General features: G+C 45.7%; 2 protein-coding genes across 4 annotated transcripts; one reads left to right on the top strand and one right to left on the bottom strand.

Moving 5' to 3' along the window:
* Positions 1-32,184: 32,184 nt before the first annotated feature.
* Positions 32,185-79,748, bottom strand: TTI1 (TELO2 interacting protein 1). Of its 2 annotated transcripts, XM_080925244.1 has the most exons (8): positions 79,711-79,748; positions 54,853-57,193; positions 49,378-49,563; positions 46,296-46,453; positions 44,723-44,863; positions 42,817-43,021; positions 42,482-42,569; positions 32,185-32,815 (listed from the first exon to the last, which is right to left on the bottom strand). In XM_080925244.1, the coding sequence occupies exons 2-8, from the start codon at positions 57,149-57,151 to the stop codon at positions 32,599-32,601; spliced, it is 3,294 nt and encodes a 1,097-aa protein (XP_080781370.1). In that variant the 5' UTR covers positions 57,152-57,193; positions 79,711-79,748; the 3' UTR covers positions 32,185-32,598. The 2 variants fall into 2 exon arrangements, 1 of the variants encoding a protein (XP_080781370.1); XR_013975242.1 differs by lacking the exons at positions 32,185-32,815; positions 42,482-42,569; positions 42,817-43,021 and having other exon boundaries at positions 44,725-44,863; positions 46,296-46,524.
* Positions 79,749-79,871: 123 nt separating this feature from the next.
* RPRD1B (regulation of nuclear pre-mRNA domain containing 1B) lies at positions 79,872-121,491 on the top strand. 2 transcript variants are annotated; one of them, XM_080925246.1, is made up of 7 exons: positions 79,872-80,387; positions 86,853-86,982; positions 93,029-93,162; positions 97,561-97,670; positions 99,294-99,420; positions 102,960-103,135; positions 119,313-121,491. In XM_080925246.1, the coding sequence occupies exons 1-7, from the start codon at positions 80,237-80,239 to the stop codon at positions 119,460-119,462; spliced, it is 978 nt and encodes a 325-aa protein (XP_080781372.1). In that variant the 5' UTR covers positions 79,872-80,236; the 3' UTR covers positions 119,463-121,491. The 2 variants fall into 2 exon arrangements, with proteins under 2 accessions (XP_080781372.1, XP_080781371.1); XM_080925245.1 differs by having other exon boundaries at positions 97,558-97,670.
* The last annotated feature ends 4,741 nt before the right edge of the window (positions 121,492-126,232 follow it).

The following is a 126,232-nucleotide window of genomic DNA, read 5'->3' as shown; positions in this document are numbered from 1 at the left end:
CCTAAGGATGTGTTGACATGGAGCTCTTAAGCCAGTATGGCCAGCAGGTCCCTTGTCCTCTGTCAAAAACCAATAGCACTACCCAGGGGCAGGGGTGTGTTGATACAGTAAAACTGGTCCCCAAGACTTTTCATCATCACAGTACCCCCAAGACCGGCCCATATCCTCAAATTTTGAAATTCGGACTCAAGTTCAGAGGAGGGCAGCTGAAGGCTAGTAGGCGGGCAGGCAGGATAGACGGGTAGATGGGCAGTAGGTGTGTGGATAGACAATAGACGGACTGGCAGGCGTATGGATGATGGATAGATGGGTGGTTGGTGGATGAATGGATGATGGATAAATGGATGGATGAATAGTAGGTGAATGCTGGAAGGGTGTGCTGATGGATGGGTCTGTGGTCTGATGTATGCATATACTGATGTGTGTCCCTGTGTATGGAAGGCCGGATGGCCGGATGATGGCTGGCTGGTGGGTGGACAGATGAATGGATGGATTGAGACGTGGCTAACCTGTTGAGGCAGCAGGGCCTGCACCTGGTGCAGAATCTGGGCATCTTGTCTGCCCTGTGACCATCTGCCACTGTCTAGCACTTACTCAATGAATATGACTCATCTCCGAAATGTCCAAAGGCAATGCTGGCCTTGGAAGACCCAGGGTCCAGGGGGAGAAAAGTGTCAGGCCTCCAGCAGGACCCCTCACCTTCCTGAGCCTCAGTTTCCCTTTCTGTATAATGGCAACGGGACTGGGAAGTGAAACTCAAACACAGTGAGCCGGCATCACACATCCGAAGGACGGGTGAGCAGTGCTGGGGAGATTGTTTTGCAGAACCCAGAACATTCTCACTGCTAAGGGGAGTGGGAAATGAGGCGGTCCCATCAGCGACAGCCTCCAGGTCTCCCAGCAGGCCCACTCCCGAGAGAACTGGAAACATGTACCCACATAAAAGCCTATGGATGACTATTTATGGGCGTGTTATTCATGGCAGGCACCAAACGGAAACAACCTAAGTGTCCACCAACCCACGAGAGGCTGATGAAGACAGTCTGGTCTATCCAGGCAGTGAAGTATTACTTGAGAATGAAAAAGGACATTTCCCTGCACACTACAGCACACAGGAACCTTGATAACACAATAAGAAAGGAGATAGAAATATCCTAAAATTGGTTGTCATGGTGGCCGTATGACCATGTGGATTTGGTGAATCACAGAACAGATCTTTTAAGTGGAGGAACAGATGATGTGTGGGTATCTCAATAAAGCTGTTAAAAGAAACGGAATGCTCCTAACTACAGCACTGTGCCCATCTGCCGAAACCGGGTGCTCCTCGGGCACTTGGGAAATTATGGCTTTGATTTACTTATAACTGTGATTCTTTAGGAGAAAGCTTGAGAGTTGGGCATGGCTGATGGTGACATCTGGGGGAAAATAGAGATAATGGGACTGGGAGACACATCCCTAAGGTGGTGCCCAGCCCTGTCCTGAAGGTTCAAAACAACCCCAACATTCCCTGCAGTAGTTGCATTTTCCCCTTTGCACCCAAAGGGCCGAGGAGACAGACGGTCCAGGTGGCAAAGCACTTGTATAAACCTGAGGGTCTGAGTTTGATCCCAGAACCAACATTTTTAAAACCGTAGTCATAATCACACCTAACGCTGGGGCTGGGGAGGTGGAGACAGAGTCCCAGAGCCTCTGACCAGTCCAGCCACAGACTCTGCAGCTGAGGAAGGACACTGAGATCCCGGGTTCCACATGTATGCACATGCTAGAGAGGAACCTGGACATTAAGTATGCTGGTATATACCTGGATCCCCAGCCAATCTAGTTGCTGAGGCAGGAGGATTGCTTGAACCCCAGGAATATTTTTAAGACAGGGTTTTTCTGTGTAGCTCTGGCTGTTCTGGAACTCATTCTGTAGACCAGGCTGGCTTTGAACTCAGATACTGACCTCCCTCTGCCTCCCAAGTGCTGTGTTTAAAGGCATATGTCACCACTGCCTAGCATCAGCTTGCTTTCTTATAGAACCCAGGACCACCATCCCTGGGATGGCACCCCCATCAATCACTAATTAAGAAAATGATTTACAGCCAGTAAATTTAAGGATAGAAACACACACACACACACACACCATAAAAGGAACCTAGTATGGGGTTTGTCCTAAATTCTTGGCCTTCAGCGCCCACAAGCACCGATAGCTACAAAGCAACCCTAGGCTAACCATACTCTGAACATCTCCCATGCAGTTTTGAGCGGCTGCAGGCTATTCCATTGTTGGAAAGAGAATGATTTATTCAGAGGGTTCCTCAAGGCTGGTTACTGGGGTCTCCTGCCTCCAGTAACAAGGCTGTGCGGAGTGTTCCACCTGGCAAGCCAGAGCACTTCTGTAAGATGTCACTATGCCTTGGAATTGCTGACTCTGGTTTCATTCTCCTTAATTACTTTCCATGGTGGTGGGAGCAATTCACACTGCTATAAATGGTGTGTGAGCATGTGCCCGGCCCATCCCTATTCCCACAACCTTAGAATCAAAGGCATTGATCTCTGTGGTCTGTGGGTAAGCCGGATCCTTGCCCTTCTTGCAGCCCCCTGCTCTCCCTCCCTGGGATCTGACAGCTCCGTCTGGGCTGTCTCATGATTGGCCGGGTCTCTGTCCAACATTCTGTTGACTTGTGGCCTCTCTGTGAAATGAATTTCAATTTGGTTTGGTTTGGTTTTTCCTTTTGACATTTTGTCTGACAAGTGTTTTTTATTGTTAAGTGGTTTCAGTCTCTGTTACGTTATAATTTCTGAGTTAGCTTTCATTATATAAACATGAATTGGAGGCTCTGGGAACTTAAATTGTCTTAAGTATGAGCTTACTTTTTAAACTTCCTAAACGTTAAAACTGTTGGCAGCACCTCCACTTCTCCCCTCCCCCATTGGTCTGAGAGGCCATCGGCTCTAAGCTTTGGTCCCACATCCATGGCTGGTTCTCTCACTTTCTTCCTCTCCTTCATCTCCACTATGATGGGTTAGTATCACACCATTTTAATTACTACAGTTTTGTGACACATTTCAATGTGTTTGTTCTGTGCTTTCTACTCCCCTCTCTGTATAGTGCTTTGTCTTGTTTTTTTGTTTATTTGTTTGTTTTGTTTTGTTTTGTTTTGCTTTGTTTTGAGACAGAATCTCTCTACATAGCCCTGGTTGGCCTGGAACTCACTATGTAGACCAGGTTAGCTACAAACTCATACTGATCTTCATGCCTCTGTTCCCAAGCTCTGGTATTAAAGGCCTGTGCCACTGTGTACCTGGCTCAAGTGTAATATTTTGTCTCCAGGACTTAGTGCTTTGCTGTTTTAGAACTGGAATCATCGAGTCAGAAAGTCTTCTTGCTACATGCCCAAGGCTCTGCATCCAATCTCCAACTCAGACACAATACAGTTGTTATTTTAGTTGGTGTTCTATTCTACTGCTGTGAAGAGACATCATAACCAAAGCTACCTATAGAAAAGCATTTACTTAGGAGCTTGCTTACAGTTCCAGATGGCAGGCCCATGACTGTCCTGTCAGGGAGCATGGCGACAGGCAGACATGTTAGAGCAGTAGCTTAGAGCTCACATCCTCTCCACAAGCAGGAGAAAGAGGGAGGGGAGAGAGCAGGCAGAGAGTGGTAGAGGGAGAAACTGAGAGAGAGAGAGAGAGGCTTTTGAATCCTCAAGGCCCACCCCTACTGACACACCTCCTCTCAAAAGGCCACGCCTACCAATCCTTCCCAAAACAGTCCTACTAACTAGGGGCCAAACATTCAAACACATGAGCCTACGGAAGTCATTCTCATTCAAACCACCACAGTTAGGACGATGTTAAATCCCAAATTATAATCACAAATAAGAGTAGCAAATGCTTACAAAGCCATGTCTGTATGCATCTCGATATTCCTTTCCTGTTCTAGGCCTCTTTTCTGTACCTCTCCAAAAAAGTGTTTTGGGAATATGATGATTAGAGAGTGAAAATATGTGTGCTACTCATGTGGATTGCTACAGATAGTATTGCGAAATATGGAAAAGTACCAACCTGAGAATCAAGGTGGCAGGTATATGGGTGTGTTCTGTACTATTAGATCCACCTTCATGCTTATTAAGACCTTATTATTATCATTATGTGGTGCTGAGGGCATTAGGGATCAAATCTAGGGCTCCGACATTCCAGCTACATCCTGAGCTTATATTCTCCATCCTATACCCTGAGCTATATCCTCAGTTCTGGACACTGAATAAGAAGATGTTGAGGGAGGAGCTGGAGAGTAGCTAAGAGCATGTACTGCTCTTTCAGAGGTCCTGAGCTCCGTTCCCAAAACCCACACAGGGCAATTTGTAATCTTCTTTAACATCAAGTCTATGTGATCAAACAGCCTCTTCTGGTCTCCCAGGTTCCGAACTCATGTGCATACACATATAATTTATGAGCATTTCTTTTTAAATTGATTTAATTTATTTTGAGTGTGAGAGTTTGGCCTGAATGAGCATATATGTACTATGTGTGCGTGTGGTGCCTTAGGTGTCAGAAGAGCATCAGATGTAACTAGAATAATGGGTTATGACCCACCATGTAGAGGCTGGGAAACAAACTCCAGTTCTTAAAAAAAAAAACAAAAAACAAGGAAAAAAAAAAAAAAAACAGCCAGTGCTTTTAACTGTTGAGCCGTCTCTCCAGATTCTACATATACATATAATTTAAAATAAAAACCCTCCTCCTCCTCTAAATAGTGGCATGCACCTTTAATCCCAGCAAGGACAGGCAGATCTCTTGATTTATTTATTTATTTTATATGAGCACATTATCGATGTCTTCAGACACACCAGAAGAGGGCATCAGATCCCATTACAGATGGATGTGAACCACCATGTGGTTGCTGGGAATTAAACTCAGGACCTCTGGAAGAGCAGTCAGTGCTCTTAACCGCTGAGTCACCTCTCCAGCCCCTGTGTGTAGTTTTTAATGAATTAGCTCCCCCTTTTCTTGCTGTTACCATTGCAGTCAAATCTCTTGCTATCTTCTAGTTGCAATCAAATCTATTGCTCTTCGTATACATATGAAGGCTACCAGCTTCTGCGGTTTGTATTTCTTTGGTGCTATAGGTCTTGAATCCAAGTGTTGTGTCTGCAAAACACTTGCTCCACCACTGAGCCACACCCTCAATCTGTTTTCTGTATTATTTTTCACTTTTGTATCTAGCCATTGTATTGAGTTTTTAATATTGGCAGAGTTTTCCCACCTGGTGTCCTCACCCTCCTCCCAACCATATAAATGACAGTTGAATTTCTTTCCAACCTATGATGCTTCTTAATCTTTTCTCTAATTGCATTGGCCAGAGGGGGAGGGGTGTGTTTGTGTGTGTGTGTGTGTGTGTGTGTGTGTGTGTGTGTGTGTGTGGTGGGAATAGCCCTGGCAAGTGTGCAACTCTTCCTCTTCCTCCCAAGTGCTGGGATTTAAGGTCTATACTGCCAGGCCTGGCTTTATTGTGCTTTTAACGTTAATGTGAATGCTTAATTCCACCCTGCCCCCCAGCACTGTCCAATGTCCTGTAACTGCTCTATTGTAAACAGACACCATAACCAAGGCAACTCTTATAAAATAAGGCATTTGCTAGTCCATTATCATCACGGCAGGAAGCATGGCTGTGCATAGGCACACATGATACTGGAGAAGTAACTGAGAGCTACATCCTGATCCACAGGCAGCAGAAAAAGAGAGCCTGGACTTGGTGTGGACTTTTAAAATTTCAAAGCCCACCACAGTGACATGCCTCCTCCAAAAAGACCACACTTCCTCCAACAAGGCCAGACCTAATCCTTCTAATTCTTTCAAACGGTTCCATTCCTGCAGAATGTGTTGGGGGCCTCAACCTTATTGGCAAAGCTTCTAAACACTTTAGTGCTAGTGCTGCCTCAGGCGGGTTCCAGGGACGTGTCCCACCCTATGCCCCAATATCCACAGGGAAAACAATTTCAGAGTTATGCTGAATAGCTTTCGCTAGTCATTGTAGAGGTAAATATTAGAAAAATAGCACCAACCCTCACTACGGCTGGCATCGTAGAACCACGTGGCATTTGCGGGCGTTTCCATCTCAATCGGCCGAACGTCTCCACCTGACGTGGTAAGTACTCAGCTTCCATCCGAGTCGCTGACCACTACTCTCTGGTCCCAGCGGAGGCTGTCCTCTCTGTTGCTGACTCTGCTCACATTTCCTTCAACTGCCCCCTGTGGCTACTGTCACAATGCCCACTAGCCTGACAAAATCGAAACTCTAGAGGCTTGTAATTTATCAATCAGATTCATATCAATAAATTCCCTCTCCACAAAATGTCCACACAATAAACTCAGAGACAGTTGATATGATATAAACTGACCACCTAGATAAGACAATTTGTCCTATAATAATCCACCCCTTATAAGGCATTTCTAACTACCTGTAGTCATTTAAAACCACACGGAGAGGATCATCTTCCTCCTCCATCTTGGCTTCTTCTCTCTCCTCCACTATCTCTCCTACCTCTCAAACACTCTGTCCCCACTTTACTTTTTAACTGCCCAATCACAGGCTTTGCCTTATCTTGTGCCTGCCCTCACCTTCGTAACAACCACAAGTCATCTCTAAGTACAACTCTGGAAGCCAACAGGTAGGCATGGGTTCAAATCCAAACTCTGTCACCTTTGAGGTATGGGATGTTAGGTCTACCTCCTCTCCCTGAAATTCCAAGTTTTCTTAGAGAATGTATGTAGGCACTGAAGTTGGCATCTGGTCCAGTGGGGCTGGTCTCATTGACAAGCATAGGGTGGTGACAGGGTAGGGCCTGGGAATCTGCATTGATACCCTGCCTCTCTGCCGGACTGGGTAGGTGCATGGCTGGGATATCCCTTGTGCAGAGTGAGCCGTTTGAGCAGACAGACAAATCGAGAGCCTTCGCTGTTTCTGATTAGCGGGAGAGAAAAGATGGGGCTCAGATGCTGGCGGATTGGAAAGGGTAAGTATTACATCTGCACCTGAAACATAGATCAATATTTGAAGAAAACCAATCAGGACGCAAGAGTAAATAAAGTGGGGGAGATGAAGGAATGCCGTGGTTGGCAAGGATCCTCGGCTGCGCACCATCTGGTGTCTGAGTCCCCTTGACAACATCTCTTCCCCGTGTTCTCAGCCGTGTTCTCTCCCCAGAGAGGCCCTGGCTGTCACCACTGAGGCAGACCCTGGAGCCATGTCGGCCCACGCCTCCTCCAGCTGCCTCTACCCTCTCCCTAATCTTACAGGTTTTTTTTCTTTTCTTTTCTTGATTTAGTTCTAATTTGGTTTCGTTTTCTGCACTCCTTTTAGACCATTTGTCTCAGAAAAAAAAGACCTGTCTAGTCTCAGCACGTAGGTCTTGATTAGACTGCGGGGCGTGGGGCCGGTGTCCCCCCCCAAGCAGGAGGGATTGGATTGCCTTACATAAGACAAGCACTTGACCTCTGAGCTGCAATGCCCAGCCTTTTTCCTATTTGAAACGTGGTCTTACTAAGTCGGCCCAGTTGGACTTCAGCTCCAGAGACCAGGCAAGTCTTGAACCCGTGGGCACTGACTCAGCTTGCCTTCTAGGTGGGACCACAGTCCTGTGCCCCATGGCCTGGCTCAGTCAGGAGTTCCGACTATGAAGTCTGAGTGCTCTGGGGCTAGAACACAAGGTTTGCACATGGGAGTGGGAAAGCCTTACACATCTGTTCTCACTAACCTTGTATAAGTCTCAGCATTTTCTTCTCCCCAGAACAAAAGGAACGCCTGTTAGCTGTCACTGGCAAGTCACCAGCTTGTGACTTTGTCACTATGGGAACTGCAGAGACCGTACCATCCTGAAGTGCTTTCTGCAGGTGGTCCAGAACATCCACTGCGGCTTTAGAACTGGTTGTTATCAGGCCAGCTGCTGGGTTCCATTATTTACTGTACTAGTAAAGAAGCAAGCCCCTGTGGGGCTGGAGGGATGGCTCAGTAGTTAGAGCACTGACTGCTCTTCCAGAGGTCCTGAGTTCAATTCCCAGCAACCACATGGTGGCTCACAACCATCTGTAATGGGATCTGATGCCCTCTTCTTCTGTCTGAAGATAGCTACACTGTACTCATATATAATAAATAAATCTTTTAAAAAAAGAAGCAGGCCTTGGATGGGAAATGTCCCTCATGGCTGTGTGAACCTTTAGGTAATAAAGATTTTCTGGATGTTCTGGACAGGCCTCCATCAGATTGGGCGGTAGGCAAGCCTGTAAGGCATTTTCTAAATTAGTGATTGATGTGGGAAGGAGGACTCAGCTCCTCATGGGTGGGGCCATCCCTGGGCTGGTAGACCTGGGTTCTATAAGAAAGGCTGAGCAAGCCAGGGGAAGCCACTAAGCAGCGCCCCTCCATGGCCTCTGCATCAGCTCCTGCCTCCAGGGACCTGCCAATTCGATTTCCTGTCCTGACTTCCTTCTATGGTGGACAGCTGTGGAAGTATGAGTTGAATAAACCCTTTAACCCTTTCCTTCCCAGTTTGCTTCAGCCATGGTTTCCACCATAGCAATCAAAACTCTTACCTAAGACTGAAGGAAGTATCACTAGGGGCAGGCCTTCAGGCTTCATCTGACCAATGCCACTTCCTGTCCCGTTTCTCTGCTTCCTGAATGTGGATCCCGTGTGCTCAGCCAGTCTCCTGCTCCTCCCGCAATGCCTTCCTGCTTCCTGCCATGTCTTCTATGCCAGGATAGGCTGTGTTCCTTGGAAACAAACCACTTTGCCCAAACACCCTTTCCAGGGTGTCTTATCACATAACAAGAAAGTAACTAAGGCACATATGTAGGGCCTGAAGGTGTGACTTGGTGGTAGTGTACTTACTTACCTAGTATGTGTGAGAGCCTGTGTTCCATCCCTTAATCCTTTGGCACACACACACACACACCCACAGAGAGAGAGAGAGAGAGGGAGAGAGAGGGAAAGAGGGAGAAATAAAGCATATTTATTCCTATAGCATGCTTTAAAAAGATATTTTTAGAAACTGCATTTCAGTGTAATGGGTTTTCCTTTGCCATTTTAAAAAATAATTAAAAAGAATTCTGATATATCTGTAGCCCCTTCACACTACCAGATGGTCTGCTGTGTGTGTGTGTGTGTGTGTGTGTGTGTGTGTGAGTAACAGAGAGAAAGGAGAGAGACAGAGAGAGAGAGAATCAGTATTCCTCATGGAAAAGTTGCATTTTTTGCTTGGTTTGGCTTTTTCCTTTTTAACTCTTCAAAGGAGGCAGAAGAGAGCATTCTTCCTTCCTCTGCTTGATCTCTAAGTACTGCAGGCTACAATTTCTCCCTGCACTGAGTATCCCCTAGGAGAGCAGCTGAGCCACTTGACAGGCAGAGATGATTGATGGGAAACCCCTGTGTCTGTAAGGATTGTGGAGCTGGTGGCTTAGCCAGACACAGAGGAAACTTATCTCTGGACTCCCGTTGTCATCAGCAAACCCCTTATAAACAAGGCCATTTAGATCAGCTGTCTGCTACATGTAGCCAAGAGAACCTTCTGGAGTCTACCCTAGGGTTTTGGCTTGACCTTCACCCTTTTCCTCTTCCTCCCCTCCCTTTCCTTCTCCTTTTTCTTATGTGTGTGTGTGTTTACTTATTTTATGTACTTCTGCGGTTTTTCCTGTGTATATGTATGTGTATAGCAGGCAACAGGCACTGTTGAGATCACAAAAAGTTTTCTAATCCTCGGGAACTGGCATGCATTTGTCATGATGGTCTAGATACTCTGGTTATAGAATGAATATATATTTATTAGAATGACTTACACACTGGTTCGGCTAATCCAACAATGGTTTCCTCAGTTGGTCTTCAGTAGATACCCAAAGAAGCTGGCTTTAATGCCAGTGAAGGCATAGACTTGCCAGCGAGGGCAAGAGCAAGCAGGCAAAGAGAGCTTCCTCCTTGTCCTTTACATATGCTACCACAGAAGGTGTGACCCAGGTTAAGTGGCCATTTTCACTTCATATGACTTAATTAAGAAAAACATCCCTCACAGCTGTACCCAGCCACTTGGGGTTTAATTACTTCCAGATGTAGTCACGTTGACCAAGAGTAGCCTTCACATGGTGTTATAGATGGTTGTGAGCCACGTGGGTGCTGAGAACCAAATCCGGATTCTCTGCAAGAGCAACAAGTGCTGTTAATCACGAACCACCATCTTGATGGTGACTGTCTCTTTGTCCAGTTGACCTTGGTGTATATTCCAAACAGGAAACAGGTTCATTAAGAAAGTCAGCTGAGGGTTTCAGCTTCCTAGTCCTAGATGAGTCCGAGACCCATTCCTAGCTGGTGTTTGGCATAATTATCGATTATAGGAAGCCCAGGGACATTCTGATTGGTCAGGGCTCATCCTTGTCTACCCGAGCATACAAACCCTGCCCTCCCACGGTAGGATGTGAGCTTGTCACCTGCAGTATTTCACTGACACCACCTAGATGTCCTGGATTGTCTCCCTCCCTTTGATCTCTCAGCGCTGCCTCAGCCATGCTGCTGTTTGTAAGACACCCACCACATTACTCTCCCCACATAGGATCCGAATTATCTGTGGTGAGAGAAGCCAGCCCTTCTGTCATTTAGATTAGTCTGATCCCTCCTCCAGCGAACTCAGTAGACCTGGTTTGAAACCTTGACCCCTCCCTACTGTGTGTCATGCTAGGTCACTGGTTCTCAAATTACAGCATGTGTCAGAACCGGGAGGAACACTGGTGAACAGTAGCTTGTTAAAATGCAAATTACAGGGCTCCATCCAGCAGGATTGGAGCAGGTCATAAAAATTTGCATTTCTTTAAAAAAAAAAAAACAAACCTGTTGCAGCTGCTGGCTGTGGACACTACCTTTTTAGAATCAGTGGTCTTGGGTCTAGGGTGGTCACACGTGTGTGGACACACTAAGCTTCTAAAACCCCAATCACAACTTGAGGTGAGCCGAGTAATGGCTGCCCTCAATGACATTTTGCTCCTATTACCACAGTCCCAAATCATACCCAGTTCTCATCCTGTGAACCGTATCTCAACCAGAACTCTAAGTCCCGCTTCTGCTCTGTGGCTCCTGAGCTCTCTTCCTGTTCTCCTGAGCTCTCTTCCTGTTCTCCTGAGCTCTCTTCCTGTCCTCCTGAGCTCTCTTCCTGTCCTCCTGAGCTCTCTTCCTGTTATGTGAGAGGGAAGCACAAGCAAACACAGCAGGACAAGGAAGGTCTGGGCAATGGTTCAGTGGTAAAGCACTTGCCATGAGAGCAGGGCCACCTGATTTTGGATTCCAGGACTGAGGGGAAGCTGTAGGTCTAGTATCTGTGCTTGTATGGTGAGATGGCCTGCCGGGACAGGAAGCTGGCATCCAGCTCGCCTGGTCACAGTCGGCAAACAAACAAAGAGGAAGGCAAGAACTCATAAGGTTGGCCTCCGATTTCCACACGGGTGCTGTAGTACATGCTTGCCCGAATTCACAGACTTGGGCATACACACACAGGCATACATACATAAATCACATGCACGTGCGCGCGCACACACACACACACGCAAACACACACACACACACACACACACACACACACACACACACATATATATATATAAAGACAAGGCTGTCCATGATAGCTCAGGGGGTAAGGGAACTTGCTGCCAAGCTTGATGATCTGAGTTTGCGTTCTCAAATGCACACAGTAGGAGAGAACTGATTCCTGCAAGTTGTCTGATGACTTCCACATGCATGCTGTGTCTGCGTGTGCAGTGTCTGATAGGAAAGACCTTTCAAGGTCATACAAGTTAGTAAATAGTTACAGAGCTAGGATTCGGGTCTGGTTCACAGCACCCTTAACAACATCTGCTAGGAGGCTAAAGACAGCCTGCAGACGCTTCTCTCTCTTGACTGCAAGGTCATTGCATGTGTTTTGCCCCACACCCTGGGGTTCTGAGCCCACTTTTCCTCTGCTCTTCACCCTGACTGTGCAGGAGGCTTTGCTTGTTCAGCTGCAGAGGTATCTGAAAGTGTTAACTTTAGGCAGGTTTTAATAAAGGCCTTTTTTCTAGGCCGTGTCTATATAAATGTTCCAATTTAATATGCAAATGCACTGCTGGTGGTTTTGGGTGCACTGGGCCTGTACTGTTCGAGTTGCAGTTATGTTGATTTAGTCCGTGGCTTGATGGTTAATAATTTAGTAAGCAACCTTATTTTTTAATCTCCTTGGTCCTCGAATCTCATCTTTCTCCACATTAAGGGATTCGGGCCTGTGTGAAGTTTTGTTTTAATGAACAAACAATTCTTGGATAAGAACTCCATCCAAATGCTGGGAAGCCATTGTGGGATTGTTGCTTTCAATGTGAATATATTGACTTACTTTAACCCAAGGTCTGCTTTCTGTTACATAATCTACTATCTACTTTGTCTGATATTATTAGCAGCAGATCAGGTTGTTTTTAACGTTACTATTTCTGTGTGTGTGTGTGTGTGTGTATGTGAGAGAGAGACAGGGTTCCTCTATGTATCCCTGGCTGGCTTGCAATTCCACACAAACCTTTGCCAGGATATTTTCTACGCCTGTTTTCAACTTTGGCTCTGTCAGTATGTTGGATATACTTTATAAGACATTTTAAGCAAGGTTCTGAGTTCTTTTTTTTTTTTTTAAACAGATCTTGTCTCAAGTTTATTTGCAAAAACAGTATAGGACACTGGTCACCAGCAATGGTGTGTAGTGGGTGTGTCACAGCAATCCATCTGTCTGTCTTCACTTTGGCAGGAGCTGAAAAACCTTACTCTCAGGACCCTTGCCCAAAGACCACCTAGGAGTTGAGGTTCATTGCAAAAGCAAGAGGATTATTATGCCGACATGCTGGGGTTCAGGAGCCTTTTGGAAGGAGTGAACCCCGAGTAGTAGCTACAGTGATTTCAAAGCTACAAACAGGGTCGGGGTATCTGGGGGAGCAGGGTACCAATGCCAGATGTTCTGTTTCTGCTGATTTTGCCCTTTGTCGAGTACTGGCTGAGAACTTGCTGTTGGCCTTCTCCTGGGACCTTGGGCTCTGGGGAGTGTTATCAGGAGCGCAGCTGCAGCCCCAGCTCATCCTGAGGAGGAATGTCATCAGGTTCCTCAAGGGGCACAGCTGCAGTTCGTTGTCAACTCCTCCTGAGGACACTGAGGGGGCAGTTTGTTCTTTTCCACTACTGGGGCCTTTCAGAGCCTTCTCTATGGAGTCTTCACAGGGGCCTGGGCACCTCTGGGAGCCTGAGCTGGAGCCGAAGCCTGGGCCTTAGCTGGAGCTGTGGCCTCTGCCTTGGTTTGAACCTTGGGCTTTGGCTGGCAGAGCCTACGACCCTTGGCCGTGTAGCTTCGAACCCTCTTCCCAAGTTTGGGGTGAGCGATGAAAGCCAGACGGCTGAGTTTGCGGCTGGGGCCCTTTGGCATCTTGGCTTTGATGGTCTCAGGCTTCACAAGGGCCTGGACGGCCTCTGCGCATGCTCACTGCCTTTGCACTGTTGGCCTGCATCGTCTTCAGGCCTTTCTGGTTGTGCTTCTTGGCAAAGTACATGTTCTTCAGGAACTTGGGGTCAACCCCTTTAAGAGACTCATCTTAGTGACCAGGGTTTCTTGATGCCATTTCTGTGCCATTTGCGGGACTGGTTGTGTGTCGTGTGGACTTGGCCATGTCTGCACGGTAAGCTGCGGCTCCCACAGCGCCTGGGACCAGAAGAGCAGGTTCTGAGTTCTTAAGAAAACTTGTACCAGGCAGTGGTAGCTTATGCCTTTAATCCCAGCACTTAGAAGGCAGAGGCAGGTTCAAGGCCAGCCTAATTTACAGAGCAAGTTCCAGGCTAGCCAGGGCTACACAGAGAAACCCCATCTCAAACCAAATAAGCAACCCCAAAAGAAAAGAAATCTTGCTGGATGTAGCAGCATACACCTCCAAACCTCTAATTTCTGTATTTGGGAGACAGAGGTAGGCTGATCTCTGTAAGTTCAAGGCCAGCCTGGTCTACACAGTAAGTTCTGGGACAGCCAGGCTACATAGACCCTGGCTGTTTGTTTTTTAAAAACAAAACCAAAAAGACTTCCTGTTTTTTGTGTGTGTGTGTGTGCTGGCATGTTAGCATGTGCATATGTAATTCATGTGCCTTTGGAGGCCATAAGGGGGCATTGGATCCTCTGGATCTGAAGTTACAGACAATTATGAGCCACCTAGTGTGGGTTCTAGGAACCAAATTCCAGGCCTGTGCAAGAATAGCAAAGACTCTTAAGCACTAAGCCATCTCTCTAGATACTCTGTTAAAGAAAAGTTATTATTATCAACATCGTTATTATTTTATGTGCACAGCTGTTTTGCCTCTGTGTCTATAGGACCACTTTTGTGCTCTCCCCATGGAGAGCAGAATAGGGTGTTGGGTCCCCAGAAACCAGAGTTACACATTGCTGTGAGCCATCACGTAGTTAGCCTCTGAAGAAACGGCCAGTGCTCTTCGCCCTGAGCCATCTGTCCAGCTTACTTACCTTAATTTTTAACTTAGTGGCTGTGGTGGTTTGTATGTGCTTGGCCCAGCAAGTAGCACTTTTAGAAGGTGTGGCCCTGTTGGAGTAGGTGTGTCACTGTGGGCGTGGGCTTTAAGACCCTCATCCCAGCTGCCTGGAAGCCAGTGTTCTCCTAGCAGTTGCTGAAGTAGAAATTTTTCTAACAGTGTATTATTCCTCCAGAAGAGACAGTCTCTTGAATAGGATGTAATTCACTGAATGTATCTCTCCTTCTTCATTACTGTCTAGAGCAGTACTTCTCAACCTTCCTAAGGCTTGGACTTCTTAATATAGTGCCTCATGTCCTGGTGACCCCAACCATAACATTATTTTCATTGCTACTTTATAACACTGTCTGCTACTGCTATGAATTATAATGTAAAGGTTCACATTTCCCAACCATCTTTAAAAGGGTCATTCAACTCCAAGGGGGTCGCGACCCAAAGGTTGAGAACCAGTGGTCTAGACTTTTAGTTTCAACATTTTTCATTAAAATATTTAATGTGTTGCCAGGCATGGTGGCACAGGACTTTGATGTGAGCACTTGGGAGGGAGAGGCAGGCAGATCTCTGGGTTCAAAGTTAGCCTGGTCTACAGAGCAAGTTCCAGGCCAGCTAGGGCTACAGAAAAATCCCGTCTTAAATTTATTTTTCTTTATGTGTATGACAGAGTCTCATGCAGCTCAGACCAGGTTCACTGTATAGCTGGGAATGACTTGAAACTCTTTGCTTTGTTTGTTTGTTTTTTTTCTTTTGAGATTCTAAGATAGGGTTTCTCTGTGTAGTCCTGGCTGTCTTGGATCTTACTTTGTAGACCAGGCTGGGCTGGAGCTCACAGAGATTTGCCCGCCTCAGCCTCTGGAGTACCAGGGTCAAAGGTGTGCACCCCACACCTGGCAGCTTTGAATTCCTTTTGATCCTCTTGCTTTTAGCTCTCAAGTGTGAGGCAGAACTCAAGGCTTATACTGAACAGGAGATGGAGCCAAGGGCTTTGTGCATCCTAGACCAGCACTCTGCCCACTGAGCCTACATAAACCCCTAGAATATATATTCGTCAGGGATATATGTCTGTGGGGGAGTGTGTGTCTATAGTGTGCAAGAGCCTGACTCTAATCCCCAGCTTTACACAACTATTTAAAAAAAACAAATAACAGAAGTTAGACTTGCCAGTGTATCTGGCTACCTTCTATAATCTGGTCAGTAAAGCTGTGGGTGATGAGCTAGTCTACAAGCCAAAAATGCTTGTAACTAGTTCTCCTTCTTGAAAGTTTATTTAGTATAGGAAGGAGTGACTGTCCACACTGGGCATGCTCAGAATATCACTTTTCTGTAGGTCATCCAGTGCTGCTCAGGAACCATCTCCTGGTGGTGGTAGTGGTGCACGCCTGTAATCCCAGCACTTGGGAAACAGAAGCAGAAAAACTTTGTGACTACAAGGTCAGTCAGGGCTACGCAGTGACACCCTGTCTCAAAACCCAAAACATCAACAACAAAACCCTGTCACCTTTCTTGACAGTGCTTTAGAAACTATATATTTATCTCTTATAGTCTTTGAGACTTATCTTCAAATATGTGCACGTGTGTGTGTGTGTGTGTGTGTAGGTGTGTCCATCTGTCTTTTATTTTTATCTCTCTGTGACACTTTCTAGGTGAATTTCAGTGCACTAATTGTTCCTTCAACTGTGTCTAAGTGTTGTGAGTTTGCCCATGTGAACTTACTTCAACAGTCTTGTGTTGGTCTTTTAGTTTCTCATTCTTTTTCAGGTAGATAGGTAATTACAGCTGGTTTGTTTAATAACTTCTGTTCACGGGTCACTTCATTTACTTTTGCTAAGGTCTTAAATTCATTCTAAAGTGACTTTCAGAATCCTTATTATGTATAACTTACCACAAATAGATTTTCGTTGACTTTCCTCCTTTTTTAAAGTTATTTATTTATTTATTTATTTGTGTGTGTGTGTGTGTGTGTGTGTGTGTGTGTGTGTGTGCATGTATAGAGGTCAGAGACACCCTGAAGGAGTCTTTTCTCTCTTACTATGAGTCTCAGGGACTGAACTCTGGTCCCCAGGCTTAGCAGCAGGCACCTTTATCCATGGAGCCTCCCTGCTCACCTGGATTTCCCTCGGTGTCAGGTTTTTTTTTCATAGCCTTTAGAATCTTGTTTGCAGCTTGAATCTGAAGAATGGTTCTGTCCATGTTCTTTCTCTGAACTCGGATAAAGCTGGTTCCTCAAGACCCCAGTTCCAAGGCCAGTTTCCTATTAACAGCTCAGGGTTCTTAGCCTTGGTGAGAATGGAGGTGTCAGAGGCCTGGTGACCAATGGCTTGCCTCAGGTTGCCATTGTTCCCTCTGGTGGCCCACACTGTGGTTTCCAGCCCCCAGGACAATTTTATCCCAGTTTGCTCTGTAGGATTTGAACTCCTGGTCACTGCTTTCTGCCTGTGGGGTCAGCCTGACTTGAGCTCCATTTGTGTTAGGTTTCAGTTTGTTTTTATTCCAAAGGGAAAAAATATCTTGTTTCTGAGTATGATTAATAAAAGGGGGTGCGGTGAGGGGGGCTGAAGAGATGGCTCAGTGGTTAGAGCACCAACTGCTCTTTCAGAGGTCCTGAGTTCAATTCCCAGCAACCACATGGTGGCTCACAACCATCTGTAATGGGATCTGGTGTGTCTGATGACAGCTACAGAGTACTCATATGTACTCAATGTATACATAAATAAATACATTAAAAAAACTCAAGATAAAAATGTTGGGACAGTGGTGGTACACGCCTTTAATCACAGCATCTGGCAGTCAGAGGCAGGTAAACCTGAGTTCAAGACCAGCCTGTTCTACAGAGATAGTTCCAGGATAGCCAGGGCTACACAAAGAAACTTTGTCTTTGATTTTTAAAAAAGGAAAAAAAAAAGGCTGTTATTTCAGTATATAAGTGGAGGATATCTTCCCCATTAGTTCATGGATTTTTTTTTTTAATCATAACTACTGAAGTATAACATATTCAATAAAACCACCAACTGCAGTGCATACTCCAGTGGAGTTTGATGAGTCTGTAGTCACATAACCTTGTTCAGTGAAACGTATTTTCTTTTCTCCTTAGAGGTTTGCTTGTGCCACTACGGCCCCCTTCACCAGCCCTGGCCCAGGCATCACCGGTGCCCTCCCTGTAGATCACTTTGGGTTTGCCAGAATCCCCTGTCAGTGAAATCCGGTAGGATGGGCTCTGTGTGGCATCTTCCACTGAGCCCAGGTGAGGACTACCATAGTTCCTGGCTTTGGCATGGTGTTCTGTCACACGAGGATGTGGTCATCCACTCTTTCTTTCTTGATAAACAGTTGTTTCCGGTTTGGAGCTGGTGGACAAGTCTGTTCTGGAAATTCACATGGAAGCCCTTGTCTGGATATGTTTCCATTTTTCTTGGGTAACTACTGAAGACTAGGGTCCCGGGGCAGTACGGTATGTGGATGTGTGAGAACTCACCTGTAATCCTAGCATTTGGGAGGTTGGGCAAGCTTTGACTGTGTAGGAATTTGAGGCTAGCCTGGGCTACATGAGGCAGAAACAAACTATCAACAACAACAAAAGGGAAAGAAGAACTGTTAGGCCCCTTCCCATAGGGACAGGGGGTATTTCAAAAGCATGAGCTCAGTACCATCGTCACTGCAGGTGACTTTAGAAACACTTTTGAAGGAAATGTCAGGGACAGCGATGAAGGCACTGAAGACAGTCTCTAAGCAACCACTTCCTGCTGAATCCCCAGTCTGCCCCCCACCCCTGACCCTGACCCCTCAGTGCTCAGCTTCTAGTGCCCAGTCCATGAAGCCCATGAATAAAAGATGTGTTACTTGGGCATGAACGGCTGAGGGTGGCTTCAAACTTTGGATCTCCTGCATTTCTTCATCCGATCAAAGGAAGTTCGCCCCCCCCCCCCCCCCGCCCGCTTGCTCCTTCCTGAATGTCACAAGATGCTTTGTTGGGGGCTAGTTGGCATTTTCATCCTGTTACTACAGTATCTCCTCTGGCTCTTGTCCGGAATGGTTGCTTTGCTCTCCAAGAGTCCTGTTTCAGCCAGTGGGAGGGAGGAAAAGGGAGAAAGAGAAACACACAGCCTCCTTTAAGTGTACCTGCCTGGTGCTAGACAGTGGTAGTGTACTTTCTTAATCACAGCACGTGGGAGGAAGAGGCAGATGATCTCTGAGTTCAAGGCCAGCCTGGTTTATTGAGTCCCAGAAGAGCCAGGATTACTCAGAGAAACCTAAACTCAACAAACTAAAATAGACAACAACAATGACGAGGCAAACAACAATAACAGTAACAAACAACAACAAAAGAAAACAAAACCCAAAACCAAAGTCTATCTTCTTGAAGGTACAGGCCAGCGTGCTTTCTCCCATCCCCACACCTAGCCGTAGGGGAAGATGGATGATAAGGCCTTCATCTGGACCAGTTGAGTACGGGGCGGGGGATGGACACCAGGGCTCTTTCATTTAGATGAAGCTTAGGGATAGATTCCTAATAGTTTCCCTCAAGCCTAATGTGAACACTTCTGGGCATACGGAGAAAGCTAGGCTGATGAAAAGATCTGTCAGTACCTCCCGTCCTAACTGTCTGGGTCCTTGTAGGTGACTCCCTAGATTCCAACAACTGAAGGACTGAATTCAAAGAAGGGGACTGGTAACCCAGTCAGTCTTCCACCCTTCCCAGAGTTCACCAAGCTTGGTATCTGTGAAACTTCAAGGGTTAGGGTGTGTCCCTGAGCTATGTGTGCAAAATGTTGCTAAATCCCAAGTTCATCAATTTAAGTTCAAATCAATAAAATGATATAGTCAGCCCCCCCTACACGAGAGAGCCAAGTGAGGTGACAGTGTCTAGGCAAGGCTGCTGAGGATGGCGGTCAGAGGCACACGCGTGTCTTATGGTGTGTGTCTGTGTCCAGGGAGTCTCAGTGTGGGTCCTGATCCTGAAGCAGAATGTGGACAAGAGCTTGGAGGATCGTCCCATGCAGGGAGCAATCAGCTGCCACAGCAGGGAGTGACTAAGAAAGTGGGCCTGCACAAACGGGGTCGGTCCTTCCAGGAACCTGGGAAGTTGTTCAGAACTTGGAACTCAGCTGCTCTGCCTAAGGAGGTGGGGACAGAGCTTAGCGATTGGACCCTCCTTTGTTGATCAGTCCTCAGTTCCTTGTTCATCAAGCCTTCTGGCCTGTTGATGTTGCAGATGTAGTGCCTCCCTCACTACAGGGTGTCCTCAGGCAAAGAAAGCAAACAGGAGGCACTGGAAAGTGGCTGGTTTACCTACCTGAAGGAGTTAAGGCACCTTAACTCCTGAGGGGTGTGAGCAAGCACCTTGCGGTGTGTGTTCCCTTGACACAGCTTTCACACACACACACATACTCACACACACACACATACACACACACACACACGAATACACACACACACACAAATACACACGCACAAATACACACACACACACACACACGAATACACACACATACACAAATACACACACACAAACACACACACACACACACACACACACACGAATCTACAAACACACACACTAATGCACATGTTCAGATTCTCCCTGTTCCCTCTTTTTAAAAATTTTTGATTCTTTGTGAATTTCACATCATCATCTCCCCATTCCTCCATATCTGCCCTTGCAGCCTCCCACCCAAAGCAAACAAAAATCCAAACCAAACCAAACACCTCGCCATGGAAACTGTGGTGTGTCACGATGTGTCACACATTGTACCTGTTTGCCTAGCCTTCCTTGCAGATGTTTGCCACGGTGAGTCATTGGTCTGGTGTAAGTCCTCTGGCTTCTGCTACACTATCAATACTGGGAGTCCTCTAGGATACCCTGTTGTCGCCTGTTGTCATGGAGAGCCTTCAGGTTTGGTTCTGAAGAAACAGCCCCTTCTCACGCCCCAGCAGTTCATAGATGGGGCAGATGATGGTGTGCACCAACTCAAAGCCTTGGATCTGGGCCTGGGTGGCAGCTGGTCCCATGCTCACACCATCAGGACCAGCTCTCCAGCCTCCACACCACCAGGGCCAGCGATCTTACACTGCACAGGCAAGGGATGGGGCCAGCTCTGCACAGACTACAGACATCAACATGGCCCCAGAGAACAGCCCAGATCAGGAACATCAACATGGGCCACGGACATCAACACAAAGGCACACTGCTGTAGACATGGCCCTGGGAGATGGCATGGGTCAGGACCTCACGGTAGCCTCAGGTGGCTTTGCAGGTTCTCACATCAGCTTCACTCCCCTTGAAGCTCCACTTCCACCCTCCTCTTGCACACACCAGCCTGGTTCTTTTTCTCTTCCATCTCTCTACTGCTTGCTTGTTCATCTTTTTTTTTTTTTTTTTTTTTTAAGATTTATTTATTTTATGTATGTGAATATACTGTCGCTCTCTTCAGACACACCAGAAGAGGGCACCCGATGCCCATTAACAGATGGTTGTGAGCCACCATGTGGTTGCTGGGAATTGAACTCAGGACCTCTGGAAGAATAGTTGGTGTTCTTTACCACTGAGCCATCTCTCCAGCCCCTTACTTGTCCATCCTACTAGCTCCTGGGGCCTCTGGGTGTTTTCCCTATGGTGCTGAACAGAGGTTACTCTGTTTCTTCTACTGCAAGGCCTTTACCTAGACTGTTCTGAAAAAATCTGGGACATTCCCTCGCCCCACTACATCCAGACATCTACACAATCTTCAGCCATTGGTACAATTATTCCTGTTCCTTTCCCTTGTTAGGCCCCTCTGAGGAATGTCCCCATCCCATCCCAGGACAAGATCAAGTCTTCCCATATTGCTCCATCCCTGACCCACAGTGTGCCAGCACTCTGAGCCTAGTGGATTAGTAATGCCTTCCCCATCAAGTGTGAGGAAGAGATCCTGGTTGTCATGTTCAACAACACATAGGTTACTATTCAACAAATGGTATATTGACTGCATGGATGAGAAGAATGTGTGTGTGAACAGACCCAGGTCTAGCTGAATAAAGGCTCCAGTGGCCAGAGACAGATTCTACCAGCTAAAGAGCCTGGGAAGAGGAGGAGGCTAATTAGCAATTCATTAAGATCCATTTCCAAGTCTATAGTCAATGCTAATGACTTGTTTGTTTAAAACAGGAAGTTCTGTACTCATTAAACCCATTAGTAAGTGAAAATGTTTCTGGGAAGTCTGGCCTCCCACACTGGAGTGTAATCTCTAGGCTGTAGCCCCTCTTGCTCAGACTTTCCAGGATTCAGCCAAGCAGGTGCTACAGGCGGGAAACACCTAGGTTGATCCCGGCTTCCCCAGTCCTCAGAGGAATGTGAGGACCACAGACACTTAGCTCATCAGAGGACACCGTGAGGCCAGGATGGCTGGAGGGAGAGGCCATGATGGTCTTTTAATGCTTAGGCCTTAAGTGTGGCTCTTTGCTTTTTTTAAGTCCTGGCTGTCCTGGGACTTACTATGTAGACCAGGCTGGCTTCATATTCATAGTGCTCTGCCTGCTGAGCAAGCCTGGGGTTCATTGCGATCTTAACATCTGTCTTTATATTAAAAGAACACCGTCTTCATATAGGCCGACTCCACAGCAAAAGCCGATTGTGTTGAGTCCTAACTCATAGCGGGTCAGGGACGTCAAGGGGTAAAGCGCCCCTCATTCTCCCTGTTGCTTTGTTTGTTGTTTGTTTTTGAACAGGTTTCTCTGTGTAGCCCTGGCTGTCTTAATACTCACTTTGTAGACCAGGCTAGCCTTGAACTCATAGAGATCCACCTGCCTGTGTCTCCATAGTGCTGGGATTAAAGGTGTGCCCCACCACCACCTGGCTAATCTTTCAAAAAGAAATTATTAATCTATTTATATTCTCTCTCTCCCCCTCCCCCTCCCTTTCATATTTGTACACCAGGGCACACAGGGTGAGGTTAGATGACACTTTGAAAGAGTTGGTTCTCTCCTTCCACCATATGGTTTCTAGGAATTGAACTTAGGTTGTCAGGCTTGGTGGCAAATACCTTTACCCACTGGGCCATCTTGCCTGCCCGATTTTTGAACCATTCTATGTTGCCTCATGCCTCTGCGTGATGAGCCGTGTCCGGGAAGCTGTCACTTGCTTGCCTCCTGAAAGCTGAGCCCCATCAGGTGAGGGCATCTTTCCTGGGTCTCATCTTAAGCTGTCTGGCCTCAGATTTTCATGCATTATATCAAGTCCTTGAGGCTGTGTGGAATGCTGTACACCTTTCATTCCAACAGTTGGGAGGCAAAGGCAGGCCGATCTCTGGGTTTGAGGCCAGTCTGGTCGACATAGTAAGGCCCAGACTATATAGGAAAAAGAAATCAAAGTATTGAGTCTTGCTGGGAAAAGCCACCATCCTTCTATGAAGGAGGAAGCTGATGTGTCAAGGTTGCACTGCTGGAGAGTCGCAAACAATAAGAGACAGTTGAAAGCTCAGCCTCAAATGGGGCATCTGTACAACATGCATGCAAGCAGGCACATAACACACGGACACATGTATGCTCACACACACATACACACACACTTGAATGCACAGTGCATCCCTTCACACACGTATACACATGTATGCATACACATTCATACACATGCTTGCACATGTATGCACACATGACCTCACACACACTTGTACTCATGTGCACTGCACACACATGCACACACGCTTGCAGGTATACACATACACTTGCATGGCCAGATGCACGCATAACATGCCCAGAGGTGGAAAGGGGACATAGTGGGAAGAACATGGGATAGAAAAGGAAAGCCGAGCTGGGGGCAGGTATGATTGAGATATTTACATGTATGAAATTATAAAAGAACAAATAAAAGACTGATTGGAAAGGATGCATTGCTGGACTGTACAATCAAGAACAACGCCAGGGCTCTAAGCCGAAGCCAAAGAGCACCTGAAGAAGAGATTCCCAATCACCATTCCTCAGGGAGCCCGAGAAGCAGCCAGCCCCCTTCAAACCTGCCTGTCACGGCTTTCGCTGCCTGCTACTCTCAGACCCATCCCACTGTTGGAGAGCTGGACTGAATGCTGAAGGGCTTTGCTCTCCCTCTGCCTGGTGCTCCCCCTGCTTGCCCGCTGGAAGGTCTTTCCGGATCTCCCATCCCCTTCAGCCCCACGGTTGCTCTAAGGCACCTCTGCACTTTGGTCTCCACCGTGGCAGAGTGCTTCACACCCCAGCTACAGCATGTGGAGCCCTCACGGGGAGATGCTGCTACCCGCCTGCTGCGGACTGACTCTTCCTACTCTAGCTGCTGGTCAGTCAGTGGTGAGCTGTTGGCTCTCCTCTGGGTCTAGCCCCTGGGAGGCAGCATTTTGAGTCTCTGAGTCTCAAACAATGTTTTTTGATGTTTCCAACCAGCAGTTTGAGGGTCCTGTTGTATAAGCCCTGATGTATGTGATCATGTGACACTAGCAGCTCTGAGTTCAAACCCTGTGATTGCTCTGTAAGTCTTTGGGTTCGTGGGTGTTCAGCTATGTGTGATGCCACATGTTTCTGTCCATGGTGCTGAAGGAGCAGGCCCAACTATAGTCCCTCAGAGAGGAAAAGTGGAGAGATCAGGAAACACAGGGCAGAGGGTGACAGGCAGTGGTGTCCCAAGAGCAAAAGCCCAGAACCCAGAATTCAGCCTGGGCAGTCAGGAAACCCTATGAGGCCTGGTCTGTCTCTTGTGTACACAAAAGAACTAGGTATGGTGAAATAACCACCCTACCTGTTTGGTTCACATGATGGGTTCACCCCCTATATTACCATATCAGCTAACTACTGAACTATAAACACTCAGGACCTTCAATTTAAAAGATATTTGTCTGTATGTATATATGCATCTATGTATATGAAGTTGCTTTGAGGGGCCAGAAGAAGATGTAATCCTCTGGCAATGATTGTGAGCCACCCAAAGTGGGTGCTGGACGCTGAACTCGGTTCCTCTGGAGGAGCAGCCATCTCTTCAGGCTAGATAAAGCATTCTGTCTTAATGATAAATGTTTTTGTAGGTTATACATCCTTGGGGGGGGGGGCAGAAAGATGGCTTAGAGCACTGACTGCTCTTCCAGAGGTTCTGAGTTCAATTCCCAGCAACCACATGGTGGCTCACAACCATCTGTAATGGGATCTGATGCCCTCTTCTGGTGTGTCTGACGACAGCTATAGTATACTTATAATAAATAAAAAATCTTAAAAAGAAAACTGTAAAAAGTGCTTTTCTTTTTAAAAAAAACTGATATTTTTTTAATTCATTTATTTATTTATGTTTGAGTTTTCAAGACAGGATTTCTCTGTTAGAGAAATAGCCCTGGCTGTCTGAGAGCTCACTTTGTAGACCAGGCTGGCCTCAAACTCACAGAGATCTGCCTGCCTCTGCCTGAGATTAAAGGGGAGTGCCACCATGCTCAGCTAAGAACTCTTTCTGAAGACATCTTATCAGCCACCCTGTTCCCCTCTCTAGAGGCGGCACTTGGGAATTTTCAAAAAAAAAAAAAAAAAAAGCTGCCTTTAGCCAGGATCAGGATCTCCCCCTCTGTGAACGGCAGCTGTGTTCTTCAGTACATCCTGGAGCTATACGTGAGCTGGCTCTGTCTGGAAGGCCATGAGACACTCCACACACTCACCAGGCAATCCTTAGCGAGTGATTTTGGCCAGACCCTTTAGGTTATTATAGATCTTTTATTAATGCAAATGTGTACCAGTGAATAATGCCGCACGTCACCTCTGCACATGGGGTACGAAAGTTCTGAGCGCTGGAGAGCTGGCTCAGTAATTAAGAGCGGTTCTTGCCCTTTCAGAGGACCTGGGTTCAATTCCCAGCACCCACATGGTGGCTCACAACCATCTGTAACTCCAGTCCTGGGGGGTCCAAAGCCTTCTCCTGACATAAAAGAAAATTCTGGAAAAGCAGTCATTCTACATGTCTGTCTGTGTGAAAGTGTCAGATCCTAGGGTTACATACAGGTGTAAACTGTTTTGTGGGAGCTGAGATTTGAACCTGGGTCCTCTGGAAAACCAGCCAGTGCTCTTAACTGCTGAACTATCTCTCCAGTCCTGAAAGAAAATTGTGAATAACAGGATTGCTAAATCAAAGGTACGATGCTTACAGCTCTAGAGTTCTCAGGAGGCAGGAGGGTGGCTCAGCAGTTAAAGAGCATATATCAGAAGATCAGGGCTCAATCCCAGCACCCACCAGATTGTGTGGTTCACAACTGCCTGCACCTTAGCTCCAGAGGATGCAATGTTTATGTGTGTGGGTGGGACAACAACACTCATGTGTATCCAAACACACACACACACACACACACACACACACACACACACACACACACAACTGAAAATATCTAAAATACACCTCTGCCATTTTTGTTTTTAAACATGTGGCCTATCATGGTTCTAAACAAGTGAGCAGTCCAGCGTGATTTTGTTCTACACATGTGCAGTGTTCACAGAGGCCAGAAGACAGCCCTGGGTCCCTTGTACACGGAGTTACAGTTGTGAGCTTCCATGTGGGTCCTGGGAACTGAACCCACATCCTCTACAAGAGCAGAAAATGCTCATAACTCCTTCCTTCCTTCCTTTCTTCCTTCTTTCCTTTTAAGATTTATTTATTTCATGTATGTGGGAACGCTGTTACTGTCTTCAGACACACCAGAAGAGGCATCAGATCTCATTACAGATGGTTGTGAACCACCATGTGGCTGCTGGGATTTGAACTCAGGACCTCTGGAAGAGCAGTCAGTGCTCTAACCACTGAGCCATCTCTCCAGCCCTCTCAACTGCTTTCATTCTGTTTTAGAAAATGATGTGCAGTAACATCGGCACAACTGCCTGGTAGAATTCGCACACTGGGCAGGGATGTGGAGTGTCTCATCCGCCCAGACGGTTTGATTCCATGAGTGTGTTGCTGTCTGTCTTTTGCTTCAACACACGGGGCATCGGATACTCGGGTTGTTTTTGTAAATAAGGAAAGTCAACACAGAAACACAACTCTCACCTCAAAGGAGATAAGAAAATGTTGATTTTGAGCCAAATATGAGTGTCCATGTCCTGGGTGCACACTACGTTGTCCCAAATACCATATTCCAATGTGGTGAGCTTCACAAGTACTTCAAAGCTGTATAGGATGTAACAGCTATGCAGGGAAACCTTTGCCGGAGGCCTCGGTCTTTGATGATGTGTTTAGCCCTTGGGCTGCTGGGAGCTAAGGGTCTGAAAGGATTGATCTAATAGGTGGGAGGAGGTCAGCTCGGACACCGAGTAGGCTAAGAATGGCTATTAAGTGGCTAAAAACAGCCCAAGATAGCTCAGTTCCAGAGCAGCAACATTCCAACTCTCTACAATCAGGTAGGTCCAAGTCAGTCAATGAGCTTTGCAGAATCTCATGTGTTGTGTATACCGCCCAGCCAACCTCCAAGGAACCTGGTGCTAGTTACAAACCCATCTTCCATATTGTCAACACTGTCTCAAGAGGTGGGACAATGCTTGCAGACCAATCCAAACCCTTCTTCACGGAGCAGGTGGGAAATGAAGATGGAAGGAACACCGAGGTCACTTATGGCCGGTACCAGTTTGGTTCCTATCTCTGGTGCTCTGGGACAGAATGACAACTCTGGGTGAGGTCCCTGTGTGAGAAGATGGGCCAATGGGAGGTGGGACACTCTCAGGTCTCTACTGCACACCAGCACAGTGGGGGAGATGTGACAGACTTTATATTTCCAGAAGAAACGGTGGCTCTTCCCTCTGTTCCCTTCCCTCTTCTCCCCCCCACCCCCATCTTTTCCCTTAGAAACAGCCTTAGATCCTGAAGGTGCTCTCCTTCCTTCTGAAGCCTGTGTGGGAGGATGCTGAGGACGTGAGGGTACCGAGAAGGGTCAAACCTACAGCTGCTGTGCAGGACGAATGGCAAATTACCCAAGGGCTGGAAGCAGAAGGGGGTGTGCAGGCAGCCCTTGGCGCCCGGCCACGGCTGCTTGGAGGGGCATTTCCACACGTGGCAGGTGCTGAAGGCTTTGAAGTGAGGAGAGCCCACTCCTTTGAGCTCTGCAGATAGGCTTTGGCTCTGGGTAAAACTGTAGGAAAAGGTAGCTGAGCTCCTAATGTCAGAGATGATTCCTGTGGGAAATCAGGCCGCTTTTCAGGCATGATTTGAAAAGCTGCTGCCTCCCAAAGTCAGCGGTGGTGGGGTGGGGGCATGGGGAGGAATGCCATTTATAAAGCAATCAGCGCTTCGCAAGAGTCCCCCATCACTCAGAATTATTTTCTGAAATTTGGCCTCTGTTCCTCACTCTGGAGGAAAGGCAATGGGGTGCTCAGCTTGCAATCAGGCGGATGGGGAGGACTGGGGCGAGCCACACAAAGGGAGTGGAGCTTCTGCATTGTTCCACAAGGCTGGAGCTCAGGAAAATCACTTCCAGGGCTCCTCCACGGCGGACGGAGCCCAAGGAGGCCTCATCAGAGGCCCCGTTCATCTCACTCCGTACTTTTAAACTTTAAAGCACATATTTATGTGCCTCAAGTCGCTCGTGAACCACCGAATGTCAAACAGTTCGGGGCTGATGGACGAGGCACCTGCTCTTGTCCTGGGACTTTCGGAAACACAATTTCAGTGACGGCCTCTCTCCCTTCCCGTTTCCCCCGCACACTGCCAGGAGATGACTATTCCTAAAATGCTCTCAACGCACCCGGGTGGAACATTTTCCAAGACGATGGGGCAGATTCCTCAAGGCTAGACCCTAAGCTTGGCATTCAAAGCTCTCTGTAGGTGTGGCCTCAGCTTTGCCACAAAGCCTGTCTCTGTGACAGGCAGTTAATGCAAGGTGATAAATGGCTGTCATTTTCCCCCTCCCCACTTTGGTGTCTGCAGGCAGCTAAACACAGCTCCTGCTTTAAGGGAACCGACACCACCCCAATCCTTCTCCATATGGCGGGGTGAACTGACCTGAACTTGAGCTCCAGCTTGTCTGTGAAGATGTAGATCAGGGGCTGTCCAGTTATGGGTGGAAGGGGAAAAAACTCAACCCATTTGCTTGTTTTTAAAGAGACCCTTGATCTAAAATGATCTTCATGTTTTTCTAAGAGAATGTAAAGGGGCTGGAACAAGAGGCCAGCTGGTAAAGGGCTTGCCTTGTAAGAATAAGGAGCCGAGTTCAATGCCAGTGCGGACGGGAAAGCTGGGTGTGGTGGTACAGCTGGGGGTGAGGCAAGGAGGTCCCTGCGGCTCGCCGTCCAGTCAGCAGTGCTTACGAGGTGAGCTCCAGGCCCACTGAGAGACCTCATTTGAAGAAACCAGGTTGAATGGCTCCCAAGGAAGGACACCACGGTTGACCTTTGGCCTCCTCAGCATACACATGTACGTTTACATGAATACCTGCATGCCTGTGCCTTCCTCCCATGCACATATGCACCCACAATGAACACACATGCACATACACACAAGTAAAATTTAAAAGTATTTTTGGGGTGGTTAGAGACAGGGTTTCTCTATGTAGTAGCCCTGGCTGTCCTGGAACTCACTCTGCAGAGCAGGCTGAGTTCTACTCAGAGATCCACCTGCCTCTGCCTCCACTGCCCAGCACAAGTTGACATTATAAAAGGATATTTTAAAAATAAAACCAGGCCTCCCAGTGCTTGGGAGGTAGAGGCCGGCAGAGCTCTGTGAGGTTGAGGCCAGCCTGCTCTACAGAGTGAGTGGAGGTCCAGTCAGTGTGATTGATACTAGTTTACAGAACAGATTCCTCCTCACACAGCTACTGGACGAGGCTGAGGCAGGAACCGCACAAGTGATGGAAAATGAAGCTTGAACATATAAACGACCAGTCCGAGACCAGTCACTCAGCAGAGGCAGGAGTCCCCCAGCTCTGGTGTTCTTCCACAGTATGGCACCTTCAGCCACCTTCAGAGGCTGCTCTGGGTCAAGTCCTGTTTCCCTGCTCGACAGAACCTTTCACTGCTTACAGTAACTCAGATACACTCAAAACTTTGATTCCACCCATCCATTTTTCTTCACATGTGTTGGTTCACATACAAAAGCCAAGAGCTCAACCCCCAGTGTTGTTCCCCGGTAACCACCCACCATTTGTTCTTTTAGTGTGCACTGCTGTTTTGCCTGTGTGTATGTCTGTGTGTATGTCTGTGTGAAGATGTCAGATACCCTGAACTAGTTACAGACAGTTGTGAGCTGCCACGTGGGTGCTGGGGATTGAACCTGAATTCTCCAGAACAGCCAGTGCTCTTAATCTCTGAGCCATCTCTGGCCTCAGTTTTTAAATTTGCCATCCACCTTTTAATAAAAACAGTAGAAAATTATGTGTATGAGTGTTTTGTTTACATGTATGCATGTGTACTATGTGAAACCCCTGGGGAGGGGGGTCAAAAGACACGGGGTACCCTGGAACTGGAGTTAGAGTGATTGTGAACTACCACATGGGTCTTCTGCAAGAGACTGGTGAGCCAGCATTCCAGTCTCTACCTTGAGACAGGCCTGGTGGAACTTACCAAGTAGGCGAAGCTAGCTGGCCTGTCTCCAACTACACAGTGCCACCAGACCCGGCTTTTCTATGTGGGTTCTGGGGATTGCATTTGGTTCCTTATGCTTAGAAAAGAAGCATTTTATTAACTGTCTACTCAATCTTCCATTTCTTCTTCTTCTTCTTTTTGAGAGGGTTTCTCTGTGTAGCTCTGGCTGTCCTAAAACTCCATCCGTAGAGTTGCTGGCTTCCAACTCAGAGGTGTGCCTGCTCTGCCTCCGAGTCCTGTGTTTAAAGGTGTGCCCACCACTGCCTGGCACCCGTTCCTCATTTTATCTTTTGGTTTATTGTGGGAATGTATGAGTGTGTGCCCCGCCTTCTGTTTTCTCCTTCTATACTTACATGGGATCTGGGATAGAATGTAAATTGCTAGGCTTGTGTGGCAAGGGCCTTTAAGAGCTGGGCCACCTCGCCAGTCCTTTTCCTGTGTCTGAGAAAGGGTTTTATGTGTCTCAGGCTGCCTCAGGCATAGCCAAGGATGACCTCGCTCTCCTGATTCTGCCTCGTCTAGGCCTGGCGTCACTCCGTAGCCCACAGTGTACTATTGCTATTGCATGCTGAAAGGAAGTACTTCTTCCCGCTTCAGCAAGCTGCAAGTGGGAGAAGGCCCATCGTGTGACACCCATGCTAACAAGGGCTACCCCGAGTCAGATGGGCAGGCTGGAAATTAAGGTTGTCTGAATGTAATAACAGAGGCACACTAATTAGTTTTTAAAATCAAATATAACATTCTGCCTGCGGGACTCTGCAAGCAGCTTAGTCTATTTTAACTATTTGTGGAGCAAGAGCAGTTTGGAGCAGTGACAATCCCTCCAGTGCTCTGTTATCTGCCCCACATCAAGTCACCCTGGAAACATTAACCAGCTCTGTGATGCTCCATAAGGCATGGCACCTTGCTGACCTGCTTTCTCATTTGTCAGAGGCTAGAGAGTCAATTAGCCCGTCACTTTGTCCTGGTAGAGTTGGGAACAAAGCCATCCCAGAACTCAACTGGAAGAGAGTCATTAATACCACATGCTGCCGTGGGCTCTCAGTTTGGGGGCCCAGGTGACGTCATGGGAGTTGTTCAGTTCTGTACATCAGCTAAATGGTCGCCGAGGAGGGGCGTATCTCGGGAGCCAGCACTCAGAAGACTTAGAACCTAATGAGCACGTGGTGGGCACACCAATGGCTGCTGATACAAGGAAAGTCACAGCTCCTGATGGAAGTCACTAACACCCCTATGGGGCCAGTGTGTAAGACATCTAGAATCTGAGAATCATCCCCAGGTCAGTGAGCTAGACAAGTGAGCACAGCTGTGTGTGAAGCAAGACTGGCCAGAGAACTAGATGAGTACATTTTGTGTGTGGTGCTAGAATCAAACCCAAGGCCTTGGGCACACTTTACAACTTGGCCATATCCATCCCAGCTCTTACGAGGGCTAGTATGGTAGTACTAAGAGTAAAAAACAGACAAACCAAAAAACCGAAGGAATAGGGCGGCTGCTCAGCAGCTAAGAGCACTTGGCTGCTATTCCAGTGGACCAGCGGTTGGGCTGGGTTCTTAGTATCTGTATGGCGGCTCACAACCATCCACCCCTCTAGTTCCAGGGAGATCTGACACTTCCTTTGGACCTCTTCTAGCACCCAGTACACACATGGTATCCATTCATACATAATACATGTGGGCAAAACGCTCACACCGGAAAAACTGAAACCAAGCTGGATGTGATGGCTCATGTCTGTAATCAGAGCACCCAGCAACCTGAGGAAGAGCTGTCGCAAGTTCAAGGCCAGTCTTACCTACACTGTGAGTTCCAACAGCCAATGCTACAGAGTACACTGCCTTAAAAAAAGTGGGGTGTGAGGAAGATGGAAAGGCAGCTCAACAGGTGACGATGCTTCCACAAGCATGCTGACCTGAGTTCAATCCCTGAGAACCACACAACAGAATGAGAGAAGCGACTCCTGTAAGTCCCCATGTGTGACATGACATGTCCCACACCCAAAAGCAAAGAAACGTAAGGAAAAAAAAAAAGCTCTCTCCTCCAAAATTGAAGAAGCCAATCTCTCATCAAGACATTTATTTATCTTATATGTGTTTGGCTCATGAGTGTGTCTGTGCACCATGTGCAAGTCTGGTGCTTAAGGGCAGAAGAGGGGGTTGGATATCTTGAAACTGGAGTCACGAACGGCTGTGAGCTACTAATGGGTGCTGAGAATTGAACTTGGGCTTAGAGCACAAGGTGTGTGTATGTGTGTGTGTGTGTGTGTGTGTGTGTGTGTGTGTTTGGGGACTTGTGAGGCAGAGGGCTCTGCAGGCAGTCGGGTAAAGAGTCAAGCACTCAGAGCCACTAGACATCGTCATCTGAACAGAGTGAGCTGTGAGTGACAGTGAGCTCCTTCTCCTTCAACCCGATTCTAAGCAGTTGTGTGATTGATCAGTTTACACACTGATGGCTGTCTAATCCACCTTCACCGCTCTCCGAGTTGCCGCAACTGTATCCAGCAGGGGTGGCTCAGCTCAACTTCTGGCCGGCAGGGTCTGGCAGGACGACTGCAGATGAAGAAGCAGGTGGCACACATTGGTGGCATAGGGGTTCTGTGGCTTAGTGTCCCCCTGCAGCTGCACTGGGTGGAGGCTGGGGTGCGGTGCTGTGAACTGCTGCACAGGGCAGTATAGCTGGTGCAGCAGGAGCCACACGGAGTCGGGGTCCACTTCTATCAGGTGGAGGAAGACACTGTGGAGAGAGTTTCCCCAGTGAGGGAGGAAGGGGGGGAAAGAAGGGAGGAGGGTCACTGCTCATCCAAAGGCTGCTTACTGAACGCTGAGGAGGAAGTGACCATAAGATCAAGTCACTTCAAACCGCAGAGGCCATACTTGAGATCCTACCACAGGCCATTAGAATAGTTCCAAAGCTAAACCAGGCAAACAGCGTCAGATCCACCGACCTGAGGTACGATAGGGATTAGTCCAAAGAAAGCAGTATTGACACAAAGACTCCTAACTGTGAAGCTGGAGTCTGAAGGAACAGGCCTAGCCCTGTGTCATCAGCTCTGCCCGGGGACCTGGGCAACCTTTAACTTTTCTTTAAGGTCCTCATGTGGCTCTGGGCAAGCCCATTCTCCTCACTCAGAGCCATGGCTTCTTAGAGGAAGAGAATCTGTGCTCATCAGAGGCTGGCAAAGTACTCTTGAGGCAGGACTGATGTCCTGTACAAATATAACCCAGAGTTCAAGGGCCACAATGAAATCCTTCATCTTACCTGGACTTTTGGCTACTGTCTGCTCAACTCCTGGTTCTGAACCAGGGCCAGCAGAGTCGACAGCCTCCTGTGAACCCCACACACCTGGCTGTTCACTCCCAGGATAAAGGAAGCCCTTCCTATGCTGGCCCTGTCAGCACATACATGGAATCACCTGCGGGAGGGGCTGCTTTCCCACTCTGTCCAGGCGCTCCCCCATCTTTCTCTTTCTCAGTAGCATGGATGTGGCTGCTGTTTCCCCTGGCTCGGCATACTGCAAGCAGTCAATGAATACCTGCTGACTAACAGGTTCTCACCCACCCAAAGACCGAGTGACTCATCTGGAGCAGGCGCAGACTGTTATCATGGGTCACAGCTATGCCTTGAAAATGTACACGTGGTCTTGCCTCAGTTTCCCCATTGCTTTCCATCCCCCTCCCACTTTGAGACAGTATCTCATGACTGGCTTCAAATTCTCAAAGTAGCCAGTATTGACCTTGACCCTCTGAATTTCTTGCTTCCACATCCCAAGTGCTGGTGAGCACAGTGACACAGTTTTCAGTTTTCTCGTTTTTGTGGGTTTTGCTAAGGTTTAAAATACATATCAGTCCCTACCAACTCCATTTAAACTTTTTTTTTTTACACATTTAAGTAGTTTTTGTGTGTGCTTGAACATGTGCCTGCCATGGCATGTGAGCAGAGGTCAGAGGACAGCTTGCAGGAGTGGATTCCCAGCTAAAGAGAACATCAGCCCTCTGTCAGCGAGTCCACCCCTTAACTAGTGAATTATAATGCCCCCAAATTCCACTCACACTGAACAACACACAAGCGTTGTCCTTGTCCCTACTCCCTGATGCAATATACCAAGCATTTAGTGTTTATGTTTCTCAGGTGGTCACATGCCCGGGCTTTGTGGACATGTTGCCATTTCACAAAGAACTTGGGCTTTGAAGCCAATTCCTCCTGGGAACTGAGGAACAGCACAGCGCACAGCACAGCACACAGCACAGCACACAGCACAGCACAGCACAGCACAGCACATAGCACACAGCACACAGCACAGCACACAGCACAGTGCAGCACAGCACAGAGCACAGAGCACAGCACACAGCGCAGCACAGCACACAGCATACAGCACAGCACAGCGCAGCACACAGCACAGCACAGTGCCCATCTGATAAATCTCATCCTCACTATTCTTAGGGCTGTTAGTGTACCTCTGAGTGTCAAATGGGAATAAAATAATTTTTTATTTTGCTAGATAAAACTTAATTTTTGGTTTTTAATATTATTAATCTGAAAAACCAGTGCTCTTGGAAGAGCTGGGCCTTATTCTGTGAAGCCAGTTTTGCTTTCTCTTGGAGTGTGATGGACTTAAGCTGGGGGAGAAAGACAGGTAGGAACGTGTGTGTGTGTGTGTGTGTGTGTGTGTGTGTGTGTGTGTGTGTGTGTGTAGCATAGGGAGGCTTTGAAAATGTACTGGGCCTGAACTGCTAAAGAAATTTAGGTTTCTTGCTTAGAATAATCGTGTGTTTATAACCTATGCAGTGGTTGCTGAAGAAGTGACTAGAATATTCTAATTCATCGTTTCCACTTCACTGCAGAAAAGAGATGGGACCTGCGTGGGAGACAATTTTTGTTTAAAAACAAAAATATCTTTGATAATTAGAGTGGTGAGGGAAATGATAAAGAACACCAAAACCCAGGAAGCACATTTCTGTTTACATGTGACACTGTTGACAGTTTTTCCTTGGTGCCAAAGACTGTTAGAATGCAAATGATTTCATTCCATTTTTTCCTCTACTTCAAGAACTGGAACAGGTTCTCCAGCTGCAGCCGTTCTTCCTTCAAGGAATACTGTATCTGGGCAGCAGTCGGCAGAAGGTACCAAGGTACTGCAGGCCAAGCACAGCAGGCTGACCGGGATGCTGTGCTCACCCTCAGAGGCCTCCAAAGAAAATGCTAACAGGAAGAGAGAAAGAAGGCACGTGCAGAGCTGGCCGCTTTGATCAAGCAGTCAAGCCCCCAGGAATCATTCTGGGGTCTGTCAGTGCTCCCTTCCTAAAGGGTAAATGCCTCAGCAAGGCAAGCAGCAAGCAAGTTCCTCCTGCTTCCTGAACCTGCTTCTGCTCCTGAACTTTCTCCCAAAGATGATCCCAGGTAGCCTAGCCTCCCCAATGGGACTGTTTTGAGGTGTGTGTGTGTGTATGTATATGATTGGGGGGGAGGTCACAGGGAAGCACTCTCCCTGAGTTGTCAAATGAAAACACCGTTCTAAAGACTGAGTGATATAGACAGAAGACACACACATACACACACACACACACACTGTGTGGGGGTGAGGTAGAAAGCACGAGAGCCTGAGGAGTGATGACCTCCAACTCTAGCAGCGTGACCCACTATGGATACGCTCAGTCTGAGAAGGACTCAACTCCAGTGCCTCAATGGGGCCCAATTCTCAGCCACAGGATTCTACTTTTGGCTGTTATATCAGGGACAACAAAATGCAGTATATTTTATCTTCTGTATGCCTGAGGTGGGAAATGAACCCAGTGCCATGTAAGCAGATGGCTGGCAGGTGCAGCGGCACCCTTGCTGGGTGGGAGGCATGCGGTCTGCTGAACCCTAAACACTGACAAATTCGTAACCTGAACCCTGTTGTCTTTGTTACTGGGAGCTGAGCCTGAGGCCTGGCAGGCTGTGTCTAAGGGCCCCAGAGCCCTTGGCTTTGATCTCCAGCTCTGGACGCCTTGCTTGGAGCCACTTTCCACCCAGTCTTTCTACAAAATCAAGCCAGAAGGCAAAGGCAAGCTCTCTGAGTGACCAAGGCACTGCCTGAGCCGTGTCCCCAGTCCATCTTCACGGCAGGACGGTGGGTGAACATGCCAAATGGACAGTTTTATCTCTTTTCAAACCCAGAGAGAAACAACCTCTGAAAAATATACATACACTATTTAACTCCTAAACGGAACTCCTTTCTCCTTCCCCCAGGCCCAAATTGGTGGCTCCAGGGAGCACAGTTATCAAGAGATTACCTGGTCCTCAGAGCGCAGGAGGCACTCAGCTGTGCCTCTGCCTCCACATGTCCCGAGGCAGGTGATTATCTCTCAATAACCTGTAGGGCTGTGTAGCTTAAATGATAACTTGACTTTAAAAAATTTAGAACTCGCCGTTAGGCAGTTTCTAAGCAACCTCTGTTTCCATGGCAAAGAAGCCGGGTGTTTATACTGATTTTTCACTTAAAATGCGGTTTTATTGAATTTTACTTCACGCAGGCAGCCATTTCCCGGCACTTCAGCCCTATCTACGGCTGACGGCATCACTAATACACTCCAGAGGCCAAACCAACAGAAGAAAAGCATCCCTTCAGGATCAGCTCTGTGGCACTCCAGTGAGCCACCTGGGGTGTGGTGGCCTGGGAAGGCAGGAAGTATGTGAATGGAATCCAGCTGGCTGAATCAGGGCTTTATCTTTGTGGCTGAGACATTTACAAGGATCCCACCAGCCCAGACACTGCTAGGTCTCTGGATGCTGCAAAGGTGGTAGAGGAAGGCTGTGGTTTCAGGGTCTCAGCTGTTGGGAAAGGCAAACTCATTAAGGTGTAGTATGGCCAGGCCATCCTAGAGGACCTGTAGATGTAGCCAGGGAAGGGTTCCTAAGAAGAGCACATGGCCAGTGGTGACTTCAGGGGCAGACAGACAGTTGTAATGTGCTGTCTGGCCTCCACAGATCCGCAGCATGAGCACTGGATTATCTAATCCCATCCCCAGCAGCAAAAGCTAAAAGAAATACCTGTGTTACAGCAACAGAGCATGTCTTCAGCATCTCTGTCTAGACAACATCCGCTCAAACTAGACTCTAGAAAACAGCCAGCCAGTCAGGGCTCGGCACAGCTGAATAAACTGTAGCTGAAGCCCAGGGCTCCCAGCTCTCTCAGGTGACAGGCTATTCTTTCTCATCAATCATTTGCTTGAGGGACCTGATGTTCCTTTTTTCTTTCTGGATCTATAAAATGCTCTCAGGAGTTGTCAGGGCAAAGGCCAGAGGTAATGAACTTGTGGATTTATGATCTGTTTGTCTGTCTATTTGGGATATCTAAGGGAGTGGCTTTGGGATATCTCCTTAGTGGCATGTTACATACTCTTTCCACATGGGCCTGTGCAGATGTTCCTGGGACGCAGCCCAGTTCCCTATGGCAGAGTGGCCTCCATTCTCCTCTTCCTCTGCCATCTCTTCTTCCATTACTCCAAGCACGCCAATACTGCAAACGAGGCTGTGTGCTGCCTTTTAAACAAATGAATGCCAAGGTGTCAAACTGCCCCAGCCAGCAAGCAGTGGGGCTATGTTCCCACATGCAGTAATTTACTCTAATGGGTCTCGGTTCATTGGCTAACCAGTATTTCAAGCCTGTCCTTTCCTGCTATTCAATTTCGCTATCTTCCTCTGCACCAAGGCTGCTTTTTGTTTCTAAATGCTGGGAATGGGGGATTATGACTGGAAGCAACAATTTACTCTCCAAATACACATTGCCAATTACCTTTGCAGCTACACTTACTTGTTAGACCTAACTATATTTACCTGTTCAAAACCATTCATCCATCCATCGACCTCCAACACACACACTCAGAGACGCCCATTAAAAATATTTAAATGCAGCGAGAACAGGATTTAAAACCATAAATACTAGTAGCAGCGTATGATGCTAATCATGCCCCCAAAGTACCGCAGGACAGAGTATCATAAATGCAGTGGAATGCTCCTACTGCTTCATGCATATTTAAGAGGACCTGACACGGAGAGGCTCGATCTGTTAGACAATTCAAAAGGAAGCCAGAACCTAGGCTTTAAGTCCTGTTGGGTAGGTTTAAACGCAGCCCCTTCCATCTGGCTGGCTTTTCCACCTCCAGGCTAAGGTCCCATGACGGTGCTGCTGGCCACTGGCTTCAAAGCTCATCTGAGCACTTGCTGGCACACTCAGAGGCCACGTGCAGTGTTTCCTGCCCCCACCAAAAAGATGATATTTTTGTGAAAATCTATGTGACCTGTTCTCTCCTTCTCAAATTATTTTTCTATGACCCATGCTTTGGCACTAGGCCAGCCGTTCCCATTGATGGGCAACATAAGACAGACTCTTAGAAATGTCTTTCTGTGGGGTGTGACGGCACATGCCTGTGATCTTGGCACTTGGCCTCTGCATGTACGTATACAGACAAGTTCACACACAAAGGCAAACTCATGACACACTACAGCAGCAGGAAAGTACAGGCAACGCATGTGGTTTCAGTAGTGCGATATCCGTCTTCAGTTCGGAAACCCAGTAACCGGCTTTGTTTGTAATCTGCATGGCAGATGTCTCTTATCTCTGACACCATAAAATCATGCCTCGGCGTGCACAGAGAACAGCTTCAGACCTGAGTGTATTTTTAGAACAATGGCCTTGAAAAGAAAAGCAGCGGTGGCTGTCAAAGATGGATAATGGGAAGCTAACTACTTGGGTCTGGATTTGTCAACTATTAATCAATGTCAAAAGGAAAAATATGAGGAGTGCCCTCATTTCCATGACTGGTGAAAGCCAGGGGAAACAGCTTTGTAGGCAGGCCTCGAACGAGGCCTTTGTAGAGCTGCCCCCTCCCCATTTAGGTGGCCAGACATTCGTTTTAAACTAGCCTAACTGGTGGGTCAGCTCTGTGGCTCCTGATCTGTTCAAACACAGTCCTGTGTGCGGCACAGAGAGGAGTCGGGCTCTGGCAGGGATGAAATGAAGGAGCCTGTGCTAGTCTGCATTGTCCAGGGTTTGAAGGCACCGGCTGCTTCTTTGATGGACTGGGATCCTACTGCTAGAAAAGAGAGCAGGGAAGTCAGTTGATGAATGAACCTTTAAACCTGCTCCTGACTTCCCCCAAGAATGGAGGTTAGGAGGGGTTCCCCAATTAACATAAAAAGACCCTTTGAGAAGAAGGGCCAGCTCAGACGGCAGTGACAAGCAGGATGCATGTAGATGTGTACACGTGACACACGCACAGCACACCATACTTTGGTCAGTGTCTGGCACATAGAGTTCACGGCACAACTTTCAGAGCTGACTTTCTGACTACGTAAAGAGAACCCTTCTGTGCAGAGGCCCTGTGAGGTGCTGCACTCTTTCTCACACGGCCAGGAGGAGGGAAGGAGCACTGTGCTGCCCTCCCACCTCCCACCGCAGGACCAGGGAGCAGCATCAACACTGAGTACACAGACTCAAGGGAAAACTGAAACGGGGAGGGGATGGGCGGGGGGTTCACTCTCTGGAATTCTGTTCAGTATGAAATTGCAAAGCCCTAGTAGTCAAAGGGGCACAGAACTGCATGATGGGAGATACCCTAGGGCTTCTGGGCTACTTGGGAATTTAAATCAGTTAAGTTTGTCTCTGTCTTCTGCTTAGGTGGGTCTGGCTGATCCAGGGCTTACTCTTAGGGACACTGTCTTCTTTACAGCCGCTGGTTTGTTGACCACCCTTCCCATACCCTTAAATATGATTTACTTATCCGTCATCCATTAAAGTTACTTAACTACATGGGATATGAAGGCGCTCCCCACCCCCAGCACTAGTTAACAGTGACACCTGGTGGTAATAAGCAGCAAGGTTATCTCCTGCCCCCACCCCTCCCCCAAGTTGTAAGATTTATGCCCCTCCTTACAAGGCACATTTGCCAGATAAAAGCATTAAACTGGAATGGCATCTCCACTCTTAGCATTTACAGCCTTGGTTATATCAACCATCCCCTGATCAATTTCCATTTCCAGAGTTTACAACCCAGATGTAAAAGTCTGCCACGAAGGCTATATTTAATACGACAAATTAAAATAGCAAGCAGAGGCTTGGCCGTTCTTTGAAGGCAACGAAGGCAAACAAGAGGAAGGAAGGAGAGCCCAGCAGTGCTGTGGACGGAAGACATCTCCACCAGTTGCCAACTTTGTATTCCACATCATGATAGCTCGAGACCCACAGAAACATCTTCCAGGCATGGTGCTGACCGTCTTGTGTAAGGCAGGGTGCTCAGAGCTTCCCTCACTTGTTCTCTGGCACACACAGGAGCAGGGTGCGGAGCTGGGCCCCCGCAGATGGCTCTTCTGACTTACCCTGTGACTTTTGGAGTCTACACTGAGACTTGCCTTTTTATAAAACCTGCTACAAGCTCCCCAAACACAACAGCTTTTCCTTCTCTCATGAGAGTGTGTTATTGCTCTGACTGCTGTGTGGTGACTACTGAGGGCAGAGGTAGAGGTTTTATGGTGGCTCAGGTCAGAGGTCACAGTGCCCTGACTACATTGGTACTTGCAACAGAAAAGGAACAGTGAGTTTTCCACGTGGGCGGATGGGCATTCTCTTAGTAAGGGGCACAAGGGTTAAGGAAAGAGAACCAGGACAAAGCGGCTGGGGTTAGGGCCTCCATCTTACTCTCTCCTCAGGACCACCATGACTGCTCCAGTACAGTCAGCCCCACCAGGCCACTCACTCCACATGGTGTGTGGTTAAGGGCACCGGGCCTGCCTATCGCCTTGGGTGACTCCTATTTAGGAAGCTCATTAATTTCTGAATCAAGATGCCAAATCAGCTCCTGATCAAGCACAACAATAATTCCCACCTCTCTCACCCTCTTCAAAAGCGATCAGCCCTGCACTTCCTCTCCCTCCCAAGAGGCAGAGACAGGCCACCTGACTCACCCAACCTCCAGTGGAAGAGAAGGTACTGAAACAAACAGAGGGAGCTGCTGCCAAGAAGTTTAGCAGCAGCACCATCTTAAGACTCAGCAAGGTCTGATTCCGTGTTTAATTGCTTTCAGTGGCAAAAAGGAATGAGAAATGAAAAGATAAATGTATTCTGAATATTGGCTTATTTGATGGCTCTAAACTTGAAGGACGGGATACAGCAAATGTAGGGAAAGCCGACTGGGATGGGAAATGTGAAGATCAGATCTTGATAAGTCAGAAGAACTTATGCCAGGATAAAGCCGTCATATGTCGGGGTAACCAGCTTTGGCTTGGCGCAGGGAGGAGCACTTTCACCTCATGCTGGTTCTATGAGAAACAGGTGCTGGAGAATAAGAAGCTCCTTGGGATGTACCCCTATGCTCCAGAAACCATGACTGACTTTGGGTCTGTCTGAGATCTGATGGGAAAGGGACAGAAGGAAATAAAGCTACCAAGGAAACCAAAAGCAAAGAATTGCAAAGACAATGGATCAGTTCCAGAAGATATTCCCCTCACTTGCAGGGAGAGCAAGGTTTATGAGAGAGCAGACTATTCTCCTTATTCCAAAGTCAGAGCGGCCTTCCCAGCTCCTTGGGTGAAATGGAGGAGTCAACTGACTCCCACCCCAGCAAGGACGTAAGATCTAACTCCAAATGCTCTGCCCAGATGAAGTTGGAAGGCCAGGCAGCCCTGGAGCAGATGTCCAGGGGCAGGCAGCTGCAGGGCACAGTCTGTTTCCAGTAGGGAGGAGTGCTGGGCAGAGGAGGCCAGGGTGCACTCTGGGTCTCAAAGTAAGGATGCTGCTGTGCTTAGTTTCAACTCACAAGACAAACCACAAGTCCTCAAGGAACCTGGACAGCTGGCATCAGAGGCACCGCTACTCTCTAACAGGCATGGCTGAAACTCTAGGGAATTAGGTTTATGGAATTTTGGAATCCAAAGATCTCTCAAGTTGTTCTTTGGGTCATCTTATCACAGAAGCAGTTGGGTGGTGTGGGCTCTAGACACAGGCATGCCTCTGCCCACACCACACCCAGTTTTGCAATCTTCTGCCACCTAAGACTTTCTAAGAGTTACTGACGGCACACCCAGTGCTTTCCTTTGGCTTTGCTATGGAGGGAGCAGAGGCTTAGGAAGGTGTTAGGTCACTGATCACAAGGAACAGCAGAGTTGGAAGCCCTCCAGCACCCAGGCTTTGTGCTTTGTGCCCCTCTAGAAATGTTGCTGACATTGCAGCAGAGGAAAAGGTCTTCTGCAAAGAGAAAGACCTAGTCAAAATACCATCTTTGGAGTTGGCACAGCTAAAGAAATCATCTTAACCTGGCAAGGAGAGAGGAAAGGGAGCAGAGACTGCCTCAACTGCCCGCTATTAGCAAATCATCTATAATTTAGAACAGGCATGAAGAGATGCAGGTGATGCAGCAGACGTACCTCCTGGCAGCCTCTTGTAATTTCACGGGCTGTTTGGTGCTGAGGTAAATCAAGCAGGCATCAGCCACTTTATTCAGGTCACCCTCACCTGCAGGTAGAAAAACAAAACAAGCCTCAGGCTCTCAGACTGCATTTGGGACAAGCAATAACCAATCATTGTCTAGGGACCTAAGATTAGCCACTCGAGGCCCTTAGAACTCTTCATGCTTTCCACACATCAGGAACGCCCCAAAGTAAGAGGACAGGTGGGGGCCAGGGCAGAGTGAAGGAGGCGAGGGACACAAGCTCCGCGAGTCAGAGCAGGGTCTGTGGCTGGGAGACCATGTGGTACCTACCTAAGTCCAGACTTTCACAGAGGGGGCCCAGGCCCTGCAAGACTGCCAACTGTAGCTTGAAGGCCAGGGTGTGAGAATAAACTGGTCCAGCCCTGGCACTGATGGGGGCCTGGGTGATCAAGGAGCTGGCCAATTTTGGCAGGACATCTTTGCAGAACCGGCTCCGGAGAAAATCGCCACATCTGCTTCCAAGTGTCTGTAAAACCTGCAGAAACAGTTCCAACCTGGTGATGGCACACTGCAAAAGCCGCAAGAGGGCTGGAGCACACTTGGAATTCAGTTCTATCTAGGTCTCTACTTAGAAAAAAATAGAATTACTGCTGTTAATTCCTTGCCCGTGGTTTGTGATTCTGACAGTTATGAATTCGGAGGTCTCTGCTTCCAAGGCATAGATGCTTCTATCCATAAATAGAGATTACATGCAGAGTAATTCTGAGGGAGCTTTGTGTGGATGAATAATATGATTAATACCTTCATCTCCTTTCCCTTTTTGGGGAGAGAGAGAAATTAAAGCAGTTCATGTAGATCTAGACCATCTCTAGAATCTCCCTAACACCCCGGGAAGACTGGGCTTTAACTCTTACTAGCTGAGCAAACACACTCAAGGCTCAGCAGCTGCCATAGTGAAGGCATCAGGTTGATGGTCACCAGACTACAGTCCCAGGTGATGCTAAGGCTGGTCCTTGTGGCTGGAGTCATCGCTGTATTCTGTGTGTTCGATTGCACAATCTCTCATATACATCAGTCTTTCTCTATCTTTCACAACAGACAGTCTCTTTGCATGTGTCGTTGTAAATTTTCTGTAGCAGAACATATTGAAATGTTTTGCCCCGCTGCACAGGACTGAGCAAACAGGAGGATAGGAACTTCTTTAAGAATCAGTGAGCAAGGCATTATGGGCACACAGCATCGTCCAGTCTGCAGAGTAAGGCCCTCATCACATGACCTCGGGTAAAGCACTGTTAATGTGTCTGTGTATAGAAAAAGCAGCCCTGCCTGCAGTGCACACATCTCTGTGTGCTTTCATTTCTCTACACTGGCTGTCATTTTAAGTAACCGATTAATTTTCATAAAGGGAAACAGTACATCGGAATAAGATTTAGTAACACCTCCTTCCTGCTCTGCTTCCCTCACACTCTCTTCTCTCCTTTCCCTCTTAACGCAGACAGACACGTACACACACATTTCGTGCATTTTGCTTTGGAATGAACCTGATCAATTATGTCCTTCAAGTATAAGCTGGTATTCTGGCTGCTAGTGCTGGGCATATTAACTGCATCCTAGCTCCCACCTGCCACCCTCTGCCTCATCTTGCTCATCCACTTCCAATTTATGCTGTCTTGGATGGTAAACGTATCTCTGTAGGACGCCGTTAAGTGCTTTTTTAGAACAAGGAGGATATAAATAAGTGAAAATTCATGTGCTAATATAAGCCAAATCAACCAGGGAAAACGACATCTCTACAGGCTATAGCTTTTCAAAGGCTTTCCCCAGGGTTCTAGTTCATCCCTGACAGAACTGTATCTGAAAATGGGTGACTGTGGGCTTGGGCTGGGCAGATGGGCCAATCACTCTGAGTCTCCTGCAGTTCACAAAGCATGAGCCTAACCTGGGTTCTACGGCTCACTGGCTGTACACCAAGGTATGATATTGTCTGTGAACTTGGCCAAAAACAGAGGTAGAAGCACCTTAGAGGTTACTATAAAGTAAGCTTCCATGTGGGCAATGCTGAGCTTCCCGCCTGGCACACAAGAGATGCCCAGTGAACACTAGTGGCCCTCCCTTTACTCGTTCGCTCAGCTTTAGAGTCTAAAGATTGTCATGTCCAAAGGTCAGAGAAGTGACACAGACAGGGGCAGCCTCTGTGCTTCAGACTTGCGTCCCGTGACAGACAGGCTGTCAGTACCTTGAAAGCTCTGAGCACTGCCAGGGGGTCATCACTTGTGAGTCGGTGCACGAGTGAAGGCCAGGCTCGATGAGCCAGGGGAAAGAGCTGGTTCTTGTGGGTCTGTAGAACCTCTACACACAAACCAAGCATGTCCAAGACCTGAAAGAAAAGACAGGATTTCAACAGGCAGTAGAGCTTGAAACCAGATGCTTGAAGACACAGAGTATACAAGGACAAAATATATACACCTTCTTGCCTTCATGGAATTTAGGGTCAGCAGGAAAAAACCTTAGATGCCATTCAGTAAAGAAAAAGCTAGCTACTGTACCAGGAAAGACTATTCCAGTGTCTTCTGCATGCCCTTGATGCCCTGCATAACGGCTCACTTAGGGAGGGAATAAACAAGTGTACATGCCATACTCCAGGCTCTTCTATTCCTATATGAACAACCTTGTGAGGGTGACATTCTTGTCCTCATCTTCCCCATGCACATGTGAAGGCTCATGCAAGGTCCTGCTGGTAAAGGGCAGAGGCATCATGTTAACTCAGCTGTGTGGGTCTAACTCCTACACTGACAGGCTTTTAAAAGATTTACTTATTATTATTAGTGTTTGCATGTGTGTGTGCATGTGTGTACCAGAGTACGTATAACACGATATAATTGTAGAGGTCTGGGGAATTGGTTCTAATGTGTGGCTAGCCCAACTGACACTCATTCATTCATTCACTGGGACAGGGTTTCTCTGATAGATGAGGCTAGCCTTGAACTCATGTAGATCCACCTGCCTCTCCCTCCCAAGTGCTGGGACTAAAGGCATGTGCCACCACACCTGGCACTAACTGACACTGTTAACAAATGCAGTGTGTATATAGCTGCCTCAAATGTGCAGAGTGTTCAGTGGGCTCCGAATAGTGCCTAGACAGTAAAGAATCCTTGCAAGCCACATGGACCCAGGTCCAAATGCTTGTGAAATGTGGGACAGACAAATGTCCCATAAAGCCTGAAAAGATCCCATAACACAGACCCTGACAGTGGCCATAACATGCAGATCACGGGTTCCCCGCCTGTACCCCATCATTTAACAAGGCCACTGGTGCAGAGTATTGAAGTAGTTGTTCTCCCGCCTGCTTTTCTTTGGCTTCAGAATTGTTCTGGGGTGACTATGCGGTTCCCCCTCCCCACTGTCCCTTACTGAGTCACTCCTTGTGATGGGGCTTGCCTGAGAACTGCTGACATATGAGGAAGTGAGATTGCAGGAAGTGTTAGATTTTTCCTATGATGAAAATAGAAATAGAAATAAGGGCCAGGCTTAGAACAACAACCTTAAGTTAGAAGAAGCTACAAGCTGCATCAAGTCAGCACAGAAATGATAGTCTTTCAAAGCACAAGACATTCTCTGCCTTGGGGACTCAGCTCTCTCTTGGCATTTGAGCTGATAGAGAAAGATGTTAAAACTGTCATCCCACAGGAAACTCCTCTTGATGCTTCTTAAAACCATCAAACATGGACCAGGAAATGAGGAAATCTGTCTGCTTGTCCAGTCACCACTGACTGCTGCTCTACGCATGAGGGGAAGGGCCACACACTGACCTTCAGGCGGACTTTGAGATTTTTATCTGCCAGTAAGTGGATACATCGCTCCATCACGTCCTTGGCTATCTGGGTGTGGACTGGCAGCGGTGGCTCCACATCTGGAAGGGTGTCGTTCTCATCCACTCTGGGAGGGGCTGAGGGCGCCTCGGAAGGAACTGAATTGGTGAGAATGCTTTAGAAAGTGTTCCACACAACTTGACTGCCAGCTTCAGACTCCGGAATAGGACTTAAAAGGAAAATGTCCAGAGAAGCACTGTAAGGAATTTAGGCTAAGTTACACAAGTCAAAATGTTCACCAGGTATGGGGACACACACCTATAATCCCAGAGGCTAAGAGGCAGAGGCAGGTGGATATCAAAGTCTAAGGTCAGCCAAGGCTACTCAGTAAGTGGCACCCTCTCCCTGCCTGCAGGAAGAATAACAGTATATTGGGAGGGATAGGAAGCGGGATTAACAGATGACTTAAAACTGTTTTTAGGGCAGTTCTAATTTGAAGCCACAGGCTGGGCAGTGTCTGGTGTGGCCTTTTCTCTCTTCTTTCTTTTTGATTCATCCTTTGACCACATAGGGCCAAAGCTTATCATTTTTACTAGGATCTTTGAATAGCCAGCACCAACCCTTTCTTATCTTTTTGTTTGAGAGCTGACATTTTAAGGCAGCCTGATGTAATACACAGATATGGGGCATGGACCGGGAAGACTCCACAGCCTGCTAATACCTCCTCCACTGTACATCACCTCACCTACACCAAAGGGCTAAGGCATATATCAATTTGCTGACAAAGAGTGACTGAGGAGGATGTCACAGCTCTCATCCTCTCACTGCCTGAAACCCAGGTTCCCCACCCCCACCTCAGGATTGTCCTATCTACTTAGAAGCCCCAGCCTGTTCCACTATCCCATCAGCATCTGTGAGTAAGCATTCCCACTGGGCTGGGCACTGCTTCTATAACTTGTTCTGGGTTCAGATTCCTCTGTTGGAAAACCTGAACCTTATAATAATACAGCCTGTACTAATCTCCACAGAAGCTGAGAAGATGAATGGAAATGTATCTCAGAGAAAGAGACTTTGGATGTATAAGGAGCCTTTATGTGGTTAAACAGAACATTCTTGTCAAACTTGTATCAATATCAACAATCTTATGAAGTCAAGGAAATCAAATACCCATAAAGACTGGAAATTGCAAGAGTGACAGGGCTAGCCTGCTCTTCTTTGGAGGTGAGGTAGGGAGGGAAGAGATCTGCTTGCTGTTTGAAATTTGCCTGTTGTGGAGTATTGTTTCATGGATATGAGCTTCTATTTTTGGAGGAAGGTTTGATTCATTCCAACTGATCCTAGAACTATCCAGTAGAACCAGATGTTTATGTGATCGTGTGTGTGTGTGTGTGTGTGTGTGTGTGTGTGTGTGTGTGTGTGAGTGTGTGTGTGTTCATGCATGTAAAGGCTGGAAGTCAAATTGACTTTTGTTTCTCAAAAGTTATCCACCTTGTTTTTTGAAACATGATTTCTCATTTGGTCTGGAGATCACCAAAGAGACAAGGCTAGCTGGCCAGAGAGCTCAGGGACCTGGCTGTCTTTACGCTTAAGTACAGGGATTACATGTCAGACTTTCTGTGTGAGTTCTGAGGATTAATCCTAAGTCCTTATGCTTGCACAACAAGAGCTTTACTGACTGAATTCTTCTACCAGCCCAAGAACCAGTGATCTTAGTCACGGAAGAACAGATGGATCATCATAGACCCAGTACCCCCGCTTCAGAGCTATAGGTTTGAGTAAGGTTGGAGTGTGGTTCATAGAAAGGTTCGGGATGGCTCAGCAAAGAAACAGAAGTCTGGCAGGCTACAAAGGCTACAACAGAGCGAGCGCTCTGTCCATGGGAGCCATAGCAGCTCCGCTCTGCGTGAGCCTTGTTTGGACCCGTGCTGCTTCCCACTGCTCAGAAGGGGATGTGTTGCATTCACTGTGGCAAGCTCTACTCTCCTGTCATCCTGGATGAATGTGTTGGCACCAACTTACTAGAATCAGAGCACAGATGGGAAAATGAAAAAGAAAAAAAGAAATCTGCTCACTTCCAACCTTACAAACTAATTTGGGACTCAGTTCGATTTAGGATGGTCTTGGGACCACCAAGCTCATTATGACTTGGCATTTTATATTTGCAGAGGCGATTCTAATAATTTATTAATCCTTCCGTGACCTGAAGCTCCAGATTGAGTTTGTGAATAAAACAAGAGGCCAGAGCTGATACTGGCTTGAACCCTCTTTTCCCCCCTCTCATATAAATAGGTAAGAAAAACACTGCAAATTTTCTCTACCAATAAAGATGAAGCTTATGAATAGACAATAGACCTGGGGGGGAATAATAGAAAATAGCATAAAGAAATATGTCCAACTTGGGCATTAATCAAAGGCATGCAAAATGCAATAATAAGTCATTTTAAACTTGTCAACATAGAAAAAAGTGAAACAAGTCATTTTTACACCCTTGCCATTGTTGGGAAGGTATAGATTGATCTGACTGTCTAGAAGGCAATCTGGTCAGCACCAGATGATGTTCTTATCTTGGACTGAGAAACCCCACTTGTGGAAATTTATGGAGATGTATGTAGGTGGAAAAGCTCACACACAGAGTCATCCCTTGCCACATTGTTTATCACAGCAAAGCTAGAGGGAACCTCAACTTCACATGGGAGATGGATGCTTGGTGGCTGCCACTCCAACACTGATTATAAAAACCTGGAGTGTCCTTTTAATGAAACCCAGAAAGGATGTGGTACATTTAGACTCTGGTGCAGTGGGCACAGGGCAGAGCCTGGTGGTATTAAGTCCTAGGTTCAGTCCTCATCAGCACAAAACAAAAACTATTTGCAACCATATAAAACAAAAGCAACCACGGGAAAAACTTTGTTAAAAAAAAAAAAAGGAACGGAAACTAGAAACAGTTCAAATACACGTATGTGTGCACAGCATGAGTTTAAGGGCAACTTTTCTTCTCTTCCACTTTCTAAGATGATTTTGTTTTTTCTACAATGATCAGTTTCAAGAAGGAAACACTGAAAGCAAAATAAATAGCAATTACCTTCTTCAGCTTCAAGGTCAGAAACATTCCCCTCTGCCACGTCCTTCTCTTGGAGGTAGCTCAGCACAAACTGCTCAATGTCCTCAGCTGTGGCGCTAGCCTCGCTAGCTGCTGGCATTTGCCTCTCCTCTTCTAAACCGCACTGTTGGAGTTGCCCAGTAGACCCTGAGTCTGGGAACCAATGTGCTGAAAGAAAACATTATCATGATGACCCTGGTCCCTGCTGACAGGCACTTTATACGTAGACTGAGCTCTTTGGCAAGACTGACATGGCTCTGAACTATCCAGACACTGACTACGCCCAGGACGTCCCCCAGCCCCTAACCATCACTCCAAGTCTGACAACTTGCTGTTTTTGAGTGGCTTCAGTATATGAGGCATTCTTCTGCCTCTGAACCCATATATACATCGCTCTCAAGTGTCCAGAACACTTCTTTACATCTGGCTAATTCCAAATCACTTCACATTTTAGAACAACCAGAGAGTTCCCAGTAAAGCCATCCCTTACCAGCGCAATGCTCGTCCCCATGTATTTTGTACTGTGTTATTTTATGTATACTGTTTGGTACGTGAATCTTCACCATGGAACTCGTGACTAATATGCCCACAGCACAGGGTGGGTGCTCAAACAACGAAGAATGAAAAACCATAAGACTGGAGAAGAAATACAAATGATGTAACTCTGAGGACAAGATATACTCCTTATTAGATGTTTCTCTTCTCACCTGAGACCCTAACAGGAAATGCTCCAGTGCCTCTGACATGTCACCACAGAATTAACTTTAAGCCGTGCCAGTGATTTTCAAGTGTGCCCTGAGGGGCTGTAGGCCTCTGCAGAGATCATGAAGGGAAAACAGGAGGCAGCAGGTCAGAGTGAATGTACAGTGTCCACCAGGGGCTAAACTCCGTATTTGACCACAACAGTTCTATTTCCAGCCACTTTTGGATATTGAGGCCTTTCAAATCTTTAATTAAAAAAACTCTGAATACATAAAGAATAAAGCAACATCACCATCCTTACAGCCTCGATGCATTCTCTTCTGCAGACAAGACAAGGACCTGCCACTTATTGTCCAGAACCAGAATAGCAAAAGGGAGGCGACAGGTTCAGGAACCTGAGGCACTCACCAGATGCTTGAGAGGCCAGTGTCCTGGCCACTATCTGGAAGCTCTTACATAGAGTTATGTATCCCTTTAAAGGTTAATTTAATTCTGGAGACAAGGCAGAGACCCGCCTGCCTCTACCTCCTGAGTGCAGGGAGTAAAGCTGTGCTAAGTGTACCGTTTCTTCAGTGTCCCACCCCAGCTGTAATGACCTCTGGTACACTCTGAGGTGCTGGTCCAACATGCTTAAAGTCCAGCCACGGCATTTCCACTGCTGGGATGTCACACTGCTGATGATTCCTACACTCAAAGCTGTCAGACTGGAAAACGTCTTTGCTCACAAATGGGTTTTAAGCATATGAAAAGAAACTCAATCTCATTCTCAATGCAAATTACAACTATAATAAGGTGCTCTTTTTCTCCTACTGGATTAGCAAAGATCAAAAGCTCAGTGTAAGAAAGTATGGGTGAAGGTGTGGCAAAATTGGCACTTTTACATTGCTGAAGGAGCTTAAACTGGTACAACCTCTTAGGAGAACAATTTGATACCCTCAATCAAAGATTTGAATGTAAAACTCTTGAATAAGTATTTCTTTTAGGAATTTATACTACTGATAGACTGAAGGCAAAAGACAGTGCAGCAAATGTAATTTGTAGCAAAGGCTGAGAAAGACTGAAATGCCAACCAAGAAAGGGCAGGTTAGACACAGTGCAGTGTGAATCAGCTGTAAAAGCCACAGCCTTGAGTGCATGGGTAGCCCCTACCCACAGTGCAAAGGGTGACAGGAAGACTGCCTGCATCCTTGCTGGGAATGCTTCTGCTTTCTCTGGGGCACCGGTTGCTTTCTAGTCAACACATATGAAGCATGCATGTTCAGACACTCAATGCCCTAAAACATGGACCTGGCTCTTCCATGACTTTTCAGAAGCTCTCTGAAAGCAGACTTCCTTCTCATCTTAAAAGAAAGGCTATCTGTTAGGCAATTTGAGCACAAACAGAAACGCCAGCATCGAGTGCTGCTGTACTCTGTGAGTGAGCATTAATTTTATGGCTATTTAAAATGCAGTTACATGTTGGGTTGTTTCAAAATTGTGGAAAAGCCCGTCTCTAACTTTGTTTTACACCCCCACCCCAACACACAATGTCCCAGACGCCTCAACTGTCCATATTTTCCTTTCTGTCATGTAGACTCCACCCTTCTACTTCAATTTTAGAAAGTGCTACTCAGGATGTTTTGACATTCCTCCTTCAGATTACCAGACATCAGAAACCTAAGACGGTTCAAATTCCAAAATCCAAACGTGCTACCTCCTGAAAGAGTGCTTTGCTTGCATGTATGTGTGTGTACCATGTGTTCCGGTGCCTGCATTAGTAAGAGGAGGGCATCAGATACTCTGGAACTGGAGTTACAGATGTTTGGACTTTGGTCTTCTGTAAGAGTAAAAGTACTCTTAACCACTGAAGAATCCCTCCGGCTTCCTAAGCCTTTTTGTAAAATGTTTAAATTTTAAGCTGAAATATAATCTAGTTCCCCCGTATAACAGAGATGGGCCACAGAAGCTGGTTTCAGTCTGCAATGTCTAAGTAGTTAGCTGCCTTAGTTGGAGGCCCAAGCCAGTCTAGACCTGTGTGGGTTTTGCTCACAGCTGCTTTGCTAGTGACTATTAGCACAGACAGGAGTTATGGTTAGGATCTGAAATGCCTCCCAAAGGCCATGTCCCTTAGCTAGTGGCACTATGTGAGAGCTGGTGGCAACTGTAAAAGCCAGGACCTGGGTGGAAGAAATACTGGCTGTGGGTGTACCCAGGAAGTCCTCAGTGTCATGGCAAGAACAGCTTTTCCCTATCATGGCCCTGGACCGGAATGCTGCTACCTTATCACAGCCCGGAAGAGCAACAGAACTGGCTGACTCTGGACCAAACTTCTCAAACAACAAGCCAGTAAACCTTCCCTCCTTTAGGGTGTTTTAGCCTCCGGTACTTTGTCATGGTTTCTGAGTGGCTGCAGTCCAGATCAAACTTCTCTTGGCCCATGTGCCCAGTAGGCTCTCTGCTTCCTGTTTAACCCTGTATTGCACTCTCTACGACATTTCTCCAAACACTCCAAACCTGCCTGTGCACAGTATTCACACCACTCTGCTGAGAGTTCTCAGAATGGTAGAAAAAGTGCCACAGCTCGGCAGCCTCCTCCACCTTTAGATCACAGCCTTAGTGGCACTTCCCAGAGAGGCTGTCCCTGACCGTTCAACTTAGAGTAGCCTATCCCTGCTTCTCCCTGCATAAGGTTTTCATTTCCTTCAAGGTGCTTATCAGCGGCTTTCTGAGCTTGCTTGATGCTTTCATTGCTTGTTTATCATTTCTCTCAGTAGCAGGAAACCTCCAGGAGTTTGTTTATCTTGTTCACTGCTATATCCTCACTGCTTAGTGTAGCATTTGACAGCAGGCATTCTTTACTAGTGGGACGTTCATGAATGAATGAGTGAGCACTGCAAATGTCACCTCAGAGCAGAACACAGTCCTTGTCCCAGTCGCTTCTCCTGAGAAAGTTTCTCACATGATCTTGTCTTTTTAGCCTGACAGACTGAGGTCCCCTCTGTCTTGGGGGTTATTAACAGCACTGGAAATATGTTCTTTGGATAAAAGCACCAAAATATAGCTCAATGTTTTTCATTCAATGATCAACTGTCCAGCTGAGGGATGTATTTATTGACTAGACATGGTCTTGCTATATAGCCCAGGCTCTCTTGAACTCAGGATCCTCCTGACTGAATTTCCTGGCAGCTGGGATTACAGGTATAATTCTACCAAGTCTGGCATTTTTTCATGGTACAAATTGTGCCATATTAATGGTGGCACAACAGGATCAAAATAGAGAAGAGACAATTAAGTCAACTTGTACAATTAAAAGGTTAAAAGGAAAGGCTGGAGAGATGGCCCAGTAGTTACAAACACTGGCTACTTTTCCAAAGGACATGGGTTCAATTCCTAGTACATAGTAGCTTATAGGTAGATAGATATCTGTAACTCCAGTTCCAGGGGATCTGACACCCTCTTCTGGCCTCTGAGGATACTGCATGTCCGTGATGCAGACCCTCTCCATCCCTCCCATATTCCGCACCCCCCCAAAAAAAACCAAACAAATCTTAAAAAAAGAATTAAGGAAGGTTACAGTGCTTTGATCCCGCACTAAGGATGTAGAGATGGCACAGAAGTTAACAACACTGGCTGCTCCCTAGATGGCCCAGGTCTAGTCCTCAGCACCCACATGGTGTCTCACAAGCTAACTCCAGTGCTAGGAGATACAGCACCCACTCCTGGCCTCTTCAGGTACCAAGTACACACGAGTAGGCATATATACACACATTCGGGCAGAATACTCACATATATAAAATAAATGTTTTAACATTTTTAGATTACTGCTGTCCAATATGGTCAACATAACTATAAAAACTGAACATAATTAAAATTTCAATTCCCTACTAGATATAATGGTTCACACCTGTAATTTCAGCGCTAGGGGGGAGGCTGAGGCAGGCGGAATGCTGCAAGTTCCAAGTTTAGGTTACACAATGAGTTCCAGGGCAGCCTGGCTTGCAGAGTGAGACCCTGTCTTTAAAAAAGCACCCAACCAAAATATTCAATTCCCCAGCAGTTTTGGCCACACATAGCTACTGGCGATTGTAGTGGACAAAAGAGACAGAATATTATCATCAGAAAATTCTATTAGAGGGTTAGGGATGGAGCTCAGTGGTAGAATACCTGCTTAGCACATGTAGGTCCTGAGTTCAATTCTCAGAGCCAACCACTATCCAAGGAAAGAAAAGAAGGGAAAGGTAAGAGAGAGAGAGAGAGAGAGAGAGAGAGAGAGAGAGAGAGAGAGAGAGAGAGAGAGAGAAGAGAGAGAGAGAGAGAGAGAGAGAGAGAGAGAGAGAGAGAGAGAGAGGAGAGAGAGAAGAGAAGGGAAGAGAAGAGAAAGGCTCTATGTGCCTGCTCTTAAAAGCTCTCTGTGGCTGCACACTTCCTGCTGTTCCTGGTCTCTACTAGCACAGATGCTGCTGGCTCTAAGCAGCACCAGTGGCAGTGTAGTATATTGGGAAGAGTAAACTTTCCACAAATCCAACGTTATCCCTTATTAATAATGTGACCCTGGCCAAGCAGGTTCTCATTGAGCCATGGTTTTTCTTATTTGTAAAATAAAAAAATGCTAGCCTATATGTATAGAAAATAAACAGTGAAGCCCAATGATCCGGGTTGGAGAGACAACCTTTCCAATGTTCTCCATAGCACAATCATGAACGTGGAATAAAGCAAGAACAGGAAAACCAGGATCCTGGCTATCTCAATTGGCATCAACAAGGGCTTTCAACGTACCTAATGCTGCCAGCAGAGCATGCAGAACGCTGACAAAGGATGCAGCTCTCTTATCATAAAATTGGTCCAGGGTAGCCAAGACATCTTGAACCACGTCTGCTACCAAAGGAAGTAGGCTAGCATCTGAGTTCCGAAGCATGACTTCCAAGACTTTCGGGGTATGAGGGTGCAGAGCGAGGTGACGCAGATTTAAAGAGATTCCATTCACCAAATAGTCTGAATTTTGATTGATCAGGTGCTGTACAGAGTTATAGCCGCAAGCATGGCAAATATCTACCATGGTGCTAGTAGCCACTTGACTAATGAGCAAGGTTTGGTCTCCAGCCTTCTCTAGTACCGGATAGAGAGCTGACATCAAAAGCAAACGAAAGTCTTTTCCTAATGCATAAGCAAACTGGCCAATCCCTTCCAACTGAATGCATATCTGCCAGATGTTACTGTTCATGGAGCAGATAGTGGGACTCGGCTTTGACAGGGCTGGAAAGGATAAAACCTGGCAGGTGTGGATGCCAGATGTGACAGCCTGGAGGCCCTGCTGCTTCATCATCACCTCCTCCCCATCCTCAGCTTCAATGCAGGTAATCAAGTACCAGTTTTCTTGGCTTGTGTATTCCTCTAGTATAGACTTCACAATCTCTCTCAGTTCCTCTGGGCCTGTGCCTGAGCATCTGTTATGAATATCTTCTACGTCCAGTCCAGCAGCCCCTACAACCAGTTCATTAAGGATCATGGCAGCTTGCTTCCGATAAACTACGGATGTATGATACAGTTCCATAAAGTGATCCACAAGCAAATACAGGTCCCCATAATAGCCCAGGAGCTGACAGATCTTCCGAAGGAGCAGGAAAACCCTCTCGTCAGTGAAGCATCGGAAGTGTCGCCTCTGGACTCGGCTCCATGGCCGTGCGGCTGAGGCCTCTGCAGAAGCACTCAGGTTATCAGAGTTCCAGCGACGCTCTTCCACCATCTTGACATCAGTCACCTCTAGCTCCAGTACTTGGATGAGTGCCCTGGAAAGGCGCTGCACATGGGCCACAGAATTGAGAATCATATGTACTTTGGGGCCCAACAGTTTCAGATACCCGAGTAACAGGGAAAGGGTAGAGAACTTGCCCTGATCATCTTGTGTGTTCATCAGGCGGGGAAGAGATGTGGCCAGTGAATGCAGGCTTTCCGACAAGATGTCAGCCAAGGCTCGGCTGCCCACTACTACCTTCTGATCTGCAATACGCCTTAGCACTGTACTGCACTGGGCCTGGACTTCAGGACTTTCATCATTGACTAGGCCAACTAACACCTTCAAGAGGGGACCCGTAGATTCAACCAGGGACTGACTGCACTTCAAAAGCAGGACCTCCACAAGCTCCACCAGCTCCAGCCTCACCTTCCAGTGTGGGTGAGCAGAGACACAGTCAACTATCTTTTTAATAAGGATCGCCAACTTGTCGCCAGTGCTTTTTACCCAGTCTGCTTCCCTGTGAATCATCAGGGCTGCTACTCTGTCCTCAACTGCAGGCTTTGCTCGGGCCTTTGGGATCCTTGTAAGCTGTTCATCAGCCATGATGAAGCCCACTGTCTTGTAAAAGACCTTCAGGGAAGACACGACAATGCTGTGACCTTGTTTAAAGTCTCCTGTGATGACCCTGGTCAGTGTAGTTGAGATCCCGGGTAAGAAAGATGCCAACAAATCCCCCAGCTGTTGCTGCTCCAGTTCATCCAAAGGCCTTGGATGGTCCTGACAATCACACTGAAGGAGGAGAACCTGTAGACACTGTAAGGCAGCAATTTTAATCTGTTTTGACTTCTCCTGCTCTGCCAAGCCCAACAGTAAAGACACAGCAAATCCTAAACGAGGAAGAATGGAGGGCTCATAAAAAGTCAGAATGATGTCCCTGTAAGCTGAGTGCATTAAGGTGCTAAGTCCCTGGATCACAGCCAATTTCAACTCCTCTGACAAAGCTGCGGGTCTCTGGGAGTTGGGAGAGTACAGACAGGCTGAGAGTTCCGAGAAGAGTTCCTGGAGAAGCTCCTGCTCTCTCACACATGTTGAAGAGAGGACAAAGGTGAGACATTCCACCACACTCTGTACCAGACGCTCTCTTTTGGGACCTGGGGTCTTCAGTGCAAATCGCAAGGGGAAGAGAACGTACTGTTGTAGTTCCTGAAGGGCAGAGTCACTTATGGTTTGTAACTGTGTCTGCAGATGCTCCACATTCTCCACTGTCTGGGTCTTTGTGAGCTGAACACACACTGGACGTAAGACGCCAAAAGCCTCCTCAGGAGTGTCAAACACCGCCATTGTAACAACCGCTTTCCCCTCACCGAGGAAACATCCTGCAGGCTAGAGGAGAGAAGCTTCTCAGTAAAAAACAGTCAAGCTCAATGCAAATACAAAGTGAAGGTCCATCCATTCATCCATCTGCCCACCATCCATTCAACATTCGTGGGGTCCCAAGTGCTAGCCACTGCAAGGGGGAACAAGGAAACTGCAAAGAACTTTTATTTATATTATAGCAAGGCTCCTATTATTGGAGTATCCCAGCTTAGTGAGGGATGTAAGCACATGCTACAGTCTCTAGGGATTAGGACAGACCTGAATTTAGGTTCTAAGTGAGCAGGGAGGAGTCACATCCCAGGGAAAGCCAGAACTGAGTCTCACAATATAGGATGCCTGAACCGTGACCTGGGCCAGGCCAAGTTTGGGTTCTAATTCCTGGGCTGCTGAAAGAGAAACATACAGAGTAAAACACACTGTCCTGGTAAGTCAGTGTAAGTTTTCATTCATGTATAGACCTACAGACAATGTGCTTTCTCATGTCCTTTACAACTGATTCCTCTTTACACTCACTCTCTCTCTCCCTCCCTCCCCCTCTCCTTCCCCTCTCTGAAGATTCCTTTTGCCTATTCTTGTCACTGAGAGATTTTTAAGTGAGTGACTGGGGGTAGGGGGTGGGAGGCTATGATCGTCTTTATGTGGACGGTCATATGGAGGAAGGATCAGAGCTGGCGAGGCTGACACAAAGGAAGAAGAACAGTCCAAAAGAGAAGGAACTCAAGGATGCATACTGCCACGGACATCACGGGGAAGAGACTGCAGCAGCACAGAAAGCTGGTGGAATGCAGGGAAGCAGAGGAGACAGGTTGAGAGATAATGAAGAAGCTGGACAGATGGATGCCTGACAGCTTTTTCTTCCTGTGAGGGAGGCTCAGATTCAGAGACAGATGACGGACAAACAGGAGAACAAACAGAGCTTGACTAGAGAAATAAAAGCCTCCAACATTCCCTTTGGGAAAACAGCATGATGGGAGGACACACCCCTGTGGGCCCAGAGTACTCAGGGTTGAGCTGAAGCTGGAGACTATAAACATATAACACTGTAAACCGCTGGCACCCTCACTGGATTAGGATCTTTTCTCCTTGGCTGTCCATGTCTATCTGCATGAGTGAGTCCTAAATCCAGTGGCTACAGGGCTGGTAGGCCAGAGGAGCATGGTGTGTATGGGCAAGACTGGGCCATTTCAGAGCTGTGCTGGTTGGTACCTGAGAACCAAGAGAGGGCTCCCGCACACAATCAGATGCCCAGAGCCTGGCAGCTGGGGTTTCACAGACCCTGTGGCCAAGGAAAGGATTCCAAGTCTCATCTAGATCAGGAAAATGCCAAATGTGGGTGCCACAAGTGTGGCTGAAGACCAATAGCACCCCTGTGGGCACTGGCTTACACACTGTCTGTGACATCTTCTGCCTGAGGTATGTCACTGGATTAACGAATAGGAAAGGAAGCTAACTGCAGTCAGAAACAGGAAATACATTTCAGACTCGTGGAGGTGGTGAAGCCTACCTGTAGTAGAAATACTACTAGACGAAGATGAGAATTTAAATAAAGGACCAGCTAAACAGGTTTAAGTACGCTACAAAAGATATTTCTTAGCATTAAAACTATGATTTTCCATACCCCAAAGTCCACTTGATGAAATAATAATGAATAGATAATGCTAATTCCTGAACCCAGGGAGTGGCCAGGGAGGTCAAGCAGAACTAGCTTAACCCTGAGCAAGGGGCTCTGCAGGTGAGGCACTTGCTCTGCAATACAACAGCCTCATCCAATCTCTGAGAACTCTGTGCAAAGAGCCAGGTGTGATGGCATTTGGGGTAGAGAAAGGATTCCTGGGACTGGCTGACCTAGTCTAGCCTAATCGGTGAGCTCTAGGTCCTAATGAGAGCCTCGGTCTAACCGAACCAAACCAAACAGGTGGATGTTTCCTGAGGGATGATACCCAAGGCCTCCATACACTTATGTGCCCACATGTGTGAGCACCTTGCCCCTCATATACAGAACCTTAAGCACAGACATACAAAAACAAACAAAAAACCACAAGAGACCCAAGAATCCCTTGGGGTAGCAGATCCCCAGCTCAGACTGTGTCTGGACACAGGCCTAATGAAATAGAGGAAATGGCATGTTCAGAATGGCTTTCCTTTGTCATTTATGACCCTCACGCAAGCTATAAGCCTTGAGATCTCTGCCTGCTTTCACTTACCTCTTAACCCCACCATGACTTCAGTTTTACTTCCACTCTGTCAAAGCTGTTCTAAACCAACTTCATGCTGGGCAACTATAACAGCCGCCACCTCACCCTTGCACCTCTTGTCCTGTGCTGGCCCTTCTTGAATTCACATGCCAACTGACAACTTCTCCCTTTTCTTACTACCGCTAGCATATACCTCTGCTACAGTACTGAGAGTCCACAGTTGAGCATGTGTGTCTTACTACTTTAGACCATGGCTCTGGGAAGGTAAGGGAAATCCCATACCTAGAAGTAAAAAAAAGGCCCTGGCAGACATTCAGCATCTCTGCAGTTCCTTACAAATCCTTCTCACAAGTAGGGTAGAGTAAGATATGACAGACTAACACTTTTACTGATGGCTGAAAAGTCAAATTACAAATTGTGTGTGTGTGTGTGTGTGTGTCCTCAAATTCATGGCAAACCTTCTTTCTGCCTCAGCCTCTGAAGTGTTTGGATTAGAGGAGTCATTACATCCACCCAAAAGTCATTTCTTAAAGCATCCAACACCCGAGGGAGCAGAGACAAGTGGACTAACAGTGCAGAGGAGGAGGATGCTCAAAGTGTTTCTACAGCTCCCCACTCCAACTTGGTACTTCTTGGGGGCCTGCACAGAAGAGAGCTATCACTGGAGAAAAGAGAAAACACAACGGTCTAGAGACAAACCTAGTTTAGAGAAATGTCAAAATACAAGATTCTGGAGAGGCTGTTGCTGAAACACCAAGAGATATTCTGGTGTTCTTTAAAGCTAGAGTAACAAAACTGGAGGTTTGCCCTCAAACTGAGTTGGTGACTCAGCTCAGTCCCTCTTTAAGTTCAGTCTTGGCTCCTGTGTGCCGAGTCTCTGAGAAGACAGTATCGTATGGAACCATTATAGTCTTTTTATATACTCTCTCATATGTAAGACATCCCTGAACACGTGAAGAAACAAGACCACACAACTGACACTCCCCAGGAAAGACAAAAGTAAACTCGCAGATAACGGAAACAGCAAGGTCTTTAGAAATCAAGATGAGCTAAGCAGTGGTGGTACACACCTTTAGTCCCAGCACTTGGGAGGCAGAGGCAGATTAGCCTGGTCTACATTGTGAGTTCCAGGGCAACCAAGGCTACTCAGAGAAACCCTGTCTTGGAAAAACCAAAAATAAAATAAAATAAAATAAAGATTAACACAGTAAAGAATCAAAAGAACCACTCCTTTTCTTTCTCCCCTTCTTAGTTAAAAACGATAGGCAGGTAGGTAGATGGATGGGTAGACAGACTATGTGTAGGTCAGAGAACCTGGAGCTCCCCCTTCTACCTCTCACGGCAAGCACCTTTACCCACTGTGCCATCTTGCTGGACCTATTTTTCTTGAGGTAGTTTCTCTGTTTATCTGAAGGTATTACTTACTTATTGCTGCCTTCTTTTTAACAAGTGACTTAAAGCTAAAATTAGAATTAGGAATGGTCTATGAATTCAATAAAAGCTAAACTGAACTCATTTAATTATACTTAAAAGTTGATTGAACAGCTATTGGTCCCAGATTATTATTTTTTATTTTAGGTAGCTTTTTTTTTTTTTTGGACAAGGTTTCTCTGGCTGTCTTGGAACTCAGAGATCCACCTGCCTCTGCTTCCCTAATGCTGAATTAAAGGCCACCACCACCTGGCTAGGTAGACTCTTAAAATTCTTCTTCTTCTTTTTTTAAATCTATTTTTTGTATGTATGTGAGTACACTGTAGCTGTCTTCAGACACTCCAGAAGAGGGCATCAGATCCCATTACAGATGGTTGTGAGCCACCATGTGGTTACTGGGAATTGAACTCAGGACCTGGAAGAGCAGTCAGTGCTCTTAATCGCCAAGCCATCTGTCCAGCTCCAACTTTAAAAAGTAAGAATTTTGGTTCTTAATTCACACACTTTAACTTGATTTTATGTTATCCAAAATGTTCTCTAAATACAAATATTATTCTCGTTTTGTTTTTGTTTTGAGAAAGGGTCTCACTATGTAGCTCTGGCTGTCCTGGAACTCACTATGTAGATCAGGCTGGCCATGAACTCACAAAAATCCACCCACCTCTGTCTCCCAAGTGCTGGAATTAAAAATGTGCACCATTATGCTTGGCTAAAATACTATTGATTTTACTAAAAATAACTATCTGCTGGCATATCCTCGTAGGACTGCAACCCTAGCACCTGGAATGATGAAGTAGGAACAAGTATGAGTTCAAGTCTAGCCTGAGGCCTCATAACCAACTTTACCCTAACATGAAACAACCAAAACTTAAACCCGAAAACCTTTCTTTTGAGTAAATGTCCCCTCCCCTGTCAAACAGACACACAGAGCTAAGAAATGCAGTATCTATCATTAAGAACACAGCGTAAGGTTTAGCAGCAAATGAACTTAGCAGCAGACAAGACTGATCGGAAGACAATCAATAAAAACTGCCCAAACTCAAGCCAAAGCAGAAAAGAATGGTAGGCAGGTGATAACGGACTTGGAGGTACTGAAAGCTCTCATGTGCGAGTAAGGCCTAGGAGGAAGAGCATTAGACAAAGCGATCAACACACACCAAAGCAAATCCCAAGCTGACTAGGGAGAGTACAAACCGATCACAGTTGTTCTGCTGAAAAACCAAAGGGAGAGTAGAGAGGAAGCAGTTACCCCGACTTGGGCTCACCTAGGAGAGAATGGGGGAACAAGAGATGCAAAGAAGACAGCAAGACAGGTGGTCTGAGCAAGCTGACAAGTTCTTATTTTTTCACATGCTAGTTTTATACAAGTAGAAGAAGGAAATAAGGCACGGGAAAGTAAAGCATGGAACTAAGGGAACTTTCCAGCTAAAGGGCTGATCACAGTACTCTTTGTGGAGAATTACATGGGGAGGGGGACAACCTAGGTGCAGGAGGAAATGTTCTGCCAAGCAGGATCTGTTGTCTGGGTGACCGTTCTACTTGGCTAGACCAAAGTGAGACCACCTAATTTCTGGGAAAAGGCCTTTACTGTGGGAAACAGAAACCTACGCTGAGAGCTACATAAAATGGTGTTACTCAGGCTAAGGGAATTTCTTAATTCTGTCAGCTCCCTGCAAAAATCAGAGGAAAATCTACAGGAAAAAGAGTAGAAGCAGGAACCTGGAATGAAGCATGGGGAGCAGAATGAGGAAAATGGAACTGGCCAACACAAACAAGTGTTAAACAACGCGTCAGTCTTCCTCTTGTTGTTTATGTGAAACTAAAATGCAAATGGAGTTCAGTGTTCTGGGAGTCTGCAAGTGCCAGGAAGTGGCAGACAATTTGCATCAGATACATTGTATTTAGATGTCAAACACAAGTCAAAATCTAGAGGGTGTGCTCTTAAAAGAATTGTAAACAAATACCCTCCTTACAAAGGCAGTAGAAAAGGGATAATAATATTTCTGACTAATCTAAAAGAAGGTTTTAGGATTATACACACCTATAATCCCAGCACGCAGGAGGCAGAGGCGGGCAGGTTTCTGTGAGTTTGAGGACAGCCTGGGCTACAGAGTGAGTTCCAGGACAGCCAGGCTGCACAGTAAAACCCTGACTCTGAATAAAAAATTTTTTAAAGGGGGGGGAGGGGTGTGAAAATGAAAAAACAAAACCAACAATGAGCCACTTAGAAAACAAATAGTAAGATGGCAGACATGGTTCAGCTAGAGCACACTGACTGAGCGTCTTCCAGCAGTGCTACTGACATTTTAGCTGGGCGATGATTTGCTGATGAAAGGCTGCCTGAGAACTGGTGGGGACTTAGCGGTTTTCTTGGCCTTTTGATTTTAGACACTATTACAGTCTCACTGCTATGACAACTAAAAATGTCTCCAGGTATTGCCAACTATCCTGTGGAGGCCAAAAATCACTCTTGGATGAGAACCACTGAGAAAGTCCACATGATCCCAATCAAAACCCCAGCAGGACTTTTCTGGAAAGTTGTCAGTTGTGGAACGCCTCCACCTCATACACATGAAATAAAATAAATAATAATTAAAACTGGGTAGAGTGGTGTACACCTTTAATCCCAGTGGTCGGGAGACAGAAGAAGAAGAATCTCTGAGTTTTGAGGCTAGGCTCGTCTACAAAGCAAGCTCCAAGGCAGTTGGAACTACTAGGGAGGCACTGTCTTAACTAACCACAACCACCACTATCACCGTGTATACAAGTGGGGGGGATAGTAGATGCTGGCAAGGATGTGAAGCAACACAATCAATCACTCAGGAAAACTCTTTGGCAGTAGCTAACTCTGCAGGAAAGCAGGTGTATTCTATGATCTAGCCACCTCACACTGATATACACCTAGTAAAACACCTGTATCAGGGCCCCAGAAGATGTGCTCAGGGTGATGCCATCCACTGTCAACCTGGAATAGAAGCTACCAAATTTATACCTATGGATAAATGGTGTTATCATCTCTCAATGGACTGTCATCCAGATTAAGGTTTACCACAGCCAGACATCTAAAGAATGGGCCAAGGATCAGAAATACAAAGCAGATTTTTGTAAGGAAGGCAGTATAACACAATGCTACTTTGATATGACTATAAAGGCAATCATGTAGCTTTATGGGGCAGTCATGAAATCGTGCTTGTGTGACCATATGTCAATTACAGAGGAACTGTTCAGAGCCTCAGTGTCCTGGATTGTCCTCCTTTAAACTACAGCCCTGATTATTTACCACAGGGCTGCTGCAGTTTGCAGTTTCCCTAACCGAGCAGGTGTGCCTGGACCCAAAGGTGACTCAGGGATGGACAGTCAGGCAGAACAAGTAACAACTGGCAGTTCAGACAGTAGCTGAATAAACAGGAGCGGGAGTGGACAGCCACGTCGGCAGCCTCTGGAACTTCTTAGGCTAACGTGTCCTCTGTTACAGGTGCTACTGCAGAGCTGGCAGATGAGACCAACCAGTGGAGAGCATGGGTCATGTCCTCCTTTGCAAGCTTTCCCGCCTCATCTCGGAGATGTGCCATACCAACAGTGGGTGGATCCAAAGGCGCACTCTATACAGGAAGCACCCTTATCTTTTATAGACACTTTCTGTTCATTTTTTGTGGAGACAGGGTCTCTCTACATAGCCCTGGCTGCCCTGGAACTCACTCTGTAGACAAGGCTGATGTTGAACTCAGAGACTCACCTGCCTCTGCTTCCCAGTGCTGGGATTAAAAGCATGTGTCATGTCCAGCCTCTTGAACGACAAGCAAACAATGAAGAGAAAGAAAGCGCAGCTAAGGAAGGAGCTTGGAAGTGGATGCCGACGGAGAAGAGCTCACAGAGAGCACGAATGCTGAGGAAGGAAGAGCACACCTAAAATCCTGCCACAAGAACAGACACATGGAAGTGGAGACACAGTGGCGTGTGCCAGGCTTCACACTGCAGTGACACTGATGAGATCACATGTCAGGCTTCCCCTTCCGGTGCCTGAATAAACTCACAGCATACTCTCTCCTGGCCTCTTCCACATGCAACTTCAGAGTAAGGCCTTGTCAACACCACCCATCTCCTTTCTCCACCTTGGATTTCCGTTCACAGCACTTAGTACCTCCTGTGAACCAGGTCGCCTACCTGTGTATTTTATTTTGGATTCTACCCAGGGTCTCCTCCCTTCACTCAAATGTGGGTCCTAAAAGGCGTATCTTTGCCTAGTTAGTTTCTCGCTCCTGGCACTGCGTATTTTATGTTGCTAATGGTCATGACCCAAGGTCTGGTTCTCTCACTCGATAGAACTCTGAGGAAGCTATGTTCAGACTGGATTCTGGTTAGAAACTACCACATTCTTCCCTCCAGGCAGTTGACCTTATTCACAAAGGGACAACCTGCTGTACCGGTTTTTGAGGCGACCAGTTTTAGATTGTGGCTGTTCCTTAGGCCATTTTTAGATGTTAAGCCCAAATAGGGCCTTTATGGTGTCTGTTTCAGTCCAGATTCTCCTAGTACTTAGCTATGTGGTTTCCATATGTAGCTTCCTTCAAAAAAATTAAATTTGATAGATAAGATAACCTACAACATTTCCAACGTCTAATGATTGCTGTTGGAAAAGAAGACTAGGTTTGGACCATAGAGACATGTAAGAAGTTCCCATACAAATTCCTAAAGACAAAGAAAATTAAGATTTTTAAACTTTTTTTAAAAAGGTCGACACCCTACTGGGGCTCAAGAGAGGCCTCATTGCTGCTCTTGCAGACGATTTAGGTACAATTCTCAGCACCTACACAGTGGCTCAAAAAACCTAGGACTCCAGTTTCAGGGGATCTGATGACTTCTGACCTCCACAGGCACGGGGCATGCAAATGGTATAGAGACATATATATGCAGGCAAGCACTCATGAATAAAATAAAGAAATAATATTTAAGAGAATAATCATCCTATGCCAGGCACTGTACTAGGCATCCGTGTGTTGAACTTGTTAGTGTAGATGTGTACATGTATACAAGAATTCATGAATGTGGACGCCAAAGGTTGACATCAGATGCCTTTTCTCAACTGCGTTCCACTTTTGAAAATAGGGCATCTAACTGTATATGAAGCTCATCAACTCTGCTAGACTGGTTGGTCAATGAGTTTCAGACATATTCCTGCCTCTATCCCTTGGTCTTCCCCAACTCCAATACAGGCTTTAGAAAGTGTGATTTTTGCCTTGCCTGTTTCTTCCTCCTGGCACCAAGTGGTTATTTTATGCTGCTAGTGGTTATTGTTGGGATTCTGTAAACTCCACCCCTCAGTTACCTAGCAACAGCCAGGTATACCCCACCCCTCAATTACCCAGCAGTGGCCAGGTATGCTCCGCCCCAGTGACCTGACACTATAAAAGGAGCTGCTTGACCCCTCCTCTCTCTCTTGGCCTCTCCTGCCCTTGTGCTCTTGCAGCCTTGCTCTCCCCTTTCCCTTCCCCCTCTCTCCCACATGCTCATGGCCGGCCTCTACTCCTCTACTTCTCTCTCTCTCTGCCTCTACCACCCTCTTAACTCTCCCATGACCTGAATAAACTCTATTCCGTACTATACTGTTGTGTGGCTGGTCCCTCAGGGAAGGGATTCCCAACATGGACCCCTCAGAGGCATCTCCCTTGCCTCAGGCCTCGCCGCACCTCCATGGGCCATATGCCCCCCACTCTCTTCATCCTTCCCCTAACATTGGTGCCATGACTCGGATCGTTATCCTTTCACAACATTGGTGCCCTGTGACTTTTCCTTTCATTGGTGCCCCGTGTGAGGATGTTAGATTTCCTCAGGACCAGATCTCTCTTTCCTTTCATTCTGTGACTTTTAACAACCTTGGATTGGTGCCAGCGCCTCAAGAAAATGCAGGTTCGCATCCCAACGCTCACTAGCTCAAGACCCGTGACCGTCTCCCGCCGCCATCTCCCTGCCGCTGCTGCTGCTACCGCTGCAGCCGTCATGTGCCACAGCTGCCTCCCCATCTGCCGCCACGGCTGATCTGCCAACAGCTGCCCGACTCACAGACTTCCAACACGTGAGTTGTCGCCATTACTGAAGCTCTAGACACTTGCTGGCCACTGCTCCACCATGTGTGCTAGTAGCTCCCGCCACCTGGGCTGCTGAGATAGATCAGCCACACACCACACGGTTTCACTTTTCCTGATACCAGATCATGGCTAAGATTCCCGCACAAACATTGGCAAATTGGTAGAGATTGTCACTCCAGTTGGCAGAGAAAATCCCCGATTTCCCAAAAAGGCCTGGCCAGCCTTTGCGGGCAAAGAGGGTTACTTCTCTATAGCCACAGTTTTGAGACAGACATTGACCATTGAGAAGCTCGTCGGGAGTGCCCTTCACTCTTTTTCCCTTCCCCCAGGGCTCTAGCAGCCGGTTCACTCAGCCGAAGTCCAGGCCTGGCGAGGGCACTCTCTGCCAGATCCGGGATCTGGCGAAGCCACCAGGAGTCCGAGTGACGACTCGCGACCCCTGCGCATAGGCGAAACTTTTCTACCGAGTTTCATCCACTGGGACGCTGGATTGGATGGCTCCGTAGCCCCCTCCCTGTACCTTCCCAATGGACAACTCAATGTCTCAAAACGGGTCACCAGGCTCCCCACTGGGATGTCTCCTAAAAAATTCCAAATCTCTAACACTGACACCTCAGCTAAAGACATCTAAATTGATACACCTCTACAACAATGTTTGGACTCAGTATCCACTAGATAATGACTCATAATGGCACCCTAGACTCATTAATTTTATGAGACCGTCACTCATACTGCCAAAGATCTGGTAAATGGAAAGAGGTTCCCTGTGTACAGGCATTTATTTATCTCCGCTCTAATCCTTCTCTGTGTTCTTGTAATCCCACCCACCTCCTTTTAGCAATGAGGCAATAAGGCAGATGACACCACAGCTCTCGATTCAGCCAACGAGCCATCGCCACAAAATCCAAACCTCTACCTCAGCTTCTACTCATGTTATTCTAAGCTTTTCAAAACTCCCTTCCACAGCCAGACTCACGTGTGGACATGGACACGCCATCCGGCCTCAAGCACCACTGCCGGTGCCCCTTTCCTCCCTTTCTGTCCTCTTCTGCGGCACAATCTTATAGTCTGATGTTCCATGCTTTACTATGAGTCTCACTAATAATTTACTTCCTGAGGAAAACCAGCGAGTTTGGGAGCAGAAAAAAAATGCATGCAGACGAGATCCATCAAACAGATAGACACTAACTTAGACCCTAAAAACCCAAAAGGTAAACAACTTCTAATGACCTATTTCTTTTCCTAGAGCTACCCCGACATAAGAGACTAGCCTAAAAGCTTGAGGGGGAACCCCTAACTCCACAGACAGAAGTCTTGGTGCTGGCCTTTAAAGTGTACCATGGAAAAGGTAAAAAGGCTCACAAATACCATATGCTGGCAAAGGCTTCCCGACCAGCCCCAGCCACTGCTACACCACCGGGCCCCTTCTACAGATGTGGTCAATAGGTCATTGGGTGAAAGCTTGCTCCAGCCCTCACAAGCCAAGAGGCCGTGTCCTAAGTATGATCCAGAGGAACATTGGGCTGTCGATTGCCCTGTGTCACGCAAGACAGAGGGACATCACGCCCAAATAACCCTCCAGCCTTCTAGGCTTGGCTATAGACAACTGAAGAGGTCCAGGCTCCCTTGACCTGACCACTGCCATCACGAACAGGGAGCCATGGGTAGCTATCATGGTATGTGAGCAGCCCATCTCCTTCCTCTTGGGCACTGGGGCCACTTACTCGGTCCTGACAGAGTTTTGGGGACCTACTTCTCCCTCCCATTTTCCTATTGTCGGGTAAGAAGACACCTTACCTTCCTCACCAGAGTCCAGCACTTACTTACATTTTTAGGGGTGTACCTCTCAGTCATTCCTTTTGGTAGTGTCAACATGTCCTGTCCCTTTATTAGAGAAGAGATCTAGCTAAGTTGGGAGCCTCTATTTCCTTTGCTCCCCCCATTTGCCTGAACCCAAGCTCGCTAGCAACCCCTCTGCTTCTATCCAGTCAACCTACTAACACAAACATGTTTCCTTTACCAGCTTATCAGGTAGACCCCCGAGTCTGTTGCTAAACACTCTTCTATTGTCACCCAATTACTAGACCCTACCAGGACCCTTTTAAGGTGATTCTTGAGACACCTGCAGCTCTTTTACCACATACAAGATCCATGAGATCCCAGGTGGGAGACAGAAGTTGTTGGTAAGCTCTACTGTAAAAAACTAGCCAGAGTCCCTCCTGTAAGTACTATCAACATTCAGCTGCCCTGACTCTGATGTTGCCATGACTCCACACCTTTCCCCTATCCCTCTTCATGGCATGGCAAGTCGTTTTAAAATATCCGGGACACATTATAGTAATTTGCTCCAAACCTTATCAATCTTCTGTCTACTTCAACAACAGACAAAAAATTTCTAATCAAACTATTAATTAGTTCCTGTTACAGGACTACCAGCCATTGTCCATAGAGGAGCCTGATGTGAACATTTGCCAGGTGGATCCCGATGGTGAAAGCCAGCTGCACCCCCTTACGACGCCCCAAGACAGCAGGAAGTAGCCAATGAGACTCGACGCCCCTATTCCCCTTTCACCATCGGCCTCCCCCTCCCCTTTTTTCTCTTTTTTAGAATGAGAAAAGGGGAGGAATGGCAGCATTAGGACTGCTCCTGAAAAATCTTTCTTCCAAACCAAATGTACTTAATCTCTACCTATAATGTATACATATGTGTGTTCCAGCATCTTGTCAAGTCCAGGTGTTTATTACATCTAGAACAGCTCCAGAGAAGCAACCTACAGATGCTTCAGTCTTCTCTCTCAGACACAGACGCTTCAACTGGACCTGTTACTTCTGACCTATCCTCAGATGGTTCCACAGACCCTGGACAACAAGGAAACAATCAACTCTTAAGACTGGACAAACATCCCTACCCCCACTTTTCTGGCCTCTCTAAACATCGCCCCAAACCAGCATGAAGCAGTCAAAGAGATCACAACGACCCTATTCCTGGTCCACCATCGCCTCTAATTTTTCTTTTTTAATTAAACAAAAATGGGGGAATGTTGGGATTCTGTAAACTCCACCCCTCAGTTACCTAGCAACAGCCAGGTATACCCCACCCCTCAATTACCCAGCAGTGGCCAGGTATGCTCCGCCCCAGTGACCTGACACTATAAAAGGAGCTGCTTGACCCCTCCTCTCTCTCTTGGCCTCTCCTGCCCTTGTGCTCTTGCAGCCTTGCTCTCCCCTTTCCCTTCCCCCTCTCTCCCACATGCTCATGGCCGGCCTCTACTCCTCTACTTCTCTCTCTCTCTGCCTCTACCACCCTCTTAACTCTCCCATGACCTGAATAAACTCTATTCCGTACTATACTGTTGTGTGGCTGGTCCCTCAGGGAAGGGATTCCCAACATGGACCCCTCAGAGGCATCTCCCTTGCCTCAGGCCTCGCCGCACCTCCATGGGCCATATGCCCCCCACTCTCTTCATCCTTCCCCTAACATTGGTGCCATGACTCGGATCGTTATCCTTTCACAACATTGGTGCCCTGTGACTTTTCCTTTCATTGGTGCCCCGTCATCTTTCCTTACAGTTATATTTCAAGATGGGTGGTAATCTGGTCTGACAGGTGCTAAGTGCTGTGGAGAAAAGGAAAATGCCCCTAGTGACAGGATCACAGGTCACACCACACTGTTCCTGGATTTTCATGTTGGTGATGGGGATTGGAACTCAGGTCCTCATGCTTTACTTGCAGGTCCCTTACCTACTTAGCCATTTCCCCAGGCCCCTTGCTAGGTTTGAGACAGGGTCTCATTGTGTAGTCATGGCTGGCCTAGAACTCACTATGTAGATCAGGCTGGCTTCAAACTCACAGAAACCCACCTGTCTCTGCTTCACAAGTACTGGGATAAAATTCATGCACCATTGCATGTGGCTGTTGCAGTAAATATTAAAAAATAATAATTGGTTTATCTCTTTACCAACCCTGAGGTCTTGTCTCACTCCTGAGGCCTGACCCTGATACGGAGCCAGATGTACCTCTGGCACCCAGTCTGAGCTGCCACCATGGCCCAACTTGTCCACGCAACTCCTTTCCCTTGGCAGTTTACTACCGCCGCTTCTCCGCCTGTCCTGGGGTGTTTCTGTACCCCAAAATTCCACAAACACAACTTCACAACCCGATAGCTTTTCATACAGGTTTATATATTCAACTCTCAATCTACAAACCCTCTTACACAACAAGATTGCATCAAATAGACAAAGATACAAACTGCCCTTCTATATGAGATACTAGACCTGTAACATCTTTAATGTTCATAGCTATTTAACACCAATCAATATCACCTGGGTCTAGCTGGTACTTTGGAAGCTCCATGTCACCAAGACCTTCCCCTCCATCTTCTGACCTCCTCCACCTCCTCCACCTCCTCCACCCTCTCAATCTCCCTAACCCCGCCCAGTCACTGGCTTTCCTTTATTTTACTAATTAAAATGGGAAGGCTCAGTTGGAGTTATAGGACTAGGCAGCCCTTCTTGGGGAAGTGGAATTAACATTAAAATACAAACAGCTTCAGTACAATCTGTATGTAGCCATGCTAGATATTTTATGTCCACAAATTTCTTATCCACAAACTGAGGAGCCCAAGCTTCAGAAAGAGAAGCAAGGCCCACACGACAGATCTCAGACAAAAGATTTGTCTCAAGCCTGACTCCAAAGACTATACTAATATTCTTTGTACTATATCAGGGGTTCCCAGTGTGGCTGCTCATCAGAATTAAGGGGCTATGATTTAAGTTCAGGTTACTGGGGCTCCACACTAGATCTACTGCAATCTATTCGGAGGGGGCCAGAATGCTTAGGATCTAAGACTTTAGAAGTTTGCAAGGTCAGCCAGGAGTAGGAAGGAACCCTGCAACATGTAGTCTATGCAGATCTCCTTCTGAAAAACAAGAATAATGCAATGAAAAAGATTCAACACTCCATTGACATATTCAGGCATTTGGAGGATTGCTGTCTTGGGTTCGAATGACAGCTTATTTGTCTGTCTCTGCACTAAAGGCCATTTAGAACTGCTGATTTGCCTAGGTCCCCTCAATAAGAGAGCAAAAGAAGCTAGATATCAAACTCTCAGCACACTGAAGTACCTCTGTGTCCTGTCTGGGCATCTTCCTAGCTAGAACTGGTAAGTTACAAACCTTTAAGGTACAATAACCATTGAAAAGGTTATACACACAGAAATAAAAACATCACAGGTAATTCAAATGAAATTCTACGAGTTGTTCAAGCAACCTGTGGGAAGGCTAAAAAAAGATAACAGAAATAAAAACAGAACCAAGAGGCAGAGCTGAGTTTTAACATATCAATAATTATGTTAAATGTAAAGAATTCAAATATACTAAGTAAAAGGAAGAAACCGCTAGAATGGATTTTAAATTGTGATCTAATTATAAAACTGTTTACAAGAAATCCACTTCATATAAGTTATTGTTACATTTAGGATAAGAGCCAAAGGATGGAGAAGATTACCATGCAAATGTTAAAGAAATAGGAACTATATTAGACATACACTCCAGATCAAGGTTACTGAGACAGAGAGGAACATTATATAATAGTTAAGGAGTAAGTCTACTAAGAAACAGCACTTCCAAATTACATGCATAAAACAAAAGCTGACAAATGTGTGAAAAATAAAAAAGCTACAAAGTAGGCATAAGAACCAGTGGAGGGATCACCATTCCTCTGTCAAGAACTAATAAAAACCAGACAGAAAATCAACAAGGACACCAAAAAGTCACCTCCCCTGCCTCACAACTGATGATAGGTATACAACATTCTACCCCACAACAGCAGACTATATTTTCTTTTTAAGAGTTCACAGAACAACACTAAAATAGGTCAGAGAGCTAGAGATGGCTTAACTGTTAAAAGCACTTGTTACTCTTGCAGAGGTCAGTTCCCAGCATCCATGTGGTAATTGAAAACTATCTGCAACTCAAGTTTCAAGGGATTCAACATTCTCTTCTCACCTCTGTGGACACCAGGCCCACTTGTGCACACACATGCATGCAGACAAAACACTCACATGCATAAAAGTTGAATGGGTGCTTGAAACCAATCCTTTGACAAATAAATACCTGCTCTCTGTATGGGCCTCACTTCACCTTCCTGAGGCCTGGGCTCCTCATTTTGTGGGTGAGGAATTTATGGAGTTCAGTGCTGGGATCTTAACTTAGATCCTCTGTAAGAACAGTGCATCCTCTTAACCACAGACCCATCTCTCCAGCCTCCAACCTTCGCACATTTAAAAGAGCTGAAACCATACAGAGGATGTTCTCCAAGTGTAACGGAATCAAGTCTGAAATCTTGAGGGTGTTTAGAAAAGCTCACAAACATGACAAGCAAACAATACACGGAACAAAGAAGACATGGGAAGAAAAACAAACATACAGCATTTCCCCTGGGTAGTGACATGCTTGCAACTCAGTACACAAGACAGAACAGCAATAGGGAGTGGTGGCAGACACTTAAATGAAACCCTCGAGAGGTAGGTCTGAGTTCCAGACCTGCCAGCCTACATATTTGTTGATAAAGCACTAGCTTAGCATGCACAAGGGTTCAAATTCAAGGGGTGTGTGTGTGTGATTTCTTCAGTGTCCTTGTTGATTTTCTGCCTTGTTATTAGCTGTTGACTGGAGGAGGGGGGCAAACCAGAGAGCACATGTGTGGGTTGGGGGGAAGGAAAGAGGACCCAGTTAACAAAGATGAAAACACCTATAACCATCAAGAAGCAGTTTATTTGTTTAATTTATTTTGTGGGAGCTGGGAATTGGACTCAGGCCTTCACACGTGATAGGTAAGTACTCTGCCACCGAACTATATAGTCCCACCCCAAAGGTAAATCTGTAATACTGTTATGTATTAGAAAGAGGAAACAGTTTTAAACAACAACAAATCAAAACTCATTTCCCAAGATTCTAGGGGAAAAAGGGTAAACTAACCCTAAAACAAGTAGAAAAAGAAAATCACAAGGATCCAAAGCAAAGATTAATGAGAAGAAAACAAAATCAGTAAACAAAACTGGGTTCTTTGAAAAGATCAACAAAACAAATTTGTATTAAGACCAAAAGGGAAGAGAGTGAGAAGTGGAGAGAGGAATATCACATCAACAGCAGCGATAAAATCCAACAGCAGGGCAGGTTTTACAGACATCACAAGGACAACAGAAGAACACCACAAATAACTTCAAAACTTTTCTGAAAAACTCAGTTTTTGTCTGATTTTTGTTACTACATCAAAATCCCAGAAGGCAGAGAACTCCCCGCTGCAGCTCCAATGAGGCTGTCATTCTTGATGAGGTGTGACTGCAGTGACTCTGCTGCTTCAAGATCACCCATGCTCCTTACCAGAGCCTGAAGGGTGGCTTTCACCGGTACTATTTACAAAAAGACCTTCTGGAGCAATCGATTCAACTCATGCAGGGTTGCACACTGTGGGTCCTGTGCTGATGCTTAGGACAAATGAGTCCAGATACCACAGGTGGTGGTGGTGTTTCTATCCTTGGACCTCCGTATCTTGTGTTCTCTCATTATGTGCTTCCCAGTGTGGACAGATACACGGCATCTATGACCTTCACATTGACAAAGAATGTGGACAGCTATGGTGGATGGGATGTGTGAGACGACCCTGTAGACAGATGGCGTGAGTACAGTACTGGAATGCACTTCCTTATTCATGGGCACCCACAGGACATATTACCATTACTTCTGTGCCAGTGGAGCTCTGAACGTGGATTTGGAACTCTTATCCACTAGATAGTGGATTCCAGTAACAATCTCATGTTTTATTTACTTTTTCTTCCATCCCTTTCTGGTTTCTGCCCCCGGAGTCTAAGATTTTATTACAGTTACTATAAAGAATCCCAGGGGGAGAGTTACAGATCTCTGAACTTACCAAAGTGAAATGGAAGTTTTATAAAACAATTAGATCCTGAATCTTTTAGTAATTACCGGAAGAAATACCCTAACATTGTAGGAGGAAAACATCTCACTGGGGCATTATTATTAAACACTTTCACAGAAGAATACATGAGTATGAGCCCAGTTGAGCCAGTAGAAGGAAGGCTGGCATAAAAGCATCTTAATTAAAAACTTGGCAATGGAGATGAAGATGGGTCAGCAGTTCAGAGCACTTGAAGTTCTTGCAGAGGACCAAATTCAGTTCCCAGCACCCACATCAGGTAGCTTACAAATACTTTAAACGTCAGCTCCAGGGATCCAACACTTTCTTTTGGCTTCTGTGGATACCTGCACTCATGTGTGTATATTTCCCTCTCCTCAAATACACAGAATAAAAAAATAAATCTTTTTAAAAACAGATAACAATGTAAAAGTCCAGTCATGGCAGGCAGTTTTCTTTAGTAGCTCAGAAAGCATTTACTACACTCTTTCAACTTGTGCACATAAATTCCACTTTCAGGAAAGTTGTGAAAAATTGTACACACAAAAAAAAAAAAATGGGCAGAAGCTTGTTTTTATTTGTTTTTCTTTAAGGTGGGGTTTCGCTGTGTAGTTCTGTCTTGGAACTCTGTAGAACAGGCTGGTTTTGAACTCACAAGAGTATGCTTCTGCCTCCTGAGTGCTGGGACTAAAGGTGTGACAATGGATCCCAGAAAAAGCTTTTAAGTAAAGAAATTGCATTAAGGACTAGGGAGATGGCTTAGTGGGTAAAGTCCTTACTGTGCAAGTATGAGAACCTTAGTGTGCCTTCCTAGCACCAGGTAAAGCTGCATACAGTGGCAGCAGCTGTATTTAATCTTAATGATCCTACAGGGAGATGGGAGGCAGAGACAGGAGAATCCCCAGAAACCCTGGGGCCCATCAGCCTGGTCCATGTACAGTGGAAACCAACGATAGATCCTGCTGCAAACCACAAAAAGACTCTCATCTCAATCAAGGTGGAGGACAAAGACTGCCACCTGAAACTGTCCTCTGACCTCCACATGTATACCGTGGCACCCGACACCCAAATTCACACACGCACACACACACACACACACACACACACACACACACACACACGGATATGTACATACTACATACACCATACAAATACTAGAAATTGCATTTATAATCTGTTTTAGAATACAGCAAACCTGTGGTTACAGAAGATTAACCATAAGACACCTATATTTCAGTTTCTAATAGAAGGCTCTACAGCTAAAGCACTCTCACAGGCAGACTACCTAGTTTTGGAGGTAGGAGGCCTAGGGGATGTGCTGGGTGATGATGGTCTTCTCACTAGCAGAGTCCCTGAAGTGTCACAGGAGATTACACAAGAGACAGAGTGCATGTGTACACTTGTTTGGTATTTTCCTTATCATAAAGCTACTTCAATCAAGGGAGCTCCACTTCAGCACCCTTAATTGTTAATAATCCCAGTTGCTTCCCCAAAGCCATACCTCTAAATGCCAAGTGCTTATTCGCTCAATGCCCCACCACTGAGATTAAGTTTTAAGGCACAAAGCACTGGAGAACCCTCAAACCGTACCCAAACCACAACAGGGACAAATTGGCTTAAATCAAATTACTGCAGTAACGTATTAGGAAAGATTACTGGAAAAGCTTTGCAACTTTCGTGAAATACAAGTTTGTTATTTAAAAACCTCATAAAAAAGAGAAAAATAATTCACTGGCAAATTCTAGCCAATATTTTGAGATGAATAAGCACTAATTCTCACAATATAGAAAGAGAAGATGAAGAAACACCTTCCATCTTTTTAAAGTCAGTATGATGCCGATACCTAAACCAAAGACAACCAAGGTCAGGGCCAGGCTTGGTGGCACAAACTTTTAATCCCAACACCTGGGAAGAAAAGTCAGGGAGATCTCTGTGATTCTGAGGCCAATCTAATTCTGAAAAGTTGTCTTCTGACTTCAAAATGGGCATACACACATGTGCACACACATATCCATGCACACACAAAGTAAACAAACACAAACAAAAACACTTTAAGGTGTTTAAGGAGGGAGGGTTGCTGAAGAAATGGCTCAGTGAATAGGGGTACTTATCACCAAACCTGACAACCTGATTTCTATCCCAGAGTCCACATGGTAGAAAGGGAAAACCAATTTCTCCAAGTTGTCCTCTGACATTCATAAGAGTGCTAGGCATACATGTGTGAACTCACACACAAAATTAATATAAACAGCAACAACAAAAACCTAAAGACTAATTTTCTTCATGTCTACAGACACCCAAGTCCTAAATGAAGTAATAGGAAATACACTTCAGCCGGACATAAAAAGTCAGATATAACAAAGTGAAGTTACTTCAGAGATTCAAGGCTGGCTGGGTATTTGAAAACTAGAATGAGTGTTAGAAGGGTGAAGAGGCTAAGCGGCATGAGCACATCACTTCTGTCTTCCAGACCTTTCAACTGTGACCTGTCCTGAGCCTCAGCCTCTCTCTGTACCTCTTCTCTTACGACTCCTATACGTTCTGTAGCCCAGAACTTGTCCTTGAGCTCCAGACTGATAAATCCAATTGCCTATGTACCTGTATGGATGGCCTTCTGTACCTGTGAGCCCCAAACCTCCAATTCAACCAAGCACAGATCAAAATTATTTGGTTTAAAAAAAAAAAATCTCTGGGATTGTGCTGAACATATAGTCTGCTCATTAATGTTACTTATTTCTTTAAAAACAGTTACAATGTTTATACATCATTTACATATGCAGTATATCATACTATATATAACTTAGTGTGGCACCTGTGTGTGGGGTGAGTGCCTGTGTCCTAGAACTAACTCCTCAGACATTGAGCAGTAAATGGTGACTGTTCCTAGATGAGCATTTTCAATCAAACGTGTCCACCCTGCTGTTCCCATTGCTCAAACTTGTCTGTCTATCCTCAGTAAACAGAAACTCCATTCTCCTAGTTGCTTAGGTCAGTATTCCTCGGGCCAGATTCTGTCCTTTTCCTGGTTCCTCCACTGGCACGGTCCTGGTCTATGTCATCCTTTTACCTGGGTTATTAGAACAGCTGACAAACTGGTCTTCCTTGCTTGTGTAAGCAAAGCTTGCAAGCAAATGTCACAACAGTGCAGTACAGTCAAAATAAGCGTTCTGCCTTCACTTGCTACTGCCTGTTCAGAGAGCCCATGTGACGTGGTCCCTCCATACTCTCTGGCTTTATGTCTAACTACCCTTCTGACTTCCATCACTCTGCTGTTCCATCTTTTCAAAATTGCAAACAAGGGTTTGAGGTTGGTTTTCACACTACCTAGAAAGACAGTTAATGGCTTGTTCTCTAACTCCTTGCAAGCAACCAAATGTTACTTTATCCTGTCGTATAACATACTCCTATGTGACCAACTTACATTTTCTCAAGCCCATGCATCCTCTACCCACCTTGGCTTTCTGGATTTTTATGCAAATCATTTTTTGATTCATTTTATACTTGCATGCCCATTTTCCTCTTTTCTAGAAGGCAAGCTCCCAGAGACAGCTTGTCTGTTTACCCAGAATAGCGCTCCGGACAAATGCTCAGAAATAATTTACTGGACGAAGGAACCTTTGGCTGACATGTAAAGAACTTGACTGAGTCAGACCTTGACTGGATTCTGTGCGATTCCCATCCCAGGACATGGAAGGACTGAAATGTAAAGCTAGTAGCACGACCGTTAACTAAGTGCTCAACAACTGTTCAGATGAGCTCACAAAAGCCCTAGCCCCTCCCCCCCCTTTTAAAGGTAGGGTCTTAAAAGCTGGTCTGGAATTTACTACACAGACCAGGCTTACCTGGAACTCCCAGAGACCCAGCTGTCTCTGCCTCCTAAGTGCTGGGATTAAAGGTGTGCACCCCCCCCCCCCATATCATTATGAGGTGTTGACTTGTGCACTAATCCACTCAATCAGCTATGAACTCAGCTTTGCTCCCAGATGCTGGGACACACAAAGAGTCTCTTCATTCAGATCTTAGCTATGTGAGCTTGAAACTTATGTGATCGCCACAGCTCTGTAACCTTCTGCGTCCTCAATTGTTAAACCGTGAGAAGGTAACACCTACTTCATAGCTTTGAAAAGTGTCTAGCACACAGAAACTTCTCACTACACTAGCTAAGATCATGATGTACTCCGGGTGAAGGGTCAGAGCACGAAAATTAGGAACAGAGAAGCTAAGAAAACCGGGCATCAACTATAGGAATGTCTTCTAGGCTGGGAGGGGCCCACATCTAAGAAGTTCAACAATGGTCAGGAAAGTTGTAGGAATGTGTGTTGTGGGGTGCACGCACAGAGGATGTCTGATGTCCCGCTCAACCACACTCTAGCTCATCCTTTTGAGATTGAATCTTTCACTGAACCTGGAGTTAAGCAGGCATCTAGCAAGCTCAGGGATCTTCCTGTCTCAGCTCCAGAGCGCGGAGTTACAGACCAGGCCACCAACTTGGGCTTTTTAATGATGGCAACTCGAGATTCTCACTCTTGCATAGCAAGCCCTCTTATTCTTGGAGATCTTATACCCCTCAAAAGGGGGGAGGGGTGTCAGTCGAGTAGACGGCGCAGTTCCACCAGGGACATCACTTCTGAAGACAGAACTGGAACCAAGGTGGGGAAGGCCTGCAAAGGGTTCGTGTCTTTAATAGAACTGGAGGAGCGCGCGGGAGGCGGAGGGAGGGACCAAGCACGGAGGGAGGTGTGGCCTAGGCCAGCCACCTGAGCGACGCGGCCCTTCCCACACCCAGGTCTCGCGCTTCCTGCCTCACTGTCCCCTAAGGATTCGCTTCTGGACGCTCCTAAGTTGCTGAGCTCCCTCACACTCCCGCCACTCTTACCTCGTCTTCCAGTCTTTACCTCACTCTCCCGCCTCCTCCACCCTAGACGGAAATGACGAATAAATTGTGCGCCGCGCCGCGCCAGAAAGGTTCTGCAGGAGCGGGAAAAAGGGTTCCGGTGAGGCTCACTGCGCCGGCGCGCGGGCGCGAGCGGTTAAAGCGCTTTTTCGGTGTTCGAGGACCTGGATTTCTTCCCTCGGCCTGCCGGGCTCGAAGTCCCCTCAGCAAGGCCCAAAGAGACTGCCGCCTCCTAAAGATCGTTTTCCTCCAGCTGCGAAGCCTCGGCGCCCGGCTCTGGCCCTTGCCCTTTGACCCCGTGGCGGCGGGGTGAGAGGTCGGGTGGCCATCTTGTGGCGGCGGTGCGGGCGGCTGTTACTGCGGAGACCTGTCCCCTCCCCCACCTGGTACCCCTAGCTGTCTGTCAGTCGGCGGAGAGCCCTGCAGCCTGTCAGCGGAGGCCTGGGCCGAGTGCGGTCGCTTTCCCCGACTCATCGGGCGGCCCAGGCCGCTCCTCACCACCGCCACCATGTCCTCCTTCTCAGAGTCGGCTCTGGAAAAGAAGCTTTCGGAGCTGAGCAACTCTCAGCAGAGTGTGCAGACCCTATCCCTGTGGCTCATCCACCACCGCAAGCACGCAGGTCCCATCGTCTCCGTGTGGCACCGGGAGCTCCGCAAAGGTGATCACCCCCACCCCTGGGCTCTCCCATGGGTGTGTTCTCATCTGCTTTCCCACACCCCTCTAGTTTCTTAATTAAGCCTTGTTTTGCAGGCCTGGGTCTCTGATTGAGGTTCTGAGATTGGACACAGTGTTATTTTATTTCTTGGAGAGGGAAACTGAGGCCCAGTAAGGTATGGGATGCTTGTCTGAGGTTCCAAGGGCGCCAATGCCCAGACTTGAAGTTATTAAGCTGCTTTCCTCTTTAGGCTCCCTCTCACTCTTTACGACAATTGTTCTTGTCTTGTTTTATTTTGTTTTAAATTGTGGCTGTGTTTGGAGCTGGGAGTCCCGTGTTGGGGATTTGGAATAAAATTCAGCCGTCTCTGGTCAGATTGCTTAACTTTGAGACCTGGTGATACTGGGAACGTTTCTTCATATCCCAGTGCCTGTGCATTCTAATCTGGAAAAACTGACACAAACTTACCTGTACTTACAAAGCCTTGAGTCCATGGTAATTACTATCCAGAGACTTCAGAACAGGCTGGTAAATTGGGTAGCTTTTTGCAATTGCCACTAAATTCAGACTCTCAGGATCTGACACTTACTGAGCTCTGTCTGTTTCTTGTTAGGCCCTGTATTGGATGCAAAGTTGTTTCTGTCCACTGTCTGGAAGTTAAGCCTGTCTTTGTCACTTATCCCAACAGCGTAACCTCTGTGTCCTTTATATTTTTCATATAGAAAATGGAGGTGATGATGGTTTCTGTTACTATGGCTTTATAATATGCCACTATCATTATGCAGGTTGCTTTTGTTTTTGCTTTAGAACAGAACCTTACTATTTATCCTTACCTGGCCTGAAACTCCCTATGTAGTCCTTGAACTCAGATCCACATGCTTCTGCCTTCCAAACGTTAGGATTAGCGGCTTGTGCTACTCTACTGGGTGGTTCTTTTGTTGTTCTGTTTTTAATTCTTGGGGCCTTTTGAAATAGGAATTTTACAGATGGGTAAAACATAGGGTTCAACAAAGAAAATTTTGGTAAGAAGCCAGGACAATTCAGTAAGCATTTTAGTGTGCTGTGGGCACAGTGCAGGCTTTCTGCAGAAGTGGTAAATTAGGACTGTTGAGTGTTCAGTGTACCACTTGGTCTTTTGCCTTCAGGTTGCTACAGTGTAGGTACAGTGCTAGCTCACACTGTGCTGGGTTCCTTAGAAGACTGAAGAGTTGAAGCTTAGTGGAAAGTAAGACACTTTCTGAGTGTCTCTGCTCTATGTTGTAGACGAGGAAACTGCAGTGGAGAACAGTATAGTCAGAGTCTTCCCACTGATGAAGCTATGTGGCAGGCACCAAACTCCAGAGCTTTTCGTGAGACTTCTTGCAGAGCCTCCCAGTTATGATTGATTTAGGTATCCCTTCAGCTCCCTGGGGCAGTTAGGTAAAGCATATCTACAGCATCTGTGGAGACATGGGAAAACTTTTGGTGACTTGCTGAATCTCTTTGGCAGAGTCTCTTGATCATGAAATCAGCCCATCTCAGACTTCTTTTGGGAACCCTTCCTTCTCAATTCTTCACCTTATTCTATTTGAGTTCCTGAAAACTAGCCATATAGAGAAGTCTTTCGTTGCTGAAGCGCTTTTATCGATCATCTTATCTGATGGGCCTTACATAGCAAGTAGGCTGACTTTCTTAACCCCATTTCTTAGATGATAAAGATATAGCAAGGCCAGTGACTTGTTTTGGGGCCTAAACTGGGCCCTGGGCCCAGGGAGGACTGATACCAAGACTCAAGACTCTGACTTGGAGGCCATCCCCTCCACCCCACCACTTGCCTTTACTTCATCCGGTATGTCTCTTCTCTAGGTTCCTTCTGCACCGGAATTGTGTCTGTCACACAGCTAACAATTAGCTTTCCTGTTTGAGTAAAGAGAGGACCTGAGTGGCACTGGTGTAACTCTTCTGTGGCAGTTTCAGAGCTGTGTTTCTCTTTTCTACAAGGCAACTCGTAGGTTATTTTTCCGCTTGGTGAAATGAGCCAGTTCAAACCAGATTAGATTATATTAAAGGCAGGTTTATTGGGAAGCTGCTCTTGGGTGATTTGGTTTTGGACCTGGGACCAGGAACTGGGGTGCATATTTTACATAACAAAGCAGACCTGGCCTCCAGGTTCTCCCAGCATCCTTCAATCCCTACCTGGCATACCCTGTCCCCCAACCCTGAACTTTTCAGTCCAGGGTCTGGGCTGCTCTTCCACTAAAAGCTATTTAATAGCTCTTAAAAGCTATTAAAACCCTATTAATCCTGACATTTTCAACTCTCTCCTCTTCTCTCTGCTTGAGCACTCTTCTTCACCTCACCCCCTGCACCCATATCGACTTCCCTGGCCTTCCTTGGGGCCAGTGAATTAGTCTGCTGGAGAACAGCTTCCCAATAAACCAGCCTTTAATATATTCTAATCTGGCATGAATTCTCATTTCACCAGTGGAGAAATAGCCTATCCTCAGTTACTATCTACATGTGGCTATTGGACATTTAAAATGGTGACAAAGGAATAAATACTATAATCGTATTTAATCAAAGATTCAGTTCCTCAGTTTTATTAGCTCAATTAAGTATTGACTGGCCCCCATGGTTGATGGCTACCAGATTGAATTTTGCAGAGCTAGAGTTTTTACCCAAGCTTTGAAGTGTGTATTCATCTCCTATCCAGCGTCCCTTATGAACAGATAACACCCCTATATTAAAATATAAAAGGGTTTTCTACCCTGACATTGAAACTGACTAGCCCCTTGCGATTTAGCCTACTCTGAGTTTTTTTAAATGGCCATTTGTGCCTATGAGGATGTTGTCCTTGTCTTAGACATTACCCATGTCTTTGCATTATCACTAAAGTACTTAGAAAAATTATTTTCTCTCATTTAGGAATCAATTCTGTTTTTAATGTGTTATTTTCTTTCCACTTTCTAGGAATAATTAATTAGTCCTTTTAGATTGTAAGTAGAACTTCTTTCCTTTGTGGAATAGTTGGGTATTACAGTGCTGTTAGCTGCTTGCTCTACTTACCTACCTGTCATCTACCTGTCTATTTTGAGACTTCACATCTATTTTGAGGGTCTTACTATCTAGCCCTGGCTGATCTGGGACTTGCTACGTAGACCATACTGGCTTCAAACTCACAGAGGCCTATCTGTCTTTGCCTCTCAAATGATAGGATTAAAGGTGTGTGTGGCTAAGATGAATTTTTTTAAATGTTTGTTTGTTACTGTGGCCATAATGTAGGTAAATAGTTCCTCTTTCCAGAATACTTTGTAGCCTTCCTCTACACATCAACATTTTTGATTAGCTAGTTTTTTAAACTTCACTCAGCAAGGAGGAGGAAAGATATTGTTACCCAGAGTTGGAGTAGTGGAAAGTGTGTACTGTGTTGACTGTGTCACAGTTTGTCTATACACAGGGTACTTGTATTTCTGTTTTAGGGTACCCAATGTGATTTAGGCCAGAAGAAGGCATCGGATCCCTCGGAACTGTAGTTACTAGGTGATTGCGAGCTGCCATGTGGTACTGGGAGCCACATTTTGGTCCTGTGAAAAAGCAGCCGGTCTGCTTGCTCTTTTCCTGAGATAGGGTCTCGGGATGTAGCCCTGGCTGGCTGGGAACTGGCAGAGAGAGATCTGCTCTCTTCTGCCTCCCAAGTGCTTCAATCAAAGGCATGTGTCAAGCCCAGCTGTAGGAGTGAGTTGGTCTTTTGTTTTAATCAAAATAATATTTAAAAATTCTTTAAAATAAATTAATAATCTTTAAAAATTCTGAAAGGAAAAGCTGTACTAACCCTGATCTGAGTGACCACAGTGTACACCCTGAGTTTTGGGTTACGTAGTTAGGTACCTATGAGAACTAAGACCTTTTAATATGTTTTAATAGAGTGCTATATTCCTCTTTTCTATTTTCACTCTTCATTTTATATTGTTTAATTCATATGACATTTTAATTGCATCATTTTAAAATTAGTTTCTTATTTTTTGAGATTATATATAATAATGGTTTTTCCCTTCTTTATCTTCCCTTCAAACCTTCCCATAAACCCCTTCTTGTTCTCTCTCAAATTCATTTCCTCTTTTTTATTAACTGTTGTCACATACCTATATGTACATACGTATATTCTTAAGTATAACCTGAACAGTCTCTATGATGTTACTTGTATGTGTCCTTTCAGGGCTGACCAGGCTGACCATTTGTGCTGGATAAACAGTTGGTGTGCTCTTCCCTGGTGAAGACCATTCCTCCCACTCTCAGCACTCCTTTCTTGTCTGTAGTTCCTTGTGTAGGGTTGAGGACTGGTGGCCTTTCCTCTTCTTGTTAGCATATCTATTTTGTCCTTATTCAGCTTGTCATGTTGGCTCCAACCCCTAAAATCTTTCTACTCTTTCTCCTGATCCCTGAGCCTTGGGTGCAAGGGTTTTGTAGATGTACTCATTGAGACTGGATTCCGCAACTACATTTTGATTGGTTGTAGTTTTGTGCAATGGTCTCCATCTATTGCAAAGAAAATGTTTTTTTGTTTTTGTTTTTTTTTTTTTTTTTTTTTTTGTTTTTTTGTTTTTTTTGATGAGGGTGAGGACTACACTTATCAGGCCCTGGAGAAGGATGTGCACCTATAGGAATGTTCTTAACTGCAGAATCATCTCTCCAGTCTTTTGCTGCAATGCCATATTTGTAACAAAAACACTGTATCAACTGTTGGAATTTTTATCTTGACACCTGTTCTTTTTTTGAGAGAGAGTGTCAGTCTCAATATGTCTCTCTGACTGCCTTGAACTTGCTAGCACTAGGTAAACCAGGCTAGCCTCAAACTCATAGAGATCTACCTGCTGCTGCCTTCCCATTGTTGGGATCTAAGGCATGTACCACTATGCTTGACTTTGTTTTGCTTTTGAATAATCATTAAGATAAGTATAAGTTTCTCATAATCTTATCTATCTAAATTAGGTTATTACTAGATGGGTAATGATTGTAGTTCAGTATCTCCCTGTCTAAATATGCAGCCAGTCATATTGAGAGCTTGTCTCAAAACAAACTATAATGTGCTTTTAAAACCCTATTTTTGATTTGCTTATTCTGTAGCTTTAAAATATCAAGTCTTCTGCTTGCTGTACTTTTTAAGTTTCCTTTTTTTTTTTCTTTTAAAATGAGAGTAGTGGAACAAGGACTAGGTACACAGTTATGTAAAAATTGGCATTAAAAACTGCTAGAGTTTTCTGTGTAGCACTGAAGAAAACTTAGTGTTTTGAAACATTTTATTATATTCATATTTATTTCTTTTAAAAGAAAACTGGGGCCAAAAAGGGTAGTATTAAGACTTAAGGGTTGAGAACTTATGTGCATGGAAGCCAGGAAATTCAATAACGTTCCCCCAAGCAACTGTAATTCAGGTGTATTATATGAAGCTTTTATGGTTTAATATATGATACCATATAGAGTAATAGAAAACTGTACATTTTGTAAGTATAACAAAGAAGAATTATGGGGTCTGTAGGAACTGTAATTTTGCATACTCTGCTTTGGTATGTATATAAATTCTCAACAATAATATAGCATTTCTGCATGTTTGTGTTTGAGATAAACGTTCATTAGTGTCTCTAGAGAATCTTCTGGACTGTGAAGTCAGTGTCACTGGCTGACTATGGTTATTGGCATCTCAAAGAAAGATTCTCAGCTGAGAGCATCAGTTGCAAGATTATCCTTCAAAGTTGAATCCTAACTCGTGTGGTCACTCTCATAGTACCGTAAATGGACACCTTGGTTTAGCATTAAGATTGACAGCTCATCTTTAAGACTTTTTTTAAACTAACTTTATTTTTTTATGTCAATTAATTACCCTGGTTAAAGTAACACAGAAATGAAGCTAATGTTTTTCATTTCTTTCTTCCAAAATTATATTCCCAGATGTGCAAGTTAGACTTCACAGAGCTCCTTTCTTTTATTCCTTTGTTTTATTCAGACACCTGCTTGACTCTCTGAGGTACACTCAGATTAGCGTTCTTTTTGTGTGTAGGAGGAGAGAGAGAGAGAGAGAGAGAGAGAGAGTGTGTGTGTGTGTGTGTGTGTGTGTGCATTTGCTTGCTATGTGCAGGTACATGTGTGTGGAGCCCAGAAGTTGATGTTTAGTCACTATCCACCTTTTATATACCAAGGTAGGACCTCTCATGTAAACCCAGGGCTCACCAATTTAGGCAAGCTAGCTGCCAGCTTGCTCCAGGGAACCCACCTCCACCTTGTATTTTACTTGAGTGCTAGGGACCCAAATTTCAGTCTTCATGTTTGTATGACAAGTGCTTACCTGCTAAGCCGTCTTCTCATACCTAATGTTCTTTATAATAATAATATTTAATAATAATAATATAAGTATAAAATAATAATATTTAAATAATCACTAATTAGAATTGTTTTACTATAAGTTAAATTGTCCTTTCTATTTTTTTTCCCCAGCTAAATCGAATAGAAAGCTTACTTTTCTGTACTTAGCAAATGATGTCATCCAAAACAGTAAAAGGAAAGGACCTGAGTTCACGAGAGAATTCGAATCTGTCCTTGTGGATGCTTTTTCTCATGTTGCCAGGTATGTTTTCTATTTTCCACCTTTTTGTTCTGTTGTTTTTGTGATATCCTTTGCAAATGGACAACGTTGTACTTTACAGAGTTGTTGTGGAGATCAAATTATGCTTTTATGCTTTTCTGGGTCCTTAACTGTCATCTCAGACAAGTAAACATTTGGAACACTAAAGAGATTGATCCTGGTGCCAGAATCACATGTTTCTCCTCTGAGTTCACCACTGGATCTCTTTCTTGAGTATATTTTCTGTGGCTGAGTTGTCTCACTAGCTTATGATCAAAAACCAGAGCTAGTAGTCGGAAGGAGGCTTTTAGTAATGTCTCTTTAATAGCAGAAATTGGTTCCTGGGACTTTCTTATTTCCCTCTCGATTTCTAGTTTGCTAAAAATAGTAGTCATTACTGTCACCACAAAAATAGTCAGATAATGTGTGGAGAAGTAGATGCTGAGCTCCAGTGTTGTAAACTGCAACCCAGACTACAGTGCTGCTCCGTGGAGCTCACACCAGCTACACCTCCATCACTCGCTGTCTGCCCGTCCGTCATAGGTGTGCACTAGGTTCCCAGGAGGAGAATTTAGGGTTTGGGGTTTTTTTTGGTAGACAGCTATGTTCATAATTATGCACAGAAATAAACAGATCTTTGCAAAAGAAACCATGAAGAGTGAAAATGAGACTAGTGTATTAAACAAAAAATGTTCTGGAGTCCTAAGAAGATGTGCATAAAGGGTCTTCTGTAGGAGTTGGAGGCATTATTGCTTGGAGGATTTGAAATGTTTAAAGGAATAAAATTAGTTGTCTAAAATGTTAAAAAACTACATTTGAACTCTGAAGCTGGAGGGTTTTGCTGTTACCTGTGGTGCTGGCTTCTGATGAACGTGGGCTCTGAAGTAGCAGAAGGTATTGGTAACTTGAGGAAATTACTGAGTCTTCAAACAGCTGGTAAGCTGAGAGTAACTACCTGAGACTGGGTCTGGGGTTTGTTGTTTTGTTAAGACTTAGCTACGCCTGAGACACTGCTCTGCTCTGCCTCTGTGCATGTGAATAGCCTTGGGTGTAAGTTAAGTTTTCGAGCCAGGTTTCTCATCGAGTTAAAAGGCAGGGACCGTCTTAGGTCTGCTCTGTATCTTCCTCACTCATCTCCACGTCCTACACTCCAGGCAGGAGGGACTGCCTTTTTCTAGCCGTGCACATGCTTACATGCAGCCTCCAGGTCAGGGGTGCGGCCACATAGTCTCTCACTCCGGTCTGACCTGGTGCTGAGCAGGGTTAGTAAATACCCTTTGATTCAGTTAGGACACTTGTGACTCACTGGGCATAAGATACAAGTTAAGGTACTGTTCCTGCCCTACAGTGATAATAAACTAACACTTCTGTATTCTTCACTATTCTAAATTAGCAAAGAACTAAAAAGCAAAGTAGAAAGGACTAGAAGGTGGATACCAAGAGTCAGAGTGCTTGCCTAGCATGTGGGCACATCTTAAAACTACACAGAAGCCAGGTATAGTAACATATTCCTGTAATTCCAGAGGCCAGCCCAGGCTATGTAGTGAAACCTTGTCACAAAGGAAACAAAGAAGTGTAAACAGAAGACATCGGAACTGTCTGGGCACACTCTGCCTGGTGCTTCCCAGCTCCTGCCTGTGTCCCCGTCTGTCTAAGGTCCAGCATGGACCGCGTTTCTAGGCTTCTTTCCTTTACCCTATCGTTAGAACAGAAAGTACAGCAGCTACTTTAGTACTATTGTACCTCATCAACCAAAAATAATTTAGTAGGTGTTCTTGGTGTGCTTTTGCTGTGACCAGATGGTGAACAAAGGAAGTTGACCCATTAGTTCCCAAATTGATTAGCAATATTTTTATGATGCTTCTTTACTTTCATTCCCAAGCCAAAAAAACATTTTTTTTTAATTTCAGAGGAGAAAACACAGTGTTTTTAGGGTACATTTGATTTGAGTAGTGGTTTAAATGAGACTATGAACATGTTATGCTTACGAGTAGTTTTTTTTAAAGTTTGGAGTTACACATTGATTATTCAACATGCGTTTGTTTGTTCTATGCCACACACTAATCCAGAGCTTGGGGAAGAGCAGGGAAGAAGGCAGATGATAGTGGTGAGGTGAACAAGGTACTTTTGAATGATACGGGCACAGTTCAGTAGATTAGCGTCCTAGCATAGGCTCTTCTGCCAGCATTGTGGGTAAGGAGGTGATAACCGAGAACCTAAGGGATGAAATGGAGATGGTAAACATAGTGAGATGTGGGCCCAGATGAGATCAGAGAGGCAGAAAGGAGGGGTTCCATATTCCCTGGAGTCTATTCTGATGGGATGCTGGTCAAAAACTGTAAGCCAGGGAGTGAAAAACTCCCATAGACATAAAAAGCCAGGTAAAATTAGAGCAAACAAAACCTGACCATGTAACTAGGATTTTCTCCTTCTTAATCCATTTGCTAATTGTACTACTATTGACAGTTCATGAAAAGTTTAATCATTTGTAAAAAGTTCTGTACATTATCTCTTTTTAGTCAACTATTCTAATGTTTGACAAGGTGATAAGTATATATCTTTTTATTATATAGTAGAGAAAGTTTTTGTTTTTGTTTGTGTTCTTTGGAGACATGGTTTCCCTGTGTAGCCCTGGCTGTTCTGGAACTTACTCTGTAGACCAGGGTGGCCTGGAACTCACAGAGATCTGCCTGCTTTTTGCCTCCCAATCACTGGGACTAAAGGCACACACCACCAGCGCCCAGCAAATTAATATTTTTTAAAGGCTCCTATTAGGTTGAAGAGATGACTCAGTGGGTAAAGGTCAGACTAGCTGAACCAGCAATCTCTGGGTACAGTTGAGAGACCTTGTCTCAATACTTATTTGTGTGTGTGGAGAAACACACACACACACACACACACACACACACACACACACACACTAGTGAGAAGCCTGGGTTCAGAAGGAGGCTGCTGTGGTGCTGGTTGAGGTGGGAAGGCTCTCCCTGGTTATTCGGTGCTTATTTTGTAGTGGAGTCTTCTCTTGTAAAACGTTCATGATTTCTAGAAATGAAATGGGAGCTGGTATTGCGGAAAGAGAGAAGTTTTTGTCTGATTCGAACTGAAGGTTGGGGAGAAGACTTGATGGAAAAATGATTTTTATTTTGTTTTTGACCATGTTAAGTTTGAGATGGCTGGTTCGATGTTCCAAGGGGTAATTATAGATGGACACATGGGTAAACTAATTTAAAGTTCACAGAAACGTTAATTTTTGTTATTTTATGTACATAGGCATTATGTCAGCATGAGTGCCTGCTGTGACCACACGTGTGCCTAGTACCTACAGAGACCACACAGGGCATCAGATCTCCTGGAACTGGAGTTATAGGCAGTTGTGAGATGCCATGTAGATTCTGGGAATCTGGGTCTGAAACAGTAGCAAGTGCTGTTCATTGCTGAGCCATTTCTTCAAGAACCTTCCCTTCCCCCTAATTTAAAAAAAAAAAAAAAAACCTAAAATTTCATTTGTGTGTATACACACTCAGTGTATGTACATGTGCTACAGCAAACACGTAGAGGTCAGAGGACAATTTCCAAAGTCAGTTCTCTCCTTCCACCGTGTGGGTCCCAGTGATTTTAAACTCAGGTCATTAGGCTTAGTGGCCTTAATTTTTGACTCTAGGTTTGTTCTTGAGTGGTAAATCAGGAGTTGTTGCCAAATATATGGTAATTCCTTGTATTCATGGGTCTTCATACTTCTCCCAGATGGATAACTTCTTAGGAGGTCTCATGGTTGGTAGGATTTATTGCACCCAGGGATGCAGAAGAATCAGCAAAGGGGAAAGGTACATGGGTAATAATTGTGACAGAGGTGGGGAGAGACCCAGTACCCAGAGCCTTCTCTAGGATTAGTGGAAGGCATTTCTGCTACTATTCCTGCAGAGTGAGTAGGCGTTCACTTACAACTATGTTCATACAGGCGAGACACCCCGATCGTTAGGGAGGAGAGCCGTGTCCTGAACAATGTCCACCCTCACTGCCACCTCTAGGTTTGCTCTGTCTTAGCTTTCTAAAAGTCACTGGAAGAACAATAACGCCAGAGAGAAACGGGGTTAAGGATCTATCTGGGCTCATGGTTGCTAAGGTTTCAGTTCATGCTGCCAGCTCCTCTTGGGCTGCAGGGAGGCAGAGCATCCCAGCAGGGAGTGTGGTGGAGCCCTCCTGATGGCTTAATAGCACATATTTTCAAATACTTTTTCATTTAGACAGTTCTCAGATACACATTACTTATTTATTTTTTGTTTTGGAGACAAGTTTTATGTAGTCCAGGTTGGCCTTAAAAGAATTTGTGTGGCCAGGAATGTCTTTGAATGGATTCTCCAGCCTTCCCCCAACACTTGAGTTCTGGGATTACAGGTGTGCACCACCATGCCCAGTTTATGCAGTGCCGGGGATCAAAGTCAGGGCTTTGTACACGCTAGGCAAGCACACTGCCAAGTGATCTCTTTCCCAGCCTCAAGAACTCTCATTGTAGAATCAAGTCCATGGAACCCGAAAAGGTGGTGGTCTTTCTTTTGTTAACCTGCTTTTCTGCTCTAGTCACATCTGATTTTAGGTGCCAGAGTGACTTCTACTTCACTCTAGTGCCTTACTTCAAAACCGGTTAGTTTGGTTAATTTGTGACTTGAATTACTTTGATGTGGAAAAGTTGGAACTCAAGTATATTTATATAAAAATTGTAAAAATTTACTTCAAAAAAAAAAAAAAAGTATGGTGTTTGTGGGGAAAACCAAGCCCCTTCTGTCGGGAAGTTGCATTCAGATGGGAAGAGTAAACAAGTATTCTGTGAAGCAAGTATGAGGGGCTGTGAAACCAAAGAAGGCAGAGCAAGAAGTGCCAGTCACTGGGTCTGGGGAAGTGATGCTGGAGCAGAGGGTAGGACAGGCCCACTGAGGCATAGGTGAGGGCTTTGTGTCTGTTCTGAGTGAAAAGACAAAGAGGTGCTAGAATTACATTATTCAAACTGGGGAGTAGGCTGTAGGAGGGCAAGGCTGGAAGCTGGGAGAGCAGTAATGAGGCTATTGGAGAAGCCTCAGTGGAAACGGCTGCCCCTTGGGCCAGGTTACTGGCTGAAGAGAGGGTAAGAGTAACTCATTTCTGTTCCGCACACATTGGGAACAAAGAGTTAGAGTGTCTTAGCATAAACCCCAGAGTGCTTGCTTATGACTGAGCTCTTTAAGATGAGGCAGAAGGGATCCCTGTTTCTCTAGGACTTACCTCTGAGTTGAAAAAAAAATTAACATGCATTTCCTGGCTTAGTGCTTTGATCTCTTGCTACTAGTAATTTATAAGTAGGACACTTGGCCAGACCAGGCTGAGAGTTAGCAGAGCTTCACAGAAGTGCTGTCAGTGCTGGGGGATGGGGGGAGTTCCTGTCTGTTGAGTCTGGTATTCTTTCAGATAAAAATTACAAAGGACTGCATTATTTCCAGAGCTTCCCAAGATTATCCATTAGATACACGAGTGTTAACACAGAACCCAGACTTATCCAGTGTTAAAGTCATTATAAAGTTGTTATGGTTGAGACAAATTTAGCACATACATATTCTATGCACATATTTATGCATGTAGAGGTATGGGATGTTAATGTAGTGGATTTAAACACTTATGCTTTTAAAATCTTAAAGGTTTGGCTAATTTTAATCAACAGTATATGTCTAGGATTATATTCAAATTGTCAAAAATTTGAAAAAAATTTGAAAAAGCCAACTGTTCAAGATCATTATGGTCAGTTTTGTTTGTTTTCTGTCTGTTAAAACCAATCATATAGCTTTTTCCCGTTCCTTCCACTTTGCAAAGGGAAAAAAGATTCCTTGGGTCATTGGATGCCTCTTCCCAGCTCACCACCAGAGGAATGTAGACAGCATCCAAGTAGCACAGGATGTACCACATTTTTGTTTTAAGTGCGTAAATCATTTTGGCAGTTGTTGTTGTTTTTAAGCAAATATGTCCTAATTAAAAACACAAATTGAAGCTTATGTATATGTATCTTTTCATCTTTTCTGGGCAGAGAGGCAGATGAAGGCTGTAAAAAACCTTTAGAACGATTGCTGAACATCTGGCAAGAACGAAGTGTGTATGGCGGCGAGTTCATACAGCAGCTGAAACTGTCTATGGAGGACTCCAAGAGCCCTCCCCCCAAAGGTAGAAACATCACCACATGTTTACAGCTCTTGGTCTTTGCTACTCCCAGCCCCACGTGAAAAGCTGCAGTGGGGGCTGCTGGGGCTGCTGTGATCCACCAGCCGCTTTATGACTTCAGAGGGATGCTCCTGAGTGATGGTGAGAACCTGTGCAGTGTTGGAGGCGGGCAGGCCTGGTTCCTTTGCTCATGATGCCATGCTCGCACTCCCCACTTTCTGTGTGTTCTTCATGGCCCTCCTTGCTCTTTCAGGGACTGTCCTTGTGCAGGGAAAGGAACAACCAAGTCCTTTAGAATTGTGGTTGACTAAAGAGTACTCATCCTGGCCCTTACATTGACCACAGCAGGGCCTTGGATAAGTTCCTTTTAGATCTCAGCTTTATTAAAAGGAAATCTGGTTTTATATACTTTGATGACTATCAGATTATTGTCTATATTGATTTTCATCTTTACTGAGCCCAGGATATTTTTGTGAAGTATATATGTGAATTTTAAAGTTCTTAAGAGTTCATGTTACTTATTTCTTTAAAGAATAAGTTCAGATGTTTGGTTTTCAGTCTCTGTTTAGCCCTGGGTTGCTCCTAGCTGGCATGGCTTGCTTGCTGCCACCTGGTTCTGACTCTGCTTATTCTTACTGCTAAGGAGCAAGTCTGAGTACTGCGAACTAACCATCTTGAGGTGCCTTTGAGACTTTCCCCCCATCCTCTCGAGGTGCTGCAGGCTGAGTTTCTGATGTCCCTCCTAGAGGCTTTGCCAGTCCTTGTTCTCTGTACATGTGCGCGTCTTCACAACCTATCCTTTTCACCTGTGGCAGCACATTCCTAAGATTGCCACTCCGGCTCCCAAGTCTGCCTTGTGGGCCATGTAGCCACCCCTCCTGTTCCTTGGTACTGTATACACCCTTATGCTGTGCGACCTCCCAGGATTAGCACAGGTGACAATAAAATGCCTCTTTGTACTTTTCAGTCTTTTCCAGGTCTAAAATTACATACACTTTACAGTAAACTGGAAGAGCTTTCTAAGAAAGTACTTTTGAGGCATTGGCCATTGTTGTTTTACTTAAAGCTGCTAAATTTTGTTTTCTGAAAAGCAAGCTGTTCTCTGCTTTGGGTTCTACTAGTGACCGCATTGTGGCCTTTTGGGAATTTCACTGGACAGTTTTGAGAAATATCCAGCATTTTTGCCTGTACCCTACACTTTAGTAGAGTCTGGGACAAGCAGGAGAATCTCTTGCCTTAAAGGAATCTTGAAGCCTATGTTGGAATGTCCATTCAGGCATTGCTGCACATGTGTGTGGAGCCGTACTCGGTGCTTTGGAAAAGAACACAGAGGAGGAACAAATCAATTGTGCTCCCCAGGGAGCTGTCACAGATGTGGCACTGTTGGAAGTGGCTCCTTTGGGGTTTGGCTTTTGTTCACAGGCTAGTAGTGACATGTGCTGGTATCATTTGTCTAAAGATCTTTTCCCCTTCTTTTAAAGTCAGACAGTCAACAGGCTCCCCGGGTATTCTGGTCTTGGCAGCTCACTCTTGTCTTCTCAGAACCTGGAAAACCAAAATTATTTATACCATTCTTTCAAACACCCATGACTTCCCAAAAGGTTCATTTCCAAATCCGAATAGTTTTTTATATTGTAATATTAATTCATGGGTAATTCATTATCTTCAGGCAACTTGTAGAGTTTGCCTTTACAATAAAAGGCAACTTTAAAAAATACTTCTATTTGTTTAGTTTGTTTTATTAGTTAAATGTTTAAGTACATAAAGATAAACTGGAGTTAGACAGTTGTGAGCTGCAGTGTGGATGGGTCCTCGGCAAGTGCTTTTTCCACCTCACATCCACTCACTGCCCCTCCTGGTCTCCTGGGACAGCCGGTTCTCTTAACCACTCCGCTTCCTTTTCAGTCCATGACACTGTACATTTTATTTTGCTCTTAATGTTCATATTCTGGTGAACTCCTTTCGCGTGGCACTGTTTTGTTTTAGTGACTAAGTGTGCGTAGGTCATGCCACATGCCACATTAAGCAGCTACTGTGCACACAGTTCTGTGAGGTTCATATGTAGATCATATGCTAGTGGGTTTTCCACTTAACTAGATATCAATATTTGCTTTTCAAAATGATAGAAATGACTGTGTAAATGGGAACTATGCAGAAAGAACTTAACCCATTTAGAAAATTTTAGATCTGTGCCCTTTTTTGTCAGCTAAAATTCTGACTACAAATGCATAGTGAACAGATAGTAAAACTAATAGTTGCTTTTGCTATTCGCTGTGGTGCATTCCTCTAGTTCTAGGACTCAAGAAGCAGAGGCAGGAGGATTGCTATCGTGAGACCAGCCTGAGCCAGCTGAAGCTGCAGAGCAAAGGCCCTCTCTCAGGAAACCATTATCTAGGATGAAGCTGAACGACAGGGTCGGCCTGGAAGGGCAGCACCCTACATTCTGTTCTTAGCACTAGAGAAAACCAGAAAGTAGAGGCATTGAAATAGTGACCTTCGCCGTCACAAAATATATGGTGAGAAGTTTGAGCTGTCTGGCCTTCAGTGTTTTAAAATACTAAGAGTTTCTTTTTATTTAATATGTTTTGAAAGCTGGGGCTTTCACTAAGGTGTCACGTGTGTCAGTCAATGCTCTGCCAGGGAGCTACATCTTTTTTTATTTACTTACTTTTACTTTATTGAGGCAGGGTCTTGCTGTGTGGTCCTGACTGGCCTCAAACTCTCAGTTGTCTCCAGCTTCTGTCCAGCTGAGATTGCAAGTCTGTGTCACTAGATACACTGAAAGTCGTTGTGGTGTCTCGTGTTTTGTGGGTCACTTCTTCCACCATCGTCCTCTCTCTTCACTTTTGCAGTTACTTTGGCATCACCAGGCTCCTGAGCATCTGCCTCTCAAGCACTTGCTTCTCAGCTCCTCTAGTGCCCTTCAGATTCAGCTCCACCATGGCTCTGTCACAGCATCTCTGTTGTGCTTTGTTCTTACTTTGGCCAGTTCTTTACTTACTGTTAGGAAATGTCAGATGGTTTCTATCACCGAAAAATGGGATGGCACAGCTGAGGAACCGATGTGCCTGTCACTGACAGACATAGCAGAAAAGGAGGGATTGGTTATTGATTTGTGATTTGGGAACTGAAATATCAGAGCTGTACAGCTGGCAGTGAGACCTGAGGTGTGAACTGAAGTATGCTGCTGAGCCTGAGAGAGCCGTTCTCTGCAGTAGCATTGTGTGAAACAAACACAGCCTCCATCGTAAATGTGGCTGCCTAGTTTCTCCTTTTTTCCAACAAGCAAAACCATAAGAAAAAAAAAACGCTATTGCCTGGCCTTCCTGTCACAACTTAGCTAATTAATGTGTAAGATAGAAAACAGGAGCTGCATTCCTGGTTCCAGAAGAGACGTGAACATGTGCACACCTTCCTGGTGAGTTACTCTGTACATGCAACAAGTTCCAAAGCGGGTGCCTGGTATCCCCCTTTTGACAGATAACTGTATTTGTGTAGTGGAAAGAGTCCTGGTGAGGCTGTCATGAGAGTTGTTTAACTTCCTGGGTCTTTTATCCTCTTGTAATGTAATGTTCTGTCAAAATTGTTGGAAAGATGAAAGTAAAGAAACCGTTGCAATGCCCTGCACATACTTGGTGGCCAATATTTCTGTTAAATGCAGATTTATCATTTAGATTTATGTCCCTCACTTGTTTGTGCTTGTTTTGTGTTGCCCGATGTGGTGCAATAGAAATGATTTTAGAATTAACACATCGATCATAATCATGTAAAAGCACAGGGGACAGATAATAAAGAATGCAACTTGCCAGTCTTAGAAGTCGTTAATTCTAGAATGAAAGTGTAAATAATTTTTTCCAGTAGTGCAATCACATTTCTCAGTAATAGGTTTGGGCTTTTTTATTTATAGTAAAATTAGGTTTATTAAAGAAAGAGTTTACAGGGTACTTGTACTGGAAGTCTTTGACAGTTTAATTGATGGATCTCTCTCTCTCCTGTTATTTTCTACAATGATCCTTGGTGAGCGTAACGTTGTTTGATGTGCAGTGTGTTCTTCCACCCTCACACATCGCATTGACACACGCATGCGTCCTGCCATGTCACTGTTTACTTCTTGTGAAGGAGGAAGTTCTAATTATGAAAATCGGACATACCACTTCCAGTAACATTTCCTTGGACTCAGAGTCAATCTGAGGTGACACACTGGGAGCTTTGTCTCTTTGGTAACATGAGGAGGAACCATACCAATTTAAAATAACTGGCAAGAAAGTTAACATGAAGCCATTTCTGAAAATGAACAACTCCTTCTCCCCCAATTTTTGCCTGTGGTCATTGTACAGAGCACTGGATGCTTATGTAGGTAAGACATGCAGCTTACGCTTGTCCCTTTATGTTCCCTAGCAGCAGAAGAGAAGAAGTCTCTAAAACGAACTTTTCAGCAGATACAAGAGGAGGAAGATGATGACTACCCTGGAAGCTACTCTCCCCAAGATCCTTCCGCAGGCCCCCTCTTGGTATGTGACCCTGGGCACAAAGTGAATAGGTGACCTTTCACTGATGATCATGGCCACAAGGTGGTGCTGTTACCAGTAGTGTGGCTTGTTAAGGGGCAGCAGCCCAGACATCTGGCTTTACCCTGCCATCTACACCTTGACTTTACAAGGGGTTTATGTTTTATAAAATGTTTGGACTTAGTTTTGTCCAGATTAAAAAATACTCTAAAAGTCGATTTATAGGACATAATAAAAATGTTCTGAGGTACTTTGCTGTGCCTGTTGCTAATAGTACTCTTGTTTATAAGCAAATAACTTATTATCTAAGGACAGTCTTGTAAGCTTACTGACCCTGTTACAGGAGTTAGTCTTTAAGGGTACATTCACTTCATACAGTCCCGCATGAGACAAGCTGGATTTGGTTCATCTGTTTATTGTCAAAGAAAAAGAGCCATGAAACAAACAGATTAAGTGGCATTTAAGCAACTTGCCCAGTGTCTTAATTTGAATTAAGATGTCATAGCTCAGAGTCATTGTCCTTTTCTGGCTTGTTTTATTTTTAATGATTTGAGCTAGAGTCTCACTGTGTTATGCCATCTGGCTTTAAACTTGAGATCTTCCTGCAATGGCCAGATCACACCTGTTCTACTAGTACTAGGGAGTCTGAGGCTGGAGGAGTATGAGTTCCAAGATCAGCCTGACTATGTTGTGAGACCTGCTGCCTCAGCTCCCCATTGCTGGGATGGTGGGTATACCGTCACACTGGGCTGAGACTTCCTTGTGTTAATCTGAACTGTGTTCTGTGTGCTCGTGCATGGTCAGGACATAGGATAGATAAGTAGCTCACATGAGTGCGTGTGCACATGTGCGCCGTGAAGTTGAAGCGGTGGATTTGACAGGATTAAATAATAGCAGTGTCAGGTCAGATTTTTTCACCCATCAGCATCCTGTGCTTTCTCGTGGTTTGGAGAAAATTCCTTTGATAGACAGAGAATATGCTTTTCTTGTTTTTAACTCTTAATGAGTTAATTTATTTGACACTTTAATATTGGCAGAGATTTTTTACATTGTAAAAGAAACTCTAGATTCAATCAACCAACACACAGCATCTGTTTAGCATCTGGCATTTATGCTTTTTCAATACTATAGACTAGTGCTTCATTTGAAATTAAGCAGCATGAACTAGAATCCATGTTTTTTTAAAGATTTATTTATTTTATGTGAGTACACTGTCACTGTCTTCAGACACATCCGAAGAGGCATCAGATCTCATTACAGATGGTTGTGAATCACCTTGTGGTTGTTGGGATTTGAACCTCTGGAAGAGCAGTCAGTACTCTTAACCACTGAGCCATCTCTCCAGACCTAGAATCCATATTAATTTGCCAAAAATATGCTCTTTAATTTTTTAACAGAATTCTGTAGAAGTTTATTTATATGTTTGAGGACTAAAATAAATTTTATGTCATTTAGAATCCATATAATTTCCATCCACAAAGTACTGGAACTAAGAACAGTTGTTTGTGTGACTTTTGGTTTGTTTTTAATGCTAAAAATGATGATTTTTGTCATTTGCCTCTGGCTGTATTTCTTTGACCCCTTTATGTTTTAATGAATAATATTATTTGTCTTTGCCTTTTATAGACTGAGGAGTTAATCAAAGCTTTGCAGGATCTGGAAAATGCAGCATCGGGGGATGCTACTGTTCGACAGAAGATTGCTTCCCTGCCCCAGGAAGTGCAAGATGTGTCGCTGCTGGAGAAAATTACAGGTGAGAAGGTGGCTCAGGTGAAAGACAGGGAGAAGGAGCTATCTGGAGTCACACCTGTGTCTGTAGGTAGACTTTCTAAACAGAACGATCTTGTAGGGGCTGGGCAGGTAGCTCCACTCCACACACCTACACTGGGCAGCTAACAATACCTTTAACACAGCTCCTTTGGCCTCCATGGACACTCACAAACATGCAGCATACTGATATATACTCGTACATACAAATCAAAAGAATACAAATATATCTTGAGGCCGGAGAGATGGCTACATGGCTGAGGACTCTTACTGCTCTTTCATAGGACCTGGGTGTGGTTCCCAGCACCTACATGGTGGCTCCACCACGTCTAACCTTAGTTCCAGGGGGTTTCATGCCGTCTTCTGACCTCTTTCAGCACCAGACACTGCTTCTGCATTTGGACTGTTTCTTTTGTAGTGCCTAACCCCCTTTGTTATCGAAATGATATAAATGATATTTTTCCTACAATATTCTGATCACAGTTTCCCCTCCCTCTCCAAGAGCATTCCCAACTCTCCACCGATCAACTTCATACTTTCTTTCTCTATTTTGAAAGCAAACAGGTAAATAAAAGAACAAACCAGAATTTAAACAAAAAACAAAACAGACTGAACAATGGTGGCATGTGCCTTTAATCCCAGAATTTGGGGGGCAGAGGCAGGCAGAGCTTTGTAGCTGACCTTTGCTAGATATTTCATGGGTTCTTTTTCCTACCCTTTATCCCCACCCCCATTTCAACTGTAACTGGATAGAAGAGGAAGGATAAAGGGGGAGAGATTTCTGGTTCTAATTTCTTTCTTCTTGTTTCTTCTTTGAGTATGACTGCTACCAAACTGCAACTAACCCCCCTGAAAACCACCCACCCCACCTTTCAGAGCTCTAGCATTTATATACCCTCTGAAAAGTTCCCAGAATTCCAAACGTCACACACTCATAGACAGTCTATGCAGCCGGCAAATGCGTGCCTCAGCTAGAGCACAGACAAATCACAGTCAGCTGCTGCAAATTGGCCCTGGAGCCCCACAGCTGAGAGTAAATAAAAACATATCTGTTTTGTTTTTAACAAAACCAAAATTTCAGAATTTTCACTATAGAGCTCTGAGGTCAAGGCCGAACTGGTTTACTGAGCTTATTCCAGGACAGCCAAGGCCACATAAAGAAACCCTGTTTCAAAAAACTAAAATAATAGTAATAGTAATGATAATAATAGGTTAAAAACAAAAATGGGGGGGCATAAGAAACACACGCACATGTACACACACACACACACACACACACAATCTAGAAAATCAGAAGCCATAAAAGTTACCCAAACAAAGCATTTCAAGACAGAGCATCTCATAAAGTACCATTAAGTATGTTTCGTGTTAGCTGTCTACTGCTGGGCTTGGGGCCTGCCCTTAAATGTGCTTTTGTTTGTATGTCCAGTGGGATTCTGTTGGAGAAACTACTTTTTTCTTAGTTTTGACACTTGGAGGTAGTTAGGCATCGGGGCTCTTGTCTACTTTCTCTCTGGCACTGGGACCCCATCTGGCATGGACCTGTGAGGGTCTAGTTTATGCTGTTAGTCTCTGAGTTCATTTGTGCGTTGGTCCTGCTGTGTTTAGAAGACACTATTTCATTGGTGTCCTCCAGCCCCACTTGCTCCCTGGGCCCTGAGGGAAGGGATTAGATGAAGAGATCCCATTTAGACCTGGGTATTCCAAAGTCTCTCACTCTCAGCACATTGTCCAGTTGTGGGTCTGTGTAAGTTCTACAGGAGGAAGTTTCGTTGATGGTGGCTGAGCAAGACTGTGATCTCATTTCCAGTGTGGCTTTGTGTGGTACTTGAGCACTGAGAGAGCTGTTTCTGGGTTGCAGTTATTTGTAGAAATGATCCGGTTTCCTAATCAAGTTCTCGAGGGTGAGAATTGACTTTTTAAGAAATCTTAGCTCTTAAAAGTTGGTGTTTCTTGGCATTTTTTTTTTTTTTTTTTTTTTTTGGCACAGGTATTCTAGCATCTTAATTCCTGTTAGAAAGAGATGAGCAGTCAAGGACTGGCCAAGCTGAAAGCAGCCACATTCAGGCTCATTCGCAGGCAGCACTGCCAGGCTGGAGCACACCGTGGTCCCCGGCCCTCTGGCACAATCCCTTGTCCCACCTTGTCTTGCTCATTCCCTTCCAAGTGTGTGTTGTTCTCTAACCCTGGTGCCAAAGCGTGGTCTTTGGCACAGGTCCCAGCTGGGGAGCCCTCGGCAGCTCTTTTCCTGGGGATCATAGAAGCAAGAAAGGACCAGGTGGCTGTTCTATGCTAGAAATGCCTAAATTCCTCTACCTTGAAAAATGCTGAGGGCTCTCAGATTGTGTCACTGAATTGTCTGTAACTGCTGGCGACTCTGGTGCCCTTTGTTTCAAAGCATCAACCTGCTATTTTCACCCAAAAGACCTTTATATTTTATTTATTTTTAATATTTATGTGTATGTATGTACCTGCATGGATTTATTTGTACCACATACATGTATGAAGGTGTCGAGATTGCATTAGACCCTCTAGATTGTGAGCTACCTGATGTGGGTGCTGGGAACTGAACCCTTGTTTTCTACAACAGCAAGAAGTGCTCTTACCCTCTAAGCATCTCTTCAGCTCCCAAAAGACCTTTTAAAGCAAGATGCATGTGTTTAAACTTTGGCCAAGCCACACAGTTGCCACAGGTCTTAAGGATCTATGTTCTTCTTTGTCTTTATGCGCTACACCAGCCTTTGTCTACCACTTCTTTCCAAGGAGATACTTTCTTACACCTCAGGGTTTGTTCTTTTTTTTCTCCACAATGCATAGGTGACCAACCATTATTTGGACATGAAATCAGTTTGGTCTGTGATGACCAACACTTTGAAAATACAACATATAGTAAGAAAAGGATATTTTTTTCTCCTTTCCTTCTCTATGGGTTTTGCTATGTAAACCATGCTGACTGGAATTGGTGGCAGTCCTCCAGTGAGTGTGTGCTGCCATACCTGAAAGGCCCTGCTTTTTTCAAGGGGTGGTAGGGACGAAAAACTTGTTCCCAGGTACTAGGCTGTCTTTCTCTGGCTAACAGAGTTCTGCAGATCAGCTTCTGAGACCACATTCTTAAGTTCCCACAAAACTTGTGTTTTCTCTCAGTCTCTGTACACCTAAGATATGAGTGCTTGCTCTGTTTCTTCAGACAGTAGAGAAAGTGTTCTTAATGTAGTAATATGAGCAAACATCCTTCATCTCCTCAGAAGCCAGAGAAATCATCTATCTGCTGCTCTTATTTGGAGAGCTTTTGCTGGAAGCTCTTCAGCCTGCTGGCTTCCCCGCCCCATCCAGGTACCCCCCCCCCCCCCCCCCCGAAAATTCAGCTTCTTGACAGGGTTGGTGCCTTTGGATTCTTGGCCAGCCACCATTGTTGGTTCCCAGGTTCTGGTTTGTTCTTGGACTCTGAACCTTCTGTCAGAAATGTCTGCTATCCTACCTATGTGATTTGTATGTTGTCTCTTTTCTGTTCTTATTTGTACTCAGACAAAGAGGCAGCTGAACGTCTTTCAAAAACAGTAGACGAGGCATGTCTGTTACTAGCGGAATATAACGGGCGCCTGGCAGCGGAACTGGAAGACCGGCGCCAGCTGGCTCGGATGCTGGTGGAGTACACCCAGAACCAGAAAGAGGTTTTGTCAGAAAAAGAGAAAAAGCTAGAAGTGAGTACATTGCAGGGCAGATCCTACTGCCTGGACCCCCCCTTTCCTACATCCCTTGTTATTCCTGAGTCAGCCTTTTTATCTTCTGAAAACCAATGAGATGGCAGCGTTTATCCAGTGACCATAATTACCCGAGCCTCTTTAGAAGTCCATGTCATGTTTTTATATGTCCAGGGAAGGAAAACATTGTGAAAACAGGGGCCTCTTAGTCTTTGCATTTAGGATCTTAAAATTACTTCAGTGTAGCGTTACCGTTAAGAAATTATAAATTGAGGTACATAGGGTTAGCAGAACCAAAGGATACTTAATTGGTTGTATTTGGGAATCTGAGATGTTTTGAAGTTTATTTCTGGCATATATACAAGCGAAGGCCTGTAGGTAACCTGCCTGCAAGCCCTTCCTGTACATAGTTTAAAAGTTTAGTCTTGCTACACTTTAGCCTGACTCAAATGGTAGGCAGGAACCCATTTTTCCTGAGTTGAGACCATGTTTCTCAGTGTCTCCAGCAAGAGGGGTTTCAAGTTGTCCCCTCACTGTCTGACTTCTTAATTCAACCTAGCTCCTTGCTCCCAGGGAGCCAAGCCAGCAGTGTAGCTGTCTGGGGTTTTCTGTTTCACTTGTTAAACTGTATGTCCTATCTTCTTAGTTTCTTCTCCCGGTTTAAAAGATGCATGGAAAAGAGTAGGAAGGGAGGAGTGGGGCTGTGCTGGAGAATGTCATAATGACTACAGGAAACACCTCAAAGAGCCCTCTCATAGACAAGGACTGGAAGACTGCCCTTCTTTCAGCAGGGACTGTTGTGTGGCATGGAGGGAGAGGATACTGAGTTAGCTCCAGGGATGTGCATTCACCATTCTGCGGTCAGCTGACTAGAGAGACGGTGCCTTATTCTTCCCTACAATGATTATAGGAGTTGTAATGGCTAGAGGTGCGGGAGACTTCAAATGCCTGGGCAGCTCAAGTGTGGCAGATAGGAGACAGCTGAACAGTAGTGTGGCTTTCATGTAGATTCAGCACTGAGCACAAGTCCTAAAAGGAACTTCATCAGCAGGAGCAGACGGCCATTTATCTGCAGCGCTCAGCTTTCACTGAGGAAGCATTTTCACTGTACCCTGGGACTAATAAGGGATTGTAATTAATGATTCTGGTTGTAAGTCATCATGCCATCTGTTGAACTGCCCCTTGGCGACACATTAAGGGCTTTCTCTGATCTGTCAGACATTGATTATCATGAGCAGCTGTTCTTGGGTAGAACATGGCAAGCCACCATAGAGGACAGTCTTTGAGAAGGAGACTTGCAGAGCCAGTTAACTCTGTTCTGTCTCTTCCTCATTTATAATTCGCTATCTGTTGGATGGGGGTGGGGCGGGGCTTCTACAGAATAGGTAGCTTACTGGGTACCCCCAAGAAGTTATGAGGTACAGAAGATCAGAGGTCAGTCATTCTGTAGCTTTGGCAGCCCCGTTGTTGCTAGGTTACCGAATGGCATGACAGTGGAACCCAGCACCTGAGGATGGAGGAGGGAGATCCTGGCTCTGAAAGGCAGAGTTCAAGGTTTCTGTCCCAATCCATATAGACCAGCTGGCTGGGCTGATCATTCGCTGGGAAAATCAGATGTGGTTTGCTTCGATTTTCAAAGTAAATGACTAGATAAAATATAAAAGGCTGAGGGATGGCCTGAGCTCTTTATCTGTGCAGACATGAACAGTCTGCTCTTCCGAATGTATGATTTCCTCTCATCCTTACAGTAGGCAGATCTTCTTCCATTTCATCCTGATGGTGGTAATAACACCCAGTTTGTGTGAAGACTCAGTGCTGCGTATCCCTCCACATTCCTTCCATAACACAGTCAGTCCTTAACACTGCCAAATCAGAAGGCCAGTTCAGTCTGTCTGCAAATCTTTCCTTGCCTTCAGAGTGCAAATGCCACAGGTGGTAGACTACTGGGCTTAGTGCTCTTCTCTGGGAGTCTCTCTCCACGTTTCTAATTAGCTAGCAATCAAGTTTTTCTGTATTTTATTCTTTTATCTTTGTATTTTCCTTCAGACAGCAAGCATCTCTCTCTTTCATTGAGAACTTTATGTTGGGTTTCTGGTGGCTTCTGAACCTTGAGGGAGGCGCTAAATGAGAATCTAGAGGTGAGGAGACCCATTCTTGCTCACAGAAGGAAATTATACATTCTGTGTCAACTGCATACATGAACATGAAACCAGACAGTCAACAATCCTGATTGTGGTTTAAGATAAGCCCTGCTGAGAGTAAAGCCTTTTTGTAAAAGGAACTGGCAAGGGGGCAGCCAGAGGCCTTGTGAAGAGACTTAGGCACTGGAGACCCTGTGGGGCCGGGGTCTTGTCTTCAGGGAATAACCAGTTCACCTGTCATGTGTGGACACATGCACAGAGATGGGTGTGATGCGCTGCCCATCTGGAGGTGCTGCTCAGGAGCAAGGCTTTCCCTGAAGAACAGAAGCCTGCTTCCTTTCCTCCATGACTTGCCCTCCAGAGAGAGAACTGCAGCAAGCAAGGACTTAATGGAGAGTGTGGGAAGGCTTGGAGAAAGGAGACTCTTACAGCTCACCATGTTTACATTGAAACAGACCAAGAAAAATATATTAATAACATTAATTTGACCATATGTTTATTAATGATGCATGCATAGTGTCAAATGCCCAAGTTCTTGCTGAACACCAAATGCCTACAGCCAGCCTCTTGCTGTCTGTTGGGCGCTACGCTCTTTGACTGTGATCATGGCTCTGGGGACATATTTGTTCCTAGGAAATGCTTGCTCTTGACTCAGACTCCTTAGGGGAGGCCACCTTTTCCTATAAAGAGCTGTTTCTAGGTCCAGTGGCTGGAGAGATCTAATATCTGGTTGCAGAGAAGGTATTAGTAAAGGCGATTGTGGCAGAAAATCATACAGTTTCTCCTTTTTGCACCCTTTTTCCTTTAAGTAGGATTAGGATTCATTTAGCAATAATGCCTTTTTTAAACCATTTTTATGCTTCTGTGTGTCATGGTTGGCACTGTTGTACCACTCTTCCCCTAACTACAAGCAAGGTCAAAGGGAAAGCTGATGAAAATCTATAATGCTTTGTGTTGTAGTCAGAGAAATCTAGAAATGGAAAAGAAAACTGGAAGGGACCAGTGTTACTAACAGCTCATAGGTCAGGCTACAGTGTGAGGCCTAAGGCAGGGTGGACTGAAAAGGGTAAAAGTCAAAGATGCCAGAACAGCTTTCAGACATCACTGTCAGAACAAGGGGTCTTTGTTCTTGCTGACAAAGGTGACTCTTAGGCCAAGCAGGTGCTTAAAGCTCTCAAGTCAAAGTCTGAGCAAGTTCAGCAGAGTTCCTGTCCTGTCGTTGTGGATGATATGTGTATGTTTCTTCATCAGAGCTAGGATGGGGTTAGGGGAAGGGGGAGAGAAGCTGCCTGGACAAGCTTTAAAGTAAAACAAAGGCCAGGCGCCTGCAGTCTCACCTCCCAGAACAGCAGCTTGTGCATTAGATCCTGGTGTGTCCACGTCTAGACTGGAAGGGGCTGTCTATGGCACACAAACACTGCCGTGCACGATAGAGCTCTAACTGAATTCCTAGCTACAGATTTGTTTGTAGGTTGAGTGAAATTACATAACATAAAGTTAACTATTTGAAAGAGCACACATTTCAGTGACATGCAGGACTTGTAGTACAGAGCAGCGCTCCTCTGCAAAGGCTCAAACATTTCATCACTGCAGAGGGAAACCCCATCCTGGGAACCACCAATATGCTTTCTGTCAGGATAGTGCTTCTGGAGATTTTACATACTGTGTCTCTTCTTTTAATTGGGTAATAATTTGAGGTTTATCCACAAAATTCCATGTGCCAATACTTTGTTCCTGCTGAGGATAAATGTTAATGCAAATATTGATAATTATTGCAATTGCAATAGCTAATATCTATTATATGGATCTGCCACAATTTGTTCATTATTATTGAATGGCATTTGAATTATATCTACTTTTTGGTTACTGTGAATAATAAATAATGCTGCTGTAGATAGTCACGAACAAGTTTTGTAGGCATGCTTTCATTTCTCTTGGGTGTGTGTTATACTAGGGTTGAGGTTGCTAGATCTAATGTTGATTCTGTATTTCATCTTTTGGCACCCACATCCCAAACTATTGCCCACGATGGCTGCCTCATTTCCTGCTGCCCCCGCCAATGTGCAGGCCTCGGTTCTTCACATTGCTGCCAATATGGACTACTTATGGGACGGCGAACTGGTGCCTGTGGTGATCAGTGGTTCAGTTTCTCAGAACAGCAGCAGTGATGAGCATGGTTCCAGTTCCAGGACCTTGGCTGTCCTTGTTGGAAGCAAGTCTGTTCAAGTCCCTTCGTACGCTTTCAAATTGCATTGTTTGCAGTTTGACTCTATGTGTCCTTTATGTATTTGGATAGTTTTGTTCTTACCAGACAAAATTTGCATACCTTTTCTCCTACTGTGAAAGTTATTTTTATTTTAATGAATTCCAATTTTTCCTGTTGATCTTATTTGGGTGTTGCATCTGAGAAACCGTTGGCCAGTTCTAAGACATGAAGATTTCTCTGTGCTTTTTAGGAGTTTTAGTGTATGAACGCTTACATTTAAGTTGTCATCAGTTCTGAGTTAGTTTTGCATATGGTGTGAGGAAGAGGATGGGCTCCTGTTGAGTGAAGCCATTGTTTGCCCAGCAGGATTTGTTGAAGTGACTTTTTTCCTCCAACTGAATGTGTGACACCCTGACACCTTGTCAAAGATTAATTGTCATGGATGTGCATTCTCAGGTGGGGCCTCACTTTAGTGTTCCTCTCTATAGGACGTTGGAAAGTGAGAAGCACATGTCTTCAGCCTGTTCCCCCCCCCCCCCGTGTTGTTTTGTATAAGAGCCCTTAAAATTCCATATAAATTTAAGAATTTTCCATCACATTTTCAATTTCTGCAAAAAAAAAAAAAAAGGCCATTTGAATTTTACTTGGAGTTCCATTTAATCCTTATGGTGGTGGGATCTTGTTTCTTAGTCCGTGAATAAGAGCTAGATGGCCTTACACTAAGCCTCTTATAATCTCTGCAGCAAATTTTAATAAACATAGCAGAGCATCACTCACTGGTGTGTTTGGCATTGTAAAAGTCCTGTCTAGGCACCATAAGTCTCCTTGGCCACAGATTGAGACAAATGTCACTTTTTGGTTTCCAGTGGTGCTCATCTCTAGAAGGCATGCGCATGTACCCTCTGCAAAGTTACCAGAGTGCCCACGTTACAAAGCAGAGTGCACAGATGCCTGGATACCCATGTCACAGAATTATTGAGCTAAAGGAATTTTAGAGGTCGTGTGGTTTGATTTTGAATTGATGAAGGAGCTCAGACTCAGGAGGAAGCTAGCCACAGGACAGGACTAGAATACAGGACACACATCTGGTAACTTTCCATTCAGGTTTGTAAGGTTTTCTTATTGAAACTTCATTCCACAGACCAGCAGGAAGACATGAGTAGCCAGAGTCCAGTCATTTAGACAGTTCCCAAAGCATCTTGTGGAACAGTGATATCTTATGCAGGCAGGTGGCAGTGACTGCAGCAGGCATTCCAGAGTGCCCTGTGAGTGAGTCTGCTCTGCTCCTTGCTGCCCCCTGTTGGCCTATGTGCATGCTCTGGTGGCAAGGGAGAAATGACTTGAACTTGGGCTGTTGCTGGTTCTCTGCTCTCGGCACCTCTTCCTGGCCTGCAATGAATTCGTAAGAATTTGACTTCAGACAACACAGCTGGGAGGGCAGAATGGTGTGGAATCCAGCATTGCCGTGTGACTCTTTGCATTTCTGTGCATTGCAGGTTTTAACAACTCGAGAAATTCTTTGGCTCCAGTTAGGGGATTTCTCAACCACACTGATGGTCTGTTGGTTTTGGCAGCATCTCTTCTTCAGGGTGCAGATGCTGAGAAATGGTTGTTTCAACAATGGGACAAACAGTAGATGGAGGTAGAGAGTTCCTTTGTCCGCTTTGGAATACATTCTTCCTCTTTCCCACGTGATCAAAACCAGTGTCTTATATCACTGTCCCTTACAGTAAATGCAGGCAGTCATAAAAGAATTAGTCTTGTCTTTTATAAAAGAATTAATCTCTAGGTTTTTATAAGGAGCTCAAGGTCATGATGTTAATGCAGAGTCTCCTGACTTTAGTGAAGATGACAAGACCTTCACATGGAGCTTGTCAGGATAGTCAAGTGGCCCAAGATAAACATGAGCTGGCCCCGCATATCTGCTCTTGCGTGCACAGCTCTGACCTCACTAGGCCAGCGTTATCAGCTCTAAGGGCAGTGAAAACAGTTACCGAAGCAAGCGATTTTGCTCACTCCTGCCAGGTGGATCCTTTCCATAGCAGGCCATGACTTGTTCCCTGCCTTGTCATCCGTGCTTTGTGTGGGAACCCTCCCCCAACCCCAGCCCCTTTCATATTTTCCTCCAATCTGTGAGGACTCCTGTTGAGTTGGTATTTGAGATTCCATGAGTGGCATGGGACTGGACATTGGGCTGTTGGAATCCTCTTGATCCTTTCTCTTGGCTGACTCTAATAGTTGAGCCAGATTTACATCCAGAGCAACTGCCTAGCAGCATGGTGTGTGTGTGTGTGTGTGTGTGTGTGTGTGAGAGAGAGAGAGAGAGAGAGAGAGAGAGAGAGAGAGAGAGAGAGAGAGAGAGAGAGAGAGAGAGCAAGTACATGTGGTGCCCAGGTCAGGACCTCACTCATGCTTGGCAAGTGTTGGTGTTCTTGAACCCCCTCTGAGAAGCCCTCTGAAGACAGCCCTCCAGAGACTCTGCCAGAGTAGGTGGCACAGGCGGTGTGCTTAGGTTGCAAACAGCTCTACGTCTGAGCCCCCAATTCTTGCCTGCTATTTAGCCATTCTTACTCTTCGAATATTCTGTTCTTTCTTTTTTTTTCCTCTTTATAAAAGTAATAAACCAGAGGAAACCCAGATAATATATGTAAGGAAAAAATCATAATCTCATTAGTTTATAGCCTACAACAAATTGGTTTTAATTTTGGTCTGTTTCTTTCTGTTAAATTTAAAATGGAAAGCCAAGCCTGGTGCAACAGGCCTTCAATTCCTACAGTGAGAAGGTTGAGGCAAGAGGATTGTAAGTTGTAGGCAGAGCAGGTTTCTCCCCACAAAGAGAATTTAGTGAAAGAAGGGGTAATGTGTAGAGCTCTTTAATCTTGGGTTTGTTTATTTGTTTACTTTGCATAATGACTTTCCTTGCTAAGAGAAGCTGTGAGCAGTTTGGGTTCCTCTGGTCCCTTGTGAGCTTTTTCTCTGCATTCTGCCTCCATTTTATCCTGTACCTCCTCTGCTCACTCTGGGGGTTTGCATGGTTTTTCTGTGGGTTTCTAGAGCTGTTGCTGTGTCTTTCCGCATATGGAAGCCTGTTTGTTTGAGGGTCTTATCCACTCTGCACGCCTGTCTTAGGAGCTGTCTTCTCTTTTGAAACTTACAGATGTAGCCCTCACCCCCAAGCTAAGGAGACTGTAGACAATGAAGAGTTAATTAGGCAGTGGGCTGGCTTCTGGTTTTTAAGTGATCCTGCTTGCATTAGTGGCAGCTGTGGGAAATGGCAGATACTAGAACACCAACTTGAGTGAGCATAATTTTAAGATCAGGGTTCGGATGACAGACATTTGACCTGTGGTGGCTAACTGCCCCGGGCGTGCTATTTTAATCTGTATGAATGCCCTCCTGGTAAGCCGGGCCTCTACTATCACTTCAAACTGGTGCTTTGGGGAAGGGGAAATTGCAGGATGGTTATTTGCTTTGTAGTCTAGAAGTTACATCTCTGTTTCTTTCTGAAATGCCAGGTGTACACAGCTGTAATCCCTGAATCCAGAAGGCTGAGGCAGGAGCATTGTGATATGAGCTCAAGGCCAGCCTTAAGCCTTAAGATAAGACATCTTAAAAAAAAAAGTAAGGAGTGGGACAGATGGCTCAGTGGTCACAAGTGTGTGCACTGCTTTTGCAGAGGACCCCGGTTCAGTTCCTGGCATCCATTGTGCTCTAGCTCCAGCAGACACGCAGCCTGGCTTCCCAGGGATACCTGCACTTCTGAGCCCCACCACATACATCATCTAAAAATAATGACATTGTTAGATTAAATAAAGCCGGCCTGTAACTCCTGCTCTAGGGGATCTGACCCCCACTTCTGGCTTCCTTGGGCAACTACACTCATGCCACCCAGACACACATTTTAAAACTAAATGCAATAGTTCAACGAAGGCAGGCTTAAAACAAGGTGAGAACTAGTCTTTTTGAATAGGACAACTTCCTGGTTACTACAAGGAGTAAAATGAGACTTAACATGGCTCCGTGTACCATCAGGTACTAGCAGGTCATTGTGGCTCTACCCACCTCCTTTTTTATTCAGTTGATGTTCTGGGTCTTTTATCTTGAAGTATTATTTGGAGAAACATGTGGTTACGTCTCTTTTTAAATTTAGCATACACAGTAACTTTGTAAATTTCAACACAGCAGAATTGCCCAGCAGGGAAGGTCCTGTGACCAGCATAGTGGCCGTGAGTGGGTCCAGTCCTCCGTGCCGTCTCTGGTTGCTTGGTTCACGGTGCCTGCTTCTAATGGCATAGCCTGGCTGGGAGCTGTTTCCATAGAGTTGGACGTGCCCCGCTGTGATGCCTTGGTGGGATCTGCACGGCTCCTCCTGACCTTCCAGGATTTTACTAGTGTGGCCACTGTAGCCTTTTAGCTTTGATGGGATTGTCTTTGTTGTTAAAATTTGTTTATTTTTAGTGTGTGTGTGTGTGTGTGCGCGTGCGCGCGCGCGTGTGTTTATGTGCATTATGCATATGCAGGAGTCCTTAGAAGCCAAATAGAGGCATCAGATCTTCAGAGCTGGAGTTCTAGGTGGTTGTGAGCCACCTGATGTAGGTGCTGGGGACCAAACCCATGTTCTGGAAAAGCAGCAATTCCTCTCCACAGCTGAGCTGCTTTTTTCAGTTATTTGATTTTGTCATTTGTAAATTAACAGTTTTAGTTCTAGGGTAGTTGTCAGTCTGTCTCATGACTCCACACTCTGACCCTCTCTGTAGCATTTATACTGTGTTGCCACAGCCTTCTAGTTTCTCTGTTGACCCGTGATGGTTTGTATATGCTTGGCCCAGGGAGTGGCACTATTAGGAGCTGTGGCCTTGTTGGAGTAGGTGTGTCACTGTTGGCAACCCACATTCTAGCTGCCTTCAGAACAAGATGTAGAACTCTCTGCTTCTCCTACAACATGTCTGTCTGGATGCTGCCATGATGATAATGGACTGAACCTCTGACCCTGTGAGCCAGCGCCAATTAAATGATGTCCTTATAAGAGTTGCCTTGGTCATGGTGTCTGTTCACAGCAATAAAACCCTAAGACACCTCCCAACCCTGCTCAGTGTCTCTGCTCTTCTTGAATCTTGCCTTTGCCCAACAATCCACTTTCCACACAGCAACCCTCTTGTGTTTCCACATACAGCACTGAGCTTACCGTTACCCTGCCTGAATATTTAAGTGACTTCTCATTGCCCCTAAAATAGTCCAAATCCCTCTTTCTCACACCTCCATCATCATCACCCAGAGCTTGCCTCTTCCCCATGGCTTGCCTCCCCCACATCCCCACCAGCCTGTGCTCTGATACTTGCCCTTGTTGGCTTCTTCTCTCTGCCTCTCCTTTAGTTTTCACCATTTCTCCTCAGTTGTCAGCTCCTGCTCATCATCTGTCTGTACCCCGGCCTCACCCTGTGAAACCAAGTACCCTCCCTGCTCATGTTGCCTCAGCCTCCACGTTACCCTTCAGAGCGCTGCATCTCTTGTGGATCCTAGTTATTCCTGCCTGTGTCTAATGCTGTCTGCACCAACACATACCACTGGCCTAGGGAGGCACAGTTAGGAGGTATGGCCTCATTAGAGGAAGTGTGTCGCTGTAGGGTGGGCTTTAACACCATCATCCTAGCTGCCTGAAAACAGTCCTGGCTTCCTTTGGATGAAGATGTGGATCTCTCAGCTCCTCCTGCACCATGCCTGCCTGGATGCTGCCATGCTCCTGCCTTGATGATAATGGACTGAACCTCTGAACCTGTGAGCCAGCCCCATTTAAATGTTGTCCTTATAAGACTCGCCTTGGTCATGGTGTGTGTTCACAGCACTAAAACCCTAACTAAGACACCTCTAATTCTGCATTCAGGGCTGGTCAGAACCTGACGGGTTTCAGAGCATGGTTAAGAGTCTTCTCTTTAGCAGGGACTTCTTCCAGTCTGAGGCTGCTCCCGTGTGGTCTGCACTCACCCTGTAGACCAGTTCTTCCTCTGCAAGCCCGTAGATGAATGGTCAGGAGTGTGGTGCCACTTAGTTGAAAATTTCTGGTTTTGTTTTTGTTTTCTCTCTAGTTATGAGGTGGGTGTTTAGAGGACAAAGGCCTCTGGTCAGGGGCCTGTCATACACTCAAGGCAGTGTCTGAGATTTGCTTCCCTTTAAGGACAGTCGAATAGTTATGAGAAGAGAATTTTGTATTTCATTAATACTTTTTCTTCAAATCTACATGTCTCTTAACATCTAAAGCAGAAAGATGAAATACTGCTAATAACGTGGTGTTCTTTTTCCTCAGATCTGTTGATTGACACCAATTCTGTCCAAGTCACTTGGTCACCCACAGTACAGCATGGCTCCCTTCCTGTTACAGGCCAGCCTGGGCTGTAAAAAAAAAACCTGGCTTAAAAAGAAATTAGTATGTCAATTTTCCTGGTAGTCTATGTTGTGAGGGGTCCTATTGCACAAATACCCAGGAGTCTTTCCAGTGCATTTTATAGATTTCTATTAAATTGTTGATGTGGGGTTTGTTTGCTTGCTTTTTCCTTTGCTTTTATCTCTGATGGACTGGAGGTTAACTGTGTGACCTTGAACATGACACTGTGTTTCCAGCTCTTTTCTTCTTTATTTTTGAAGCAAGGTTTTTCTAAGTTAACCACCCAGGCTGGCCTTGAATTCCCTCTGCAGTTGAGGCTAGCCCTTGTAATTCAAACTTGCCTTGGACTTAGGTTCCTGTTGTTTCAGTCTCCCAAGTAGCTAGGATTATAGAACTGCCACCAACAAGCGTGACTTCAAATTATGTCTTTTTTTTTTTTCACCACACTAAAATTATCAGAAATTTCCTCATCTTAAAAGTAATTTTGTTTTTATCATTTACAGTGTTCTCAGTGTATATATGGATAGTAACTTCGTATTCTTGCCTTGTTTGTGAAAATTCCTATTAGATTTGTTTGGGATTTTTTTAAATTATTTTTTATGGGTATGCATGTTTTGTCTCCATATATATCTGTGCGTCATGTTCATGCCTGGTGCCCACAGTAGCCGAGAGTGTGCCAGATTCTCTGGAAATGGAGTTAGTTAGTTGTGAGCCAGTATGTTGGTGCTAGGAATTTAATAGGAATTTAACACAGATCCTTTGTGAGAGCAGCAGTACTCTTAGCCTCCAAGCCAGCTCTCCAGCCCCAAGACTGGGGTTTTGTCGTGGCAAAAAAAACACTTGGGGTCCCCAGAGAAGAAAGAAGCACCCAGAAAAATTTTGTGTATGCCCCAATGTTTAAGAAGCCCACTGTCATGTGATGGATGGATGAAGTCTGGTGCACGAATGGGTGTTCAGAGGACATTCCTGTGCTCCTTTGCCATTGGTCCTTTTGGAAGGTTCTGTGTGCATGCTTGTCAGTGGCTTTAGTGATGAAGCTGACCAGTCCTCACACTTGAGGGATGTAGCCACAGTTTTTTCTTTTCCTTGTATCTTCCCCAGCATCTGATTCAGCAGCTCCAGCCCTGCTCTGATACCCAGAATGTATCGTTTTGAAATGTGGTAGCTGCCCTGAAGCTGGCAGGGAGAGAGGGACAGGTTAGTGATGATTTTTGTTCTACCTGAATCGGTGACAGACTTTAAAGCAGCATTCTTATGTCCAGTATGAAGATAGAAGTGTTGTTCTTTCAGATGGATGGTTGAACAGATGTGCTTACTGAGGTTCTGATTGTAAGAGCAGGTCCTGTGAGCCTGGAGGATAAACCTGGAGGCATGAAAGGGCTTCGGCTAAACTACATCTAAGTAAAAGTTTACTTCCATTTTTCTTTTTCCACTTCCTGGTGCTGAGGCCTTGTGCATGCTAGGTAAGTGCCCTACTACAGAGGCACAAAACCCAGCTTCTCCGTGTTATAAAGTAGCTCCTGGAGTTACGTTCTTCAGTGTGGTGCCACCATTATTTAAAGCAAGGCCCTTCATGAACTGCATTGCACATGATGGTCCTTCATGATTCTCACCTAAAAGGACTCTGTCTCATAGCTCAGCAGAATGTGGTAAAGGAGACAGCTCTGGTGTCCATAGCTGCCTCTCGGCATCCAGGCCACCCCAGTGTTGGTGCTTCTGTAAATACGCTAGCTAGGGAGAGAATGGGTTTGAGAATGCTTGTGTTCAGGTCAGCATTTCTTACATGAGTTGCTAGAGGAAGCACAATTTTGTTTGTCTGGAAAGTGAAATTCCTATAGAAAGGTCACTGTACTGTCAGCCCCTGTCCTTTTTAACCTTTATCCCAGAGCTCATCCACAGCATGTCAGGTCTGGCTCACTGCCCTGGCCATAAAAGGCAAAGAATGTGGAAGGCCCTGCTCCCTCAGCGCTTTGTCCCACGTGCCGTGGTACCTGAGTTCACAGTGTTCGCCAGCGCTGTTAGTGCACTTTCTCCTGTAGTTTGTGGCTGTGAGGCAAGACTCTGAAGCTTTGCCAAGAGCATAAATCCTAGACATTATCTCAGAACACACCTTCAGCCATCTACATTTGAAACATTACTTGGCAGCCAGAGACTCTAGAAGCTCATCACCACCCCCTCCCCATCTTGACTCTGGTGGTGGTAGAAGGTCAGATGTGACTTGACCTGTTTCAGGTTTCTCCACTGTTCCATGGGCAGCCAGGGGTGAAGTAAGCCCAGGTAGGAGGAGGGTGGGCTGTTGGGTTTGTCGTGGCTTCTCAGGGAAGGCACCAGTGAAGAAAGAGCAACAAAGGCCCTGTGTTGTGATTGCCAGAGCGCTGCCAGCAAAGCACTGTGGCGGCAGCATGGGGGTCCGTGGTGTGACTCCTGATCTCTTAACTGCATGGAGCAAACAGGGAGGCGTGAGTAGTAGACTCCATGCTTGAATCAGGATCACACACAAGCATAGGAGATTCTAAACAGATGAACTGTGGATTCTGTCCTTGCCCTGTGTAAGTGGCTTTGGGTGTGTTAAAGAAACAGGAAAGCTGCAGCCTTTGGGAATCAGAATGCTCCCCCTGGTCTCTTCCTGGGAAACTGGTCTGGATGATGATGCCTTAGTCACTGTTCCATCACTGTGAAGAGATGCCATGACCAAGTAACGTTTAATAGAGAAAGCATTTAACTGGGGATGGCCTACAGTTTCAGAGGCTCAGCCCATTGTCAGGGCAGGGAACACGGCAGCAGCACACATGACGTGAGAGCAGTAGCTAAGAGCTATATCCTAACTCTTCTGTGGTGGTGCCACTCTCCAGTGACCTGGGATTCAGATGTATGAGCCTGAGAGGGCCGTTTTTATTCACATCACCACAGGTAGCATTGTGGAAGGGGCAGGAGTTGCAAAGTGCACTGTTCTCTAAAGGAGCCTTCCAACAACAGCTTAAGGACCACACACCGCCAAGAGGAAAGGCATGAGAGTCTGATTTTCATGAGCTCATATTGTCCTGCTTAAAACCAGAAAACTGGGAAGTTCCCTGGGGGCTAGAGTGGGGAGTACACTTCCCTACCTTGGGGAGTGTCAAAACAGGAAGAATCCAACCTGTGAGCTGAAGTTACACTCAGGGCAGTTTCTTTGTCTTATTCTTGAATGTTTTGTTAGACCGTGACAGCAGTTACAGTTGATTTTCATTTGGAAAGCCTGACTTCAACAAGGGAAGAGATGGAGTGTGCTCAGTGACAACAGAGGGACCTATTTCCATCTGTCACTGAGCTGGGTCATTCAGTTGCCTTTTGGGGCAGTCTTGACTTGCATTTAGAATCTTGAAAGCCATGTCTGCTTGCCCTGTTGATTATTTAAACCTCTTGGACTGCCAGGCTTTCATTTGCTCAGCTTTTGAGACAGGAACTCTCTGTGTAGCCCAGGTTGTACTTGAATTTGTGATCTTCCTGCTTCAGCCCTCCCAGTGCTATGATTAGCTATCATTACATCTGGAAAGAGACAGTTGGCCTGATGCTTTAGACGAGAGTCACTACAGAATCCAGGCCTAAATGTGGCTTCTACTGCAGGAATGAAAGTGTTGCCTAAGATCCAAGTTGGAGGAAGATTCTATACCTGTTTTTGTTCTCTGTGTTGTTGATTTATTCTGCCACTGTGCTGGGCACTGTGTGGGGTGTGGCGGATATGGAGTGAAGCAGGTGTGTCCAGAACTTCCTGGTTTGAAGGAGTTATTAATTTCTCATTAATAATTTCCCATACATCCTCAAGCTTGTCTCTTTGTGTGCAAAGTATTTAGCATTGGAAAACCAGAACTTACTGCTGGGTGTGGTGGTGCACACCTTTCATTCCAGTACTTTGGAGGCAGAGGCAGGTGGATCTCTGTGAGTTCTAGGACAGCCAGGGTTACAAAGTGAGATTCTATCTCAGATCTCCCTAGTTTCCCAGAAGAACTGAAAATTAAAGAAAGGTCTTCATGCCAGGTGGTGGTGGTGGCAATCGACTTTAATGTCAGCACTCAGGAGACAGGCTGGCAGACCTCAGCCTGATTTGCAGAGTTCCATAGCAGACAGGAAAAATGTCTAGAACCAAGAAGGGAGGGAGGGAGGAGGATGGATAGATGGATGAATGGATGGATGGGTTGGTCATTCGGTCAGTCAGTCGTCATGGTAAAGCCTGTTTCTATACTTCAGGAAGGGAAGGAGAAAATGTGTCTCAAATAGGATGGAAGAGGCAGAAACATTGCTAACCCTGGCCTGAGTCTTTCCGGAGTTTTGGGTGCATTCCTGTAAGAAAGTCTACGCAGCATGGGTTCAGCCTTGGCAACTTCCTTATCTTTACAAAATGCCTTGTGGGGGGAAAATAAGCCTCTAAGCCTCAGACCTCACATAGCCCAGTGTTTTCTCATACAGATTTATTAGAAGTGTTTGTGAGCTAAGGACAGAAAAACCCTCCCCGTTTCTGTAATTAGGAGTTATAAACTAGAGGAATATAGAAGTCTGATGTGACTGAGGTTAACATAGAGCAGCTACTGGGATCTCCAGTCAACCCGCAATGGAGGCAGTAGAGCACTGGTGTGAGTGGACGCCTGCTCTTTGGGCACTGAGTGGATTTTCCCAGGCAGGTGGAACTCAGCCTTTGCTAGGACCCAGAGAAGCAAGAGACCTTCCAGTGCTTTGGGCTCTGTCATGTGGTGATAATGGGGCACACTGTGCCTTCTCAGTGGAGAGGATTCAGGGAAAGCAGACTCTAGGTTAGGCTGGCAGCATTCCTAGAGAAATGATCACCGAGACTCGGGTTCCTACAGACCCAGGTGGTGTAAGGCAACAGGTGGTATTTTGAGGGCATGGTGTGAGGGATTGATCTGGGCGGTCTGTAAGCTTCCAACACAAAAGTGAATACAGTAATAAAAATAATACCTTTAATACAGCTTCTCATGTGTGGTGACCCCAACCATAAAATTATTTTTGTTGCTACTTTTATAACTGTAATTTTATACTGTTAGGAATTATAATGTAAATAGTTTTAGAGATAGAGGTTTGCCTAGGGGGGTGGCAATCCACAGGTTGAAAACTGTTGATCTAGATGAAGTTCTCAATCTCAGCAGCAACAAGCATCTATTTATTTATTTAATACAACTGTTGAGGGCCAGCTAAAGGCATACAACAAACCTGTCACTACTTTTACTTCCCAGCTTCCTGTGCTGGGCTGTGTGTCCTCTCGCAGGCTCTCCGCATTAGAGCAGACTGATTGTTTCTTTGACCAAGCTGGACCTTTGGGTGCTTGGTGCTGCAGTGTGCTGCAGGTCCTGAGTTCTGTCAGTCTGCTTGGGGAATTCAGAACAAGTTGTTGGGCCAGGGTGGTTGGCATGGGGCAGCCTAGCAGTGTAACCCAGGTCTCTCCTTCCTTTGTCTTTCTAGGAGTATAAGCAGAAGCTCGCTCGAGTAACCCAGGTCCGCAAGGAACTCAAGTCCCACATTCAGAGCTTGCCAGACCTCTCGCTGCTGCCTAATGTCACAGGGGGCCTGGCACCTCTGCCCTCTGCTGGTGACCTCTTTTCAACTGACTAAGACAGGTATCATGCCCTGGGTTCCCACGTGTGCCAGAGAAAAGAAGAAGCAAGTCACTGTTGGAGATAGTCCCCTGGCCCCAGCTCCATCTCTTCAGCCAGCATCTGCCTCAGTATGAAGCGGGGAACTCTGACTTCTCACTCTCCTCCGGCTCCCTCCTGAGCACGGTTCAGAACCGTGCGGATGGACTCGTTTTGATTCGTACTTGCGGAGAATACAGACTCTCCCTCCCACTCCTGTTCTCTTGCCACCGCTGCTTCTCCATTCTTAGCTCTCCTACACTCAGAAGCCATGAAATCATGTGTCCTGCTGGAAGCTTGTGGGAGAAGCTTGCCTCAGTGACAGCACATGTCGTGGAAGTCTGAGCTGGCCTTGACCAGGTTCAGAACAGGTTCCCAGTGAGGAAGGAGGCTGCAGGGATTGGCTTTCCTGGCCACCATCTGCTCACAGCTTTGCCACAAAGAGTTTGCCAAATGCCAACATTTCCCGACTAAACACTCGCTCTATTAGAGAAGTGCCATGGTCAGGTGTTTGCTTTGTGAGCATCCTAGAGAGCCCAACAATAAGATTTGAAGCTGATCTCAGACACAGTTATATCGCAGGTACAGAGTAGCAAGGGTCACAGGTCACTTGCCTGGCTTCTCACCCCAGTCTTTTCTGCTACACTTCTCAAGGGGCCCCTGTTTCAGAGCGCCTTCCTAAAGCAGGACCCTCTGCCCCCTGGTGCTGGGGAGGGGGCTGTTGGGATAGCACACCTCAGGCTGACGCGTGCTCCACAGCTGGAGTCTGGGCTCTTAGGACAGTTGCTCTCTCCCTTCCATTGGGGACTGGAGTATACAGTAATGCCACCATGTCCCCACATATCCCCAGCATGGTGGCTAAACTCAAACATCTCTACAGATAGGACCCTGAGCGCGCTAGGCATCATGGCACTCTGCATCCACGCTCCCATGCAGAGAGGAGTATTCATACAAAGAACTCACCTCCAACAGGGAGAGAAGGGGGGTTTAATTCCATTATCATGCCAGCTGACATTATGAATGAATGATGTAGTTGAGATTTTTACGTCTAGTAAGATTGGGCCTGGACCTGGAAATGATTGTAATCTGGCAGGCTTATCGTTGACATTGGAAAGGGCAGAAGCCGTTTTGTCCTACTGGTGTAATAAGGAACCGATGTAAGAAGGAATTCAGTGAAGGGACCTTGAGAAGCTTCATTACTTTGAGTTGTTTTCAGGGTCACCAAAAAAAGCACACATGGTTTTTACACGTTAAAGCAAACCTATGAGTCACTATGAACAGGCTTTGGTCAGTTCCACTATGTCCAGCCTGGTCCTTGGGGAAGCTATTATTCACATCGAAGCAGGCTGCTGTTTGCTTGTTCACTCTGCACAGCGCTGACACACACACAGTGTCACTTCACTGTCACAAGTACACACCATTCTCAACACCTCCCCCAGCCACCACTTCCCCACGAACACGGTGGAGTCAGTTCAGTGCTGCGTTTTACTCTTTGGAGTCTGACCAGCAATCAGTGCGTAATTCCCATAGCAGGATCAAGGGGAGAACCAGTAGTGATTATGTAAATGGATGTGTCCGCCTCTTACACCAGTTGCTGGTAGACTTCCTTACCAGTAAGGAAGTTTCATTCTAATGAAATGCTTCAGTTTTTAATCTCCCTTCCCACCCCACCACCCCTCCCGTCTCCCAACTGTGTGCTTACTTCCCTTGTTTAACTTAAGTGAAACTTTTGTCCCTGAGAGTTGATCTGGCGGGTGGGGTGGGTGACTTTTGGTTTTGTGTTTCTTTAGAGCATCCATGGGCCTCAAGGATCTTTCCTTTAGGGTCATATTCCTCAGAAAGTCTTCAGTCTTTCATTGTTTTTGTTTTGTTTTTCTTAAAGGATATTTTTAAAGCTTAAATTTGTATATTAATTTAGGACTTATTTAGAAGTATAGGCTGTCATTGGTGGCAGCAGTGTATTCTGGATGTCTCATAGATATATATTTTTGAATAAAGATGGTGTTGTTGAACAACATTATGTGATGTTTCTTCTCCCTGCCTGTCAGTGATTAGTGATCAGCAGTGGAGTGCGCTGTGCACAGAATCTTCCCCTTCAGGCTGGGAGTGATATGAACACGGAAGGCAGCAGGATGAACGGACGCTCCAAGTCTTTCGTGGAGCCTGATTGGCCAGTTACAGTCCACACTGTGGCAGAGAGGGCCAACTGGGTTTCACCCTTGGCTTGGGAGGCCTTGGGTTGCAGTGTTTTCTGTCAGACCACCAGGCTTCGTGGGAATCGTTTGACTTGCAGTATGGTGAAGCTACTCTTGGAAAAATAGAAAATAATTAAACACCATTTTTTTAAAGTGATTTCATAGATTTCTGTTCTGGTGTTGACATCCTATGGAAGACCCCATGACTGAGTATTGTTGGTTAAAACTCAAAGTAATAGAGAAGACCCTGGAGACAGGGTCCTCTGAAGCAACTGGTGTGTTTGGAAATGGCTGTGATCTGTCCACTAAGTTGTAGTGGTCTTACCTCCCAGGTGTGCTTACCTGTTTCCCACGATGCAAGTGACTTCCTTTTTAGTAATGGCGGTCTAGCAGCTAAACTCCAGGTTCACTGTTAGGAAAGTGTGTGAGTTTTGCCTGTTTGTATGTATGTGCACCATATGCATGCCTGGTGCTTGTACAGGCCAGAAGGTGGCATTGGATCCCTTAGAACTGGAGTTACAGATAGTTGTGTGCTGGGGAATCAAACCTGGGTTTTTCTGTAAGAGCCACTAATAAATACTTTACTGCTGAGCCCTCTCTCCAGCTCTTCTCCCAACCCCCACCCAGTGTTCTAGTTTAATAAAGGTTGAGTTAAAGTGTGAACCTCAGTAAACAAGATCTCCTGTGTCCCAGCTTTCATGACCTCCTTAATTCCTTTCCTCCTGCCTATAAATAGTATATCCATAATTCTCTCCTGAATTTTGTTAGCGTGGCTCTGAAGTCCTCACAGCTAGAGGTGGAGCAACCCACGAGCTGACAAGTCTGCCAAAACACTACCTTGTATGATTAGAGCCATCAACTCCAAGTGGCCTTCCTGGAGCAGGTGTGTCCCCCTCTGGGCCTCGATTTTCTTGTCTTTGAAAAGTGCCGTGCTGGACTATCCCCGGGCTCTCGGCCAGCCCTGAAAGCTGAGGGTAGTTGCTGTCTCATAGCCTCTGAGAACTCTGGGTAGCATGTCCTGGGTTGCCAGTAATAGAAATGCGGTAAGTGAGTAGGGTCCGGAACCGAGTGACAGGCTTCAGTGACACCTTGGAGATGTGGGTGTGCAGGGATGAGGAGCAGTCAGCACCGCTGAGGTCAGGGAGGTGGGTGAGGACTGGGGCTTGCCAGCTGTCCTGGGCTTGTTTGGGGTCTTTTAGGGAAAAAAAAAATTCTGTCCTAGTTTTGCTCTTTCTCCTGGAATAATTTATCTGACTGGACTTAATTTCTCACCACTTCTGTGAGGTTTCCCACTTAAAAATCAATCTTCCAGTCTCGGGCACAGATTCTATTAAGAATCCATTATTCCGCCGCACAGCAGGCTGGGATTCATACAGCTTTATGCAGTGTTGAAAGCCCAGTTTGTTCAAATTTTTTTTTTAGACCAAAATAGTTACTTTGCATTAAAAATTCATTCCCACCACTGGTTTGATAAATATTAAAATTAGCATTATGAGTCAATTCGTCTTCCAACAAAAATAAAAATAAAGGGCTGCTTTGGAAAGTGCTATCTCCTGTGGTGACCTTGGGCAGGTCTCCCAGCAGTCACTTAGGCGCTTGGCTGATTTTCATTAGGTTGGCCAAGTAACTGCTAAGGTCCTTGGACAGTCTGAAGTTCAATGCCTGACTTCCAGGAGACTAGTGAGGATTGACGAGTTAACTCAGCGCCTGCAGAGGTCCCTCCGTGGTGTAAGTGCTGGCTATCTGTGTGACTCTTGGGAGACAGATAAGGCAGTTACAAACGTATCTATTGAGAACTTCAAGCACAAGGCCGGACAAGTGGAACTGGTACCAGCTCTGAGACGGGTTTAGTGATGGCTGTGACTGTTGAAGTGTGTAGGTATTTACATGCACAGGTGATGAGAAACTTAAATGTATAGGATGGCTGTGTACCATAGGTGGTACTTAAAGAGGGCCAAACCCCCTCACCTTGGGGTGATGAATTAAAACCAAAGGAGGATGTCTGGGGTGAGAATTCTTTCAGAGTACCACTGGTCAGTGCGTGGGGGGTCTCCCAACGGTGAGCGGTGGGTGCCAGCAGCCTCTTACACCAGACTGAGATATGAGGCCTCCAGGAGCTCAGAATGGGCCTGTAGGGTGCCAGTCCAGCCGACTGTCATGTTCTCTGCCCTACAAGAAACTAAATGATGCTGTGCCAGTAGCTGGTACACAGATGAGGGGTCAAAGAAAAGGCGTGTCCCAGCTTGCTGAGGTGGCCGCTCCTCAGGTCTGTGAGGGCAAGATGGCTGACAACAGTTCTGGCATGCTCTGTCAGGACATGCTGGGGAAGGACCATGAGTGAGCTAAGAGCCAGGGAGTGGGCATCACTCTGGAAGACTCTGGGATGGTGTAAGCTTAGGGGACTGGGAAAAGACAATGAGCAGAGGGGGCTGTGGAGCCTTGGTCAGGCAGGCTGTGTCACAACCCTTCAGAAAGGGCTGCTTCTCGCTTTGCCCTTCCCTAGCCCCACTCAGTCCCTGGAGGGGTCAGAGCCTTTAGCTTCCTAAGCTGTGCTAGTCTCAGCAGCGGCAGACCGGAAGCTTAGCTCTGTGTGTGTAAATAGCCGGGTGGGAACCGTTTGTGCCTTAGTTAATGCTCTGTGGGGAAGTGTGGGTCCTGAGTCTCCCTTCGGTTGGGGTCCTGCCCACTCCCTGCTGCTGGAGTCCCACCGACCTGCTGTGTGCTGGGTTGGTGGGTTATTTAAGGAGTCTCCATTCACTGCTGTGTTTGTTACCTGAGTTCATTTCCACAGCACTAAGCTGTTAGGGTGCTCACACACTACCCTTCTCTGCATGCATGTCAATTGTGGTAAGATACACACACACACACACACACACACAATTAATCACCTGGCCCATTTTTAATGCTGTTTGCTGCCTGTGTGACCGATGTGAAGCCAGCACCACTATCTGGTTCTCAAATAGTCTCACCCACCTTTAAGAAGCCAGACACCCATGAAGCAGTCACTCCCCCTGGCAAATAGCTTGTTTTCTTTTTCTTTGAATTCCTTACTCTAGATATCTAAAGCAAATAGATATGTCCAAATATGACCTTTGGGGCATGGCCCTTTGCACTTGGCATAGTGCTTCCTGGTTCTACCAGCCTTTGTGCCAGGTGTCGGCTCTCATCCCTGACTAGAGTGACATTCTGTTGCATGGACATGTTATGTTTACAGGTTAAGTTGTGGACCTTTGGGTTTGTTTTGTTTCCCCTCTCGACTTTGTGGGTGAAGCCGCTGTGAACGTCTGTTTTGGTTTGCACACCTGTTCTCAATTCCTTTAAGGTATGTGCCTCAGGGTGCGCTGGCCAGGTCACAGGGTGATTGATTGCTTAGCTTCTCATGGAATGTGTTAGTTGAGTTCTCTGAGGATTAGGACCTGTAGAAATAGATTGTATTGTAAAAAGGAACCTATTAAATTGGCTTACACAATTGGAGGCTGGCTGGTCCTTAGCTATATGCATCCTAGAAAGCCAGAAGACCCAGCTTCTGCTCACCCCAAGAAGCTAGGAGCCTGAGGAAGAGAGGGACTGAGCTGACACCGTCGAAGGCTGAAGACCTGGAGGCTCCCCAGAGTCACAGGTTTGAATTAGATCCAGAGCGATGAGACAGCCACGGAGGATGGTAGCCATGGTAGCAGGGAGCATGCTGGATGCACGTGCTGCTTCCTCCTCCTCCTCCTTGGTTCCATTTGGGTCTGTGGCGTGGTACCTTCCACACTCAAGCTGACCCTTTTTGCTCTCACACAAACCATCATTCTGTCACCAGCAGAGGCGCTCACCCAGAATCTAGAATGCAGGCTGCTTTCCAGCCAGTTGGGGTGACAAGATTAGCCATCATGAGCAGCTTTCCACAGCACCTGACTGGCTCCATCTGTGCCAGCCATGCACTGGGCAGCATTCCAGCTTCTTGACATCCCTCACTGTGATCTAAGATTTAATGTCTTTATAAAGAGTGGTCATTACCACTATAAATGCATGCATATATATAAGGGGGTGATGGAGGACCTTGCTGTTGTTTTTCTAATAGTTGGTTCCTTGTATGTGGAGGCCATCAGTCTTCTGCTGAGGCCCACACCAGTGATGGGAGGCCCACAGTCAGCTCTACTCGCTCCAACGCTCATTTCCAGTCTAACCTTACTAAAAACACCTTCACAGAACCTTCAGGAACAATGTCTTAAGTATCAGAGCCTGTGGCCCGACCAAGTTCATAGAGTTTTTTTTTTTTTTTAAGTTTTTAATATTTATTTATTTGTGTTTATGTTTTGCTTGCATGTATGTCTGTGCAGCACATGTGTGTCTGGTGCCCTCTGAGGTCAGGATAGGGCATCACATCTCCCGGAACTGGAGCTACAGATCATAGTGAGCTGCCATATAGGTGCCTCTGTCTCCTGAGCGCTGGTATTAAAGATGGCTGCCACCACTCCCAGCATTGTGAGTATCTTGTGTGTTGGAAACATTAAAAATCCTCTTCTAGCTATTTTGAGGCATAGAATTAAGTGTTGTCCACCACAGTCAC

The sequence above is a fragment of the Micromys minutus genome, assembly GCF_963924665.1.
Source record: "Micromys minutus genome assembly, chromosome: 11".
NCBI lineage: Eukaryota > Metazoa > Chordata > Mammalia > Rodentia > Muridae > Micromys > Micromys minutus.
Note: the sequence above shows the minus strand (reverse complement) of the source record. Positions and strands in the feature narration are given on the sequence as shown.

What these genes read in the sequence shown, in the direction of transcription:
- TTI1 (XM_080925244.1), bottom strand. Translation starts at nt 57,151, where the DNA reads ATGGCGGTGTTTGACACTCCTGAGGAGGCTTTTGGCGTCTTACGTCCA. An exon ending in TGCTCTGCTGGCAGCATTAG is followed by an intron (nt 49,564 to 54,852) that starts GTACGTTGAAAG and finishes GTTTTCTTTCAG; the next exon opens with CACATTGGTTCCCAGACTCA. An exon ending in TTACAAGAGGCTGCCAGGAG is followed by an intron (nt 32,816 to 42,481) that starts GTACGTCTGCTG and finishes CTCTCTCCACAG; the next exon opens with TGTCTTCCTCCACCTGATAG.
- RPRD1B (XM_080925245.1), top strand. Translation starts at nt 80,237, where the DNA reads ATGTCCTCCTTCTCAGAGTCGGCTCTGGAAAAGAAGCTTTCGGAGCTG. An exon ending in GCACCGGGAGCTCCGCAAAG is followed by an intron (nt 80,388 to 86,852) that starts GTGATCACCCCC and finishes TTTTTTCCCCAG; the next exon opens with CTAAATCGAATAGAAAGCTT. An exon ending in CAAGAGCCCTCCCCCCAAAG is followed by an intron (nt 93,163 to 97,557) that starts GTAGAAACATCA and finishes TATGTTCCCTAG; the next exon opens with CAGCAGAAGAGAAGAAGTCT.